The following is a 135,970-nucleotide window of genomic DNA, read 5'->3' on the forward strand; positions in this document are numbered from 1 at the left end:
CCCGTATACCTCCTGGAAATGCCTGCTTAACTTGGCCACAAAAGCAGAACAGTGAATACTCTGCAAGAGCCCATTGAAAGAATTAACTGAGTGCATTTGCAAAGATACGGTGCAGGTGTGAACATAAAGCTCCAGTTGGTGAACTTTTTGCAAAACAGCAAAACTTCAAATGTGTTTTTTGTTTTAATTTTTTTTAACGTTTATTTATTATTGAGAGAGACAGAGCAGGGGCAGAGAGAGGGGGAGACACAGAATCCGAAGCAGGCTCCAGGCTCTGAGCTGTCAGCACAGAGCCCGATGCGGGGCTTGAACTCACAAACCGTGAGGTCATGACCTGAGCCAAAGCCAGACACTTAACTGAGCCACCCAGGCGTCCCTCAGTGTGTGTGCGTGTGTTTTAAATGTCTATTTACTTTTGAGAGAGTGAGTGGGGAAGGTGCAGAAAGAGAGGGGGACAGAGGATTCAAAGTGGGCTCCATGCTGACAGCGGAGGGCCTGATGCTGGGCTCACGAACTGTGAGATCATGACCTGAGCCAAAGTCGGATCCTTAATCGACTGGGCCACCCAAGCGCCCCCTACCGAAGTGTGGTTACTTTTAATGGAAGCAATTAGGCCTTTGCAATATTGAGGTATATCTCCTTCTATTAAATGTGGGTCAAAGGAGGCAGGGGCCAAGTGCATTGGATGTCCTGTGACTATCCAGGGGGTGGGTCTGAGATTTAGAAGGAACAATGGCAATGTGTCAGGCCAAGGTATTTGGAGGGTTTCTACAATCTTTGCCAGTTGAGGTTTATTAGTGCCATATTCAACTGGCCCTGAGGGTGGAGGCACAATTGTGTGGGGCTCAAACTCATGAGCTGTGAGATCATGACCTGAGCTGAAGTTGGACACTTAACCAACTGAGCCACCCAGGCGCCCCTTAATGGTCTTTCTTTTAGGTGACTCATCTAGGGTACAAGTGAGGTGGTTTGCCAACTCAGTGAAATCTGGAGTAGACATAGTTTCCCATTCCATCCTGGTCCTTTTGACTAAAAGAGAAAGATCCTGGGGCACCTGGGTGGCGCAGTCGGTTAAGCGTCCGACTTCATCCAGGTCACGATCTCGCGGTCCGGGAGTTCGAGCCCCGCATCAGGCTCTGGGCTGATGGCTCAGAGCCTGGAGCCTGTTTCCGATTCTGTGTCTCCCTCTCTCTCTGCCCCTCCCCCGTTCATGCTCTGTCTCTCTCTGTCCCAAAAATAAATAAACGTTGAAAAAAAAAAAAAAAAAGAGAAAGATCCTGACTTAGCCCATTAATAAATTTGAAGGTCTCCCCAAGAGAATCTAACATCTAAAGGAAGACCAGAATTTTCTTTGGAAACAATCTGAAGTTAATTATAACAGTCATGAACAGGTTCATCGGATTTTTGTGTGCAAGCCTGAATTTTGTTCCCATGACAGGTTTAGGAAAAACTGTTGCAATTGCTCGGTTGAACTTTTTGGCAAGTGTTCCAGCATTTTGCCATGAGTTAGGGGCTTGTTTTTTAAAATCCTGTTCATGATGTTCCCATCAGGCAAGGCTTGGCCTGGTCCTCGCCAACAAATCTGAGAAACTGGTCTGGTGAATTTGAATAGCTAGTAATTCTTCAACAATCCTGTGAGGGTCTTCAGTCAGTTTCATAGGAAACTCTTTAACTACGGCTCACAATTTAGCCTTCATCCAGGGAACAGAAGACTTTTGGGGGTAATTGAATCCTCAGAAGACTTTCTTTTTATTATTATTTTTTAAATCCTCAGATGACTTGACTTTAAAGGGGTCATGTGTCTGGAAACCAAGAAAAGGGGAGAGGGAAAAGAGAGGCCTCATAAGCCCTTTGTCTTTAATTTTTTGCCTCGGTCTACAAATTGTATTTTGCAGAGAGGTGATTTTAGATTCCTGATAACATCTGGAAGCTTTAAAACATCAAAAGAGGCATCCCATTCAGTTTTGACAATTTTAGATCCACGGTTGTTCAATTCAGTTTTGAGAAAAGTAAGTTTGAAGACATTGAAAGTTCCCCATAATGAGCATTCATGTTCTATATTACTTTTGGTTAAGTGATCCATTTAGTTAGAAATGCACATGAAAAGGGACTGAAGTTTTTAAACATAAAACCAGCTGGTGTGCCAGAAAGGAGGGACACATTCTCAAAGCACTTTGATTCCTGGGATCTCATTTGATACAGGTTTTTCTAGAGGGGAAAAAATATATATCCTAAACAGTCTAGTTCCAATGGGAATAGTTTCAAAAAGCAGTCAAACCAAAAGCCAAACAAGTACTCTAAGAAAGGACAAAATCCTTAAAACAGATCCTGAATAAAGCCTAGAGAGCTTAAAACACAATAATGAGTGGAGCTTGAAATCCAACAGAGAGTTACCTGCAAGCTCCAGTGTCAGTGAGAAAGCAGTGAGCTCAATGGTCCTGGTAGGTACTAGCACTGTTTGCTCACCAGCCTCAGAGTTGTTGGGGCGGTGGGGTGGGGTGGGGAGGGGATAGGGTCATCTCTGGATCCCACTTCTGACACCAAGTAATGTCAACCTTGAAATAAAACTATCAGTTATTCTACTAGCAAAAATGGGTTTATTTGGGATACTAGAGAATTACAGTTTAGGACAAGCAACCTACAGAAAATACCATAGGCTAGTCCAACAAGCAAAGGAGAGAAATGTTATTTTATGAAGAAGGAGGAAGTTGGGTAGAGTTGTTTTGAACAAAAGTCCAATAGAGAAAAGCATGAGATCAAGCTGATGACAGTTTCTCATTGGCTGAGTTGCTTGGGGTAGTTGACTTCTTGTAGGAGATGCAATGTACATCTCTTCCTGTTGAGGCCTATAATTCATGGTTCTTTCATATTGACAATTCTTCTGTTGGGGTCCATAATTGACAATTCTTCCTGGAATTGGCCTTGAGTGAGATGGCATGAGAGCTCCCCCTTCTGGCCTCCCGACCCATTTTAATGAGGCTTCCCTTTATTAATTTTCACAGTATCAATCTAGGATGGATGGGAGGAGGGCTAGTTGAGGGACAAGCAGGTGACTAAAACTGTAGCAGAAGGGGTTCCGGGTGGGGATGGCCATGAAGTTCCAGCATGGGGTGGAGAATGAGATAAATCACAAAACTGCTTAGATTGTGCTCTGTTCTATTTTTTTTTTTTAATTTTTATTTGTAATGTTTATTTATTTTTGAGAGAGAGCGAGCACGCGAGCTTGAGTGGGGGAGGGGTGCAGAGGGGGGTAGATAAAGAATTCGAAGCAGGCTCCAGGCTCTGAGCTGTCAGCACAGAGCCTGAAGTGGGGCTTGAACCCACGAACCACGAGATCATGACCTGAGCTGAAGTCTGGCACTTAACCGACTGAGCCACCCAGGTGCACTGGTGCTCTATTCTTTACGCATTCTCTTACTGTATTCTTTCAGTGGGGCTCTACAATAGGTTTTATAAATATCCCCATTTTCTGATGAAGAAACTGAGACTTAGATATTAAGTGACCTGTACAACGTGGCAAATGGTGGAGCCAACCCCATTTGAACTTGAATACCACAGCCATGTATGTAACCTCTGGGGCTTCCCCAGAAGTTACTGTTTAAGTCTTGATTTCCCGCCCCTCTCCCTCCTAGAGGACTCAGTGGTTGACTCAAGCCCAGCCATAGCCTCACCCACTCGCCCTTCCTTTGTCTATTTTGTGCCGTATTTGCATGGCAGGTAGTAAAAGAAAACCCCTTTCACTTCCCTTCTGTGGTTTTAAGCCTCATGTTGCAAGCCTTAGAAAAACCTGAGTGGGCCTTAGGGGCCTCTAACCCTGGCTAAAAAGAAAGAAAAAAGAACTGAGAGTGGAGACCCCTGGGAGAAAGCCAGGAAAGGGAGGGAGCAGGAGTCTTGAGGCCCCAGGGGGGAGGGGGGCCCGGAGGGAAGTGGGAGGAGCTCTCAACTACCCATCACTGGAGTCTGAGCCTTGGGAGGAAGAGGGAGGGGGTTGCAGCACATATTACAATATGGTCTGTCCTGCATCCTTCATCCCCACTGAGAGAGGGGTGTGATCCAATAACACCACAGAGCACTCTAAGGTAAATCTTCCTCAATCCGCCCATCCATCCACCCATCTGCCTATCCACCCATCTCAGGCAATTTATTGACACCTACCGTGTGGCAGGCAAGATGAATGAGTGAGGGTCCCTTCAGGTGAGGACTTCATAGAGGGAGACAAATACCGTAATAATCACAAAACTGAACAGGAAATGCTGTAACAGCAGCAGGACTGTTAGAATGCACAGTGTGATTCTGGTTGGGAGGAATGGGGGTATTCATGGAGGAGGGGACACTGGAGCTAGTTCTTGAAAGATCAAGGTGGGTTTTCCCAGGGGAAAAAGGCAAAAGTATATGTTCTCATTGAACACAGGACAGAGCATGATAGTTTCTGGAACACTGAGAAGGGTGGAGGGCAGAACTCATAATCTGAAGGCCCTTTAAACGCCAGGCTAAACTAGAGATGGTGGGTGCTTGACTCAAGGCAGCCTTGATATGGGTGGGGGAGAGGGGAAGGTGGGAGAGATGGCCAGGGTTTTATTCAGAAGGAATGTATGGACTCGGAGGACTTCTCTCTCCTTTATTATTTACTTTTCCCTCCTCAGCTGCTAGGACCCAATAAACTCTTTAACCCCAAAGGAGTCATAATTGATAAGGGTCTTTCAGGAAATGATCTAAAAGCAAAGAGGACTCTGTCCATTCTCAAGAAGAGAGACTTCCACGACCATCTAATGCCAAGTCTGGGTGGAGTCTACTTCCTCATCTTACAGGTGGGAAAATAGGCCCAGAGACAACCTTGTTCTGGGCCTCCCTCCTGTCAGTCCAGGATCTGTCCACTGTTGTCAAATAGTGAACACCCACCCCGGGACGGAATGAAGAAGAGGCCGAGTGGCCCCCACCCCAGAAGTCCAGAGGGAATCCTTGGAAGCCAGACAGAATGGCCTCCAATATCCTCCCACACCTAAGTCTTATATGAGCCTGGAGACCTCAGAAAGATTTCCAGAACCATCCAAGGTGAGGGATAGTGAATTCTAAGTCCAAAAAATAACTATGAGGTGAGCTTAGACTCTCTTGTTTTGTTTTCCTAACTTTGTTTCTAGAAAGCACCTTTTTATTTTTTTATTTAAAAAAATTTTTTTTCAGCGTTTTTTATTCATTTTTGGGACAGAGAGAAACAGAGCATGAACGGGGGAGGGGCAGAGAGAGAGGGAGACACAGCATTGGAAGCAGGCTCCAGGCTCCGAGCCATCAGCCCAGAGCCTGACGCGGGGCTCAAACTCACGGACCGCGAGATCGTGACCTGGCTGAAGTCGGACGCCTAACCGACTGCGCCACCCAGGCGCCCCTAGAAAGCACCTTTTTAAAATCAGGAATGTGACAATGGTATGAGATTTCATTTGCACAAGAATCCTATGAGGTGGGTTCTGTTAGTATCTCTATTTTACAGATATGGAAACTGAGGTTCAGTGAAGTAGCTTGAGCAGGAACAGCCAGCTAGCAAGTGACAGAGCTCAGCTTTATAGACTTGATAAGTTATGCTGGCCTATAATATATCCTCGATAAATGATGGCTATAATTATTTGCAAGTTTCTATGTGAAATGTATACTTGTTTTATAATAAGGCTCTTACTTGTTGCAATAAATGTTTTTTAAAAGACTAATAAACTGGCCTAGTGGAGCAGAGGGCTCCCACCTCTCTCACAAGAAAGAGATATTTGCTGAGTGTCTGCTGTTCCAGGATCTCAGGCTGGGCTTCAGGCTCTGGGTAGGAGGGAGTTATGTGGTAAATCCTGATGCCAGGGTAAATGCCAGTTCATGCTCCCCAGTCTTGTTGAGGTGGGAGGCAGTAGACAGACCACAGCAGTCTCATGAGGCCAGAACCCCTTCCCCCTGACTTCCCCATGCTTTGGTCCTTGCTTACCTTCAAGAGAAGAATGAATGTAAGCGAGGTGACAGTATAAAGTCGCTAATCCCCTGACCATGGCCCCAACCCCCCAAAAACACTTGGCCCAGGATGACCTCAAAGTTTCTCAACTCCTATACCTCAAGCCTCAGAGAAATTTCTGGGAGCAGCTCAATGGGAAGAGAGCTCTCCCACTTCCGACTTCCAGTCACACCTTCCACCTGAATCCCTACCTTGGCAGTGGGCCTGGACCACCAGCACCTTGGCTTATCTTTGCCTGCCTGTTTTACCAAAGTGGCAGCTTCTAGAAAGAGCACAGATTTTGGAGGCAGACAGTTCTGGGTTTGAATCCACTTTTACCGATCACCTGCATAGTCCCGAACAAATCACTTTCCTTTCCCGAGCCTGTTTTCTCATCAGTAAACCTCATAATGTTGGCATCTGGCACTTGGAAGACACACATTAATTCGTAGTTGCCTCTCACTCCAATGGATGGGTAAGGAACGCCTCAAGTTGCTGCCCCTCCCCTGAATTCAGTAGTCAAATGGAAAATATTACAAAGTGCAGTCTGAAATATGCAGAGAGACAGTTTTGGTGGTTGAGTCCAGGCATAAGGAAGTGGGTGCCTGAGAGTAGGAGTCATAGGTTTTTAGACCACCGCAGCTGAAAGGTTGAGAGGCAATGATAAAGATAGTTAAAAGCAGGAAATGTTTTTGAAAACTTACTTTGAATGGGTGTTGTGATAGGTACTGTGAATACGTTATTTCCTTTGCTCCTCAGGGCAACCCTGGGGGGGAGGGTATTATCCCCATTTTACAGATGAAGAAACTAAGGTGCATAACTTGCCCAAGGACACACAAGTCAGACACCTGGAGTCCTGAGGCTAGAGTCCATGTTCTCTAGCTGATCTAACCTAACATCTTACTTTTTAAGATGAAGCTGGGGAGAATTGTCTCACTCAAAGTCAATGTCTTATCCAAAGGCAAAGGGAGTCTCACCTGAACTTTTACACAAAGGAACAAGGATTTGAGCATCCCTGTAAGGCGCCATCTGGTTAAGAAGTGAGCAGAGAAATTCAGATTTAGGAAACATTTATTAAGTACTTGCATCATTTCAATTCATGCTCAAAAAAGCCCCCGCGATGTACTGTACGGATCAGATGGGGAAACAGACTCAGCGGGATAATCTCCCCCAAAAATCAACTTAGCAAAAACGGTTGCATTGTCCGATTACACATTCAGGTTTCGGCGGCTTCGTGAGTCTCCCCACTTTCGCGGGGGGAGGGAATAAAGAAACCCTCCATTTCTCCAGACTCCCGAGTCCCCTCACAGTGGTGGATTCTGGGATTTGCAGCATTCCGCGAAGAGTTCAGACTCGTGGGCCAATAGAATCCGAGCACAGGCGGCGGTACTCTCGAATTAGCCAATGAGAAGCGCACGGGTCCCGGTCGCCTGGGAAACCGCGTGACAACAAGATGGCGGCGCCGCGGGACGGCTCGGTGGCCCTGCGGGGTGAGTCTTTGCTCAAACCTTTGCGGCTCCGGAGTCTCCCACGCAGGCTGGGGTCCTCGCTCCGAGAGCCCGAGGACCCGCGAGCCCCGCGGCCGGGTTGCCCAGCAGCCTCCCGCGTCATGGGAGCGGCTTCGAGTCCTCGCCGACCGTGGCTTCCCGAGGAGGCGGGAGGAGGCGACGCAGCTCCCAGGGAAGGGTTAGGTCGTGACAGAAGTCGCGTCGTGAGCGCTTCCAGCTGGAGACAGAGGACTTGAAGGCGTGCAGGCGGCCGGGTCCTGTCGGCGCTGGAGAGCACTGGGGCCTGGGGTGGGGGGTGCCAATAGGCTGAGTACGTGTGACGAAGGACGTTACTAGTCAAGCACAACCCTGACTTGGGTCCCAAAGATGTAGGGGCATGGGACACAGCTTTCCTCTCAAAGCCCCGGTCTGAAGGGGAGACAGTCCAACCTTTAGGAGCCTCCAGACTGAGGGGGAGGTCACAGCCCCTGGAAGCCCCCTCGTGAGGGGAGTAGACGTGGCTCTATCCTCCGGCCCACCCGCGGTCTGAGGGAGGAGGAGACGGAGTCCTGCGCTGAGGAGTCCCCAGACTATAGGGAGAGGCAGCCGTCACCCTCAGGGGTCCCTTATAACCCATGGGAAAATTAATCTGGAGACAGTGTGTTGGATTGGCCTGGAGTGAGACAGGAATCAGGGAAGTCAAGTGGCCTCCGTTGTGATAGCCCCAAGGAAGGGCAGTGAGGGCCCCACTAGGATGACCAAAGTAGGCATGGAAAGGAGGAGCTCTGTGAGAGACACTGCAGCTTAACCCACAAGATATGGTAATTGATGGGATTAAGGGAGAAGGAAGGAGAGGAAAATTTTGTGGTTGGATGATGTGGCCCCATTAAGAAGGGAGAAGTGGGAGGAGCTTATTTTGAGGGAAGATGTTGGGTTTGGTTTGGGGACCAGATCCCTTTTTTTCTGTGATAGCTTTGTTGAGACATAATTCCCATGCTATGTATTTCACGCCTTTGAAATGTAAATTTCAGTAGTTTTTAGGATATTCATGAGAGTTGGGCAACCATCACCACAATTTAGAACATTTTCATCAGTCTAAAAAGAAACTCTGTACCCTTTTTAGCAATTACTCCCATTAACCCCCCCACCCCCACCCCCACCTGCTGCGCCCAGCCCTAGTCAACTAATCTACTTCGTGTCTCCAGATTGTCCATTCTGAACATTTTATATCAGTGGGGTCATAACATGTGGTATTTTGTGATTGACATCTTTCCTTTAGCATAATGTTTTCAAGGTTCATTCATGTGGCAACATGGGATTCATTTCTTTTTATTGCCGAGAATACTCCATAGTAAGGATGTACCAGATTTCTTTATCCATTCATTGGTTGATGAACATTTGGGTTGTTCCCATTTTTTGGATGTTATGAATAATGCTGCTATGAACATGTATACAAGTTTTTGTGTGGACGTAAGTTTTCATTTCTCTTGGGTACACCCCTGGGAGCAGAATTGCTGAGCCAGGTAGGTAACTGTTCAGCCTTTTAAGGAGCTGCCAGACCATTTTACACAGCCACTGCACCATTTTACGTTCCAGCTAAGGTTCCGATTTCCCCACCTCCTCACTGACACTTGTTAATTTCTGTCTTTTTTTTTTTTTAACCAGTTTCTTTTGAAGGGTCGTTATGGTGATGAAAATTTGGAGAAGGGGGAATGATCGGGTTTGATGAAAGTTTGTGGAGGGCAGTGTTAGCCACAAAACGAACATCGCCTGTTAGCACGATAAAAACGTTCTAAAAATTGATTGTGGTGATGGTTTCACAAATCTAAGAATATACTACAAACCACTGAATTATACACTTTGAAAGGGTTAAGTATGTGAATTAGATCTCAATAAAGCTCTTTTTTTTTTTTTTTTTTTTAAGGTCAGTACTGTATGATTCCATTTATGGAACATTCTTGAAGTAAGAAAACAGTAGTGGTTGCCAGGGGTTGGGGATGGTAGAGGGAGGAGTGTGGGTGTGACTAGCAAGGGGCTGACATGAGGGAGATCGTTATGGAAATGGAATCTTTGTGGTGATGGAGTAGTTATCTTGACTGCATTAGTGGTTACCTGGGTGAAATAGCAGAACAGGGTAGGATACACACGTATAGTAATGTAAAATGTCACTGCTGGGAGCCACTGGGTGAAGGGCACACAAATCCCCTCTGTACTATTTTCCTAGTTTCCTGTGAATCTGTAATTTGAAAATAAAAACTTAGAATATAACAAAACAGACAAAAACAATTAAAAAAAAAAAAAAAGAGCCCAACCAAGGGAAGGGTGCACTTAGGAGTGGGGACCACATTCCAGGAAGGGGTTCCAGGCCAGGGGAGCCATGTGTGTAAAGGCCTGGTGCATTGGAGGCTGGGCTGGCTCAAGTGTGGGGGCGGGGGGGGGGGCAGAGGAGAGATGGGGGAGTGAGGTCAGGAGACCCGGGCGGGGACCCGATCACCTGTGTTATGGAATTTTGAATTTCTTTCCTCTGGTGAGAAGAAGCCATTGGGAGCTTTTAGCAGGGAAGCGGCATGGCAGCTTTGTGTTTAAGAAGAGCCCTCTGGCTGGAGGCTGGCACAGGGGACCACGAGGGCCATCACACTTGGCCACAAAAACCATGAGGATGCCTGGATGAGCCGGCAGGGACTGGGGCAGGCTAGGGGCAGATTTGGAAGGCTGGATGATGGGGGTGAGGAAACTCTGGGCCTGGGGCATGAGTCCCAAACTCCAGAAGGCCGTCTCCAGCTGGTACCAGTCCCCTTGCTGGGAGGCTTCAGGGGCACCAGTGGAAGCCAGTGCCACACATTTTCAAAGTGGAACTGCCTTGGATTTGTCCTAAAAAGACTTGATTCAAGCCCTGATAGCGGTCCTTTGGTTCTAGGATTTCTAGATACTAGCCACATAATATACTTAATTCATTGAATAGAGTAGTGGTCTTTAATTCCATCCCTGATGTGCATTCATCTTTCCAGAAGGAAGAGAGAAGGAAGGGAAAGAGGGAGGAAGGGAAATGAGCATGTATGAGTGCCCCCGTTGTCTAGTAACAAATGTCACAGCAGCCACAGTTCACATTTAAAAACAAAAGAAAAAATTAAGATTTTATTTTAGCTTATTTATTTTTTTAAAGATTTTTTTTTTAGGGGCGCCTGGGTGGCTCAGTCGGTTAAGCGTCCGACTTCGGCCCAGGTCATGATCCCATGCTTTGTGGGTTCGAGCCCATCAGGCTCGGAGCCTGGAGCCTGCTTCCGATTCTGCGTCTCCCTCTCTCTCTGCCCCTCCCCTACTTGCGCTCTGTCTCTCTGTCTCCCAAAAATAAATAAATGTTCTTTAAAATTTTTTTAAGTTTTTTTTATTTTTAAGTAATCTTTACACCCAACGTCGGGCTTCAACTCACAATCCCGAGATCAAGAGTTGCAGGCTCCACCAACTGAGCCGGCCAGGCGCCCCCACAGTTCACATTTTTAAGTGTTTCCTTTCAGTGTGGCACTGGGCTCCGTGCCTTATGTAAGTTTTCCCTGAGTCCCCTTGATAACCCTGCCTGGTTGGTACTACCACCAACCCCACTTTATACCAAGGAAGCCAAGGCACGGGTTATTCTGGTGGATGGCAGAGCCTGGGCCCTTGACCTCCCTTCCACAAAGAGTGCCTTGGCCGCGTTCTGCCCTTGGGTTGCCCCTCTGTGGCTCTGAGAATCAGAGTGATACCTGGGTTCTTGTGGGAGGGGAGGGGACATTTGGGCTTTGTGTCAACCAGCTCCTTGATGGATAGACAAAAACTCCGGGCCTTCTGGGTAGTCTTATGCCCCGGCTCTAAGTTGGGAGAGTCCCAGGCTTCCAGCCCATCTCTGTACCCCACCCCTCCCCCGTCGCCCTTTCCCAGCCAGGCCCGGGGCCTCCAGGATCAGAGCAGAGAGCAGGATATCCAGAGGATCGGGCAGACATCCAGCACAGGGGGCCTGAGGCAAAGCTGCCTCCAGAAACCTCTTCAGGGGAGTGGGAAGAAGTGAGGGGTGCTGCTCCCTGGACAAGGCTCCCTCCTGGGACAAGGGGCCAGGAAGAGGACGTTTCCCTGGTCCCGAAGCCCTGGGTCCCCTCTGTCCCCAAGGACTGACTTCCTTCTTTCTTCTCAGGGAGTTCCTGACAGCTAAAATCTAGAAGCAGAACTATGAGCTCGCCTTTGGCCTCCCTTGGCAAGACCCGAAGAGTCCCCCTGGAGTCAGAGCCTGTGAATCCAGGGTAAGGAGCCAGCCTCAGGGGGGGTGTCTTTGTGTTCATGCCCCTGCCTCCTCTTGCCACTACCCACCCCCCCCCGCCCCCACCCCCGTCCCCCAGTGGACTAGGAGAGTGGCTCCTAGTGTCTCAGGGAAAACAAGGAGGAGTCACATAGCTTTCCCTGACCCCTTTATCTTTCTCAAAAAATTTTAACTCCTTCATCACGTCTGAGAAAACACTGGCCTGGGCCCTGTGGTAGGTATGGGCCAGGTGGGAGAGGTGCAGCCCCCATGTTAGTCTGCAAGCATTGATGGTACCACTTCTCCGGCCCGGCCATGGGGGGGGGGGGAGGGGTCTCTCGGCAAAGGGAGTTCTTTACATCTGTCCAGCACTTTCATCCTTTCGAAGCATTTTCTTTACTTCTCTCCTTTCTCTTCTGAATACCGCTTTGAGTCATTTGAAGGCCAAGGAGATCCAGAGCGGTTAAGCGACAGGCCTGGGGTCCCAAAGCCATTTCAGAACAGAGCTGGGGCTGGGCTCCTGGGCCTGGGATCTCTTGTCTTCCACCCAAGCCTCTGCCCCTCAGCCCTTCCCCACCCTTCTCCGTTGGGAGGAGGGGACACCTCAAAGCCTGTCCCTTGGCTTGTCCCAGTGCCAGGGATGGGATTTGGCGAGGGGACGGCCCCGGGAGGCAGAGGCCCAGCCTCCCTCTCCTTTAGGCTCGGCTGGGGATCTGGTGCCCAGAGCCACTCCCCTGATGACATTCCTAACTTGTCTGTCTTCCTTCTCCTTCCTGCCCGGGTTCCCAGGAGGCGAGGGATAAAAATCTACGGAGATGGTAAGTGTGGGGTCTGCCCTGTGTGTCCCCCTCACCTCCCACCTGCTGGGTCTTCCTGGGGTTGTGCAGATGGAGAGAAAGAGAGCGATTGCTGCACTGCTCCCTGTGGCTCCCCCAGCCCCCGAGGACAGGGCGTCCTGGCAGCTCTCTGATCAGAAGGCCCCACAGCCTTAGCAGAGGTGTCATTGCTAACATTTGAAGCCCTCCACTCGCTGTGGGGTTGGCTGGTGGGGTTTGAGCCCCGTCCTCCTCCTGACAGCCTCCTCTAGCCCATTACAGCCTTTTCTCCCTGAAGCCCCATCCTTGCTTTGCTGACCCATCCTCGCTGCAGGCTCAGACCTTTGCATCCCAACCCCATTCTTGCCTCCACCGTGCTGCTGGCATTGGCCACTCGGGTCCCCTCCAGAGCCAGGCTGGGAGAACTGCAAGAAGAAGCCTGTTCTCGTTGGATCCTTGCTCCCTGATGTCCCACGTGTTCTATCCGCATATACTTGGGGGTACAGAGTACAGGCTGCTTCATCCTGGCCAGAGCCCAAGGCCGCAGTTTCCTCCGGGGCTCAGCCCCAGAACAGTGACCTGGGCATCTCTCTGCAGAAGACGAGGTAGATATGCTGAATGACGGACGTGGCTCAGAAGAAAGGATCTCTGTCCCTTCCTGCTATGGAGGTATAGGTGCTCCTGTGAGTAGGCAAGGTGAGAACTGAGGCCTAAACAGGTCTGGGTCCCCAGCAGCAGGAGAGGGCCTCAGAGAAGGGGCGAGGCCCAGAGACTCATGGACCTACTCTTGCCTGTTCTGGGTGAGCCCACAGTTCCCAGGCTGCCCTCCTCACCTGGCTTGCACTGTCTCCCAAGGGCTGTGGTGACACTGACCCCAGAGGTGCCCAGATGGGGCTCACAGGGAAGCATCCTGGAGGAGGGAGAATGGAATGGGCCTGGGCACAGGGGAGGCATGGGCGGGCAGGGTCGGAGTTTGCTGTGGGCCTGGAGGAGCTGGGCGTGAGGTCAGAATGTTCTACTAGCTGTGATATCTTGGATAAGCAACCTCCTGTCTCTCTGCCTCCACTTCCTCTGTGAGGTGGGAGGCAGTCCTGCACCAAACACCCCTCCTTGTTATAGGACAGGGAACTGAGGTGGAAAAGGAGACCAGAAGCACCTGGCCCCACAACCATTCAGACACAAAGTCGGGATCTCCTGCGTCCCAGCCGGGGACACTTTCATTAGTAATCGCAACAACCAGGGCTCCTTGAGGAGCCATCCTGCGCGCTCTCTGCCTCTCCCCTGGCACTTGCTCCCCACCCCACTCTCAGCTGGCATTTGTCCCCGCCAAGGTCACAGTCAAAGACTTGCCTGCCTGTCTGGCTTCTGTGCACAGCAGCATTCCACATCGGCCACCGGGCACCGTGCCCTCCTCTGATCGCCCTGGGCTCTTAGCTGCCATGACACTGCTCTCCCAGATTTCTTTCTGCCTCCCAGGCTCTTTCCTCTCTTTGCTAGCTTCTTCTTTTCCTCCCAGCTTTTCAGTGCAACGCTCCTCCCCTGGGTTCTCCTCTCTCTCCCCGCTCCGCCTTGGGAGCTCATCAGTGCTGTCTGTGCTGACCGGGCCCAGAGGTCTATATATCTGTTACAAAGCCTTGACTACAAGTCAGAGAAAACTCTTCTGAACATTGAGGAGGACTTGTCCTGCCCACCAAGAAGTCCAGGAAGCAGCTCCAGGGTTGTTAATCCATTGACTCGAAGACATCCTTGAACAGGTTTCTCCATCTTTCCACTGAGCCATCCTTGACATGTTAGCCCATGTGGCTGGATGGTGACAAATGCGGTTCCTGCTTCACATACAGGGCAGCACGCAGGGGAAGGAGAGGACCCATTCCTTCCCTTGTGTCTCTCTTGTTTTCCTTCTTTTCTTTTCTTTCTTTCTTTCTTTCTTTCTTTCTTTCTTTCTTTCTTTCTTTCTTTTAATTTACCTCCAAGTTAGTCAGCATATAGTGCAACAATGATTTCAGGAGTAGATTCCTTAATGCCCCTTACCCATTTAGCCCGTACCGCCTCCCAGGACCCCTCTAGTAACCCTCTGTTTGTTCTCCATACTTAAGAGTCTCTTATGTTTTGTCCCCCTCCCTGTTTTTATATTAGTTTTGCTTCCCTTCCCTTGTATTCATTTGTTCTGTGTCTTAAAGTCCTCATATGCTTGAAGTCATATATTTGTCTTTCTCTAATTTCGCTTAGCATAATACCCTCCAGTTCCATCCACGTAGTTGCGAATGGCAAGATTTCATTCTCTTTGATTGCCGAGTAATACTCCATTGTATATATATACGCACCACATCTTCTTTATCCATTCATCCATCGATGGACATTTGGGCTCTTTCCATACTTTGGCTATTGCTGATAGTGCTGCTATAAACTTTGGGGTACATGTGTCCCTTCGAAACAGCATACCTGTCTCCCTTGGATAAATACCTAGTAGTGCAATTGCTGGGTTGTAGGGTAGTTCTATTTTTAATTTTTTAAGGAACCTCCATACTATTTTTCAGAATGGCTGCACCAGTTTGCATTCCCACCAACAATGCAAAAGAGATCCTCTCTCTCCGCATCCTCGCCAACATCTGTTGTTGCCTGAGTTGTTCATGTTAGCCATTCTGACAGGTGTGAGGTGGTATCTCATTGTGGTTTTGATTTGTATTCCCCTGATGATGAGTGATGCTGAGCATTTTTTCATGTGTCGGTTGGCCATCTGGATGTCTTCTTTGGAGAAATGTCTATTCGTGTCTTTTGCCCATTTCTTCACTGGATTATTTGTTTTTTGGATGTTGAGTTTGATAAGTTCTTTATAGAATACTAACCTTTATCTGATATGTTGTTGTATGTAAATATCTTCTCCCATTCCGTCTTTTGCCTTTTAGCTTTGCTGATTGTTTCCTTCGCTGTGCAGAAGCTTTTTATTTTGATGAGGTCCCAGTAGTTCACTTTTGCTTTTGTTTCCCTTGCCTCCGGAGATGTGTGGGGTAAGAAGTTGCTGCGGCCGAGGTCAAAGAGGTTTTTGCCTGCTTTCTCCTCGAGGATTTTGATGGCTTCCTGTCTTACATTGAGGTCTTTCATCCATTTTGAGTTTATTTTTGTGTATGGTGTGAGAAAATGGTCCAGGTTCATTTTTCTGCATGTTGCTGTCCGGTTTTCCCAGCACCACTTGCTGAAGAGACTGTCTTCAGCAAGGATATTCTTTCCTGCTTTGTCAAAGAGTAGTTGGCCATACATGTGTGGGTCCATTTCTGGGTTTTCTATTCTGTTCCATTGATCTGAGTGTCTGTTTTTGTGCCATCTTGTTTTCTTTCCCCAAATTTCTAATTTTGAAGAACTTGCAGCCTACAAAGCAATTAAAATAATGGTACAGTACACACCCATATAAATGTCTGTTATCTAGATGCCACAGTTGGTGATATTTGGCCACTAATTTGCTTTCTCTCTGTCCATATACACATATGTACGAATGTAAATGTCTTTTTTTGAGGAACCGCTTAGAAATCAACTTCAGATATCATGACATTTCACCTCTAAAAACTTCAGCATGCATCTCCTACAAATAAGGACTCACGTGACCCCGGGACCGGGACCGCACCCAAGAATGCGGAGGACTCAGGACTGCTGTGGAGCACCGCTTCTGCGCTCAGATCTCCCGAGTTCCGAAGTAGCTCATAGCTATTGTTTTTCCTGATCTAGGTTCTGGTCAGGGCCGTGCACTGCATTTGACTGTTACACTTCTGTGGAACAGAGTCCTTGCCTTTTGAAAAAGTGACACGGACTCTGTGAGGAGCCAGGCCATGCGGGTCTGTGTACTTGTTTGTCGTTGGTGCCGACTTGCTCCTCTCTCCGCTGTGTTCCTGTAAATGGGGGGTGGGGGTGGGGGTGGCAAGGTGTAGGCGCTTCATTTGATTGAGGGTGACTTTCTGAAAATGCTTCACTGGTCATGTGACCTGTATGGTACAGGACTCACTCATACTCCTTGGATACCTCACTGCCTCAGTTTCCTAAAGCAGTTCATTTCCTCAGGGGCACATTGTGAGGACAGCATGAGCTGATATGTGTGAAGTATTTAGGACAGTCCCTATTATCTAAGTGGCAGCTGTTAGTATCACCCTTCTTTCTGCTTCTGCGGACCCCTGTCCCCCCTCCACTGGACCCCCACACTTCAGCCTCAGCTCTAGGACTTTGTCTGTTTGGTAGTCCCTGTATTCCATGACTCGGAGCTGGTGGCCACCCTGTCGAGGAAGTTGCGGGACCTGGAACAGCAAGTGAAGGCTCAGACTGATGAGCTGCTGTCCAAGGTGGGACCCCCAGCAGTGGGGGTAGGCCCAGGGTCTGGTCTGAGGGGTGGAGGGGCCCAGGCTGGGGAGGCCAGTGAGTTCACTGCCACAGTAGGCCAGGGTGGGTGGGTTCTAGAACCATCTCTTCCACTGAACTTCCCAGTTCAAGGGCCAGGTATGGCCTGGGGCTGATCTGGGTCCCCGGGAGCTGAGCAGAGAAGCTAAGGGTCTTCTCTACAGCTGAGTAAGGCCACTAGCCTTGGACCACGTGGCAGCAGTGACTGCTGAGCGCTGGGCCACTTGGGCACACTCCACGCCTATCCCCATTTCAGTGGAACCACAAGGATATCTGAGGCATAGGAGCAGCGGCTGTGCCAAAGGATGGCAGGGGCAGGGTCTTTCAACTCCCCGGTGCCCCACAGAGGCAAAAAGTTTGGATCTTCCCATCTGGAAGATGGGTTCTCTTGTGCTCTGGGAACCCCCAGGCCTGCCTGCTCCCCCTTGTCTTGTTGCTGTAGGATCGGAAGATACGGGCCCTGGAGGAAATGTTGCAGACCCTCCGGGAGCACCAGGGTAAGGGGCACTCCCGGTGGGCTGGTCAGCCTTCCTGGGGCACCTCCCTTGGGCCGGTGGCTCCTGGACGTCAGGGCTCCAAGAGCATCAAGCTGAGTCCTATGGTGAGGCCTGGACAGCTGAGCCCGGAGAGAGGCAATGACGCACTCAGGGCAGTGCCCTCCTATGTGGGACCGGGTCCCCCCGAATGCAGACATAGCCCAGCCCCGAGCATAGGGTGTGCCATGTCGGGGAACATGGTGCCCTCAGGAGCCCCCGGGTCGGGGGGCTGAGAGGGGTGGCTGGCGGTCTCCTGAGAGTCGGTCCAGGCATCCCCGCCTCAAGGTCAGGGGGAGAGTTTTCAGGGGACCCCTCGAGTTCTCAAGGGGCAACCTCTCCAGATGACCCTCAGGGCAGAACGCCGGGCGAGGCCAGAGGTGGTCTGGCAGCCTCCTTGCTGGGGCGGCAGAGCCCTTCCTGATCTTTCCCTGAAGGCAAGGTCACCCTGCAGCGGCAGAAGCAGCTGGAGACCACGTGCTTGCAGCTGCAGCGGCAGGTGGGGAAGATGGAGGTAAGAGAGGCACCTGCCCCTCAGGACCTGGCTGGGAGCCCGCCTGTCTGGGTCTCCCTCCCATATATCCCACGTGGGGCCCTGCCCCGTGTTTCCCTCCTCGGGACTAACCTGAGGAGCTGGGGCAGAGAGGAGGGATTCGAGTCTGCTTTGCGGGTGGCGCTCGCGGGCCTCTCAGGGTCGTGGCTGAGGCCCGGGTGGAGGGGCTGCCACTGACTGAGACCCGGAGGCGCAGAGGTTTAGGAGGCTGGGGGGGGGGGGGGGGGGGGACCCGGAGTCGTGACCGTTGGGGATGAGTTCGTGTTGAGTGAGGCAAGATGTCTAAGCGAAGACGGCTGGGAATGTGAAACCGAGAAGGGGTGATGTGTGTTGCAAGAGATGAAGACGGAAGAGGGCCGCTGGGTTTGGCACCAGGCAGGCTGTTGGTGGCCGCACCCGCGCAGTTCCAGTCAGTTGTGGAGAAAGGGGCTGGGTAGAGTGGGTTCAGGAGAGAAGGAGCTGAGGAAGCAGTGACAGGAAGTGTAGACAAGTCAAGTTTTCCTGTGGTGGAGGGGACGTGAGGCCTGGCCCTAGGGAGGCTGCGTGTGGCTCACCGCGTCCTCAGTCCTGTGCAGCCCGTGTCCCTGCCGCTCCTCCGCTCAGGCCAGATGCATGGGGTGCCCCGCTGCCATCAGGGCCACCTTTTGTGCGGCCCTCCATGCCAGACCCTGCTTTAAGCACTCGGCCTGAATTACCGTCCTGGGTCCTCACAAGCTTATGGGCCAGGTGTTGTCATCTCTGCTTTACCAGGAAGAGCCCGAGGCTCTAGGAGGTGAAGTGGCTTCCAAGGTCACAGCCAGAAAGCTCCCAAGACCCTGGGGCCCATCTCTTCTGCCCAGTTGACTCTGGGAGCCGAGGCCTGAGGCTGGGGCCTGGGCGGATGCTGCCTTTTCCCCGAGGGGCTGAACTGACTGTGCCGCCTGGGACCTTTCCCTTCTCTGCACAGCGGTTCCTCAGTGACTACGGGCTGCAGTGGGTGGGCGAGCCCGAGGACCAGGAGGACTCAGAAGACAACTCAGACTCAGAGGATGGCAACACAGACTGGATGACAGCCAAGAAGTTCTGGAAGCCAGGTAGAGTAGGGGGTCTGCCCCGGCCCCTCCTACAAAGGGAATTCTCCAACAACACCTTCCTTTGGGCCAGTAGCTGTCCAGAGACCATGCCATTCGTGCTCCTGACACAAGAACTGGGAGGAAAGGCCTCAGCCTCCATCACTGGCCACCTAACCCGCCACCACTTTCTTCCTCTGGTCTTGCCTCCAACTCTCTCCTGGCTCATCTTTCGAAGGCTCCAGGGACCCTGAGATACAAGATGTCACAGGACCCCAGGCTTTGTCTCAGGCTCCACTCCGTAGTTTACAAAATGTCGTCCATCCAGAAGATTTTCAAAAGCGATTTCTCTGCTTTGGAAGCTGCCCCTCAGTCCCAGGGCTCAGTCCCCTCTTTGGACCTCCTTTATTAGCTTCACTTCTAGCCAGACCGTTGAAAGGGACCTGTTTCCGTGAGATTCCACCAGTCTTTATTTTTAACTTGACTGCTAATATCTAGAGGGCTGCACCCCATAGATTTGGGGCCATAGAAAGCCCGGGTCCATTCTCTTCAAAGCATGGAGGTGATTGCCCAGAAGGTACACTTCTCCAGGTTCCGGAGTCAGTCAGCCCGGGGCCCTTCTCTTCATTCCATCACCCGTTCCAGGTGTGGCTTGGGCACGTGACTTCTGTTCTCTGAGCCTCCAGTCCCCGATCAATAAATGATGGTGTACCCTTCCCCGCAGAGTTGGAAAGAGTCAGTGGGTTAGACGCAGAGCACCTAGCACTGACCTTGCATATCATCAGCCCAACAAGTAGGGGGTTTTATTGTTCTGCACAGTCAGATGGCAGTGGCAGCCTCATGGAAGCACTGATGAGCATAGCTCCCGAGGGGAGCGTTTGGAAGATGACAATAGTGTCCTGATTTCAAGACAGGCTTGTTGCTGAGTGAAGAGTGAGACGCAAAACATGGGAGTCCTGCCTCCCATTCAGGCCTGCGCCCTGGCCAGACCCCCTAAACCTTAGGGCACAGCTCCCTCACTGCTTTGTTCTACTAAACACATCACTTCCCATCGGAAGTGGAGCTTGCAAAGCATTTTCATGAATAGCTTTGACGTGGGCCAGGGCTTGTTCCATTTTATAGATGGGAAAACGGAGGCACTTAAGTCTCTGACTGTTGAGTGAAGAGGGCAAGACTTAAGGCTGAGAGCCTATTTAGGAGGTAGGTACAGTCATCCAGGCAGACGATGAGATGATGTCCTGTGGAAGGGTGATCCTGGCGGGCAGGGCGAGGAAGGGCAGGGCAGAGATTTAGGGGGTGGAATCCATGCCCTTGGTGATTGTGCGTTAGGGAGCTGACAGGAGGAATTGGGGATGGCCCTGGGACACCCCCTCCTGCGGTGAGAGGCCGAGCCCTGGAAGGTGACTGCCAGATGCTGTAAGGGCGTTTCTGGGGTCCAGGGCCAGAAGCCTGCCAGCACCATGCCCTGGGCCCCCCGCATGTCCCTGCTGGCTGGAGGGCAGGCTTCCTCCTGGCCAGTGGGGGCCTTGCTGCTCCTTTGGGGGTCAGACCAGCCAGCTGGTTTCCGGACCTGGCCCCGTGGGTTCCCACCCTCTCCCACCAGAAACAGAGCTGACTTCACTCTGCTCTGTGTTGTTTGTTTATGCCCACAAGAGGCCGGCTCTGAAGCTGAGTGCCTCACAGCCAAAGCAACTTGTGAAAACCCTCTGCCAAAACTCCATCTGTGTGTCCTCTTCCTTTGGCTTTCTTTTTATTTATTTTTAAAATGTTTATTTATTTATTTTGAGAGAGAGAGAGACAGAATGGGGAAAGGGCAGAGAGAGAGAGAGAGAGAGAGAGAGGGAATCCCAAGCAGGCTCCACACTGTCAGAGCAGAGCCTGACATGGGGCTCGATCTCACGACTGAGATCATGATAGCTGAAATCAAGAGTCAGACACACTCAACCGACGGAGCCACCCAAGCACCCCTTCCTTTGGCTTCCTGATTCTTCAACATGGAGGGGCCTCAAATGAGCTCTTCTGCCAGATGAACGAGATGCTTTTCATCTCCAGCAGCTTTTCCTCCTGGTCCGTTCCTTCTCCTTCCCCTGCTTTGTCCCCAGGTGCCAGGCTGCTTCTGCCCCCGGGGCCCTCGGGTACACAAAACCGGCCCTTTGCTGGCCCCATACCCTGGCTCGTTTCTCTGGCTCTCCCTCTGTTGGATACCACTCCCCCCAGGCCCCAGGCAGCAGACCGGTTGAGGGTGGCCCAGGGCATCTGTATTGGGCCAACCAGTCTAGAGGCAGGACTCCTGCCTTGGGGAGGGCAGTCCACTGCCCTTTAAGGGGACCCAGCACAGGGGAAGCCTTGCAAGGACTTGGCCTCAGGCTGGATCATTCACCCCTTCCCACCCTCCCCACGGGTAAATTGAGCATTAAATAGGATGCCAGGTGCTTTGGGGTATGCGGAGACATGAAAGGGACAGTCCTACTCTGGTCACAACCCATGGCCAGGTGTTGAGCCTCAGGGCTGAGAGCTCCTCACTCCCCCTTGTCCCCTCTGAGCTCCCTGCTCTCACTCATCTCAGTCTTCTCTGAGCTCCTCCTCCTCCTTCTCTGCCCCCTGTGAAGCTGCTCACTCTCCCACCCTTCACCACCAACTTCCTGCCATCCCCCTACATCCCCGCTCCCCCTGCGGCCTCTGCCTGTCCCCTAGCACCCTTCCTCCCAAGCCCCAGTCTCCTGCACCTGGGTGGAGCCTCTTCCCTCCCCTGCCCGGAAGCTGTGCCGTTTCCAGTCTTCACTCATCCCTGAGCCTCCCTTGAGTCCCTGGAACTGGCCTGGATTAGACCCTAGGCAGGCTAGGCTCCTCCCCACCCTCAGCCCCCCCGTCAGGCCTGTGCCGTGTCCCCCGAAGTGCCTGGTCCCCTTTTGTCCCCTCTTTGGAAGCTTAGCTCAAACCCAACCTCATGGAGTACCTGCTCGAGTGCCTGCGGCCAAGACTGTGCCACCTGCACTGTGCCCAGCATGTGGGAAGGGGCTCTGCATTGGGGTGACAGGGTTAAAGGCTCCAGCTGAGGAGTGGGGGACCTGTGTGGGCAAACTGCTTCACCTCTCAGAGTCCGTGTCCTCATCTGTGGAGCGAGGAGATGGTGTGTGACGCCCGGGCCCCTGAGAGCACCGAATGCCACAATGCACGTGGGGGTTCTTGCAGGCTGCTGCATGGTGGCTGATCGGTGACCACGAGCATGGCTGCTTGGCCCCTCTCAGGCCCCAGAGTGCCCAGCACGGTGCTTGGCCTGTGGGCAAGGGCTTGGGCCCACGCACATATTGGTGGGGGTGCCTGGGTGCCCAGGCCTAGACAGTCAGGCATGCCAGGACCGTGCAGAGCACGGATGAGGTGGGAACAGGCAGTATGATGCTCAGCCGTGGGGGCCAGAGAATTGGTTGTGGTCTCCCCTGGCAGTGATCAGACTCTGAGGCCCTGTTTTCTTTCCACTGGTTCCCCTGAGGAGCAGAGTGAATGCAGGTCCCCAGAGCAGGGCCAGGCTTGCAGGTGTGTGGAGATAGTGGGTCTATTTCTGGTTCAGCCTTTGGGGGAGGTGGTGGGGACAGGCCTGCTGGGGCCCCGGGGCACCACGTTGGTATTCACAGCAGCACGTGTGTCCTTCCTGCAGGGGTGATGAGCCAGCCCAGGGCAGGCCCACCACTCACCTGCTGAGAGTGGCAGGGTCTGGCCCTCCTCTGGGCTCCGCAGCCTCCACGGTGGCACTTACCACGTGCCATTGTCCCTGCTGTCACCCCGTCTCCTTCATTCAAGTATGATCTTGAGGGGGGAAGGACTCTGGGTATGGGGATACCCATGATTCTCAGGGCCTTGCAGAGCTTGGACGCTCCGGACATGTTGGCGGGATGGAGGGATGGATCCAGAATGTGCCTCCTGAGCACCCACTAGGGCTGGATGCTCTAGTCTGCATTCAAGGAGTGCCCATTGTGGCTGGCAAGACCAGCAAATGGAAAAGGACAACAGCCTGTGCCAAGGCCCGCAGGCTCCAGGGACTCGGGAGGCTTAGTCTCCAGGGGAGGGGCTCCTGGCAAGGCATCTCAGAGGGCATGGTGAGTGAGCACACTGAGCCAGTGATGAGCAAGAGGGTGTGGTGTTAGTGACAACAGCCACCATCTGCCAGGCACTTCCTGTGAGCCTCAGAGCCACCTGTGAAGTGAGGACTTTTATTATCATTTTATAGAAGAGGAAGCCAAGACCCAAAGAGCTAGGCCCACTTGCTCAGGGATCACACAGCTTGGAAGCAGTAATCCTGGCACCGTGGCTCCAGAGAGTGATGGGGGAACAGGCCGAGGGGAGGCTGGGGTACTCGGGCTTCGAGGGTCTCAGGAGTTGAGCCAAGGAGCTTGATCTTGGTCTCCATGCCTAACTCCTCTTTTTAATAGAATCACGGGCTCCCAAAGTTGTCTGAGGCCTCAGAGATGATCTCTCCCTGAACCACACCCCTCCTGAGAAAGGGACCCCAGGGAGCAGAGGCAGCCTGCATGAGGCACCGAGAACAGAAGCTTAGAGTCACCTGGGCCCTGAAAGCTGCAGGAGCGGGAGCAGGTCGCTTTCCAAGGTTTAGTTTCCTCACCTGTAAAACGGGAGTGGTAACAGCTGCCTCTAGGTGCTTGGCACAAAGTAAACACCGAGTCGTCCTTACAGTCCGTTCCTCCTGCTGGATCTTGTGGGCGGGCGGCATAGAGGTTCCTATTCTGTCCCATCCCAAGGAAGAGAGAGAGAGGAAATGCCTCATTAGACCTCTGACCTGCCTCACCCCATGTGACCTGGCAAGAGGCCGGGCTTCTTGTTGCGTACTCCCGACTGGCCGCGTGGTGGCCATGCCAGGATTCCTGCCTATTCTCTCAGCCCAGGTCCGCCTGGTGCTGTGGTTCTATCTCCTGGGCCCCTTGTCTCCCCCTGGGCTGCTGCACCCCATACGTGCCCAGCCCACCTGGCTTTCACTTCTCCATGCCTTAGCCCCACTGGCCGAGAGCCTCCAGCACTATTTTCCTCAGCAAACTCTTTTCCCTCTAGTTGCTTCTTGGCATCCTCCCCTGGGCTTCCACCAGCCCTTTCCACTGCCGACCATCCCGTGCCCGTCAGCTCTCTGAAAAAGCCTTGGCCCCAGCGTATCTGAGTGGTCCTGGGTCCGCTTGATGTGATCTCCGTGGGCCAAGTCATCTGACTTTTCTGGGCCTCACTATCTCCACCTGTAAGAGTACAGGGGTGGGGACAGGAGTTCGATGAGATGAGCTTTCGAGTTATTTTTAGGCTTACCAATGTGTTCTGAATGTAGTTTGTTGTTAAAGGAAAATAGTGGCTTGATATCGTTCTGAGTCATACCAGGAATGCCCAGAATGTCTTGTGAGTTTTTCTTGGGAATCTCAGGAACTCTAGAGGACCCCAGGAGGAGGTGGGGGGCTGGTGCAGCCCCTGCAACCTAGGAGATGTAGGGGAGGGGGAAGTCCAGCTGGGGCCTACCATTTCAGCAGCCACAGAGGCAACAGGAAACAGAGCTACCCACATCTGTACTTCCTCCGCACAGCCACCACACCTAGAGAGCCATTGCACCACTCTGAGGAAAGGAATTCGGTCCCCAGAGTCCCGACCCACATCCTGTCGCAGCCTGGCTGTCCTGGTGAAAATAGCGTCCAAGAAGGCCCTGAAAGTCACTGAGGTTTTGTAGGGTCACACCCCTAGTAGATTGGGAGCCAGATCGACTAGGGACTAAGGCCCTCAGTCAAGGACTAAGGACCAAGAACAGGCCCCTGGCCTGTCCCTCTCCAGCATCCCACCTGCCCTCCAGCCTTTCCACTCTGGCATCTGTTGTGGCTGTCCCCACCACCCCCTGAAGCGTACGCACCCCTGTGTGCACAACACATTTTTCAGAAGAGGAGGCCAAAGCATCTTTCAGCTTCTCAAAGGGATGTGTGACCCCGGAAATAGTTGTGTGTCCCCTATCTGTTCTGTCCAGCAGCTGTCCTGACATCCCCCCCCCAGTAGCCACGTGTCCCTACCCCCAGGCTCCCCATCCGGATGGTGCCGATGGGTGGGAAAAGCAGACTCTAGAGTCAGTTCCTCCTCTAATTTGCCAAGTGACCTGGGGCAAGTCATTTTTTATCTCCGTGGGCCTGTTTCCTCATGTTTGTAAAATGGAGATCAATGACTGCTGCGTCATAGCCTCTGGATCGGCCTGAGGTCCGTTTGTGCAAGGTGGGGTTGGTAACAGTAACCAGCTGGACAGAGTGCTTGCTCCAAGCTGGCCCTCACTTGGCCATCTTCCTGGACCTTGGTAGCCATCCTGGGAGGCAGACACTATCATAGCCTTCTAGGAGAGAATGCTGTCGTGCAGAGCATTGAATGACTTGACCAAGGTCACACAGGTGGAAGCCGCAGAGCTGGGATTTGAACCCATACAGACTTCATCCAGAGCTGGGAGCTCGGCATTGCGCTTTTCAGTGGCTGACCCCGTGCCTGACACGGGCAGAGCTGGGATCAGATCCTGCTCCTGCCACTTCCTCCGTGCATCCCTAGGCAGCCATTAACCCCTGACCTGCGGTTTCCTCATCTGAAGAATGGGGGTGATTGTCGCCCCTACAGCATAGGGTTGGTATGAAGGGACAGTGGCATTACAGGCATTAAGCCTCTAGCATACGGCGAGTGTTCAATAAAAGACAGCTATTATCTAGTGGTAGTTGTCCTTCTTCCTCCCCAGGTGGCCACCTAAGGAGGTGCGAAGGCCACTGCTTAGCATGCAAGGGGCCATGGAAACCAGAGCTGCTGGGGCACACAGCTGCCATGAAGAGAGCCTCATGGGTGTTTATCCTCTTTACCAGGGGACTCATTGGCGCCCCCCGAGGTGGACTTTGACAGGCTCCTGGCCAGCCTGAAGGATCTCAGTGAGCTGGTGGTGGTAGAGGGTGACACCCAGGTGACACCAATGCCCGGGGGAGCACGGCTCCATGTCCTTGAGCCCATCCCACTGAAGCTCTATCGGAATGGCCTCATGATGTTCGATGGGCCCTTCCGGCCCTTCCATGACCCCTCCACACAGGTAGGAGGGGTGGGGAGGGGAGACAGGCCACTCTGGTGTCCTTGCCCCCTCCCCTTGCTCACCATTAGTTGGCGGTGGGGGGCCCAGCCCACCCCCCCATAGGTACCCAAGCCCACGTGCAACTTGCAGAAACAACCCCTCCCCCCCCCCCCAAGTCCTGGGGCCCTGAATATGTGCAGAGTGTGACCCACTGGGTAAGCCCGGGGCCCGGGGCCCGCCATCTGGACAGGAAGCAGAGCGGTAGGTGCCGCATGGGTCCAGTCGGGCCTCACTCTTCCGATCCCTGCCGCAGCGCTGCCTCCGAGACATTCTGGACGGCTTCTTCCCCTCAGAACTCCAGCGACTGTACCCTGACGGGGTCCCCTTTAAGGTGATGGGCTGCTCCTCAAACCACCCTGTGTGGGGATTTGGGAGGGGGTGGGGACAAACAGCTTCCTCAGGCATCACCCGGTCTGAGGTGGGAAGCCACTGCCCCACCTAAGGGGACCCCAGTCTCTGATGACCTCTGGGGAGGAGGGTGAGCCTGAAGCCCGGCCAAGAAGGGCAGGGAGGCTGCAGGGGCTGCAGTTGCCCGGTTAGCAAGGGCACCGGCCTGTGGCTAAGCGGCAGGCAGTGCCCCCTGCTGGCACCCTGGAGGCACAGCCTTCGGCCTTGTAGGCCCAGTGCCCCGGCCCAGTGCCCCTCCCCAGCGCCCAGGACACCCTGACAGCCTGGGGTCCCTGAGACTCCATGCAAAAGTGGCCTGACTTGCCCCAGGGGCTCCTGAAGCCATCTGATGGGTACGGAAGGCAGTGCCGTGGGGACAAATGCGGGCCTGAAGGACACGGCATGAGCCATCCCCCTGCCGGCGGGGGTGAGATGAGGGGTGCAGTGGGGGGAACTCCTGAGCCGCAGCCGGAAGGCGGTGCGTCATGCCACAGCAAGGGTGCACGAGGGCGTGTGTGCCACCACCACCCCCCGGGCTTGGAAAACCGTGTGAGTCACGACTGGAGGTGTTGGAGGTAGTGCTTTCCAAGGCGGGCTCTGCCCTCTCCTAACACCCTGGTCCCTTGCTTCCTGGCTGGCTCCTGAGAGGGGCTGTCTGGGGAGGATGGCAGTACAGTGGCTCTAGCCGGCATGGCGAGGGGTGCTTGCAGGAGGAGCTGAGCCCAGGTAGGTGAGAGCAGCATGAACTGCAGCTCTCTTGGGGCCTCAGTTTCTTCATCCGTAAAATGGGGATTGCACCAGACCGTCCCTCGAGCCTGTTCCTGGGGGGGGTGGGGGGGGGTGGGAGGGTGTGCTCTGGGCGAGCAAGGGTGGGGGTGGAGCCCAGGGCTGAAGGTCGAGGCCCACCGCTTTCACCCTTCCTTCTTGCCAGGTCAGTGATCTGCGCAATCAGGTCTACCCGGAGAATAGGCTGGAACTGTTCCCAGGTGAGGGCCGCGTGGTGGGCTGGCAGAGGATTCGCAAGCCCGTGGACAGGATGGAGCCCCCAGGTGAGCTTGGCCCTGAGGCCGAGCCAGGCGGCAGGGCCGCTGTGTGGGACAGGCTCCAGGTGGCCTCCTCCACCATCACCCGTCACTCCCAGTCCCTCCCCAGGCCAAGGCTCCCAATGCACTCCCTGCAGGCTCCAGGATGACTGCTGAGAAGTTTCTGAACAGGCTCCCCAAGTTTGTGATCCGGCGAGGCGAGGTGATTGACATCCGGGGCCCCATCCGGGACACCCTGCAGGTGAGGCCAGCCCTAGCTCCCCCAGCCATCTTGGGCTCCCTGGCCCAACCTACCAGAGCAGTGGCTTGTCTGGAGACTCAGGCTCGAGGGCTGCTGAAGGGGGCCTGGAGGGAGAAATGAGGCTCTCAAGGCAGTTCCACTGTCTCCTGAAAACAGTCTGGGGAGGGCTGCATCCAGAGATGGGCTGTCTCCGTGGCAGTACGGCTGTAAGAAGGGGAGAGCCAGAGTCTAGGCCAGGGGTGAGCCCAGGGCCCAGGCCACCCCCTCGAGGTCCAGACCAGACTATCCAGTTCAGTCCTGGATACCCCTTCCTGGCCCTCAGAAACATCCTCCTCCTTCCTCACTCCCCATCCCGTGGCTCCTCCTGTCTCCACCCGTGAAAGGTACCAAACCTGTTTCCCACCACGCTGCCTCCTTCACCGCACATTGCCAGAATCCACGTCTTCTCTCTGTTCCCTCTGCCCGCCATGCTAGTCGAGGCTCCAGAGTAGCCCTCTCAGATACCTGCAGTGGCCTCTCACTGGCCTGCCACCTCCCCTCCTGCCTTGCCAACTGTCCTCCCCCAGCAGTCCTTGTGCTTCTGTAAAAACATAAGTTGGATCTGGGCCTTCCCTGTTGAAACCCTTCAGTGGTTCTCGGGTAAGGCCAAGCTCTTATCTGGCACTCAAGGCCCACCACTCCTTGTCGGTCCTCTTCCCACCTCTAACCTTTTCTTTTTTCCAGTCCAACCTGATTCTCAGCTTTAGCCACATGAACTGCTGGCACTTTCCCAAATATATCACCTCCAGAGAAGCCTTCCCTGACCAGGGGATCTCTGCCCATGTTGTCTGGAACATCCCTGTGCCCATTCCATTTCTATGGACTCCTCATCCTTAGTCACTGCTCAGGGGTGGTTTCCCCTGGGAAGCTTCCCCTGGGAAGCTGGTCATTGTGTGGGGTTCTCTCTCCCCCACTATGCTGAGGGACTTCAAGGCTTCTTAGGGGAATGATGGGGTTGCCTTCCAAAGCTTCCCTTCCATTTCTCCTGCTTGGGCCCCAGTTTACACAGAACACCCCTCCCCTTTTGGCTCACTGGTCTCATCCATCCCTGGTAAGGAAGAAGTCCCCTCTAAGGATTGGGGGGAAGGGTGTGACTCTAGCAGAGCCCAGGGCTCTGTCCTCTTTCATCGATGCCTTCCAGAACTGCTGCCCATTGCCTGCCCGGATCCAGGAGATTGTGGTGGAGACACCAGCCTTGGCTGCTGAGCGTGAGAGGTGAGGGCATGGTGAAGAGGTGAGGACCTTGGGGTTGGGCCACCAGGGGGCACTGATGGCCTCTAGGTCCACAGGAGCCAGGAGTCCCCCGAGTCACAGGCGCCCCTGCTCTCCATGCTGCGCATCAAGTCTGAGAATGGCGAGCAGGCCTTCTTGCTGATGATGCGGCCCGAGGACACTGTTGGCGATGTGCGCACCCTGCTTGCACAGGCCAGGTGGGCATGGTGTGGGGCCGGCAGCTACGGGGAGGGGGGGTCTCTGGTCCCAGGACACGGCCTGATCAGTTCTGCCCGGTCCCCAGAGCCGTGGACGCCACGACCTTCGAGATCATCAGTACATTCCCACCCACGGTCTACCACGACGACACGGTCACGCTGCAGGCCGCAGGCTTGGTGCCCAACGCAGCGCTGCTGCTTCGGGCTAGCCGGGCCCCACCGCCTGCCCCAGGCCCTGGCCCCTGATCCAAATAAAGCGCCCGCTCCCACACTGGCTGCTCCGCGCACACAAGGCTCTCTTGGCGGGGCAGCCCAGCTGGGCGCCAGAGAGGGCTGGGGGGAAGGGGCGGTGCAGACCCGCCCCTCGGTAACTCGGTAACTCGAGCTCCAGCTGGCGGGCCTAGCTGCTGGGTCTTTGTCCTCTAGGTTCCTTTCTCCCCAGAAGGGCTAAGCAGATCCAGTGGAGGGAAGGCAGGCTCCAGCTCAGCCTCAGCTGGTGCAGAAGGGCCTCATGTGCAAGCGTGCCGCGAGCAGGTCCCTGTGCACAGACACAGAGAACCACACGCACATGTGGCCACTTCCCCAACATTCTGCACAAAGCCACTGTGCCCAAACTGGCAGAACTGTGGCCATGAACCCACTTCCATGACACGCCCATACTTAGCCAGGATGCTGGAACCCAGGCAGGCAGCCACATGGCGCGGTCACATTACCGACAGGCATACAGATGTGCTACACTCACCAAGCCGGGCGTGTCAGGACACTATCACATGCATGTGAATCAGGAAGTGACCCACCCACACTGGAGAAACGCTGGTCCACACAGTTATGCATATGCCAGACATACACCCACATACGTGCGCAATCATACACAGAGGTGCCACACAGGAGACGGCCCGACCGACCTGCCCGTGGGACCACAGCCTCAGACAATCCCATCTACCAGCCTCGCTCAGACCAAGGACTCAGGCCATATCAAACAGACACGGTGTCAGTGGAATGGGACATTTAATTGTCTCTAGGGGACAAGGAATGCGGGGCCTTTGGCAGAGCCCTGGCTAATGGAACCCACAAAGGTGCCCATCAGCCAGTGCCAGGCAGGGTGGCAGCCTCAGGGCCTGGCTGACAACAGCCAGCACTTGGGCTGTTGCTTAAGACAATTTCTGAGACTAGTGGGTAAGGAATGTTGCCTTTGAATGGAGAAGAGGGGGCTAAATTAGAGAGGGGGAGGAGGGGGGCTTGGGTTGCGGGGAGAGATTCTAAGGTCGGAAGGCTAGGAATGACAGGGAGTTGGTCACAAGGTCCTTCATGGCCGGCGGTGGCTGCGGGGGGACGTGGTGATGGAGTCCAGTGGGCTCAGGCCAGTTTCAGGAACTCCTGCAGTGTGTTTTGTTCCACAGCCTCCACGAAAAGCTCATAGTCCTAGGCAAGGGGAGGGGAGAGATGGTCAACCTGAGTGCTGGTGTTTTGTCCCTGGTCTGACTGACTTTTGAGTCAGCAGAAGTCCTACACTTCCCCACTCCCAACCCCCGGGGTTCATACCCCACAGTACTGGTCCCCGTTGACAATCTGGGGTGGGGTGGCCTTGGGGTTGCCCGCCAAGGCTCGCATCTCATCCCGCAGGGCGTTGTCCTGGGAGATGTCCACTAGCTGGTACTGGATGCGCTTCCCATCCAGGATGCGGGTCACCTCGCTCTGCTGGGACTTGATCTGGGGGTAGAGGGCGGGCAGGGGTTAGTGAGCAGGCTGGAGGATTTACGGGGGAAACCTGGGCAGAAAGACAGGGACTGTGGCCAGTAGTTTTTGTGTCCCTCCACACCCTGGGCGAGGGTTCTGGCCACTAGGGAGTTAGGAGGATGAGTCAGGTTTGCAGCGGGGCAGGATGAGAAGAGGGACCACCATGCGGAGGGGAGTCAGAACGAAGGGAAGTGGGATAAAGTTCAGAGTGGAGAGAACCAGGAACTCAGCGAGGGGAAGGCAGGGCAGGCCTTGGAGGCAGGTTAAGGGGCCACCCCTGCCTAGGTACACACAAAGTGGGGGAGAGGAAGAGCACGATCAGGACGTGATCGGGGTCGCAGGGGGGTTGCAGAGAGTGCGTGTCTGAGAGATGGGATGGGCGCGGGCAGCTCGTCCTGGGGCTGCTAAGGATCCAGGATGCCCAACGGAGGAGTTCAAGGCACAGACTCGGGGCCCGCGTTGGGACTCGACCCAGGAGGCCGAGCCCCGCACCTTCTCGCCCCCCGCTCCGCCCTGGGGGCGGGTCTCCGGCGCCGGGCCGTAGCGCCCGGACTCTGCCGCCCAAGCTTTCACCCGGGGCGTGCACTCACTTCGCGGGAGCCGGTGACCGACGTGCTGTAGACGCGCAGGCCGCTCATGCTGCGGGTGGACTGGCAAGCCGACAAGCGGACGGATGGCTGGCTGTAGCGGCAGCCGCACGGCCTGGAGACGACGCCGCCGCGCTCGGGAGCGGTTTCCTTCCTGCTCTGCCCGCGAGTCACCGCTCTCAGGACCAATGGGCGGCGCGGGCAGGCGTGCGGCCGGGGCGGAGCCTGCGCGACCCCGCCCCGCGCGCCGCTGCCCCCTCCCCTCCCCCTCAGTGACGGGGCGCGCCGAGGACCCCAGTGCTGCGCGAGGCCGTCCCCTCCCGCGCCTTCCCTGATCTGGGGTTCAGCGTGAGGTGGGAGGAGGGGGCTGGTGGCCGGAAAGGCCAGGGAGGGCCTGGGTGACGGCTTGGCAAAGGCCTTTTCAGCGTCGCCCGGGTTTGCTGCACCCAGCTACCCACCCTCAGTGCCACGATAGCACGGCACAGCTGGAGCTTTGAAGGCTTGGGCTGTTTTGAAACCTACAGTTCCTTGGCTAGGGAATCTTGCTCCAAGGGACCCCTTCCCACAGTCCCCGGGTGACACTCATACATGGCTAACCCCATGGCACACCAAAGCAGGGACAGCCCCTGCTGGGAGATTTCCCCACAAGTTCCTCTCTACTCAGGCAAGTCTAGACAAGGAAGGGTGGTGGCCGGAGACAGGGCCACACCCTCAAGGCACCAGATGGAGGCCAAGGTAAGAGTTTGCTAGCTCTAGAACGGGTGGAGGCAGCAGTTGGTCGGGACTCCGGGGAGCCCGGCCCGCCCTTGTTCAAGATCCACAGCTGGGTCTCAGGGTGGCCCTAGCTCAACTGCAACCCCAGATGGCATTCTAAAGCTGCTCCTGCTCCCAGAAAAAGTCCAGGGGGTTGAGAGACTCATCAGCCCAAACTGGGCTCAGCTGTCTGTCTGGGGTTGGCCAGGACTGCCCTCACAGGCCCCCCACCCCACCCCAGGGCTCAAATAGCAGCCCAGAAAGACCACCTTAGCTCCGTGAGGCAAACAGGGCCCTGCCTGGCTCCAGGGAAGCCACTTCCTCAGAGCAACCTAGAAGCAGACTTCCTCTCAGAGACTTACTGAAACTCTTTCCAACGACAGACTTGCTCAATGACTCAGGGCAGCTTCACCCAATAGAAAGTAGTGTCAGAAGAGATCTTATTTGTCCCTTTAGAGAACACCAGAGGAGCGGAAGTGGTAGAAACACAGATGAGAGGCTGGACCTGCCAAAGGTCCCTCCTTGCTGCTGTCTGGGGAACTTGGCTAAACACCCGGGCCTTGGTTCCAATAAGGCAAAATGAGGGGTGGAGTAAGGGATGGTGATAATGGTGATAGAAAACTGAGGAGTTTGTTAAATATTTTATTTTGTAATCAAAATAGGCAATACAAACCAGTTGACATAACAAGGATTCATATAAATAACTGCTTATAAACTTTGAGGAAAAATACCCGTGAGCATGGTGGCTGGGCTCCCAACACAGGGTGGAGACCAACCAGGCAGCTCTGCTTTTAGGAGGCAGGAAGGAGCCCAGAGGCTGAGGGGATGGCTGGGTGGGGCTGCTCTGAATGGAAGGGATACATCACTCCATAAATAAGACACAAAATTGTAAAAACACTTAACGAGTCTCATTCAGACCCAAGAATGAGGTCCAGGATGCTTCTCTGACAGCTCAAAGCTTAGCAACAAACTCAGTGGCTGGCTTCTGAACTGCTCAGTGCTCCTCCATACCCTTACAAAGCCTTGGCTTGGCCTGGCTCCAGATCTAGAGGAGGCCTGGGGCCAGCCCAACAACCGGATACAAACAATTGTGTTCTGAGATGCTCCATACATGAGGAGGCAAGAGAAAATAAAAAGCACAGGGTCCCCAAAGGCCCCAGAGAAACAAAACCCAGCAAATACGGAAAGCTAGAACTTAGAGCCAAGCTATACCGGGTACTCTGAACTTTCAAAGGGGCCCCAGAGCAATAAAAGGAAAGGACCCTACCCTTAAACAAAAGAGAGGCACAAATCAGGACTGGGCTCTGGCCTCAGCCCCAGGAGGAGGAGGAGAGTAACTTGGCAGTTGCCCTGTGGCAATATGAGGGAAAATCCTGCCCAAACCCAGAACCAAAGAGAAGAGTTTACAAGGGGGCTACCTGGATGGCCTGAGAACAAAGGAGAAGGGAGCTGTGCTAACCACATGGCCAGGGCCCCATGGGACAGAGCAGCTGGAGAATGGGGTATCCTGTAAAATGGCATGACAGCTCAGATTAAGGAGACCTGGATACAATCCCTAGGCCAATTCTAGTGGGTGCTTTGCTAATAAACAGATCACCCTGAGGCATCTGTGAGAACAAGAGTCCTGAGGAAGCAGCAGTGGGACCAGGCCAAAGAATACCCCGAAAGCCAACTTAGATCCCAGGCAGGCTAGCCGACTGGTCTGAGAATTCTCACATGGCCACTGTGACTGGTACTCAGCCTTTCCAGTGGACATCAGCAGGACCAAAGTATGGAGTGGGAATGAACGTGGATCCATCCAGAGGACGGAAAAGGGAAGTGAGCAGCCTGTTTACCTTTGACGTCAGCCTGGGGCTGGGAACAGTCTGTGAGGACTTATCAGTTAACCTGCAAAAGTTAATTAGTAACTCACCCTCAAAGGGTAAATCAGTATGACAGGACAAATGCAATCCAACAAGGCAAAGCCAGTGTGGGGCAGGGCAGGCACAGTTCCTTAATCAGCCCTTGGCCCCAGATGCAGGTTCTTACCCCCCTCCATCCCTTCTCTCTGGGAATAGCAGCAAATAGGAGGCAAGAGATTGTCAGGGCAGGACCTGCAAGACTGGGCTCTCAGCAGACCAGATCTTCCCTGGGGGAACGGAGTCTATGCCACCCCCAGCATTCCTCACTGAGTGACACAGTTTTCTCCCATATCCTGGGCATATCTGTCTGACATGGTGGTCCTTAAGTCCTCGATGTCACGGCGCAGCTGTTGAACCTCTTCTAGTTTCCTCCTGATCACATCTGGCTTCTGCAAATCTAGTTGAATCCCTGGGTGCTGTGCAGCTGGGGAGAAGAGCATTTCAAGAGAATGTTAGTGAGTCAGGAGATGCTTTCAATGGAGGGGGTGGTATGGATACGCAGTACTTTGAGACCCATGGTCTTAAAACACATGTTTTTAAAAAAGCAGATGGGGATAGTGGGCTGAAAACTTGCTAAGGGCCATTTTCTGTTTGTCCCGCATTCAAGTACCCATAAGGATGACTGTTTCCAAAACAGATTTACTGAGTATCTACTTTGCAAAACACATAAACTCCCAGGGGCAGTGACCAGGTCTACAGAGCCTTGATCACACAAAGGATGGGAAAATTGGATGGGGGTGACAGAAGAATGAAAGCCACTCTCTCCTGTGTCCCAGACTGGCCTGAGGACTCACAGTGAATGCCCAGGAGCAGGGAGAGATTGGGGTCATGGCCCTGGGCCCTCTGGGTCACAATGCTACAGACAGCCTGCAGATCTTGAAGGCAACTGGCCAACTCCTGGTGCAGTTCAAATGCCAGCTGGGCTGTATCTGGTGAAGATGGAGACCCTGGTTGGGCTTGACGCAGGTGTTCCTGGAGTGTCAGATTCTTCTCGATCAGGTCCTGGTTCTGTACTGAAAGCTGAGCCGACAGATGGGCAAACACATTAACCCAAGCCCAGGGAAGGGCAGACTATTTATACATGTACGTGAATACACGAGTCACAGGGGATATCGCCCCCTCTCCACCACTACCAACAGGCTTAGCACTCCCCCTATTCCCAAAACTGGGCCTAAGTTCTCCTGCAGGTAGGTCAGGCCCATAGGGTTCCAGTACTGGAGTCTTCCCCAGCAGACTCTGAGTCATCAGCCTCCAGGTTTCTGTTCAGGAACCAGAGAAGATACTCCCGCCCCTCGGAACTCTATCTGAAGGCAGTCCCTCAGCCAACTCTGTTAACCAGGCTATTAGAGGAGGCTTAACGTGAACTGTGAAATCTGAGGAGACACTGGTTTCAATCTCTCCCTGCCACCCTGACAAAAGTGGCCACCAGCCAGCCTGATCAGAGTGTGTCAGAGGAATAAAGGGGGCAAGAAAGACAACAATACAGCTAGGGGCCACTGGGTGGGGGCCTGAGGGAGCTAGGAACCTGGAGGACACAGCACTGGAATGTGCCCTGCTTGCATTTTTACACCTTCACCTCAGTAGAATCAGGCTTTTCTACAAAGACCAGCTATTCATGTATGTCTGTGTCTCCTTCTCTCTCTCTCTCCCTGAACAGCTTAACCCATTTTCCCCTCCCTCCCTCTATTCTGTTTTAAAAACACTGAATAGAGTTCTTCCTCCAGTCCCAGCCTTTCACGTACACTGGGCCATGTGACAATCCCAGCTCTGAGAGACTCCTTCCTAGGTCAGTGAACCTGGTCACCCCTTGCTGACAGCTCTGTATACTCCATGAGGACCACTGAGCTCTCAGTCTTCTTGAACCCTTCCTCCCCAACCCCACAAACCTGTGGCTAAAGGAAAACAAAGGGAGAGAGACTGACTTCTTGCATCCAAAACACATTCCTGGGTAAATATGGCCTAAGATGGGATTACGACCTTTAACAGAAAGGATGATGCGGCATCCCTTTCCATTCTTCTGTCAAAAACAGTTGTTCAGCAGGGACCTCTCAAACATGAGGGCTCTTGTGGGAGTAGAGATGGGGAAGGTACACTGAGAAATCAGGCTTGTAGAGGCAGTACCACGAGGCCCAGATGCTGCTGCTCACCTCTTTCACGGCTGTGCGAAGCTGCTGCAGGGCTGTCTCCCTCCGCTGGGCCTCCTCTTTCAGGGCCTGGCTTGCTCCTTCTTCCTGAGCCACCTCCTGCTCTAGGCTCTGAATCCCAGGGCAAGGAGTGGTAGGATTGCATATGAGGAGTAACAAATCTGGTTTAGACCATGTCACCTCTGGCCTGGACTATATAGTAAAGCCCTACCCTGCCCATACACGGCTTAGAGATTATCTTAGAAAAGCCCTGATCTGCTACTTCCCTTTGAAACCCTCCTATAGTTGCTGACCAATTAGAGGTCAGCTCCTCAGCAGGGCATTCCAGACTAGTCTGGCCCTTACCTACTTTTCTAGCCACATCTCTTTTCACCTTCCACACAGCCTCTACTCCAGCCACATCAAATGACTGCACAGCCTTCATTCCCAAAGGCTCCAGCTCCAAACTTGCTCACTCTCCTTCCCCTTTGTCTAGGCTACTCTTCTGCTCTACAACCCAGGAAACCTTCAAGGCCCACCTGAGCCTTCCTTAATCCGCAAATCAGATTCTATTAATCCTACTCTTGCTCTGCTACTCATACTTCCATCATGGCTCATGAGTACACTTGTTGGCAGTGCACATGGTTCCCCCCCTCTCCATAACTTTCTTGAGGGCAAGAAATGTCTATTCAGTTGAGTTCAGTACTTACTGAACACTGTGACAGGCACTGAGGATACTGAAAAGAATACCAAACAATACCAGTCTTTGAGGAGCCCACAGCCAAAGCCCTTGAGAATACTGTGTATTAAATGCTTCTGACAGAGATAAGGGGTAGGAGTGCTCCCACAGTCACCTAATCTAGTTAGGAGGGAGAGGGGGAGAGGGAGGGAGAGAGAGAGAGAGTGTGTGTGTAGGGATGGTCAGGGTCAGGGAGAGGGAGGTATTTATGTTTGTTATTTTTTGCCTCTCATTCTATTCATTCCAACTCCCCTCCCCCAATTTTGAAACTTATTTGAATAAAGTATTTAAAATTTTTCTGAATTTTCCCATTTTGTATTAATAAAAAAACTGCCAAAGGAGAACATCTCATCACCATGAAATACCCAAGGTGACAGTTTTGAATCTACTTGATTCCAGCAAATTCATCTGATATTTTAATTTGCCTGAGAAGTTTCATCATGGGTAAATGTAAAAGGTGGGACTTTTGTGGGGCGCCTGGGTGGCTCAGTTGGTTGAGCATCTTACTTTGGCTCAGGTCATGATCTTGCAGCTCGTGAGTTTGAACCCTGCATTGGGCTCTGTGCTGACAACTCAGAGCCTGGCACCTGCTTCAGATTATCTCTCCATCTCTCTGTCCCTCTCCCACTCACACACTCTCTCTTAAATATAAATAAAATATTTAAAAAATATATATATATTAAAAAAAAGTTGGGCTTTTTCAACCTTTTTGAGAGCTGAGGGTTTCAGGGTATGTATTTGAGACACATTAAAAGCTCTACTAGGAACCTGGGATTTTAAACGGATATAAACACTCACTAGGCTTGACTATCTTCTTATAGGACTTGAAATAGGGGAACTAGACAGACGTAGCCCAACCTACATGATGGCAAAGGCAGGACTGCAGCTTTGAGCTGCTCTCAGAGTGAGTGCATTTCACAGTTTTGATGAGAAAACCTCTTTTGGAGTCCAAAGAGAACCTGAGTGCACCTGCTTTACCTAGGGTTTTTTGGAGAACCCAATTAAGGACACCTCCCTACTCTGGCCCAAAATAGAAACCAGGAGTTGTCTTTAGTTTTTCCTTATTCTCTAACCCCCTACATCTTGTCAGTCACTGATTCCTCTTAATTCCACTTCTTAAAATTCACTTGAATCTGTCCCTCACAGCTTCTTCTCCTTGCTATGCTGCCAGGTTCCTTCATCATCTCTCACCAGGATTTCTGCAATAATCCACCAGCCTCCAGCCTTGTTTCTCTCCAAGTGCCAATCTTTCCACACTCAAGCCTGAGTTGCAAATCTGACTACCTCACACCTAAATTACATTCTAGTCGCACTGTCAGTATGGAGCCCGATGTAGGGATTGAGCCCACGAACTGTGAGATCGTGACCTGAGCCAAAATTGAGTTGGACTCTTAACCGAACGAGCCACCCAAGCGCTCCGTGTGCTATTCCTTCTATCTGGAATTCTAAAACCAAAGTATTCAGCTCTTCTTTGCCTAGCTAACTTTTCCTCCTTGTTCCAGGCTCATGATCTCCAGAAACCCTTCCTTAACCTGCCCTGCTCTCACTGACTCTTCTGTGCTCCCCCAAAGCAGCAAGGACATTGTTCTCATAATACTGTGCTAAAACCTCTTCCCCACAAGATTGTAGGCTAAAAGCACTGATTGGGTCTCATTCTTGCTATACTCCTAACACTGAGCAAATTGTATGACACAGAATATAGAGTTGGCCGAATTCTAGAGATTCCATCAAGTCCTGCTCACCGTGTCATAAGGACACCAGCTCACCTGTACTTGTGAACGCAGCTGATCCATCTTCTGTTGTTGCTTCTCCACAATCTGAAAGGCAAAGTTATCAAGGAAGGCTATAAGCACAGGCTGATGGTAAGGTCAGAGGGCAAGAGGCTACATCAGGATCTATGGTCTATTAGTGCCACTGTGGCTATAGCCAATCAATAGTGAAACCAGGGTGAAAGCAATTTAGCTCTACTTACAGAAAAAAACCCAGATTCCCTATCCTAGCTAGCTAGCTTCACACTTCTGCACTCTACTCACAGAGAGGTTTAAATAGGAATGTAATGTGGACTATGACCACTACTGGGAGGAAGTGGGGAATTCACTCGGATAACTGTGGGCCAGTAGAATAAACTTTATATATAACCAGTGTACATTTTAGTTCTTTAGTAGAGGACAGGACCAAAAATTCAGTTTAATGAAGTCTGGCCTATCCAGAGCTGTGATGAATGCTATTATTTATAGCTTTGGTCACAAGGCTGTTCAAGGAGAGACCACGAATAGGCCATTTCCTGTCCTTTGAGACCTCAGGTATTCTCTGAACCATTTCTGGGGTATATTTATTTATTTTGAGAGAGCAAGTAGGGGAGGGGCAGAGAGCGGGGGGATAGAGAGAGAATCCCAAGCAGGCTCTGTGCTGTCAGCACAGAGCGCAAGCGGGGCTCAATCTGATGAGCTGAAAGATCATGACCTGAACTGAGATCAAGAGTCGGACACTTAAACAACTGAGCCACCCAGGTGCCCCTCTGGGTCTTTTTTTTTTTTTTTAACCTACCTATCAGTCTCACTAATAGGTTTGGACTCTTTCTTCTCTGCTAAATTAGGGCCACTTTGCCAGTTAGAACTCTGCCCAATGCAAGAGGTTCTGTGTGGGGCCTAAGCCATGAATGAAGTGCACCAAGCATCAATGTACCATTTTGGAGCATCTAGTTTGGATGTTCAAAAGCATATCCTCTCCTAATTCTGCTTGCCTGTTGTAAGAATAAATATCTAAAATGCAAACTTATTATGCAGGGGTGACTTCTCAGAAAAGAGAGGGAAGTTCTGGGTAATGCATCTTAGGTGGCCCAGGGCCAGAAATTCATGGTTCCTTCCCAGTACACAATCTTCTCTTCCTTCTCAGCCTGCCCTCTATTACAGCCTGGACACACTCAGTCACCTTTCGGAGGGAATCACATTCTTTCTGCCAGGACTCCATTTCCACTTTTGGACCTTCTCCCTGTTGGGCTGGACCTTCTCCACTGGCCTCCTCCACACACTGCTTATCTTGCAGGCTGAAAGACAGTGGCCTCTTTAAGAATTTTGAAGTCAGGCAGATGTGGCTTTGACTCCTGATTCTATTATTTATTGTACGTTTGGGGTAAGACACTCAGGCCTTTCCAAGCCATATCTGGGGATAACGTGTTAGGTCTGTTGTAACATAGGGTGTACCACACACAAGTTGCCTAGCGTATGTTAGTTCTCTTCCCTAGAGGCCAGCATCTATCCACTCTTCCACCAATTCTCTACCTGCCCAATGCTCTTTTATATTTGTTTTGATATTTAAAAATAAACACTCATCACATGTATTTAGATTATAAAAGTCATACATGTATACTGTAGAAATTTTGGAAAACAAAATCTTTTTTTCTTGGCACACATAGTCTGGGGCAGGGTCAACTTTGACCCCAACCTCTCTTCTGACTCCAACCGAAGGTCTCCTCCAATGGATCCCCACAATCACTTTCATTATGGCTCATCTGCTGAGACAAACAACAGGGTCACTATGGTTGAATTTGGGATGAGAAATCCAATCCATCCCATTAGAAACTGGATTTGGTCCAAGAGGCTGTCGAAACACAGCCATCACATTTTCAGAAACTGCAACTGATATGGAAGAGGCTCTCAAAATACCCTGAGAGTACATTATGGCATCTTGTTTTGTTCTTAGAACCTGTTGTGGCAATCGAGAACAATCCCTAGGGCTGAAGAGAAACAGATGTTCCTAGTAGCCTTTAGCTTACAAGGTTCAAAATGTAGATCACCCCCCACCCTCCACCCTTAACATCAGGATCTGCTTTTGCAAATATACAGTTAACTAATTTCCCAGTATATAAAGTAGTTCCCTTCGCTCAACACATACATACTCAAGGATTACTATCCATTATTATTATTATTATTATTATTATTATTATGCCAGGCACTGGGTTGGACCTTCCAAAGGATATAATGACAAACCCCCACTGCACTACTACACCCTCCACTCTCCATCTCAAAGACCTATTCCTTGCCCATAAGCAGCTATCCTATTATTCATATTCCAAAGAAACAGAGCTTAGAAAAGTAAAGTGATTTGCTCTAAGTCACACAGGTAGTAAGTAGGATAGACCTAACTCTCCACTCCTTTCCTCAAATACACAAGGGTATTTATTTACCTATGTCTACTGGAGAATTCTGCTCCTCTCTGTCTCAGGCTTTCCAGTTGACCCTCCTTCTCTCTGCAGGCTGCCTGGGTTTCCTCCAGCAAACTCTCCAGCTCGGTTACTCTCTCCTGCAGCTCTGTACTCTTCAATTCAGAATCCTTAAGCTGAGAGACAGGATCCCATACTTTCGGTCAATAAGCCAAGGAATACTGCGTATCTCAAAAAAATGTGCAGTCCAATTGCAAATTGGACAGATGTGAGTCTGGACTTGACTCCTTTGGGTTTTTCCTTTAGGAAGCCACAGGGTAACTGCATACAGCAGAGGCTGAGGAAGTCCCCCTGCTTGGCCACTCCTTGCTAGCCCCAGGTATGCCCAGACATTGCTGCTACCTGCTGGCTCTGCTTCTGATGATCTTCCAGGGTGGGCAGGTCAGCCAGGTAACGCTCCAAGGTCTCAATACGCTGCTGCTTCTCCCGGTTCTGCTCTGATTCCTTCTGACATTTCTTTTTCAAATTATTGATATGTTTATCACGACCCTTGACCTAAGGAAAGAAGTCAAGAATCTGTCTCCACTGACTCCTCTAGGACTCTGAACATCACCTTTTTTTCTGAAATGACCATTGTCTCTGCCCTTAGAGCTGTAAATGTCGTTCTACTACAATGAAGACAGGGAGCTGTTCAAATTTTGCCATTTGAAATTAGGGCATAAACTGCAGAGTTAACACACCTGAACGTTCCAATCAAGGGTAGGGAAGAAGGGCTCCTTGGGGAGTTTTTAAAAACTGGTAGCACTTCTACATACAGGCATACCTGGGTGACACTGCAGGTTTGGTTCCAGACCACTGCAATAAAGTGAGTATCACAATAAAACACGTCAAATGAATTTTTTGGTTTCCTAGTTCACATAAAAGTTATGTTTACACTACACTGTAGTCTATGAGGTGTGCAATAGCATTGTGTCTAAAAAACAATGTACATGTCTTAATTAAAATATACTTTATTGCTAAAATATGCTGATCATCATCTGAGCTTTCAGCAAGTCTTAATCACAGATCACAGGTCACTAAAACAAACATAATCATAATGAGAAAGTTTGAAATACTGCAAGAATCACCAAAATATAACACAGAGACATGAAATAAGCAAATGCTGTTGGAAAAATGGCACCAAAAGATTTTTATCAAGGCAGGGTTGCCACAAATCTTCAATTTGTAAAAAATGCAGTATTTGAGACACACGATAAAGTGAAGCACAATAAAACAAGGTATGCCTGTAATAAAGAATCCATCTGGTTTTTGTCCTGGGGTTCTGGGAAAAAACTTCTATACTCTTAGGATTTGCCAAACAATATGAGCATCTTTGTTATTCATAGTGGTCTGGTCTGTTCCAGTGAAATAGGTAATGCTTTCTTCCCTGAACAGAACATGTGATTTAAAGCTAAGCAATCATCTGGAAGGGCTAATGAGACTGTAAACTTCTTGAAAGGAGGAGCTGTGTCCATTTTGCTTATTATTATAGCCCCCACACATAAAAGCCATAGCTCAGTGCTTGGCACAAAGTGGGCACTCAACCAAGATTTGCTGAATGTACACTTTTTCTCCACTATTATGGTTTTTTCTTTGGCTTATGAAAAAAGGATGCTAGAGAAAGTAGAGAAAAAGTAAGGCATATCTACTGATGTCAAAAGGAGACACAGACCTAATTTAATCCAAAGGTAAGAAAGTACTAAGAGTGGATCCCTGAAAATCAGCCAAAGGCTTTATCCCAGGTATAATCTCTACCCTTTCAAGCTCTAAACCAGTGAGTCTCACATTTTAATATGCATCAGACTCAGCTGGGAAACTTATTGAAAATGCTGATAACCAACTCTGAATTTAAAAAAGTGGTGGATTACCCAAAGACCTTTATCTCTTCTTCTAAAACATCTCTCAAATGACAGGAAGGAAATTAGAGTACTAATTTTAAAAAGCTAATAGAGGAAGAGATAAAAGTATATGAGAGATTTCAACGTGTTTACAGAAGATGAAAGTGGACAGGGGATAAATTACTCAAAGAGTTATAACCACAGTGGGCATTACAGACAATTTGGAGAACAATGTGCCCTTCACACCCTCCCAGAACTTCTCAACTCAAAGCACCAGGTACATCTGAGGCAGGTATCAGCCATAGATCTGAAAAATAGGGCACTCATTGGAAGTCTATATACAGGTTAGCTGGATACCATTTTCACCCTAAGTTTCCCCAATAGGAGACTGCAGATTTATTCTCCAGAGAAATCAGAGAGATTCCAGACTCAAGGATATCAGTCACAGCAGAGCGTGCAGCACTGGGTTGTAAGGAAGTATAAGTAAAAATCTATATAGAGAACTGTGGGACTCTAAGCCTAATCTCCTTCTCAGTATTGAGATCCTAAAAGCCAAAAGCATTCCTGTCCCTAGCCTCACAACTAGGCAGGAGGCTGAAGATTCTTTTCTGGAGAGAGTGAGGTAAGATACTCAGATACTAATATTTGAGGGTCCTCGAGAGAGAAGGTAGTCCAAGTCTGATCATCCTATAGTGAACTCCACCAGTCAACTATCATGAAGCTAGAGCTTCTATCCAATTTTTAAATACTTCATTCTTAAACAGAAGTGCCCATTCATTCAAGGATCACTAAGCCTCTGACATGAAAGACACCAAAACAAAATAAAAGGTTCTGAAAAAAACAAGAAACAATACTATAAGCAGATGTAGACATGCCAAAATTATAATCAGTATTATCAGAGAGAGAAGATATTGCATCCATGAGACAAAACGAGCAAAAATCTCAGGAATATACTCAGAAATATAGAGAAAAGAAGAGTTAAGGGTAGAAATCTTTGTGGAGTGGAGCTGGGCACAGAGCTACTAATATTTATTATAAACATATTGGTATTTTATTATTTCAACTTGGATACACGTATTTTGATTAAAAGTTTTTTTTAACAAGCCTCTAAGTCCTTGCTATACCAGTGGCACCAACATCACCTGGGAACTTGTTAAAAATGCAAGATCCTAGGCACACCCCACCCCAGAATTACTAAATCTGGATCTGTATTTTATTTTATTTTTATTTTTATTTTTTTAAATTTTAATGTTTATTTATTTTTGGCAGAGAGAGAGAGAGAGAGAGAGAGCGCGCGCATGAGCGGGGGAGGGACAGAGAGAGAGGGAGACACAGAATCAGAAGCAGGCTCCAGGCTCTGAGCAAGCGGTCAGCACAGAGCCCGAAGTGAGGCTCAAACCCACAGACTGGGAGATCATGACCTGAGCTGAAGTCAGACGCTCAACCAACTGAGCCACCCAGGCGCCCCTGGATCTGTATTTTAAACAAGATCACCCAGTGATTCTTAGGCACATTAAAGTTTAAGAAGCACTGATCTAGTTGATTTTGATGCAAGTGGACCAGAACTAAACATTATTAAACTGGTCCCCCAAGAACATCTGCATTAGAGCAAACTGTGAACAGAAGCAAAGATTTTAAATTGGCTCCTTCTATGATGACCAATCTTGGCCTAAGGCAATTCTTTGTTTTGTTTTTTAATGTTTATTTATTTTGAGACACAGAGAGAACACAAGCAGGGGAGGGGCAGGGAGAAGGAGGGAGAGGGAGAAGGAGATGGGGGAGGGGGAGGGGGAGGGAGAATGAATCCCAAGTTGGCTCTGTGCTGTCAGCACAGAGCCCAACAACACAGGGCTTGATCTCATGAACCATGAGATCATGACCTGAGCTGAAATCAAGAGATGGATGCTTAACGAACTGAGCCAGGCACCCAGGCGCCCCACTCTAAGGCAATTCTAAGAGCACTAGCACAAATGTAAAAATTCCCAAACTGGCTGCACACATGGAATTCTTCTCTACTTTTTAGGCAGAATAAGGAAAAACCAGGCTGAATGATATAAATTTACCACAGGTGTTTAAACACTTGCAACAGTACCATCTGGTATGACTGCCCAGGCTGGTTTTCTACCCAAGCCACCTGGGGGCCTATCACGACCTGGGGTAGTGAGGGACTTTGTCTGTGGTACTTTTGTGGAGATAAGCAAAAAGGAGAGGTGCCATTTCCAGTAGACCAGTCCTGCATGAAAAGTCAGTGTAAGATCTTACCCAGTTGGCTCCTCCTAGTTCCAAGAATGGGGGCCAGAAACAGCTTAGGGTTTGACAGGAGAGGGCTGACTGCCAACTCCTTTGTGAATTAGAGAGCTACCAGCTCCTTAGCTCACCCTTTCTTCCTGTTTCTTCCCCTCCTCTGAGTGCTTCTGCAATGCCACTTTGAGTGATTCTCTGATGAGCTGGATTTCAACTTCTGAAGCAGAGAGTTTCTTTTCAAGCTCCATCTTTTCTTTGCTTAGGGCTTCTGTCTTCTGTGCAAACTGCGCACGTAAGAAAGTGTTCTCTCGCTGCAATTCCTGCATAAAGATTCTTGATATGTGACTGTTCCTTACCCTTACAGCCCCATGTACTTTACTTATCCTCAGTATTCTTTGTGGTCAAATATCATCTTTCTCTAAGAATTTCTTTAAGTAGTGCTTCTCACTGTGTGGTTCTAGGACTAACATCTTCAGCATCACCTGGGAATTTGTCAGAGATACAAATTCTTGAGCCCAACTCCCAGCCCACCAACTCAGAAACTCTGGGGATAGGGCCCAATAATCTGTGTCTTAACAAGCCCTCCAGGTGATTCTGATGCACACTCAAATTTCAGAATCACTGCCTTAAAGCAACGCCTGAGGTGCTAGTAGTAAAATGGAAGGAACACAGGATAAGATCTCAGAAGACCTGTGCTCAAGGCCTGGTCCTCCTCTATTTTCTACATGACCTTAGGCAAAAATTCTTCCTCTTTCTTGAGCCTCAATATTTTCATCAGCAAATTAGAGGACTGAACTAGATTTTATATAAGGGCCCTTCTCACTCTAACATTCTGATGCCATAACATAGAACACAATCTTAATAGGTCCACTAGGTGGCAAAGCCAGTACTATAATCTGCCTAATACCCATCACTCAAAAGCTCATATTGCAGAAGAAGCTTAGTCAACAAAGCAAGATTTTTTTTTTTTAGGAGCCATTGCCATTAGTGAAAACATGGCTTCCTTTAGCTGCTTCTAGACATGGAAGAATAAAAATGAGAATGGCTGTAAATCCTGTTACCTCTGCCTCCCCCTCCATTTGGCTAAAGGCTGGGAGATTAAGACTTAGAACATCACCCAACTCTAGAACCTTACTATGTACCTTGCTCTGCCTTCCTCTTCTCCCAAGTATGTCCTGACACCAAGGCATACCTGATTTTACCCTTAAATCTTTTCTGCCCCCACAAAGGCAGAACAGGGGATGCTTTATAATTAGGATGTCTACTCTTTGAGGGCTTTGCTTTGTCCTTGCTTTGAGGGCAAGGACATTTTACATCACTTGATCCCTTTTCTATCTCCTGGATACCTAACAGTACGAAGCAAAGGGAAGATACTGAGTTATGACCATCAGAATACCATTCTGGCTGCCAATGCTTACCTGCAGCCTCAGCAAGCAGACATCCCCGAAGGGGGCAGGGCGGCCCAAAAGGGCACTGTGGACTTGTAGTTCACTCTCTCGTACTTTCTGCTCCAGCTGAGAAATGTGCTTCCTTTGCCTGCAAAAGCCAGCAGAATGAGGTCCAGGGTCCTGACACTAACCTACTTGCAATATGAGCCCCCACCTTCCTTAGTTGAGTACAATTCATAGCATATAAAACAAAGGCCTTGCATTACGGGCAGTATTGTTTTACTGAAGGAAGAAGAGAAAATAAGAAAACTAACTTGGGAAATAAGGAAAGATCAGCTGCAAAAAACTGGCTGCCCCCTACAGGCACTTCCAGAGCCCCTGAGGACACACAATTGGCCTATCACATTAGTCAGATAAAGGACTCGGTGCTTATCAACCTAGCTCTACCAAGAGGCAAGGTGTAGACCCAAACAGAGGGGGATGTGCTATCCTTGGGAAGACCTCATTAGGTGCCATCAATGGGGGCTGGGAGAGCAGAGGCTGATCTTAGGGCACCCCTTGCCCTCTTACTTGTCAATGAGGAGCTCCTTTTCCTTCAGAAGGTGTTCATTACTGTTCAAGATGCTGATCCATTGTGCTGGTTCTAATGTGGGCAGTGGAGGAGCAAAAGCAGCGGGATGGTGGCAGACGGCTCCATTCTGAAGCTGGAAGACAAGCAGGCCCAGAGAGGCTTGACCTTGACCCACAAGCACCTGAAAACACCTGAGGAGTACCCAGCTGGGTCTCTAGTCAAGGTTCACTTTGGCTCAGCCTGAGAAGGCCCAGTGTTTATGAAATAATTTTAGCTCTGATGCATGACTGGAAAGAACCTGCCAGGGAGACTTCTGCCAACTGGACACTCCCTGCTCAGAAAGGCTCTAGGTTCTAAGAAAAGGTCACTTATCTTTCATTATCTGGCAAGAGAGGCAAACCAGGAGCTAAGATGTCCTCACCAACCAGGAAAGGAGAATGTATCCTGCTTCTTTCCTTTCCTTTCCACTCTTAAGCAGTACAAGGCCTTTTTTTTTTTTATCTTTTTAAACACAAAATTGATATAATAGAAGGAAAACAGGAGTTTAGAGATGGGTTTTAAACCCTAGCTCTGCCACTTACCAGCTTTGTGACTCTGGACAGATTACTTATTCTAAGAACTTGGTAAAATTTTTACATTTACCTCATCAAAGTGCTACAAGATTTAAATAAGATTCTGTATGTGAAATTCCCTGCCCTAGTGACTGGTACACAGTATGTAGTACATAATCATTGTTAATGTTATACTTTTTGGGGTCTTCTGCTGTAACCCTCTACTCTGGAGGACCTATATGGTGTTTAATTAGACCACCAACATGGCATTCACAAGCCTTCACTTCCTATCTACAAACATCTTCTCTTTTTCTTACAAATGTTTTCTTTAGAATAGAAATTTATAGGACAAAACCTATATAGTTCTAAGATCTGCACAGAACCTGTGAAATCCAAGGAAAGGGGTCTCTACCTGCATTTGCTCCATCTGTAAACGGATCAACTCCAGCTGCTGTCGACACGTGCTGAGCTCACAAGATCGCTCACGGGGATGCCAAGGGTCAGGGTTCGGCTGCCATACCTGAGAGGGTATAGGCTTGGAGAAGCCAGGAGCAGGCTGGAGTCCCAAAGGGAGCACTCCACTGCTGTTAGGGTGAGGTCCATTCCGCTCACATACCACCCCACTGCCCGGTGCCTTCTTGGTCTCAGGCAACACTTTGTATAACTCCTTGTTTGTGTCGGCTCTTGGGTTGTGGAAGTGGACTTGGTAGTGGGGATCTGAATAAAATGTCTCCATCACCGCCGACTGATTAAGGGTAGACTCCATACTGGGAATATCAAACTTCCTCACCTCTTCTTCTCTTTCATGGCCCACTGCTGGAAACCAGGACTGCTCAATTCCATTTTCTCCGGTAGCACCACAGAGATACATGAAATCTCTAGATAGGCCTGGAGAACGTTTCATTGCACCAAGGTCTCCATTTCTTGTCATCCCCACACCTTCAGCCAGCCCTGATAAAGGGAGTTTGGAGGAAGAGGGTCCAGAAGGTATAGAATTTGGCTTGGCAGGAGAGGTCCCCAAAGTAGAAGGTATCACATGGGCTGTTGGAATGGTTATGTGGCTTTTGATGGGCTGGAAAGGAGGGCTGCTACTTGAGCTACAAAAATCTGCAAAGAGAATAGTTTTCCGTAAGTCAAAACTGAAGGAGCATACTTTTTTGAGTATGGCTGCCACACCAGACATTCTCTGTCCTGAGACCAGGCAGAGTGGACACTATTATCACAAGTATCAGGCAGAAAGACAAGGCAGCCTAACTTAGAAGTATGTATTCTAGGATCTCAAATGCCATTCACAAGGTAAACCAACCAAAGGCAACATTAGCTTTACTTTTAACTTACACTCTGTCCTTTGTATACGAATAAAAAATCTTGCCAGTCAACAAACAAAGCTTAAAACTGAACTTAAAAAAAAAAATCACTTACTTAAGGGAAATGGATTAGGTCTTACTCTTCTGGGAGTTGGGGAACTCTCAAGCTATAATCCGATCCAATAAAAATATTCTTTCCAAGGGAGGGCTGCCAGAATCCTCTGTGGCCTCCAAAAGCTTCCCAGCAAAGGTAAGCAATGAATCTAAACTATCCAAAGAAAAAGGTACAGTGGATAGTGCTGCTCTGTATCCAGGACAGGGAGTACGGCATCTGAATCAGGATTCTATTCTCTCTCCCACGCACCAGACCTGACTGCCTGGATATGTGAAGTTATTCTTAGTAACTCTCAGGTTTCACTCCAGCACAGTAAGCACTCTCAAGTGGGTACACACTGAAATCCTCTATTTTATATTTTGCCTTTCACTTCCCCCTTGTTTGTATCTAACTGTGACTTTTCACTTTTCCTTTAGATTCGATTTATGTTTCCTTTAGCTCTTGATTGGTCTTGGGAGACAACTCTCTGATTAGCTCCGCTGCAAAAGGTTCACATTTCTACATTATTTCCAACTTTCAAGTACTACTCTGAAAAAGATTACAGGGTCACAGAACTAATGTGCCAAGGAAGTGGACTGCAAGCAAACAACAAGACAGTAATATTAGGAAACATACCTGTTACTTTCACGAGGAAAAAACTGAGTAAGGGGACAAGGAATAGAAATGCCTTCGTTTTTCAACTATGTCCAGTACTCATTTCCAAACCAAGCACATCTACCATGGAGAAGAATGGACTACCAATTTAATTCATTTCTCTTTTTCCTTTCCATCAACCAACATGGAACACACTCAGCTAGTGAGGACAGATACTATAACCTTACTATAGATTGGCTACCATCTTCTGATATGCATTTGTAAGCAGCTCTTTAAAAACATGGACATGCCAAATTATCCCTTATCATGTATGGGATAAGGCAAAGTATCTAATCTCTTATACTCAGATGATCTTGGGGATATAAAAAGCCATACTAAAACAAAACAAAAACCAAATCAAAACAACAACAGTTATTTCTGATAAATGTGTCTGCCTCTCAGGACCAAGACAGAAGAACATTTCAGAGGCAAAGGATACAGTTTTTGATGTCCCATAACATAAACATAGGAATAGTCAACAAGGATAAGGTAGACTGGTGGTGATGAAAACTTCCAAGGATAGTAAGCTCCCAACTTGAAATCCTCTGTTAACAACATCATAACATCCACTCTCACCAAGGGTCTCTGCTCTCAAAGTATAATTATGGAACAGAAGACAGTGAGGTTGCAGCATATGAGGGGCTGCTATTATTACACTGAACTTTGCGACACCTCCTTCCATTCTTCATCTACAGCACCATTCACTCTTAAGACTCACCAAATTCAATTTTGAGCCCACAACTCCCAAAGTAATAATGCCAAAACCAAAGCCAAGAAGAAAGGTACCAAATGACCCAGGAGAATATGGTTTTCCTAATTTTCTAGGAGTGTGTTTCATCTACAGACAAAAGAACAAAGGAAAATCTTGGGGCGCTCAGTTGGTTAAGTGTTTGACTCTTGATTTCGTCTCAGATCATGATCTCACGATGGTGAGATCAAGCCCCATGCTGGGTTCTGCACCGATGATGTGGAGCCTCCTTGGAATTCTCTCAACCTCTCTGCCCCTCCCCAACTTATATGTGCTCTCTCTCTCTCACACATGCACACAAACACACAAACTTTTAAAAAATAAAAAAATAAAAAGAATAAAGTAAAATCTTCATCACTTGTCACTTATCTATTAGGTTTATCTACTTATAGTAAGGAATCTGCTGTGATTCTGATAAACTGGTATTAAATGTCAAGTTACACCTTAAGTCTGGTTTGTATTTTGAAACAAACAGCAACACTTATTTTCAAAAGGGCCACTTACCTTCTACAATTTTCAAAGGCTTTCAAAATTTAAAGTATAGGATATGTGATTTTTTGGAGAGAAAAGTCTACAGTTCTCAGAATCATTGGGTTTTGGCCACTTTAAGGGTATTCATATTTCTAAATCTCTCAACAATACCCACTGCCCTGCTCCACCCTCTCTCCCCCAATTCTAACAACTCTGCTTTCTTGGTAAGGGGTAGATTTCCCTATAACTCTTTTTTTTTTTTTTTTTTAAGTAGGCTTCATGCCCAGCGCAGAGCCCAATGTGGGGCTTAAACTCACCACCCAGAGATCAAGATCTGAGCTGAGATCAAGAGTCAGACACTTAATGGACTGAGCCACCCAGATGCCTCAGCTATTGCTAAATCTTGATCATTTCTGTCTATATCTCATACTGGTTTATGAAGTAAGGTAGTCTGAACTAAGCCAGAGACTATTTCAGTCTTTAGCAAAGAGCTGAAAGCCTCTGAGTTCTCAAGTATATATCTCTACCAGTCCCTTGAGAATCTTCAAGGTAAAACATCTTAATGAGGGGTGGAAACAAAACCAAGCCTGTTTAGTTTAAAGATGCAACAATGGAAAAAAAAAAGATGCAACAATGAACTATATTTTATACCAGTCAAAAGGGTTCTTGTCAACTGGGCTCCAAACAAAACCAAGCTAGATTCATAAACAAAATGAACAAGAATTAAGATAAAGACCATTGTACAAAACTGTTTTGGCAGAGAAGACACCTTGGATCCTTTAAAAAAAAAAAACAAAAACAAACAAACTTCTAGACCAATGGCTTTGGTCACTATATCAAGGCTACTATAATTTTGGGGTGCCTGGGTGGCTCAGTCAGTTAAGCGTCTGACTTCGGCTCAGGCCATGATCTCGCGGTTCCTGAGTTTGAGCCCCGTGTCGGGCTCTGTGCTGACAGCTCAGAGCCTGGAGCCCGCTTCGGATTCTGTCTTGCTCTCTCTCTGCCCCTCCCCTGCTCACGCTCTCTGTCTCAAAAATAAATTAAAACATTAAAAAAAAATTTTTTTTAAGAATGCACAAGAGGAAATATATATATTTTTCCCCCAAAGGAATAAAAAGCATACAATCTGTGTAATGATGTGACTGAATTAAATACAGTCAGTCAATTCAGTAGGCAGAGTATCTAGACCACTGTTTGATTTTTAAAAGATTATTTAGTCAAAATGAAAAAGGTTTCGTGACTGCACATGTAGACAAAACCTAGGGGCGCGTGGATGGCTAAATCAGTTAAGTGTACGACTCTTGATTTTGGCTCAGGTCATGATCTCATGGTTCCTGGGATCGAGCCCGCATCGGATTCCATGCTGACAGAGTGCAGTCTGTTTGGGATTCTCTCCCTCTCTCTCTGTCCTGCTCATATAGGCACACACGCTCTTTTTCTCAAAATAAATAAACTTAAAAATTTTAAAAAACAGAAATATAACTCACATCCATTCAATTCATCCACTTGAAGTGTACAAGTCAATGGTTTTTACTATATTCAGTGGTGTATAACCATCACAAAAATCAATTATTGAACATTTTATCACCACAAAAAGAAACGTCTTATCCTTTAGCAGTCACATTCCATTTCCCCTAACTTCCCTAGCCTTGGGCAATCACTAAGTTATTTTCTGTCTCTATAGATTGGCCTATTCTAGACATTTCACATAAATGGAGTCATACAATATGTGGCCTTTTGTGTCTGGCTTTATTTAGCATAAATATTTTAAAAGTTCATCCGTTTTGTAGCATGTATTAGTACTTAATTTCTTTTTATTGCAGAAAAATGTACTATTATATGGATATACTACATTCTACTCATCCATTCATCAGTTAATAAACATTTGGGGTTGTTTCCATTTTTTTGGCTACTATGTATAATGCTATGAACATTCCTATAACAAGATTATGTGTGGAAATGTGTTTTCATTTCTTTTGGGTAGGTGGAGTGGAACTGTTGAGTCATAGGGTGACTCCATGTTTACCTTTTTGAAGATCTGCCAAACTGCTTTCCAAAGCAGCTATAACATTTTACATTCCCACCAGTACTGTATAGAGGTTCCAATTTCTTTAGATTCTCACCAACACTTGTTATTATGTTTTTGATTATAGCCATCCTAGTGGCTGTGACATCTGATAAAATACTAGTGACTAGTTTTGTGACTTTAATCAAGTCATCTAAACACTTTGAAATTCAGCTTTTCTCATCTGTAAAATGGAAATAATAAAATATTTCATAGAGTTCTTAAAGACATTAATGAAAAATGTAGAAAAAATTTAGTATAGTATCCATCACAAAGTATTTAATAAATAGTTTTTAGTTATTATTATGAGGTCCTCTGCCCTCTAAGAACTATCTAAATGCAAAAATAAAATACTCTTGGGGCACCTGGCTGGCTCAGTTGCTAGAGCATGTGACTCTTGAGCTAGGGGTTTTGAGTCTGAGCCCTACATAGGGTATACAGATTAAATAAACAAACAAACTAACTAACTAAAAAGAAAAAACTCTTGTAAAGTACTGTCTGGCAGTTATTACTTAATTTATGTGCCCCCAAAATGGCAGGCACAATAAAGATACAAGATTGCAGAGAGGGAGATCAGTAATGGGTGGAAGGGATGAGAAAAGTCTTATCATACACTTTACTAGATTTTGAAATATAAGATCAGCATAGCTGGGAAGGGCAAGAGGAGGTGGAAACAGCACGAATGGGCCCAGATTAAAGAAGGAAAGCGCTCAGGGACATGTGTCTGGCTCAGTAGGTGGAGTGTACAACTCTTGATCTCAGTTGGTGTTGTGAGGTCAAGGCCCATGCTGGGTGTGAAGATAACGTAAAAAATAAAATCTTAAAAAAAAAAAAAAAAAAGGAAAGAGTTCAGATAGCCAAAAATAACAACAAAAGTTCTGTGCTTTTTCATAACATAATAAAACACCATACTTGGTGACAGTTAAGAAATATGTCTGAATGGGTGGAATAAGGCCAGATCACAGAACTCAGCAAGGCTCCTGAACTTTATCCTCCAAGTAACAGAAGCAGTTGAGAATTTACAGGAAAGGAAAACTATGAAATCAGGCTTTTAGAAATTAGTCTGGCAGTAGAGGGAAACACTTGAAGCCAAGAAACCTACTAGAAAGTTGTTTAAGATAGGACAAACAGTAAAAATTGAGAGGAAAGGACCAGTTGTAAGAAACATGGGAGTAAGAAAAATCAAGCAAACTCCCTGGCTGAAGGGACTGAGTTATGAATACTCTGGAAATGACAATATACCTGGAACACAATGTGAAAATGACAACACATATTGGTAATCAAAACATTAATTCACACTTACCCTCTGCAATGTCTGAGCATGATGTGCCAATGGCTGTGTCCCCACTGTCAGCTACACTTGAACAGCGGCTGAAGCGACTCCGAAAAGCCTCTGAGATAACTGGGGTCTGCCATTCAGTCCCCAGGGAACTGCCCTTTTGAATTACACCGGAACCTGAAACAAGTGTCATTTCCCACCTTTAGTGTGAACCAGCTGATATAACCCCCACAAGACTGTTTAAATAAATCACTTAAACCTATGAAAAAATAGCAGCACCCTACCCTTCTCTCTCCTGTACCTATTTCAGTTACTCTGAGTTAGTTAATTTTATTTTTTTATTTTTGAGAGAGAGTACAAGTAAGGGAGGAGCAGAGAGAGAGGGAGAGAGAATCTCCATGCTGAGCATGAAGCCCAGTGCTGGGCTCAATGTCACGACCCTGAGATCATGACCTGAGCCTAAATCAACAGTCAAACGCTTAACCAAATGAGCCACCCAGGTGCCCCTAAGTTAGTTAATTTTAAATAGAAATAGCATGAGAGTTGAGAATGTTCACAGACAGAAATAAGATTTACCAAGAACCCAGAAGTACTGGGATGGAAAACAATACTATTTAATAGTAGCTACTACCATGTTTTGAAACCTAGAAGCCATAACACTTTATCAACATGATCTCATCTTCCTTACTGAACAGTATCATCACCCCTATTTTACAATGGATAGAGCTGAGATTTGAACCCAGGTTGTTTAGATTCCAATATCCACATTCTTTCCCCTTACAGGGTTGCTTTTGGCATTCTGAGCATGACAATTCTTCAATGTGTAGTCTATATGTGGCAGGATGGCTTAGCATCCCTGGTCACTATTAAAAGCCAGTAGCAGCCCTAACCCCATCCCACCATCACTGTGAAACCTGAAAATACCTCATATGCTTCCAAATGTTCCCTAGGTTAATAGGCAGTCCAGTCTGTTGTTGAAAATCATTGCTTGACTGAACAAGGATACCCTGTGGGCAGGGTGAATCCAGATCAAGGTAAGTCTTGAAAGTCAATCTGAAGAGTTTAAGACTTTGAGTGCAATGCAAAGAAACCACTAAAATTTCCGAGTGGGTAAGACAAAACAAGACTGATGAGATATTTTTAATTCTGTTAGCTTGCTATTTAAAGGCCAGTAAGTAGAAAATATTCAATAAATAATTTGCTAGTATTTATTGTTTAAAAACCACTAATTTTCTAAACCGTATCTGATGATCAGTGTAAACAGACAAAGAGGAAATGGTGTCTACTTATCCATTTAAAGTGTCAGAGTTTGAGTTGAAATCAGAAAATAAAGTTCTACAGACTTTTTGATTTAGTGGGAAGCAAATGATATCTCAACACAAACCACCCTCTCTCTTGTTCCAGTTTTAGTGCTTCTCCCATCTTTTTCACCCACTTTCTTCTAATTTTGCTACACTTCTGCTTTCTACTGAAGGCACCCTAACTTTCTCCAAGGACACCTTTTTATTCTTTGGGTCACAGTGGACTGCCTGATTTGAAAGAATTTATATACATGCAGTAATCAGTAATAATCTTTCATAGAAGATATACCCAACAATCAGAGCTTCTGATCAGCCTAAGATTAGCTGGTGTTACTATCTGTACTAAGTACTAGAAAGAAAGTAATCTGACTTCTTGATGAGTTTATATGGCGTTCTCTCTCTACTTAGCTTACAATTTGCCAGACCCTTTGAAATAAGGAAAACTGATTAAGAGCCTCTATTACCATCTTCCTGGCCTCTTACTGGAAATCACTTCTTGTTTTACTACTACCCTTCCATTCTTTATGGGTACCACTTTTCTATCTGCTCACTCCACACATCAATTCAGAAGAGATATTTGTTAAAATAAAATTTTATTTTGATATAGGTAAAGAGGCTTATGCTTATTTCCAAATTAAAATTTGAAAGCAAAATTTTTTGTGTGTTATGTCACATGTCCTATCACCAGCATCTTCATCAAAATATTAAGACCATCATTAATTGAATGAGAGATTACTAAAGACAAAAGCCATCAGAAGAGCAGTGAGTTTTGTTAGAAATTGCTACATCCCAAAAACTTGTGTGTTATACACATAATTGTCATAAGAAATTGTACAATCCAGCCCTGAAACAATGTGTGGCATATAGCAGATGATCAATAAATATTTGCTGAATGAATCTTGAACTGATTCAACAAATGCTTTTTAAAATGCATAATTTCTGCAAGGCAGCATGCCTAGGAGAATACAACAAATATCTAACAAATGTCTGCTGTAAGGCACTGTGGGATTTTAAAGTTAAATAAAGCATATCCTGGGGCACCTGGGTGGCTCAGTCGGTTAAGTGTCTGACTTTGGCTTGGGTCATGATCTTGCATTTCATGAGTTCCAGCCCCACACCGGGTACTGTGCTGACAGCTCGGAGCCTGGAGCCTGCTTCAGATTCTGTGTCTTCCTCTCTCTCTCTGTCCCTCCCCTGCTCACCCTCTGTCTCTCTCTCTCTCAAAAATGAATGAAGATTAAAAAAAATAAAGCATATCCTTAGCTGAATAAAATGTACCCTTTTCTTCATAAATACCCCAGATTCAAAAAGTTATTTTTCTATGCTACTTCCTACTTGAATATACTGTATCTACTTAATATGTTTATTGTGTATACATATATTTATATATGTTTAATATACTTAATATATCCACTTAGTATATCTGCTGAGCTTTCAAAATCTTGTCAATCCACTCTAAAGATAAATTCCTGAGTCTCTAGTGACAACATAACTGAGACTGTAGGCATCCAAGAAGAATTCCAATCTTTGTGGGCTAGCAGATGACTGACACACCCACAGGACTACAAAGACAACATAGAACACAGTAATTTATGCTGTGTTTTTCTGATTTCAAATGAAACTATGTTCCAAAGTCATTCTGTTCCTTCATGTGTCCTCCCCTCCCAAACAATCACGTGGGCTTGTTGGAAGCCATGTAGGACCCGAGATAAACAGTTGTTCTCTTGGAGAGGACTGTTTTTCTATTGAATATAGCCTCCTGTTATTTTTGTTCTTTTCAAGCATTTCAGTGAATGCTTGTTTGCTGAATATTTCCTTTAAAGGAAACTTGTTATGGAACAACAGAGCAAAAGTCAGAATTTAACCCAGAAAACTTTGACTACTCACCTGGTGAAGTCACATGAGAGATCCTCTCACTTGGGTATTTCTCCTGCATGGCCATCAATAGTTATTTGAGCCAACTGCAGAATGAAGGAATAACCAGTCAGATCTCTCTATTACTTTTAATTCCCTATAACTCACTCCCATTCAACCCAAACTGCCAAAACCACACAGAATAGTCTTTAGTCCTCCCCTTGTTTTACTCCTAAAGATATTTTTTAAGGCAAAGCAACTCCGAATACTCCTTCCTACTTCTCTTCCTAAATTAAGGGAGAGAAAACCTAGAACCAAATAGAGATTCCCAATACTGATCCTATATGATCCTAGAACCCCTCAATTGCTGCAAAAATTAAAAATGATATATTTTTTAAATGTTTATTTTGAGAGAGAGAGCATGAGCAGGGGAGGGGCACAGAGAAAGGGAGAGACAGAAAGAATCCCAAGCAGGCTCTGCATCACCAGCACAGAGCCAGAGGTGAGGCCTGAACTCACTAACTATGAGATCATGACCTGAGCTGAAACCAAGAGTCACCAGGCACCCCCAAAATAATATTACTTTTATTTATTGTTTTAAGTTTATTTATTTGAGAGAGAGAGAAACAGAACACATGAGTGGAGGGAGGGGCAGAGACAGAGGGAGAGAGAGAGAATCCCAAGCAGGCTCTGCACTGTTAGCGCAAAGCCCAATGTGGGGCTCAAACTCACAAACTGTCAGATCATGACCTGAGCTGAAGTCAAGAGCCAGATGCTCAACCGACTGAGCCACCCAGGCACCCCTAATATTACTTTTAATTAACAAACTTTGCCATGGATTTTCTTAGCCATGAAAATAGGATGGGGGAGTGGAGTGGAGAAAGAACTAAACAACCAAACTACCAGCGGAGTATTATACCTTCAGTTACAATTAACTTAAGTTCTCCTATTCCTCCAGTAATGAAAGTTAGTCATATGATTCACAAACAGAATTCTTGGTCATAAGCATAACTCCAATTCTCAGCTGGGAACATGAGGTTTTCTTCCCATTTCCCCACTTCTTAAAACACTTACATTTATTCTAATGTTAGGCTGTGAGAATTCAGCATAAGTCTGATTACTATCTGTGTAAACAAAAGCTTTAATTAACTGTAACTAAAAGTAGGAAATATCTTATTTTTGAATAGTATTTAAGAGGCATGGCAGTACAGGGAAGTGGTTCACAGTATGCACGTGTGATCAGACAGCCTGAATGTGAAGTCTGACTTCTCAATTAGCTGTGTAACCTTGGGGAAATTTCTTAATATCTATGTGCTTCAGTTCCTTCATATAAAAATGAGGATAAAAACAAAACCTAATGCATGCTAATTCATTTAGAATTAACTCACAACAGTGCCTGACACATATTAAGTGCTTAATTACATTTTTATTATTATTACTTGTCAGTTTATGTCAATAAAAAAGAGGTACATTGTGGTCCCTGGAAGATAAAGTATGAATTTAGAAACTGAATTTATAAGAGCTCCCAAAGAGTTTGGAACAAAATCAGTCAGTAGATCACAATTCTTAAGAGGTGAAATTCAACTCTGAAGGGAAAACAAAGGCTATATGGGTACAGATTTCTCTAGTATGCTTTACTGACCTCTATAGTTTTCTCTTAGTAACAACAACCCAAACCCTCACTTATTCACTGCATCTACATTAATGGTACCATCCCCTGCAATCCCAGGTCTTGACAAAGTGGGTAAGAGATTGTTCAGTAAAAGCTTCAACATATACGGCTATTATCATTCAGTGTGTTAATGGTGACACAGAAGGATTAGATTATCTGCCTAGTAGTGATATCAAATGGTCACTATCAAAATCCTTTCCTTCACTCATTTCTTTAAAGTATAACAAAAATGGTAGTAGGATTCTGAGACCTTTGCAAATTCAGAAGAGTTGAAGATAGGATGACAAAAGAACTCTCAATTAAAGAGTTACTCTAGGGGCACTTGGGTGGCTCAGTCAGTTAGGTGTCAAATTCAGCTCAGGTCATGATATCATGGTTCACGAGTTTGAGCCCCACGGTTGGCTCTGCTGACAGCTCAGAGCTTGGAGCCTGCTTCGATTCTGTCTCCCTCTCTCTGACCCTCCCCTGCTCATGCTCTGTTTCTGTCTCTCTCAAAATAAATAAAAACATTTAAAATTTTTAATAAAATATTTTTTTTAAAAAAGTTACTCTATAACTCAGCAATTCCACTACTAAGTATATGTTCAGGAGAAAAAAAAAAACGTGCTCACACAAAATCTTGTATATGAATGTTCAGAGCAGCATTATTTATAACAGCCAAAAAGAAAAAAACTTCAAATGTCTATCAACTGATGAATGGATAAATTCCACTTATATGAAATGTCCAGAACTGGCAAATCCACATAGATAGATTAGTGGTTGCCAAGGACTAAGAGGAGGGGCAATAGGGAGTGACTGCTAATGGATATGGGGGTTCTTTCCAGGGTGATCAAAATCTCCTGAGATTTGATAATGGTGATGGCTGCACAACCTTGTGAATGTACTAAAACCACTGAATTGTACACATGTAAAATTGAATTTTATTGTATGTGAATTATAATAAAAAAAAAGAACTCCCAAAAGAAGCAAAACAATATGGAAGAGATCATTCTTAACTTTTTCCTACTAAGTTCAGAAGTAGATGAGCTATTGGTGGACGTTTTTAGGATCATTTGAAGGAGATAAAGATTTCCTGAAATAAAAGTGAGAGAAATGAATATACAAGAAGTAATGTAAATAACCAATTACACAGCCAAGAAAGGTAGGAGTGAATGGAAGCAGACAAAAAAAAAAAAAGCACTCAACATTGATGGTTTCTATCTTCAAAGCCCTTTAAACTATTTATTCATCCAACAAATTTAATATGTATTCAGTACTTTCTACCCACCTAGCACTGTGCTAAACACTGTATAAGTATCATGTCTTATCAATGCTCACATCAAACCTATGAGGCAATTACTAGTATTACCCTCATTTCATGGATGAAAAAATGAAGGCTTACAGAGGTGAAGGTCATACAGCCAGAAGAGGCTTCAAAGCCAGGACTGTGCTCTAATGCTAAAGGAGTCTAGTTAGCATTTTTCTGTGTGTGACAAAAAGAAATAAAGGAAGTTACCAAGGCACCACAAGTTGGGGGTTTCTGCTTCAGACCCAGCCAGAGCTGCAAGCCCCAAAGAAGTTGGGAGCAGGGACAGCTCATACAATTTCTTCACTTTGCCCCTGGTCACCACACAGGCTCACTTTTCCAAGGTGCTACCCAAGAGTTAGGTTTTGACTGTCATATTTCTCTCCCTAAAGAATTATAATCTTAGTGTGGAATGTCACACTTGACAGCTGCTGAGAACCACATCAAGACAGGAATGGATTTGAAAGGATACACAGCTGACACAAGCACAGTAAGAATCTCACACCATCAGGGTGCCTGGGTGGCTCAGTCAGTTGAGCCTCCAACTCTTGATTGGGCTCAGATCATGGGCTCGGGTTTGTGGGATCAAGCCCCGCATCAGGCTCTGTGCTGTTAGTGCAGAGCCTACTTGGGATTCTCTCTCCCTTGTGCATGAGGTCTTTCAAAATAAACAAACATACATTAAAAAAAAAAAAATCTCACACCATCACACTGTCATGACCATGATCATTCATTAAACCATACCTAAAGAAATAGAAGCCAAATCCTTGCCAAGAAGTTATCTTTACAAAGTCCTGAGAAAAGGACTTTGGATAAGTAATGAGGCATGGTTATCTTAATCATCCTGGTATTATCGACCCTCCTGACCCAGCACACAGTATTCAATTCATCAACCAAAATTTACTGAGTGCCTACTATTCGCCTGGCTCTGTGCCAGATGCTGGAAATATACTGGCGTAAAAGACAAACAGGTCTCTGATCCTCCTGTTTTATCGTGAAGTGCTGGATACCTTCTATTGAACAAACATGCTGTAACCTCCTCGTCGAGCAGGGTTCGGAAATCGGGATGCTCCTGACGTTTTCGGTCAGATAAGTGTTGGGGGGGGGCGGGGGGGGGTACTGTCCTGTGTAAGGTGGATGTTTAGCGGCATCCTTGACTTCTAGATGCCAGGAGCAATCCCCGAGCTGTAGAGCTGCAAATGTCTCCGGACGTCGTCAAATATCCCGTGGGGAGCAAAGTCGGCTCAGAAACTCTAGCCTGGCGCCTTCACAAGTGCTGTCTGTCCCCCAACCATAACTCTCTACTCACCCTTTAAGCCTCAGCCCCAACTTCGCTTCCTCATGGAGGGCTCCCTGCCCTCCCGAACTACACCGGCGCCTGATGCTTAGCGCTCTGCGTACTTGACCAGCCCACACCACTGAGTGCTAACGAACGAGTCGTCACCCGAGCAATGTCGCCTCTTCTCCCGGGACTGCGTGCCGCGTGAAGGCAACCAACGTGCTTCCTGCCGTCCCGCCGGCGACTGGCACGGGGCCTACCCTTTACAAAGGTAAAGCAACTGCTGTGGAGTGAAGGATGGAGAAAGCCAGGCGAAGAGGGCGGGGACGCGAGCGAGTCGCGAGGGGGCGTGTGCGGGGTATTATTTTAGGAAGCCCAGCGGGTGAGAGACCCATAGAGGACGGCTTAGCGGCTCTGCGCATGCGCCTCGCTCTCCTGCGGCCCCCGAAGAAGGCAGGTCAGGAGTGTTTCTAGGGCTCCTCCGGGGCTCCCCAAGGTGGGGCGGGGTCTGTCAGCCCATCAAGGGCTCCCGAGGGGAGGAGGACTTACGTGGGGCCGAAAGCGGGCGGCGAAATCCCTCACCCTGGGACGCCGACTGCGGCCACCACGTCAGCCGCAGGCAGCAGTTCCCTCCCTCGGCTCGCCTAACGGCCGTTACACACCCGCCAGGCCGCGCGCCTCAGAGCGCGCGCCGCCCCGCCCCCGCCCCCTTCTGCCCGCCTGGGGCCAATCAGGAGTCGGGCCGCGCCGGTGTCCCACCCCTGCACGCTGCGCTCGGCGCCGGGAGCAGATCTCTCTGCGCATGACCTCACCGCCCTTCGGAACCTTCTGCCCTGCCCCTAGCCAGGTCTCGCCTGTGGGCGGAGCCCTCCAGACTCAGGGCTGAAGTGGTTTCCTGGGCTTGGGCGGATCAGGAAGCTGGATGCCAGGGAAAATCTTTCAGGAACCCCTGCCCCCCCCACCGGTCCCACCCTTTTCCCATTCCCCACTACCTATAAGTGGTCCCACCTGAGATAAAGCAAAGGGTCAGGTGGTGGTCCGGAGTTAGGGTGTGGCCTGGGTCACTGCCTCGTCAGGGTTAGGGCTCATCTGTGGCTGGGGCAGGGCGTGGGCTGGGTTAGGGTCGCCAGTGGTCAAGACTGTGACCAGGACTCAGGTTGAAGAGTAACTAACAGATCGATCTTGCCTCCCTACCCAAACTCCGTCCCAAGGAAAAGAACTAAGTTCATTTGCGTTAATGTATACTTCAGAATCAGACCGGGGAATTGTTAAAAGGAGGGACAAAGCCATCAGCCAAAGGATAGTGACAAATTCCGGGTTTCTGGAAACCTGACCTGGGAGGGAGAGGCATTAAAAGGTTGGGATTTCTTAACTTTGAAGAACCAGACTTAAAGAGAATTAATTACTGGATCAAATTCAGTCTAGAGTTAGGACTCTGGGGATGTGCTCCAAAGTTCTATCCCCACCCTGGTCTCATAACATTTTAAGGTAACAATATAGAAGGCATAAAATAGCAGATTTAATGGATAATGAATCTGGGTATGATGTGATAGATGCATTTAGGGGATATTCTCTAAATTAGGACCAGAAACCTTTCTTACATAGTAAGGATAGGTGTCTGAATAAATTTGTAGACTGGTGGGTAGGAGATAGACTAATGGGTGGTGGAAACCTCTACTTGATTGCTTCTGTTTCTTTTGTGGAAAACATCTGTGAAGAGGGAGGGAACGGGCATATAGGGGACTGAGAAGAACGGAGAGTATTTGAAGAGCCGATACAGAGAACGGAAGACAAAGCTAACTGGAAACATAGTGGAAGTGCTGAGATTTAAATTTACAAATGGCACATAGTGCATTTATGCAGTTTTCTCCAATGGATATCTGTCCTTTTTTTTTTTTTTTTTTTTTTTAGGGGTGCCTGGGTGGCTTAGCTGGGTAAGCATCTGACTCTTGATTTCAGCTTGGGTCATGATCTCGTGGTTGGTGGGTTCAGGCCCAGGGTCAGGCTCTGTGCTGACAGTATGGAGCCTGCTATCTATATTTTAAAAGTAACTCCATTATCATACTACTAATTTTCAAATGTGAATGAGTCTTCATGTCTTAACAAAGATCAGATGTTAATTTCAGAGAATATTCACAATCAGTTTTTAGATATGAGATAGTCTTAAATCTTCAGTTACTTTATTATTTTTAAAAGACCTGGCGTTCCTGGGTGGCTCAGTCAGTTGAGCGTCTGACTCTTAATTTCAGCTTGGATCATGATCTCATGGTTTGTGGGTTCAGGCTCCATGTGGGGCCCTGTGCTGGCAGTATGGGGCCTGCTTGGGATTCTCTCTCTCCCTCTCTCTCTGCCCCTCACCCACCCGTTCTCTCTCTCTCTCTCTCTCTCTCAAAATAAACAAGTTAAAAAAAAAAGACTTGCTGCAAATTTAATAAAATTTGGAATTATCACCTGAGTGAAAAAAGAGTTGGCCAGATATATCCCACCCCAGCTTAATCAAAGAAAATAAGAACATAAACTAACTGCATCTTAGTTGTAATCCTATCATTAGAGATACTGCTTTCACATGCATTAGTGTTGTCTAGTGGCTTATTTTATAAGCATCTATTGTTACACAGCACAGAGGCTTCTTTCATTGGTCAACTAAATATAGTTTAAGCTCAGTAGTTTCTTTGTTTACTTAATTTTGTTTCTATTTTTTTGAGATATTTAAGCATAGTACAATCAGTAATATTTTGCCTTTTTCCTTCAGGATGTGTGTGTGTGTATATATATATATATATATATATATATATATATATATACTTTAAATGTTTATTTATTTTGAGAGAGAGCAGGAGAGGGGCAGAGAGAGGGAGAGAGAGAGAATCCCAAGCAGGCTCTGCACTGCCAACACAGAGCCCGATGTGGGGCTCGAACCCATGAATTGAACTGATAGATCATGACCTGAGCCAAAATCAAGTCAGACACTCAATGGACTAAGCCACCCAGGCACCCCACCTTCAGGATATATTTTAAATAAGGGCAAAAGTGGGGCGCCTGGGTGGCTCAGTCGGTTAAGCGTCCGACTTCGGCTCAGGTCATGATCTCGCGGTATGTGAGTTTGAGCCCCGCGTCAGGCTCTGTGCTGACTGCTCAGAGCCTGGAGCGTGTTTCAGATTCTGTGTCTCCCTCTCTCTCTGACCCTCCCCCGTTCATGCTCTGTCTCTCTCTGTCTCAAAAATAAATAAACGTTAAAAAAAAATTAAAAAAAAAAAAAGGGCAAAAGTTAAGATTTAAATAGACCAAAAGGTCTATTTAAATACTCTACTCCAGACCTATAAAGTGAATATGAAATCCCAATGAAATGTAATTACTTGCATGCTGATTTAATAAATGTGTGACTTTTTGGGTGCCTGGGTAGCTCAGTCAGTTAAGAGGCTGACTTTGGCTCAGGTCATGTTCTCATAGTTGGTGAGTCTGAGCCCCATGTTGGTTCTGTGCTGACAGCTCAGAGTCTAGAGCCTCTTCAGATGCCGTGTCTCCCTCTCTCTGCCCCTCCCCTCACACACTCTTGTCTCTCTCTCTTTCTCTGTCAAAAATAAATAAACATTAAAAATTTTTTTAAAAATGTGTGACTTTGGTGTGCTTAAAATAATATAGGGGTTCCTGGGCGGCTTAGTTGGTTGAGTGTCCGACTCTTGATTTCGGCTTAGGTAATGACCCCAGGGTCATGGGATCAAGCCCCCACATAGGTCTCCATGCAGCGCATGCAGCCTGCTTAAGATTCTCTCTCTGCCCTTCTCCCTCGCTCGCACACACACCCTCTCTCAAAATTTTTTTTAATTAAAATTTTAAAAATGATAATATGGACTGATCATCTGATTTAATTTTTAGGAGCTATTAAAGCATTAAATGAGAAGAAAAGTTCTTGCAAATGAAATGTTAAGACTGTTAAATTTGAACTTTTTTAACTTTTTTGTTTGTTTGTTTGTTTGTTTTTTTAGGGAGCACAATTGGGGAGAGGGACAGAAGGGAAAAGAGAGAATCCTTTTTTTTCTTTAAGTTTATTTATTTTGAGAGGTGAGGGGGAAGAGGGACAGAGAGAGAGGAGAGAGAATCCCAAGCACGCAGAGCCCAATGCAGGGCTCAATCTCATGAACCATGAGATCATGACCTGAGCCGAAATCAAGAGTTGGATGCTCAATCGACTGAGCCACCCAGAAGCCCCAAGACTGTTAAATTTAACTTTTATTGTTTGTACCAAAATACTTTCCCAAGAAATTGATTTCCAAAATGGTCATAGATATCAATCAAAAGTATTTCAAAAACAAAACAAACAAAAAAGAGGCACAAGGGCCTTCTTGTGGTTTTGTAAAAGTGCCACTCTGCCAACCTGTTAAGCCTGTCCTGTCTCCTGGTCCACACCACCTACTTCCTGCACTCAGCTGTCCTTTCTGTAAGGTTAACAACTGTGTCTTGTGTAGGCTTACCACAGGAACTGGGGCATAGTAGGTTCCAACCCATTTTTGAATGGATACATGATAGTAGCACAAACACTGATGCCTATAGAGAATAAAGTGACTTCTCACAACTACACACACTCATGAAGTGCTGAAGCTTTGTAGTCAGATTACACAGAAAAGGAGTCAAAGTAGGAAAATTCCTTGTTGTTTATTGGCTATACTCCCTGCCCAGTCCCCTACCGTATTGAGCAGCCCAATCCTGTCCTTGGAAGACTTCCAGAGATGGGAAGGGATGGTGGGATGAGGAAGCACAGCTTGAGGCTCAGCAGCCACATTCCTTACCAGATAGTAGTTGGGACACACTGGGGTTTCATCTTGTCTCCCTAACTAGAGGACAGACTACTCGTCTCTCCCTAAATCTTCCTCTACCCCACCCTTACTTCAGGCAACAAAACTAGAAGCCAAGGGCTAGAGTTGGGGAAGATATCTCGGCAGGATTTTATCACAGCATCAAGCCTATCACCATCAGAATAAAGACAGCCATCCAGGCTTCTGCAGGAAAGAAACAAATGATTACCAACAGGGTTCAGTGGATTTAGGCTTAGATATTCCACTTTGGGGAATTATTTAGTAATCCACTCATGCATTCTTTCAACCAAGGTTTCCCACTGTCCCGACAGTCCCTCCCTTGGGGGTGAGAGATGGAGTACAGGGATGTAACATACTCTAGTTCAATGTGGACCCCACTCATCTCCTCTCACTTATTACCTGCCTGACCCTAACCCCCTACTCTAAGTCATTTCTGTCTAGTCTCAGGTTCTGACGAAGTGTAAAGCTCTAACTGTAAGTACCAACAACCCACAACGACAACTCTGCTGTGTCCTGCTGAGGAATCTGAGACTCTAAGAGGGTAACTGACTTTTCCCAAGTCACACAGAGATGAGCAGAGATAGGATCCAAGACCAGCACCAGTCAGAACCCAGTGTGCACCCCCCCCCCCCCCAGACCCTGGTGCACCCGCCAGAATTTCACACCAATCCCTGTGTACCAATCTGCCAAACACGTGCTGCTGGAGGCATTGAACTCAAACCACATAGAAAAAAAGATTGAACTCCAGGAAACATTCTGACAGGATTCCCATTGTTGCATCAAGATTGGGCAAGAGGGCTGACCCTTTGTTGAAGCAGGGCCTCACAATGGTGTGATGATGAGTCTTCTGCCTCTAATAAGAACGGACTTACTAAGATAGGCTTTTCCATGAGGGTCGGAGTTTTGGAGGACTGTTATGAAAGGAGAGACTGTTCCAGACCAGCAAGGAAGATACACAAAAGTAGGCTGGCACAAGGGACAAACAGACTACAAGAAGAGTGAGCTGGTGTGGCGGGAAAGGTGGGAGTGGGAGGAGAGGAGTAGAAACTGAATGAGAACATGATCCGTGAGGAGAGGGGACCCTTCCTGAGCAGAGGAGGAGCTGAAGAGGATATAGGTTTGGGGAGGATATGGACCTGGATTAAGAGAGGAGTGTGAGGACATGAAGGTAGGAGGGGTCTCAGAGCAGGTCAGTGGGATGCTTTGCAAGAGGAGTCAGAGAGGCCCCTAAATGACCCAGTTACCGCTAATCCGGATGGGCTCCGAACACCACCCAGCCAGCGGCCGGTCTTCAGGCGCCCTTGCATCGGAATCTCCCAGGCTCGATTTCTCCCAGGCGAACTCTTCTGCCTACAGGTCGGCGGGGGACAAGCAAGCCTCAGGGTAGCGAGGTCCCTCCCCGCCCCAGCAAGGGCGGGCATTTGCGCGAGACTCCAGGGAGCCAGGTGTGTTCCCCCAAATCCCGCCCCTTAGGTCAACCACTGGTCCCTTGCAACACAAGCCCCGCCTCCGGTTCCTGCCCCCGGCAGGATAGGCCAATCCCCAACACCGCCATCCTCCAGGCCCCGCCTTAGTCCCGCCCCCAGGATGGCAGCATTGGTGTATTGCTACGTGTCTGGCTCCAGTGGGCCGCCTCCACCGGCGCCAGGCGTAGGCTAAGGAAACTGCCAGGATCCCCCAGGGCTGCCAGCTCACCGGCTGGCAGGGGTGTCCCTCCCGCTTGTCACACAGGGTCACTCGGCTGCGTAAGTAGAACGTGTCGCTGGTCACGAAATGGAACAGGTTGAAGGCCAGCGTCACCTGCAGAGAGGCCCCGTTGGCCCGCAGGCCTCCTAGCAGCCGGTTGCTGACTGGGCAGCTGTGGAAAGAGGCTGCAGTCATTGACTGTTAGGAGTCCTGGCTTGGGCCAGCGGTGTGGACGGACAAATACTGATTTCCCCCTTTTCGCTTGTGCTGTTTGTGAACGCTGCGTCTCGTACTGAGAACTTTACGTGCATTATTTGATTTCATCTTCACATCAATCCTATATACTTTATATACTTTTGCCTCTTCCCCTTTCCTCCGACTCCTTTCTTCCCTCCATTTCTTTCTTCCCTTTCTTTCTTTCTTTCCATCTTTTCATTCCTACTATGTTTTTTATTTCTTCTCCTTCCCTTCTCTTCACTATTATTATTTTGATGGTGTGGTAGGGGTAATTCATGGAAAGATGATCTTTTAGTTTTCTTTGTCTTAGTTTTGTTTTTTCTAAGGCTCTCTCCTTTCGATAATTTTTTGCTTGACTGGGCATAGTTTCTCAGTGATCACTTATTTAGCAATAATTGTTCCAAGTTGAAAAAAGAAACTTCAGTTATTGATGGCAATGTAGGGATTAGTGGCAACCTCTGATAGACATAGAAAATTCTGAGCTAAGGGATTAGGAGACAATGGTCTGAACTGTCCATGCTATTGTCATGGTGACTTTTTTGAGGTGACAATAACCTAAATGTAAACGCTTCACTATAACTAGTAATATTTGGATCGGCCTGTGCTATAGACTCCATGGTGGAAGGAAATTCTTACTATATACAGGTTCTGTTCTAGGTCCTAGGTCCTTGGGAGAATTAGGGAACATGAGTGAACAAAACAGACCAAAACCTCCTAGTCTCTTGTGGTTAAGGGAAGACAGACAGTAAATAATTTAATTTTTTAAAAAGTAAATTATCTCATGTAATATGGCATATAGTTAGGAGGTGATACACAGAAGAAAGAAACTGATCTAGAATGGATGAGGGGAGAGTAGTTGCAATTTTAAATAACATGGGCCAGTAGGCTTCCTTGAAATGGTAACGTTTTATCAAAGACTTGAAGGAGATGACAGTTTTCCCTATGGGTATCTGAGTTGAGGGTTTCTAGGAAGAGAAACCAGCCAGTGCAAAAGCCTAAGGGACAGCAAATTACTTACCCACTGAGTTACCTGTCCACACAGATGCCACCTCCTTTGGGCATTAGGGAGTCACCTGTCTGATCTCTGTCTCTTGTACTCCTCAAAGCCCATTTAGTCTTTTTACTCCATGGTCTTTATTCTGGGGCTCAAGCTCACCATCAATAAGTCCATTCTAGGTACCACCATGACAGAGCCTTTCCTTTTTAAGGAGATAAGGAAACTGAAGTTCAGAAAGGTTAATTAGGTTGCTCAAGTTTCTTCAGGGAGCAGCCTGGCTGCTGTGCCCCCCCCCCCCCCCATCCCTTTAATCACTAGGTTCTATTTCCTCCTGACAAAGGAAGAATTACATGCTAGGACAGATTTGGTGGTGTTTCAGAACCCGGACTCTAAAGTGTGAATAGACCAACGGTGTGCCCTTGGTCAGGTAATTTCAACTCTCTGAACCCACTCTAATCCCCTCATCTGTAAAGCGGGGGGAAATAATACTTCCTAGGTCTATTTTCAGGAATCAGTGAGTTAATGAATGATTCACTGTGCTCTGTGAAGATCTGTTAATATTAATGAAATACAACCTAGAAGTCAGGAGACCCAGCTTGTTCTTCTGACCACAAGCTGTTAAAGGTCTACCAGTTGTGTGAACTGAGCCTCGGTTTCTCCATCTATAAAATGGGAATAAAAATGCAACTATCTCATACAGTGTGTTGTGAGGCTTAAAGGAATTAATATATGTGAAGTAATTTGAACATGCCTTGCATGGGGTAAATGCTGTGTCAGTATTAGCTATTAAATGTAATGCATGTCAGGTATATTGCATAGTGTGTAGCACTTTGAAATGTCAGTTTTGGTTTTGGTTTTTTACATCTATCATTGTAGGCCCTTAATACTTGAAGAAAAAGTAAAAGGAATGAATGTTATTTATTGGCTGTAATCTTGGACAGGCTTTAATCTCCTTGTGCCCTAGTTTACTCATCTGCAAAATGGAAATGACAATACTTGCATTCATTCAACAAACATTCACCCAGTACTTTACTTTCTCCCAGTGTTTATGTACCCAGGATACAGACGAAAGAGACAGGATCTGTGCTCATGGGAACAAACGCACTCAGCACAAGCCACAGACCAAGAGCTAGCGTGGCATTGGTAGGAAGGTACTGTGGCCTGACAGACACCGCTCCTTCACAAAGTGGTACATGGACTTAACAGTACCAGTCCTGAAGATCATCATCTGGCAAAGGCCTCATTGGCCACCGGGGCAAATCTGTCTGGATCAATGCTTATGACTCCGAAAACCATATAGAGACGTTTGCCAAGAGGAAATGGTCTGTTCTCAAGTACAGATGAGAGCTGAGGGTCCATGAAGATGCCCAGGATGATGATGACATCCCCAGTGCACAGAACAGGGATGGTGGCATATCTGGAGAGTGACCAGAGTGAGACTCTCACCATGAAACTGCAGAGGGAGGGACAGTCACTCACCTTCTGACTTGCACCCAAGGTCACTGAACACTGGTAGCCATAGTAAATAAGGGGACAGGAGGAGCAAATCTGCTAACGTTCCTCCTGGACTTTCTGAAAAATGAGGGGCCGCCTAGGACCATTGAAGCCATCCAAGCCAACCTACCTCACGGTAATTTACATAAAGGACCCATAATGCATTACTTCATGGGAGCATTTTCTTTCTTTTTTTTTGTTTTGTGATCTCATATATTTCAACCTAGACTTTATATTGTTATATTACGTACTTTCATTTAATTAATTAAAATATAATTTATTGTCAAATTGGCTAATATACAGTGTGTAAAGTGTGCTCTTGGTTTTGGGGGTAGATTCCCATGGTTCATCGCTTGCATACCACACCCAGTGCTCATCATTGGAGCATTTTCTTTCTTCCACAAATGCTTTGAGTTTCAATCTAAGAGGTGCCTATGATTGGTGGTTGGGCACAGGGGGCCAACATCTTCAGAGTATTGACTCCTTTTGCCTGGATTAGAGGTAGCAATGAGAACTCAGGAAGCTTTGCAGAGCCCAGCCCAAGAGGCAGTTGACAGAAAAGAACTCACGGGAAGACCTCAGGGTTGGACTGAAGCTGAGCATTGTGGAGGCAGTATTGATGAAGGCAGGGTGAACCTGCAGAAGTGGCATCTCCAGAGAATAAAGGTTGGTCTAGGAAGAAACAGGGAGGCGCCCATTACCTTCAGATCTCCAGGGGAAACACCTCCCATCTTCATTGGCTGCAAGTTGTTTATTGAACTAAAAGTAATGGGCCAAGTTTACTGAGCATGAGCTGTACGTCAGGCACTGGGACCTGACCACAACTCTCTGAGGAGGGTTATTATTAGTTCCTATTTTACAGAAGAGCAAACCGAGGATTAGAAAGTTAAAAGACTAGCCCAAAGCAAGTAACAGAGCCAGAATGTAACATCTCTCTGATCCCAGAGCCCATGTTCTTAACCTCTGTGCCAGTGGTTCTTAAATTTCAGTGTGCATTTTCTCTTGGAAAATAGGTAAGGAATCACTGGAGTCCGTGGTTAAAATTGCCAACTCCTGGTCCCTATCCCAAGATTTGGGTATCTTTTTGGTATTTTATTGTTTTCTCTGAGAAAATCAAAATGATGTTTTTTGTTGCTATGAACAAGGCAGTTTATTAAAAAGAACACCGATAGAGTGTTCTGGGGGCAGAGCAGTAGACTTACGTTATCGTACACTGAAACTGCCAATTCTGTCCATGACCTTAAGCAAGACACCCCATGACTCTCTGAGTGGCAGAACTAGACATAATGGTAGACACTGAGAAGAACTAAATGATCCCTTTAGGACAAACTCTGGTTTTCAAACTGATCCCAGGAGCTCCAGAACCTCCCTTGAAGGGACAGGAAGCCCATCTACACACTGGGGAGCTGGTTTAGCAGAGGTCACCCTTCCTCCTCCCCTATTCAATCAGAGCTCTCCTGTTTTTATATTTGGCTTTTATGTAAGATCTCTTCCAAAAAAAGGAGGTGACAGCATCAGTGAGCAGTTAGGAGCACAAACCAGCCCTGTTAGTAACTAATTGTGTGACTTGGGAAAAATCCCTCTACTTCTCGGAGCCTTAGATTGTTCATCCGTGAAATGGGAACTTCACAGGATTATCGTGAAGCTTTAAGGATAGGGCATAAAAAAAGATTTTGACCCACAGCACATGGCAAGAAACCAATAAATATTGGTTGTGATTGCAGTTGCTCTTGTTTTAAAGGGTTTTTGTGGCTGTCAAGTTTGGAAACCAATATCTCAATCCATCGAACATGGCGTCATTTATAAGGACATTCCCAGTCTGATGGGGGACAACATGGTCTTTTCCCCAAAAAAGACTGGTCTGATAGCTAAGACTTGACTCCATTCCAGAGAATTATTCCTCGGTCAGATGGATATAAAGTCACAACTGGTGCCCAATCACCCATTTCTCAGTCCTCCCTGCACCCCACTCCTCCCCTAGACACTCCCCCATTCTTAACAGGCATCCCGTCCCAGCTTGCTTACAGAGAGGCAGAGTCCACAAGTACCCTCCTTCGTCTCCAGCACGAAGACCTGCACACGGTGATCCTCCTCTATCTTGCTGACACTGGGACATCCTGAGAAGGTGCCTTCCCTAAGGATCCAGCGGTAAGTCTTCAGGAAGCAGCTGCTCAGAACCACCTCAATTGTCTGTGGCTGGCAGTGCAGGGCCACCAACACTAGGGACAGTTCTGCAGGAGGACAAGAGCCAGTGCAAGGGCTCCTGGGATGATGCCATAGGAAAGGGTACTAGTTCTAATCTGGGTAGAAGAGACATTGTGGGTGTATTAGCCTAACCCACAATGACTCCCTTAAACAAAGACTCCCCTCATGGGAGGTGACATCCTTATACCATGATGGCCCTGGGGGACCCTGATCCCTGGCCTCAACTGATCCACTCACAGTCTCTTTCCCAGGAACTGAGCCTAAAAGAAGGTGATATAAAGCTTGAGATTCTGAGACAGCAGTTCTCGGTCATGCGTGCTAAGAGGCAGGGGAGCCAGTGTGTGGAGAAAGGAACAAAGTAGGTATAGGTGCAGAATGAGACGAGAGGCAACTCCCTGGTTCCTGCCACTTTGACAGTCCCAAGTCCTAGACCCTGGAGAACCTGCTTGGAGCCTATCCGTGGCCTCCAGGAGACACCTTATAATAAATTCTCCTGTCTTCCCTGAGCAGCCCAACCAAACAGTTGGTTTCTGTCACTTGCCTTGCAAGATTATTTTTAGAGATGCTAATTTGTTTTGTTCTTTGATTTCCCTCACATTCCAACAGGTAGCCTGGGCCTTGGGGATTTTGAAGGGCTTACACTGCTTGAATCAAGCCTCCTGTCTTATAAAGGTCGAATCTGAAGAGACAACACTGGGGTGCTTGGCTGGCTCAGTCGGTGGAACATGTGACTTGATCTCGGAGTTGTGAGTTCGAGCCCCACGTTGAGTGTAGAGATTACTTAAAAATGAAATCTTTTTGGGGTGCCTGGGTGGCTCAGTTGGTTAAGCGTCTGACGGTTGATTTCATTTTTTAAATTTTTTTTTTCCAACGTTTATCTATTTTTGGGACAGAGAGAGACAGAGCATGAACGGGGGAGGGGCAGAGAGAGAGGGAGACACAGAATCGGAAACAGGCTCCAGGCTCTGAGCCATCAGCCCAGAGCCCGACGCGGGGCTCGAACTCACAGACCACGAGATCGTGACCTGGCTGAAGTCGGACGCTTAACCGACTGCGCCACCCAGGCGCCCCTGACGGTTGATTTCAGCTTAGGTCGTGATCTCACGGTTCCTGAGATCGAGCCCCAGGTCAGGCTCCACACTGACAGGGCGGAACCTGCCTGGGGTATATCACTCTCCCTCTTTCTCTGCCCCTCCCCTGCTTGTGAGCCTGTTCTCTCACTCTCTCTCAAAACAAATTAACCTTAAAAAAAAAAACTTTAATTTTTTTCTTATTTTAGAGAGAAACAGAGTTGGGGAAGTGGCAGAGGGAGGGAGGGAGAGAGAGAGAGAGAGAGAGAGAGAGAGAGAGAGAGAATCTCAAGCAGGCTCTGTGCTCAGCACAGAGACGACATAGGGCTTGATCCCATGACCCTGGGATCATGACCTGAGCTGAATTCAAGAGTCAGATACTCAACTGACTGAACCTCCCAGGTGTCTTCCCGAAAATAAAATCTTAAAAAAAAAAAATGAAGAGACAACCCTGAGGTAGGGGAGAGAGCGCCTTTGGGAGCCAGGAGCAGGAGGCTGGGGTGTTTTCAAGCCCTCTTCAGGACTTTTTAGTCTCATGAGCCAACAAATTCTGTTTTATTTCATGGTTTCAATTTTATTTATTATTTATTTTGCTCAAGCCAATTGGGAATAGGTTTTCTGCCACTTGCAACACACTGTGTCCTGAAACCTTTTTTTGGGTGATGAATGAGAAGCTGATACTCAACCCTTCCCTCCTTTCTGTACCTGCTCTTTCCACACTTTCTGCTGAATTTGAGATGACCTGTTTAAAAGTCATTAAAAAGCAAAATGTACTGGAGATATCAGTGTAAAATATTTCTGGACTTGTTTTATTATTTTGAGTTTAAAGACTTTACCCTTTCCTTTTTTTTTTTTTTTTTTTTTTACCATTTATTTATTATTGAGAGATGGAGAGACACAGAGCGTGAGCAGGGGAGGGGTAGACACAGAATCGGAAGCAGGCTCCAGGCTCCGAGCTGTCAACACAGAGCCCGACGTGGGGCTTGAACTCACAAACTGAGAGATCATGACCTGAGCCGCAGTCGGCAGCCCAACGGACTGAGCCACCCAGGCGCCCCACCCCCTTTCCTTTTGAAATAAGTTCACTGTTTCTGTTTTGGCAGGCATATTTGGTCAGAGGGATGGGTTACAATTTAAGGGCAGGTGTGTGAGACGGGGCAAGGTGGGGGTTAAGTCAGCCACATAACTTTCTGCTATTGCAATCAATAGTATATTGTGATGCAGAATGCCAAATAATAATATTGATAACAGCTAACCCTCAAACACGAATGCTATGCAGTAAATGTGCTCTTAACCCCGGCAGAAGAAAATGAGGCACAGTTCAAACCCAGACAGTCTATCTTACAGACTTTATGTTCTTAGTAACCGGGAAAAAAATTAACACAAAAAGAAAAGCTGTCTCATCCTTAGTGCATGAAAACACAATAATATGCTTCATAACTTCTGTGGAGGGATACACACAGTATTTCACAAGTGAGCACACTATCCTGGTCTCACCAAGACAATTTGTTGACATGGGGACAACCTTCTAATGAGCCAGCACCTACTCGGGGCTTGGCTAAAACCCTCTGGGTTGGACTTGTCACCCCAGTCACTTCTGCCTGCCCAGCACTGCTCTATTCTCATCTGAATTCCTCTCCTCTGTAGCCAAGTGTATTCCAAGGTGCTGCATAAATGTTCCTCAGAATGAGGATTCTGGGGACAGATAATCTTGGGAAATGCATACTATAATCTGCTTTCAAAATCTGATTTTTAAGGGAGTCATGGTAGATGGTGGAATATTAAAGCCTCTAAAAAGTCCCGAGTCAAGAAACCATTTTGTTTAATCCAGTATTTCCTCCAATATATTTAACAACAGAACACCACCCTTTTTTTTGTGTAATGTCTATTGAAATCCCAAGGCACTGGTGTCCCACAAAACACAGTCTGAGAAATACTGGCCTGTAAGTTAAACACTGACTAGCTGTGAACGTAATGGAAACTTCATCCCAAAGCTAGATTATCCAGAGAGCAGAAGAGGAATGCTAAAGAAGTATTTTTTGAAGGAATTTGATATTTGGAATTTTTTAATGTTAATTTATTTTTGAAAGAGAGAGAGCGAGAGAGAGAAAGAGAGAATGAGTGGGGAGGGGCAGAGAGCGGGAAACACAGAATCCCAAGCAGGCTCCAGGCTCCCAGCTGTCAGCACAGAGCCTGACGCTGGGCTTGAACTCACGAGCCGTGAGATCATGACCTGAGTCAAAGTTGGACCTTTAACCGACTAAGCCACCCAGGTGCCCCTGAGTTTGAGATTTTATAAATTTTTTTTTCAACGTTTATTTATTTTTGGGACAGAGAGAGACAGAGCATGAACGGGGGAGGGGCAGAGAGAGAGGGAGACACAGAATCGGAAACAGGCTCCAGGCTCTGAGCCATCAGCCCAGAGCCTGATGCGGGGCTCGAACTCACGGGCCGCGAGATCGTGACCTGGCTAAAGTCGGACGCTTAACCGACTGCGCCACCCAGGCGCCCCAGAGATTTTAAAGAGCAGAGTAGTCATTTTAGGAAAATAAGAATTTTATAAAATTGAAAGGTTTGGGAGTTAGAATTATTTTGACTATGGGGGACATAGATTTGGGGGATACCATCATCTTTTTGATTCCCAGGACCCAGCTTCTGCCCTGCCAGAGGGTGAGTCTGGGAGTTAGTTGTGTCACGTGAGGGAGGCCCTGTAAACTCAGCCTCTCTGTGGTATCTGTCACACTGGTCTTGTCCCAACAACTATCTAGCCCCTCCTGGCCTCTTCTGGGGGCTACAGCCTTTGTCTTTCATGGATCATCAGTTCCTTCCTCTGGGAAGATTCATTTTCTGGACAGTATTGGGGTCCTGGGAGCTGATGAATTATCCATTCTATCTCTGATACGGAGTGAATTTTTATGCTCCCCCCCCACCCCAGCAATCCATATGTTAAATCCTAACACCTAATACAACGGTATTAGGAGGGGATGGATGGGATTAGTGCCCCTATAAAAGAGACTCCAGGGGGCACCTGGGTGGCTCGTCAGTTAAGCAGCTGACTCTTGATTTACATGCAGGTCATGATCTCATGATTTGTGAGATCGAGCCCCACATCAGGCTCCACCCTGACATCAGAAAGCCTGTTTGGGATTCTCCTTTTCTCTCTCTCTCTCTCTCTCTCTCTGCCCCTCCCCCACACATTCTCTCTCTCCCTCCCTCGCTCTCTCAAAATAAATAAAAAATATTAAAGAAAATATTTTCTCTCTCCCTTTCTCTCTACCCTCCCCGCCCAACCCAGAAAAGAGACCTCACAGAACTCCCTTGCCCCTTGCACTATAGAGAAGATAGCTGTCTATGAACCAGGAAGTGGGCTCTTATCAGATACTTAATCTGCCCGTGCCTTGACCTTGGACTGTGAGCCTCCAGAACTGTGAGAAGTAAAATTCTGTTGTTTATAAGACACCGGGTCTGGTATTTTGTTACAGCAGCCTGAACTTACTACAACAACCTCATGTGCTCAGCTACCTAGCCTCTTACTAGAAATCACCTCTACCCCAGTGGACTCTTTAGAGGCCAATGTTTGACCAAATCTCACTGGCCCTCCCATGGCCTTTGGACACTCATTTGTCTGGGCCTTCACAGAGTTCTGATGTCCACTCTGGCCCCCACCTCTTCTTTGCTGTATAGACACGAGTTGTTCAGACTCACTCGAGTAGGCATAGTAGCTGTTATCAGCTACTCCCCCTTCAGCTGGGTACTTGTCTGGAGCACAGGCTCGTGCTCCAGGACTACTGCTCTGGGTGGGTTTAGGGGAAGCTTGACTGGACCCAGTCCTATCAGAGGGCTGTGTTGTCCCTGAGGAGCTGGGGATAAGGGCTATCAAATGAGCAGCTGCTGTCTCAGGTGACTGGGCTGCTGCAGTGAGGGCACCAGGGGCTGATTCCACTGGCCCAGAAGGTGTCCGTGTGGCAGAGCCGTGATGTGTTTCAGACAGCGTGCTCACCATGCTGGGGTGGGGTGCGCCTATAGTTTCTCCTTCCTGAGTCCCAGATATGGTTGTTCTAGAAGCAGCTGTCCCTAGGGTGGTCAGGGTCAGTGTGGATAACTGCACTCGTTGTCCTGGATATAGAGATTCTTTCACATCAGTGGTCTTGTTCAGTGCTGTTGAGGATTTCATTGTAGCTGACTTCTCAGAGACAGCGGCTGTCATGGACCTTGATGATGTAACGTCATCGCCTGGTATGTTTAATGCTGCTGGAGCAGTGATCTTGGCTGACATCTGAGAGTCAGTGGACAATGATGATTCCAATCCATTGATTATGGAGCTTGATGCTAAACGGGGTGTGGTTGGAGCTCTCTGATTGTGTTTTAGGGTCTTAGCTGAAGTGGCCATGCTGGACAAGGCCGCGCTTCTGGAGCTCTCCTCCTGGGTCACATGTATGGGGGTTGTCTGTTCAGTGGACCCAGCAGAGCGGTTGGCTTATGGTAAAGTGGGAGGAGTAGCTGGTGTTGTATTCTTCCGGGACTCTGACGTTGCTGTCCTCCTGATTGTTGGTGATGCGTTAATCGGAACTGCAGACATGTTGTCTCTCCCATTGCTGGATAGAGCTGAGGTTGTCAATGAGGATACTGTAGGTCCCTTAGGCAGAGAGACTTTTGTGGAGTCTGCTGTATTTGATTCAACCCCCTGGGTTGTAATAATGCCTGTAAACAAAGAAACAAACAAAAAGAATCCAATGCACCTGTTCTCTCCACCAATCCAGAGTTCTTTTCAAATGTTCTCACTTAACCAAGTATCTTTTTTTAAAAGAATTGTTAATGTTTATTTTTGAGAGAGAAAGAGAGAGAGAGAGCACGAGCAGGGGAGGAGGGGGAGACAGAATCTGAAGCAGGCTCCAGGCTCCAAGCTGTCAGCACACAGCCCGATGTGGGGCTCAAACTCATGAATCATGAGATCTGACCTGGGCCAAAGTCGGACGCTTAACCGACTGAGCCACCCAGGTGCCTCTTAATCAAGTATTTTTATTAGAAGATTCAATAAAGGGGCACCTAGGTGGCTTAGTCGTTAAGCGTCTGACTTTGGCTCAGGTCATGATGTCACTGCTCGTGAGTTCAAGCCCCACGTCAGGCTCTGTGCTAACAGCTCAGAGCCTAGAGCCTGTTTCAGATTCTGTCTCCGTCTCTCTGCATCTCCCCTGATCTCTCTGTCTGTCTCTCTCTCTCAGATATAACATTAAAAAAATTAAAAAAAGATGGGGCGCCTGGGTGGCGCAGTTGGTTGGGCGTCCGACTTCAGCCAGGTCGCGATCTCGCGGTCGGCGAGTTCGAGCCCCGCGTCAGGCTCTGGGCTGATGGCTCAGAGCCTGGAGCCTGTTTCCGATTCTGTGTCTCCCTCTCTCTCTGCCCCTCCCCCGTTCATGCTCTGTCTCTCTCTGTCCCAAAAAAAAAAATAAATAAACGTTGAAAAAAAAAAATTAAAAAAAGAAGATTCAATAAAAATAATATCAGCACCAACTACATTATTACTGCCTCACATTCATTTATGTGCCAGCTCTGTGCTAACACATAGTAACTGATGCATGATCTTAATTCACCTTATTTTTTAAATGTTTTATTTTTATTTTTGAGAGAGAGAGAGAGCAAGTGGGGGAGGGGCAGAGAGAAGAGGGAGACACAGAATCCAAAGCAGGCTCCAGGCTCTGAATTGACAACATAGAGCCTGACGCAGGGCTCAAACTCACGAACCGTGAAATCATGACCTTAGCCAAAGTCAGATACTTAACTGACTGAGCACCCAGGCACCCCGTCTTAACTCATGAATTTAACTAGTGCTGGCAACTATGTCTTCTGCTCAATAACCACTCTAATTTTTTTTTTTAACATTTCTTTTTGAGAGACAGAGACAGAGCATGGGCGGGAGAGGGGTAGAGAGAGAGGAGGACATAGAATCGGGAGCAGGCTCCAGGCTCTGAGCTGTACACATAGAGCTTGACGCAGGGCTCAAACTCACAACCATGAGATCATGACCTGAGCCAAAGTCAGACTCTCAAGCGACTGAGCCACCCAGGCGCCCCTCAGTGACTCCTCCAGAGATAGCAAAAGGCAGAAATCTGCCATAGCATTTGGTCTTTGGTATCTGGCTGCCTTTTTTGGTGTGAGTTTCCTACTGCATTGAATATGGTTCTAATATTGAAAGATATATGTTATTTTTTAAGAAGGCTCCAACACCCAGTGCAGAGCCCAACACAGGGCTTGAACTCATGACCCTGAGATCAAGAGTCAGATGCTTAACCAACTGACCCAACCAGGCACCCCAACAATATTTTGGTATAATGTGAACCCTAATTGCAAACCAAGTGCTTTATTTAGTGCAATAGCAGTCCAGGATAGTTTTTGATATCATTCAATTTCACTTTGTCCAAGTAAGGCCCTGCTTCAATGCACGAGCATTGGTATGGTGAATCCTGACAAAGAACCTGAGGTAAGGATTATTATTTCTTAAAAAAAATTTTTTTTAATGTCTATTTACTTTGAGAGAGAGATAGAGCAAGAGGGGGATGGTCAGAGAGAGGGAGACAGAGAATCCCAAGCAGGCTGGGCACTGTTAGCGCAGAGCCTGATGTGGGGCTTGAACTCACAAACTATGAGATCATGACCTAAGCCAAAATCAGGAGTTGGATGCTTAACCAACTGAGCCACCTAGGCGCCCCAAGGGTTATTATTTCTATTTATCAGATGAAGAAACTGAGGCTCAGACAAGTGAAGAGGTTTGTGCAAGGTCACACAGCCAGGAAGTGGTGACGCTGCATTTGAAACAAGGTCCATCAGATTCGGGAGCCCGGTGTCTCCCCTAACACACTGTACCAACTTGCAAAAACACAGCTTCCTTCTCATGGCTGAGCCAAACCACTCTCTCTAGAGAGAAAGGCCCAAATCAGCTGTCCTGAGCTGGATCCCTTGGGAATCTTCCTCTTTCCCCTAGGCGAAGGGCAGAAATAGGCCCTTGACCTGCTGCTCTGTCATTGCATCCTTGGCACAGTAGCCAAAGGACTAATTCAGAAAACTAGAAGTTGACTCAGCACAGGTAGCAGGCTCATCCATCCCACAGTCTAGGTCTGAAGAGGCACTGACCCTTGCGTTCAATTCTGCCCCCACACAGCACCTGCTCCTTCCACACTCCACTTTATTCTAGCTCTGTGCAGAGCTGAGGGGTCACAGTAGGGCGGGAGAGCTGGCCAGAATGCATGAAAGAGTAGACCAAGGCTCTAGACCTGGCTCTGTTACTGACTTGCTGTGTCATCTTGAGGAAGACCCAAACCTCTTGGTACTTCCATGTCCCCTCAAAACGGTGAGGAACAGAGAAGTCCTTTAAACTCTAGTGATCTGTGGGTTTGCAACATAAATCCTGGCTGTAACGAAGAGATGTCTTGCCACAGGCGTCTCAAGGTTTTATTTGCAGGAGAAATGTTTCCATCGGATCTGATTTTGTTTTTCCCGCATCTGGTTAACCAGTTGTTCCTGCTGCCTTATGGAAAAGTCCGTCCTTTCCCCGGTGATTTGTCACGCTGTCATTATGTATCCAGACCAACTTCCATGCTCTTTCATCCCATTGGTCTGCTTGTCTATCACTGTACCGGCACCATGTTACTTTCATGTAAATCTCGGGATCTGGTAGAGTGAGTCTCCCATCTTGCTCTTCAAAATTATCTTGGCTTTTGTTTGCCTTTGGTTCTTCCATATATTTTAGAATCTCCTTATCAAGTTCTACACAAACCCTGTTGGGATCTTGTTTGGAAGTGTGATACTTAGTAAGAGCTGACAATTTCATGATACTGAGGTTTCCTGACCACAGCATTTTTTTTGAGAAGCAGTGGAGTGTAGACTCGCCTCTGAAGTCAGACCTGGCATAGAATCCCAGCTCTGTGATAGGGGACAAATCACTTCACGTCCATGAGTCTCAGTATCCTCAACTCTACAACAGGGATGATAATGGTCACTGATGGTCATGGGGGTTAAATGAGATAACACCTGTAAAGCACTTAGCACGGTTCTTAGCATATAGTAGGTGCTCAATGAATAGAACCTGTTGTTGGTAATGACTGTCCCCTTCTCCTCTCGCCAAGATTGGTATCTGCTTCCTGAGTGCTTTGCCAAGGATACTTCTCCCTTGAAAAAGCTATGGACTTGTGGGAGTGGTGAGATGTGCAATGTCCTGCCCCTTCCCAATATCTACCTTCATACTGTCCTAGGAGCTCAGTGCCCAGGGCTGTACTCCTTCTTCAGGCTCGGTGACGCATTGGAGGTGGCAGTTGTTCTTTGTTGGAGGAGGGCAGGGGATGGCAGCAGGGGTCCAAGATCTTGGGTCCCCAGTTCTGGGCCATCTTGGAGGGAACTAGTTTGCTGGAACCCCAAGCTCTTGGCCAGGCCCAGATGGGAAGGATAGACAGCAAGGGAGACACAACTGGGATGACAGACAAGATGGAGTAGACAAAGACAACATCCTGGAAGAGGATAGAGGGGCAAAGCCAGAAGTCCCTTGAAGGTTATCCTGTCAGGCTCCTGCCTCCAAACTCATCGGTGCCTCAAGCCTTTCAGACAATTTAGGATTGGGGCTAGTGATGGCTGTGCTCACATTGCAAGATTTTCCTGGGTACACTACCTTCTGTCTCTTCTTCTCTTGTCACCTTCTTCCCTTCTCTGGCCAGCCAGAAGAGGGGCTATGAGAGCCCCCCCAGAAGAGGATAGATAGAAAGGGTATATGGGGGTACTCGCCAGGAAGACTGAAGGCTCCATCCCCAGTAAATAGCAGTTAGCAGTAAAAGCCACTGGATGCCCATGGCTCTGCCCATGTTGATGGTCCTGGAAAGCACGGATAAAGAGTCTCAGCTTGAACAGGGGAACAGACAGCAGCTCCAAGACAGTGAGGCACTGCTGGCACTGGTGCCATCTCTCATCTGCCTGCTGAGTTACCACCCCACCCCCAGCTGTCCAGACTCCTTCCCAGCTGGCCCCAGGGGGTGCTTTATGGGGCTGGAACCAATGCAGACCAGAGGGGGATGGAGGGTGGATTTTCTCATTAGTTGCAATCAGTGGGCCTCTGGGGACTCCCATTCCAACTGGTGAATATCCCTAAGGCCCCTGTTAGCCTTTGTTGGACAGCTGGGCAGAACTCTCGGCCTTCCAGGCTTCTCCCCAACCCAACCCAAGGGAATCTGAGTCTCAGGGACGTGGATGATCTTACTGGTCTCCCAACTCTTGAGCTAAAAGTTGGCCATTGGATTTTAGAGCTGGAGAGCAATCTCACCCTCGCCCCACTGCACAGGTGGGAAAAATAAGGCCCAGTGACTTACCCAAGGATGAGAATCCAGTTGGGTAGAGTGATTCTATTGCCCATGACTTCCTATTGCCCATGACTTCCGCAGCTCTCTCAGACTCTCTGCATTACCCAGCTCAGGAATTTGCTGTGGCTCTCAATGGTCTTTAGTGTGAAGGTCCCAAGACCTCACAGGTCCTAGGTTCCCCACTAGACCTCATTCACTGGACCCACAGACTCCTCCTGCTATCTTCCAGCAAGTTCCAGTGCCCCTCTCCTCCAAAAAGCCTACCAGGACCCATGCTTTGCCAGTCACTCTCCATTGTCCCAGGATAAAACTGCTTGTATTTGCATGACTTGATCAATGGTGACCTCAACAGACTAGGGCTCCCCAGAATAAGGACCAGTCTTCTCTACCTTCAGAGAGGAAGGGTAGGGCTGTCTCCATCAGACCAGGCTCCTAACCATGAGGACCAAATTCCCACCCACTGCCACCTCCCCCAACCAAAAAAAAAATTAGAACACTAAGGGCAGAGATTATATCCCTACCATTAAGTCACAAATTTTCAGGGTGCAGATTCTCTCTCCCATTAGATTAGAAGCTCTAGAGGGCTGTCAGTAACTCTTCCACCAGACAAACAGGCTTTTGGCAAGAATTGCCCCAAGGAGTTTGTAGAGCCACCATTCAGACATACTGATCCCAACGCAAAATTTTATTGTCAATACACAGATGCCTGGCCCCACTGGCCTCACCTTTCTCCTCTTGGTGCTTAAGCCCACTTAGGCCCCATCTAGCTCTGGCCTAATGCAGAGGACCAGGGATGCCCATCCTTAGGACAAACCCTGGCTGCCTTAGCCAGCACCCCCGCTAGGTGCTCATCCTTGCTGTGGGGCTCCCTCTCTCATCCAGCACCCTTGTCCATCTGAATTCCTCTGAACCTGGGGCTCACAGGTACAAGCCCTGGACATACCACCCCCTTCTCAGCCCCAGGCATCTGCCGAGGTGTAAGGGAGAGGATGGGCTCAGACCAGGCTGTGCCAAGTCACACTAGAGGTGCAGGAAGATGCAGCAGCTGGGTGTGTGTGCGCAGGTCCCTTGTCTCCCGTCCTGCCTCTCAGCGGCTGGCCTTATGTTTGTTAAGGAGCAGGTTTGTGTTGGATTCCTGAACCTGCAAACCAAGGGGTTTTCTTGTCGATCCCTCACCTTCACATGGCAAACACTGCCTTGCTCCCCTCCCCTCCTGGCAGCTACCCTGCCAGGCCTCCCAGGGAAGTCCTTCATATGTCTGACTCTAGCTGCCTTAGTATCCACTCTGAGCTTGGGAGCCCAGGCTGTGGACATTCACAAGGCTCCAGGCCATTCTAGCCCAGTCAGGTGGTTTGGGAAGTGGAGAAAGGAAATTAAGTTATGTGGGTGTGTGCCTTTTTCTCCCTAAAAGCTTCCTCCCTCAGGAGGAGGCTGTGTGTGTGTGTGTGTGTGTGTGTGTGTGTGTGTATATATATATATTTTTTTTTTTTTTTTAAGAGAGAGAGAGAAAGGGAGCACAAGCAGGGGTAGTGGGGCAGAGGGAGAGAGAGAATCTTAAGCAGGCTCCATGCTTATCCCAGAGCACAACACAGGGCTCAATCCCATAGCCCTGGGATCATGACCTGAGCCCAAATCAAGAGTCAGACCCTCAATTGACTGAGCCACCCAGGTGCCCCAAGAGGAGGCCATTCTGATGCACCCTGGAGAGAACCCAGGGGCCCTCTGCCCCCAGTGGGCCTACGTATCTGCCACTAAGCAGAAACTGAGCTGGCTCAAGCCACCCTAGGAAGGGGTAGGTTTGAAGGCATTAGAAACATAAGTGGCTCCATGGGAGGAGCCTGAAGGGAGCCGGCAGAGGCTCTCTGAGGAGGAAAGGGTGGAACCTAACCGATCAGCTGTGGCTGAGGGAGCGCAGTCCATGCACAGAAGTCTAGAAGGTAGACCAGTCTTGAAATCGACAGAAAGTTTGACTAATGGGGCAGAGGCTGAGCTGGGTGGGGTGGCTGGACGAGCACTTATTGGGTAGGAGAGGGAAGCTGCATGCACCTTATCCCTGTTGATGAGCGCAGTGATCAAGTCTTGCTGGCAAGTCATGTCGTGGATGTCCAGGGAGGACCCACTCACCACCGACAGGCTCAGGGACACATGCTTGTGCATCAGCTCCTCCTCCTGCTCCTGGTTGAAGCGGATGGAGCGCACCTCCTCTACTATCCTGGGGGCAGAGGGGTGAGTACTTTCCGAGGGCTGAGGGAGTTTGGAGGGGAAGGAGAAAAAGGGGGGCAGACCCCACATCTCTTCCCTGGCATCCACCCCGCTTTGCCCTCCCCCCTCACTCCTATGGAGATCCAGCCAAAGCTGTGCGTTCACTTGGGATGGAAGAACAGGGAGGTCTGGGGATTCTAGCTCCTGCACCCACAGACCCCGGTCAAGTAGGGCCCCAGGGTCCGTGTTATAGGATGGTGATGGCCCCGAGGTCTGCGCTCAGCTCAGACTTATGGGACTCGGGGTACCCCCAATGCCCGGCCTACATGTTAAGCTCATCTCGGATCTCCTTGTACTGCATCAAGTTCTCCTGTATTGCCTCGAGCACCAGGCAAAAGTTGTCACAGGTGTTTTCCGAGAGGTTAGACAGGTTGCCCCCCGTAAGTGGCTCCTGGGGGAGGCCAGACATCTCCAAACGGGCGACCGCACAGTGCACCAGTGGCAGGTAGTTACTTCCATCCTCCTCCTCCTTGCCTGTCTGGGAAGAGGGAAACGGGGAAGGGACAGAGCTCAGCCGGCACCCCTCCCCCAGTCCCTTCCTGCTTGGCTTCGGGGAGGATGAGTCTCCTAGGATACCAGGGTTCTAATGCCCCTCATTGAGCTCCAACAGATCTTAGCCTCCCTACGCTGGTGGTGGGAGGCTTCAGATGCATAAGCCCTTTCCCTACCTCTTTGAAAATTCTTAGCCCCTTTTCAAAATTTAGCACCCAGTTTCCCTCCTGATAAATCCTACCCAGCCAACTTCTAAAGCCCTGTCTACTCTGAAGTCATAGCCCACAGCCGTCAACATTTTGGAAGTACTCCACCCTCCACCCCCACCGACCTTTTGGAAGTTCTACCCCTGAATGAGTAGCACTGCAGCTAACATTTAATGAGTTGTATGTGTGTTCATTTATCTCCATAATTCTCATAATAGTCCTATGAGAAAATAACTATTATTATTCCCATTTTGCAGAAGAAATTGAGGCTTAAATTGGTTATCTGCCCAAAGGTCACCCAGCCACTCAGTTTTGAGTTGCCATAGAAATAAGGCATCTAGGGGCGCCTGGGTGGCGCAGTCGGTTAAGCGTCCGACTTCAGCCAGGTCACGATCTCACGGTCCGTGAGTTCGAGCCCTGCGTCGGGCTCTGGGCTGATGGCTTGGAGCCTGGAGCCTGTTTCCGATTCTGTGTCTCCCTCTCTCTCTGCCCCTCCCCCGTTCATGCTCTGTCTCTCTCTGTCCCAAAAATAAATAAAAAACGTTGAAAAAAAAATTTTTTTTTTAAAAAGAAGTAAGGCATCTAGGGGGCGCCTGAGTGGCTCAGTCAGTTAAGTGTCAGCTCTGGTCATGATCTCATGGTTCATGGGTTCAGGTCCCACATTGAGCTCTGTGCTGGCAGTGTGGAGCCTGCTTGGGATCCTCTCTCTCTAGCTCTCTCTCTCTCTCTGCCCCTCCCCCCTTGTGCACGCGCATGCTCTCTCTCTCTCTCAAAATAAAAAAACTTTAAAAATCTAGGAAATCCATACCCCTCAGATGTCACTCAAGGTAGGGGATGCTGCCCCCAGGTTTCAGGCTTGACTTTCCCCAGCCCCTCGAGTGTGGAAGCATGTGCATGTGCGCTCACATACACACATACACACACATATGTGCACATATACACAGTCAAGTCAGTACATTCTGCGCCCTCCTCCCTTCTGCCCTCCCATCCCACTCACCTCACGGAAGGTTGTCTGATGCAGTTGTCCATGCTCCCCTGCCTTCATCATCTGCTCCAGATTGGTGGTCACCACAACGACCAACAGGTTGATGCCAATGAAGGCACCAATGGTGATGAAGATGGCGAAGTAGACAGCACCCCCAATCTCCATTGCGTACTCTCTTGTCTCCATCCTGGAGATGGCAGACAGGGGCCCCATCACCTCCCTGGCCCTTTGAGCCTCGATTTCCCCATCTAGGAAACGGGGACACTACCTCAAGGCCCACTGGGTCTGCTACCTCACTGCTGTTGTGCTGATCGAATGCCTGTTCCTGACTGTCATAGCAGCTGCTCTTTGTTGAGCACACAGGGCCTCAAGCCAGCCCTCTAAGGTGGGGATGTGTCCATCGGCATTATCAAGTTTAATCTATTGGCTACACTCTTCATTCACGATTTTCTTATTTTAAAAAATAACTCAAGCTCATAATAGGAGAATTAGAAGGAAGATATATAGGAAAAAAAAACCCATCTACTATTAATACCTTGTTATGAATCTCCTATAAAATATTTTCCTAAAGACTAGGTCTTTCTTTCTCTCTTTCCATACACACACACACACACACACACACACACACACACACACATAGACGCACGCACGCACACACGCACGCGCGCGCATATAGAGATACTCTGTGCCAGGCTCTATGCTAAGAGATTTAAATAGATTTTTTCTGTTGATCCTTACAGCAATTCAGACACAGTTAATTACAATAATCCCCAATCAGCAGGTGAGGAAGCTGAGGCTCAGAAGAGAGATGAAGGAATTTGTCCAAGGTTGCATGGCTAGTGTGATGGAGCAAAGACTCAAAAGCCCAGCCTCCAGTATACCTTTATTGTACACTCTATGATTTTCCCACTACCTACATCATAATGGGTAGTGCCCACAGAAACCCTTTGCCAGCTGTGCTTCTAGTCTCACAAGAGATAAAAAGAAATCAGTCAGGAGGACCCACTTCCTAGAGTGCACTGGAAACAAATAGGGTAATGGAAAAGAACAGAACCTGGTGGCCATCTATGGCCCCAAATGGCCTTGGGCAGCAGGTGTAAGAAAGAATGAAATGAGGCTCTGAGTTCCCAGGAATCCAGGCAGCTTGGTGGGCTCAGATGTGGGCTGGGAGGCTGTCCTGAAACCACAGAGCTGCTCTCTTGCTCAAGACCTACCCAGTTGTTTAGCATGACAGGAGAAATGATGAACAGGACTGCAGTAGGACTTTGAACAGGTGGAATTTCAAGGGGAACAAGGCTTCAAGCAGGCCACAAACCCAGAGGCCCCAGTCTCAGGGGTCTCCCTTTCCCCAGTTTGAAGTTCCAGGCACCCCCCTCCTGCTGGGCACACCCTCATCCCAAGCTCTGGACCACCCACTCCCACTGCCTCGCCTCACTGGGCTGGGGGCCCGGAAGCCCCACAGACACTCACTGAAAGTCCCTGTAGATGTCCACCCAGCCATCTTGGGTGATGCAGATGAAAAGGGTGTACAGGGCAACCTGCATGTTCTGGAAATGCATGGGCACAAACGCACCAAAGAGAGTGACCCCGAACACGGAGAACACCTGCCAGAGAAACCAGAGAAGATGCCTGGACTTCACCCAGGGACCTTGGGGACAGGACATGCACATGCCACACAAATGAACACCGCCAAGGGAATGACAGGGATTCAGGCCCATAGGCCTCTCCTCTTCTTCCAGACACCCCTGTATCCCCAATGACCCAGGGGCCCCGCTCAGGGAAGGGGAGGATTGAGGGCAAGGGAGGGCACTGACCAGCATGAAGAAGAGGATGAGGGTCATGATATTGGCCATGTCAGGCACCGACTGCAGGATGACACGGATGATCCGGGCCAGAGGCTCCACCGCCATGCACACGTGCACCAGACGAAGCGCCCTGTGGCACAGCCTCTCAGGGGTGCCCCCTGGCCCCTCCCAGGCCCCTCCTCCCCCCGCCCCCTGACCTGCCCAGACAGGCAGAGCTGATCCCCACCTCATCTCCTTCCCGGGGTCCAGACAGTTCCCCTTCTTCTCCCGAGTTCCCAGCTCACCTGAGGGTATAGGTGATAGAGATGGCACTGAGTTCATTAATGAAGAACCCCAGGAGCAAGATAAAGATGATAAGGAAGTTGAGGATGTTCCAGCCGTCCTGGGGGGGTTGGGGGGGCCAGCCCCAGTGGGGTCTATCAGGCCCAGCCTGTGGGGACATCCTGGGTCTGCCCTCCCACTGCCCCAAGGTTGGGAGGCTCAGTGTTCCTCTCAGAGCAGGGCCAGTCACCTGCCATCCACTGCTGTTACTTATCTGCATTCCCCAAACGTGCCACAAAACACACATGCCCTCCCTGTCTCGTCCGTGTGTCCACAGCCAAGCGCAGTCTCAGAGACACACGGTGGAGACTCTCATGTACACACAGCTAGTTCCTAAGCTGAGCAGCCACCTGGGCTAGCGCACTGCTGAAAATGGCCTGGCCCTACGGTTAGGTGACAGGAGAGCGTTCGGATGCTCCAGGCTTTGTGTGGCTCACACTATAATTAATAATACAATAAAAGTAAATACTAATAAAAACATTCAAGAACACTACTTCGGTAGCCAGTTCAGAAGTACACTAGCCCTCACTGTACGAGAGAGAGACAGAGACAGAGACAGAGACAGAGACAGGAAATTTTTACAAGCTCTCTGTCCAGTAAGGCACAAAGTTACATAGGGGTGGGGACTGAGGAAGGAGCCTCATGTATGAAAAGTTCAAGCACAGCCATGAAAGGGGGAATTTATCTAACAAACAGTGGATACATGTATGTTTTAGCCAGTGATCCCACTACTAAAATCTGACCCACGGAAACTCTGGTTCAAGTACAAAATGACACCTGTGTAAGGTTGAAAACAACTAAAGTGTCCCGCAATGAGACACCGATTGAATAAACCACGGAGCATTTATTCAATGGAGCGCTGCGTAGCAAAAAAGACAAATGGGAAATATCTCCATGTACTGATACAGAAAGGTTGCCAGGATCCATTAAGTGACAAAAGCAAAGTGTGAGGGGAGGGAGGAGGGAGGCAAAGGCAAACAAAGGAAGGGAGGGAGAGGAGGGATGGAGGACAAAGGCAAAAGAAAACTAAAGTATACACATATTAGCTTATGATCGCAAAATACACACTGATAGGCTATAAATCTAAAAAGATTACCTGGGGTGGAGGGGAAGAGATGAAGGGAGGGAGTGGAAGGAAGAATTCTCTGTGTACCTTTCAATATAGTTTTCAACCAATCTATATCTGCATTAAATATTCAAAAAGAAAACTTTTTTTTTTTAACGTTTTATTTATTTTTGAGACAGGGAGAGACAGATCATGAACAGGGGAGGGTCAGAGAGAGGGAGATACAGAATCTGAAACAGGTTCCAGGCTCTGAGCTGTCAGCACAGAGCCCGACGCGGGGCTCGAACTCACGGACTGCGAGATCATGACCTGAGCCGAAGTCGGCCGCCCAACCGACTGAGCCACCCAGGCGCCCCAAGAAAACTTTTTCTAATGGAAAAAAAAAGTTCTTAAACGTATCAGGTAGAACAGTGAACACAAGCCCTCCTGGAATCCCACATTCGGCGTGCCTGTGCCTACACGTACATCAGGAGACGCAAGTCAGCCTGGCCACAGATCCGGCGCTCTAACCAGCCAGTATTAAGCTCCTACTATATGCCAGACCCTGCACCAGATCCTGAGGATACAAGAGGACTTCTGCCCTGCAGGGCACACAATTTCCAGGAAGACAGATTGACAGTAAATTGAAACTCCATGTGAGAGAGATTGTCAGGGAGACACAGTAACACCTAACCTGGCCTGGGAGAGGCGGGAGGACTTCCTGGAAGAGAAGATCTCTGAACGAGTCTGAAGCTGTAAGCAGGAGTAGAGCAAATGAATAAAGTGGCAGGGAGCTTTCATAGACGAGAGGTCAGCTTGCACAAAGGCATGGAGGCGAGAAGCAGAGGTGTGCGCGGATGCGTGAGGGTGCGTGCGCGTGCGTGTGCGTGCGGGTATGCGCTGGGGAGTGCAGCTGCAAGCAGTCTGGTAGCCGGAACTTCAAGGGCAAGGCAGGGAAAAATGAGGCTGCAGAAATAAGCAAGGGCCACATTGTGGAAGGCCTTAAGCACTATAAAGCCTTTCGACCTGATCCTATAAACAACAGGGAGCCAGGGCAGGATTTTAAGGATACTTTGGCCTGTGCCTTGGGGAGATTACTTTGATGGGGGGGGGGGGGGGGTATCCTGGAGGCTAAAGCAACATCCTAGTGGGAGAAGACCAGGCAAGAGCTAGAGAGGGGTAGCAAAGATGCAGAGGCGGCAAGACATTTGAGAAATGGGTAGGCGGTGAAACTGATTAATAGGCTGTGGGGGTCAGGAGGAAAAAGGAATCCACAAGAGTAGAAGAAAAGGAAGAGCTGGGGACAAAACTTTGGGGATTCCTACATGGTGGGGTCATATTTTGAGATATTAATTTACAGGCTTTCCACTTTCCTGCATTTCCTCTTTCCCTCCCCCAGCCTCCCTCCTCCACAACAGCCAGGGGGGTGAGGGAGAAGGAGGCAGAAACAATCTCTAACAAACCCTGGTTTTCACCCTGGCCCCTGATGAAGGTTAGGGTTTAGGACATGAGTTCTCAGCCAGGGATGATTTTGCCCTCCAAGGGACATTTGGCAATGTCTGGGGACATTCTTGGTTGTCACAATTAGGAAGGTGCTAAGCGGCATCTAGTGGGGAGAGGCCAGGAATGCTTCAGAACACCCTCCAGTGCACAGGACAGCCCCCACAATAAAGGATCATCCAGGCCAAAAGGTCTATAGTGCTGAGGTTGAGAACCCTGGGTTCAAGGGACAAGCAGAGTGGCTGGGAGGAGCACAAGATTCTCAGGCTTGCTTCAATTCCCTTGTCCTAATGAAAGCCTGGGGGTTAACCTTGAAAGTGCAAGGCCCCCTGGGGTGCCTGGTTGCTCAGCCCACAGAGGGTGTGATTTGCCATCTCAGGGTCCTTTGTTGAGTTCAAGCCCCACACTGGGCGTGGAGCTTACTTAAATAAAAATTAAAAAAATTAAAGAAGCATTGCTAAGAAAGTGCAGACCCCCTACTGCTGCTGAAAAAAAAAAAAATCTCAAGAAGATACAAAGGAGGAAATGTTTTCTCTTATGGAACAGATGTCTGCCTGCCTCCAGGGCTAATTCTGATAAAGTGGACCATTGAAATGTTCACACAAAGCACAGTACCTACTCCCCTCCCCTCGAGTGAGGAAACACTAAGGGTGTGCACCATCCCTTCGATGTTCTGGTAATGAACATCCTTGCAAATGTTATTTGCACAAAGCAGTCTTTAAGACGCCCAGACTTCAGCAATGTTGTTCTGGGTTCAACTACACCGTGTTCTGTGAACCTCTGACCCCTGGAAAGCTTAGAATTCTAACTGGTTATCCTGGTAATGGTATTAAAAAAATTTTTTTTTAATGTTTATTTTGAGAGAGAGAGAAAGAGAGAGAGACAGACTGTGAGCGGGGGAGGTGCAGAGAGAGAGGGAGACACAGAATCCGAAGCAGGCTCCATCCAGGCTCTGAGCTGGCAGCACAGAGCCCGAAACGGGGCTCAAACCCACAAACCGTGAGATCATGACCTGAGCCGAAGTCGGCCGCTCAAATGACAGTCACCCAGGCGCCCCCTGGTAACTGTATTTAAATGATACTTCCTTTTTTTGAAAGGTATAAAGACTTGATAGTCTTGTTGTTGTTTTTTTAATATTTTATTTTAGGGGTGCCTGGGTGGCTCAGTTGGTTAAGCAGCTGACTTTGGCTCAGGTCATGATCTCGTGGTTCATGACTCGAGCCCCATGTTGGGCTCTGTGCTGATCGCAGGAGCCTGCTTTGGATTTTGTGTCGCCCTCTCTCTCTGCCCCTCCCTTGCTCATGCTCTGTCTCTGTCTCTCTCTCTCAGAAATAAACATTAAAAAAACTGTTTTAGGGGTACCTGGGTGGCTCAGTCGGTTAAGCGGCCGACTTCGGCTCAGGTCATGATCTCGCGGTCCGTGAGTTCGAGCCCCGCGTTGGGCTCTGTGCTGACAGCTCAGAGCCTGGAGCCTGCTTCCGGTTCTGTGTCTCCCTCTCTCTGACCCTCCCCCATTCATGCTCTGTCTCTCTCTGTCTCAAAAATAAATAAACGTTAAAAAAAAAAAACTGTTTTATATGCTTGAAAAAAAATATTTTATTTTAAGTAGTCTCTATACCCAACATGGGCTTGAACTCACAACCCTGAGATCAAGGGTTGCATGCTCCACTGAGTGAGCCAGCCAGGCGCCCCTAGTAGGTTTTCTTAAAATCTCTTCTCAAACATGGCCAAAGGCAAAATAAATCCCTTGACTTCAGAAATGACTTGACTATAGGGGTTTGCACAAGTGCTCACTTGTGAGGGGCAAAGAGAGAGGGGCAAAGAGAGAGGGGTAGAGAGAAAATCCCAAGCAGGCTCCATGTGGTCAGCTTAAAGCCCAATGAGGGGTTCGACCTGGGGCTCAAACTCACAAACTATGAGATCATGACCTGAGCCAAAATCAAGAGTCAGACACTTAACTGACTGAGCCACCCAGGTGCCCCAGTACAAATTACTTTCTGCTGCATCACAGACATCTCAGAAGTGGTTGGTCTCTCTCTCCACACAACACACACACACACACACACACACACACACACACAGACCCTCGGCTTGTGGGACCAGAAGCCCAGGAGTGGGGTGCAGTCCCTAAGGAGTTGGGGTGATGGCCGAAAGGACCCAGGATCTCACCTTCCAGAAAATCCAGAAGCCATTTAACCAGCCGAGGAGGACCTCACAGATAAGGATGGTCAGCACAATGTCATCTATGGTAGAGAACAACTCATAGTGTTTCTATATGAAAGACAGAGAAAAAGAGAGGGGCAGAGAGGTCAGTGGAACAGAGCCTGGGCAAGGCTGGGCAGGGGGGCATCTGTGGGGGGAAGGGCAGGCCCGTAATCCTGCTGCTCTTCATCCTCAGCAACTTGGCAGCTGCCTTTAGTCCACATTGTCCATGTACATGCCAGGCACCGTGCTAAGGCCCCACATGTGTCATTCATGTCAGCATCACCATCGTCCTCCAAAGTGGGCTTTATTCCCGTCTCACAGATGAGGAATCAGAGAGGTGCCTGAGGCCACAGAGTTAGCAATAAAGACTGTTGTCTGACTATAGGGGCGCCGGGGTGGCTCAGTCGGCTGGGCGTCCGACTTCAGCTCAGGTCATGATCTCGTGGTCCGTGAGTTCGAGCCCCGTGTCGGGCTCTGTGCGGACAGCTCAGAGCCTGGAGCCTGCTTCCGATTCTGTGTCTCCCTCTCTCTGGCCCTCCCCCACTCACACTCTGTCTCACTCTCTCTCTCAAACATAAGTAAACATTAAAAAAAGAATTAAGAAAAAAAAAAGACTGTTGTCTGACTATAAACCTTTGCTCCTAACCTCTGGAGCAGGAATACTTGAAAAAGGGAGGTGGCTGAGAGGCAGAACAGGCTCCAGGATTGGAAGGAAAGGCCCTGGCCACTGAGACAGAGGGCACCAAGCCTCATCCTTCCTTCTCTGGTTGTCCCAGACACTCCTGCTGCTTTGTCTCCCAAATCTCCCAGACAAGGCCTGACCGACTTCCTGCATATGCCCCCCACCCCCCGCCGCCGGCCTACTCACGGGTCCAGTTCCCTGGGTGGATGGACTCATGGATGGATGACCATGACCTTGAATTCTGTTTAAAATCCAACTCACTGGGGCGCCTGGGTGGCTCAGTCGGTTAAGCATCCAACTCTTGATTTCGGCTCGGGTCATGACCTCCCAGTTCGTGGGACTGAACCCCACATTGGGCTTGGCACTGACAGCATGGAGCCTGCTTGGGAATCTCTCTCTCCCACTCTCCCTGCCCCACTCCAGCTCTCTCTCAGTCTCTCTCAACATAAATAAATAAACATTAAAAAAAAAAAAAATCCAACTCACTTTCCCCCAATCTCCCATGAAGCTGTAACCCTACTATAGTTTGTGACCCTGTTAACAGCTCCCAGCCTCCAACTCCACCCTGGCAGTTACCAAAGTCCCTTGGACTCCTCTCTTTCTCCACTTCCATGGCCAACAGACTCAGTGCCTCAAGGTTCACTACCACACGCAGAGGCCTCCTGGTCCCCACAACCTTGCCCTCACCCATATCCACTGGCCAATGAGAGGCTGGGCAGAGTTTCTTAAACCCAGATGGGAGATTAAGGTTTTGGGCTCCCTGCCTGTTCCAAATACCCTAAGGGTGTCATGGGCCAGGGATGTCGGTCTATAACAAGGAAGAGCTTTCTGTCCCCTCAGCTCCACCCCGCTGACTCCCGGGGGCAATAAACTCTCTGCACTATTTGCTGCAAGAGCTTCCTAAATACTCCATCTGCCTTCTCCAAGTCATGAGCATCCATGGCTAAATCAGAGTTGCTTCCTCCACCCACAAGCCTGCTATGGCTCCCAATGGCATAGGGACAAGGTTCAAAACCAGTCTGGTATTCACAGGCCATGACCTTCATGGACACCTATCCTACACTAGAGCTTTTAGCTAGCATTTTTTGACTGGGACCTATAGTAAGAGGTGAATTTTGTATTTCACATCCTCCCTCTTTCCCCCTCCCCCACTCTCTCGCATGTGCACACACGTACAATTTCCATTTCATTCTTTTTCATTCTACTTCATTCTGTATCAGAATGCTGGTATCTGCAGTCTAAACTGATTTCACGATCCGTTGAGGGGTTGAAGCTGCCTTGTAGTTCTACTTGTGCTGCAATCTTGGCTGTTGGGTGTCTGCCTCCACCACATGGGAGGCAGCTCCTGTCAAGGCCACAGGAACTAAATCCAAGGGATGCTCCATGATCCTTCTCTGGCCTCCTCTCTTGCCATTTCTGGCCCCAGACCAGACAGCACACTCTCCTGGGTCCTCCCCACTTTACTGGTCACTCCTCCTCAGTCTTTCATGCACCTCCTCCATTCTCTGTCCTTCAGTTGGAGACTCTCCTCAGAGCTCTGTCCTGGCGTTCTTCCCTTCTCACTGGATATGCTCTTCCCAGGTGACCTTGTCTACTCCTTTAGCTTCTGGCAACCATCCACCCAGACGCTGGCAGCCCTCACGTTGGAATCTCCACCCCCACCCCCCCCCACCCCGAGCTCTCAGCAGGATCTCAGAGTTGAGCTCTAACCTCTCACTAGACATCTCTATGTGGATATTGCATGGGCGCCTCAAATGCTACTCAATTCAAAGTGACCTCGGCATTCTCCCCAAACCCACTCATTGTCCTATGTCCCCACGTCCCAACAAACAGCACCGTCCCCACACAGTTACTCAAGCCAGAAGTGTAACTTCTTGCTCTCCCCTTCCCTACACGTGTGAGATGATGATGTATGTTAAAAAAAGGTGGCACATAGGAAGTGCTTATGAAGTGTTTGCTATAAAGAAAAGCAGTCGGGAGGCCCATGGATTCAACTCCTAGAGAGTTTCAAATGCATGTGACCTCTTTTACCAACAGCCATGGCCCTGGTCCAAGACCCACCATCTTTCACTAAACTTGCCAGACTTGGCACCCTCCTTTCCGTGGTCCACACTGTAGCAGCCAGTGTAAGTTTTCTGAAACACACGTCTGGTTATGTCACTTTCGCGCTTTAAACCCTTCCCTGACTTTCCAACGACATAGGATAGAGGCCATCCTCCTTATGATAACTTAAAAACCCCGCACCATCTAGCTGCTGACCATCTCTCTGAAATCATCAGCCACCACATTGGACATTTTTAAAACACTGACTTCAAATAGCATAATTCACGTACGTAGTATACGCCTTGTAAAGAAATTAAAACATTGATAAGACCAAAGTCATACTGGACTTCCAGACCGACACACAGAACTCGCTCACGAGCTGTTTTGCCCACCCTAAACACTCTTTCCCAAGTGTTTTTGGGAAACAAAACACTTTTGCCTGGCCAACTCCTCCTTACTCTTCGTTCTCAGCGGAAGCATCCTTTTCTCCAGGAAGGCTTCCCTGACCCTACCGGGATGCTTACTCTGAGCTCCCATGTACTCTGACACTCAGGCATTTGTAATGACGTGCACGAGTCTGAGACAGGATTGGGTCTGCTGTGATCATGCCCGGAACCCCAGCACAGAGTGATCCTCGCTTTGTGACTATTTGTTAAAATGGGATACCCTTGGTGTGCCTGGGTGGCTCAGTCGGTTAAGCCTCCAACTTGGGCTCAGGTCATGATCTCACGGTTCATGGATTCGAGTCCCACATTGGGCTGTCAGTGCAGAGCCTGCTTGGGATTCTCTCTCTCTCCCTCGCCCTCTATGCCTCTCCCTCACTTGTGTTTTCTCTCTCTCTCTCTCAAAAATAAATAAACTTAAAAATGTGTGTGTGTATGTACATATATATGTGTGTGTGTGTATACACACACACACACACACACATATAATGGGATACCCTTCCCAACCAGGCACCCATTTGTCTGCCTCTGCTCACACCATTTTTCTCCTGCCCTTCCTCTCTACAAACCCAATGCCTTCCTCAAATCTGGGCCCCCTCCACCACAAGGTCTTCCTTGATCTCTAGTTCCCTGGAACGTCAGAATTGACAGGCCCTTGAAGAACATTCAATCCAATCACCATGAACAGATGAGGAGTCTGGGGCCCCGAGAGAAAAGTGCCTCACCCAGCCCTTGCCCCATTAGATCAGTGGGGGCAGAGGTCAGGCTGGAGTCCCACCTGGCCAAGGAAGGAGTTGGTGCGCAGAGCAATGGTGATGGCGTTGACCACCAGCAGCAAGGCCAGCAGCAGCTGGAAGGCTGGGTGACGAAGCAGCTGCTTGATGTACATGCGAGTGATGAACTCCTGCATGTCCCAGGTATCCTGGGAGAGGGCAGGGGACCTTCCTTCAGGCAGGTGTCACAGTGGGAGGCCTCTGCCTGGACGTTTGTTCTCAGTGAATGGGGTCCCGGGGGGGGCCACTCTAAGGGGAGAAGTTGCCTGAGAGGGGTCATGAAATGGGGGCATCAGTGTAGGGGTCACTACCTATACGGCCACTAAAAGCGGGTGACTGTTGGGGGATCTTTGTGGGGATCATTGGAAGGGAGACTTCTGGGGTCTCTGCTGGTGACTGTCATTATATAAGGGTTCCCGTAGGGAGCACTGCCTGGAGGTTACTAACATGCCATGAGGGGGCCAACACAGGGATCACTGCTGGGGAGGGTCCTCAGGGGGGTTGTTTAGAAAATAGAAGGGGCGGCGTTATTCTGATGGCCTGTTGCCCCCTGGGCACAGCTGCAGAAGGGTGACTGTGGGGTGGGGGTCGCTGCCGGCTGCAGCCCAGGCCTCCTCCTTACCCTCGTGCTAGTGATGTCTCTGCGGTTGATCAGCACTTGCTCCTCCGGCCGGGCGTAGGGCTCGTGAGTGGCCCTCTGTGAGGGTGAGGAGAGGGCCCATCAGTGCGGCCACTGCCCCTGGGGACCCAGTGCGGTGTCCTGTGCCCCACCCTACGCTGGTATGCCCAGCTTGGGTGGGCCGAGGCAGAGGCCACCTACCATGACGTTCAAAGGTTTGATATTGATGTCGGTCCACTGCTGCCACCAAGTCCTTCGGTTATCCATCATAGCTGCTCCGTCTCCTCCCACTTATCAAAGAAACTTCATTCCAAGTGGCCTTGCTCCCCCTCGTGGTGAGATCATAGAGGACTCTGTGACCTCCAGCTGTCTGCATTCCACCAAGGAATTCTGACTGTAAGAGAAGCTCCTCCCACTGACTCCCCTTGGTCCCCAGGGAGGAAGCCAGGGACACTAAGGGGCTGGGCTGCGGTCAGCGGTCAGAGGCTGATGGGAACAGGTCAGGTCTCTTGTGTGGCCTGGATGGAGAGATACAGGGGCATGTCCCTGCTCTGGGTCCAGGAGCTGGAGGTAAGACTTGGAGGAGTGAAGAGCAGTGTTTGGCCCAGAGGCCCTCCTCCCAGCAAACCTCAACCTGTGCTCCTCTCCGTGGGCTAAACCATCCACCGCCCCAGTCTCCAGGCCCGCCCACCCTGCCCTTCCATGCAAGATGGGTTTCTCTATCTAGAGTAAAAGGCTGGTTTCTGTTTCTCTTTGAGCCCCCGGGGATGGGGCAGGAGAGCACCCTCTGGTCTCCAAAGGGCTGGGGAGAGATGGGCATGAGTGGAAGCCCTCACTAGCACGGATCAGCAGCCCATCATCCTGGCAGGCATGGAGCTCCGGGAATAGGGCCCAGGCCAGTGTGAACGCATGGCAGACTAGTTACCAAGAGCATTCGTGCCCTTCTGACATCCTTCCAGCCCTGTCCCCTCTGGGGACAGATTCCTGGTTCTAATATGGAAGTCAAAGGCACATGTGGATTCATTTTAGATACACTGATTTTATTCTGTTGAAAGGGTCTCTTGTGTGAAACGAACACCTACACAGGCTGGCTTGGGGGAGGGAGAAGTGCACAGTCTTACGCCCCTGTAGGTCAGAGGGGGAGAGAGAATTCCTTAGCCCCGCTTCTCACTCCTTAATTGGCAAGAGAGGATGGCACAGAGCTCACTTCACCTTAGCCCACTCTGAGGGACAGAGGAACAGAAATGGTGGACGCTGAGGCAAAGGGGGGCACCTTGGGGTGATACGTGGACTAGCGCTACCTGCAACTTTGAATAGAACCCGGGGATGCTCTGTCCTGGGCATGTCAGAGGCTGCAGGCTGAGGTGGTCGTCAAGGCCACAGGTCAGGAGCCAGGGTACTAGCCAGGGTCAGAGGTCAGGAGGTCCGCGGTTGCTCTCTGGGGTCAGGGGGCAGAGATGGGACTGTTCCTCGGGGTCAGAGGGCAGGGGGTGGGAAGACTGTTCTCTGGAGTCAGAGATCAGGACTTGGGAGTGGTGGCCTTCAGCCTGCACCAAGCCCCAGGCTCCCAGGCTCTCTGAGTAGAGCTCCTGGTTCTGCTCCTTCCACCGCCGGAACTTCTCTCCAGTCAGCTCAGGGTCGCCTAGCACTTCCTCCAAGGCCTGCAGCTCCTGCAGCTTTGCCTGTGAAGAGGGTGGGGGCTAAGGGGTCATGATCACCCAGGGAGAAGGGCAGAGCCCAAGCCCAGAGCTAACTCTGGAGTCTGGTGCTTAGAACCCAGCACCTGGCCCGGTCTAGCACTGATCCTTAAATTGAGAGTCTGGCTCCGGGAACCTAGAACTTGGCCCAGCCCACAGCTGAGCCCAGAGCTCAAGGCCAGAGCCGAAAGCCCAGAGCCCAGTCCTTCACCACGCCCAGTGCCCTCCAGCTGACCTTGAGTGTGCTCTGTAGCGCGCGCACACGGTGCACTCGTTCATTGAGCTGGGGGTCTCGGTTGCGCCGCATAAAGGAGCTCCGCCATTGTTCATGAGTGAGAGGCTGTGGCTGGCCCAGGAGGGACACGCCACCCTGCCTCAGCCCCCACACCATTCCTTCCAGTGCCCCTTCACTGTTGTCTGTGGGAGGGGGGAGCAGATGAGGATGTGCCCATCCCAGCCCCCACCACCCCCACTCCACCATCCATCCCAGCTCCCAGCCCCAGCACAGCACCTGTTGGTGGGCCAAAGGAAGTCCGTGGGCCACCCTGCATGGGGGTGGCTGCAGGTAATGTGTCTCCATGGAGTGGACTCCAAGCTCGGGCTTGGCTGGGCTGTGGGCAGGGTAGAAGGAGAGAAGGGTGGCATTCCGACCCCCATGGTCTGCCATTTGCCCCCTACCAGTCTCCTACTCACCGAGCCCGAGCGGGACCCAGCCTCATCGTCAGGATCTTCTGCTTCTGTCTCACTGTAGCAGTCTGGAGGGGGGGGGGGGGGGCGGGACAGGAGCAGTTGGGGAGCCCACTCAGCATCACAGGGTTTCGGGAGGCCAGGGAGTGGGCTAGAGCATGAGAGTTCCCAGCCCCCATTCCAGGAAAGACAGAGGCTCAGCTGAGACCTGGTGAGACACCCACCTTCCTCGCGGGGCAGGGAGGCCCGGCCTGGAGACTGGTACTTGGAAATGCAGGTGATGAGATGGCGCACCCACCTGTGGAGGGGCAAACGGGTCTCAGGGAGCTGCCATTTACTATATGTCTGGGCTTTTTACCTATATCGTCTTCTGATTTAATCTCCAGAGCACTTCTGAGAGGTAGGGACCCTTTGTTTTATTTTATTTTATTTTATTTTATTTTATTTTATTTTATTTTATTTTATTTTAAGCAGGCTCCATGCCCAGTGTGGAGCCCAACACGGGGCTTGAACTCACGATCCTGAGATCAAGACCTGAGCTGAGATCAAAAGGCAGACACTTAGCCAACTGAGCCACGCAGTCACCCAGTCCAGCCACGCAGGAACTTTTATTAACCCATTTTATAGATGATGAAACTGAGGCTCAGAGAAGTGAATGCCTTGACTAGCTCCTATCTGAGAGCTGGGATTTGAATCCAGGTTTCCAAGCACCCAAGCACTCATGTGGAAGCTGGGACATCAGGGGGGTGGCACTCACATGCTCAGATCCTCCAGGGTATCAGCAGCAAAAATGAAGGGTTTGTACACGTCATGGGTGAGCTGGAACACACTGCCAGGGGGCACAGGGCCTGGGTCAGCCTGGCTGTGCCCATCCAGAACTGGACTGGGAATCCCAGCTACCTGCTGCCCCCACTTCCCCACTCTCCCTTTCTTGCCCGACCCCCCCAGCTTATCACAGTCCAGGACTTAACTACTTTTTCTTCTGATCCTGTCCACTTTCCAGACTGTAGTTGGAAACATTGATGAGGCCCTCAGCCTTCTCATCCTGGGGGGGAATCATAGCGTGAGGGTCAGCTCGAAGGCCCAACACCCTCGAGGCCCAGTCAGGTTCTTGGAGCGGGGGAGGGGAGAGGGTGTGTTCTGGGCTCTCCAACCACAAATCTCCCCTTGCCTAGAGCTCAGGGCAGGAATCTGGGGTGGGGGCAGGGTTATGACCAAGGGGCACCTTTGAGACAGCGAAGGGGAACCAAAGATATCCAGGCAAACAGCCAGAGAGACAAGACTGCTTATACCTTTGTTCTGTCGTTAGACACACACAAAGCTGCTTCATACCCCTGAGCTTTGCAAATGCTGCTCTCTGTTCCTGGCTTTTTTCTCCTTTCCATCCAACTAACCCCCAGGCGTTGATTTCTCAGGGGGCCTTCTCCACTCTTCAGGCTGGACTGTCTACCTCTGCTGGGCTGCTCCCCATCCCTGGGCTTTTCCTTCGTCACGGCCTGTGTCCCCTGAACTGTCCTTGAGTGTGTGTACATCCTCCCCCCACCAGCCTAGAGGAGCAGGAACTGCCCAAGTCTTCCCTGCGTCCCTAGTAGCCGGCTAAGAGCTGGGTACACGGTAGGCACCTGAATGTTTGTTGAATGAATAAACAGTCGAACAAATGGCCCATCACTAGGACAGACAGAGTAACAGAAGAGGAAGGAGAGGTGGGCAGAATAAACGTGATTCTTTCTGCACTGCCCGCGATACCTTTCCCAGACTGCTTTTCCACACATATTCACTCATTTCTCTCCAAAAAGCATCCTTGTTTTACAGATAGGGCTCGGGGGGCAGGGGGGTCTGCGGCCTGCCTATGACCACAGATGGAGTGGATGGTGGAATAAGGACAAGAACCACGGCTCTGACTCACCTGCTGACCTGTGTTGGGGTGGGGGGTGGTGCTCACCTGGGGCTGGCGGTACCAGTAGAGTGTGTGTCTCTTGAGCACGAACCAGCAGCGGCGCCAGCGCGGACCCATGAAGCCACCAGCCACCTTGCGCAGCAGGAGCCAGCCGTCACAGTCTGGCTGGCCCAGCTCCCGGCATGACACCCGCCGGCGACTCAGCCGCGTTGCCACACCTGCAGCACAGCACGGCCTGGGTGATCAGGGACCGGCAAGGCATCCGGGACCCCCAAATGTGCTCCCCACTCCCCCACCAGCGTTCCCCGGTGGTATTTCTGAACCCAGACTCTACGCCTGAAATGTTACAGGTGTCTCCCTGAGGTAGGGCTGACTCTTCCCGTTTTATTTATGTATTTATTTATTTTTGAGAGAGTGCGAGTGGGGGAGGGGCAGAGAGAGAAGGGACAGAGGATCTGAGGCGGGCTGTGCGCTGACAGCAGTGAGCCCGAGGCGGGGCTCGAACTCACAAACCACGAGATCATGACCGGGGCCGAAGTCGGCCACTCAACCGACTGAGCCACCCAGGCGCCCCCGACCCTTCCCATTTTAGAGACGAGGAGATGAAAAATCAGAGGACAAGCCATTGGCCCAAAGTCACGGAGCAGGTGAGAGGGCCAGGCTGGGAGCACAGGTCTGTCTGACCCCAGAAACAGCTGTTCAAGAGAAGCTGTGTGTGAAATGTGAGGGGTGGTCTTGCCAAGCACTGTAAACGCTTCTAAGAGCTCATATCAGGGGACCTCCACCCAGTCAGGTACATCTTTTACCTTTTGACTTCTTCTGACGAGGGACAGGACTCTGAAAAGACCATAAGGGGTTAGAGAAGGATCTGGGGCCGGAGCCACACACCCCTCCTCGCTGAGCCCTCACCTTACCTTGTCAGGGTGCTCCTGGGGTTCCCGAGTCATTGCTACCCCTGCTGGGAGTGTGGCTGGGGGTGCAGGGAAAATGGGTAGGGATTCAGGGTCAAGGGAGGTAGAGGCTGTCAGGGAGGAAGGAGAGAGAGGAGGGCCCGTGAGCCTAGCCCCAGGCTGGGCAGTAGGGTGAGGGTGTTGGAGTCTGGGGATCAGAGCCAGGCATCCCACATGCCTTGCCTGGGGCATCTACCACCTGGTGGGAGTTTGAAACTACCTGTCCAGGCAGCGCTGGGTCCAGGACTTGGGTTTGAAGTCAGGTCGAAGGCAAAGACGTCTTCGGGTGGGGCCCTGGGGAGGGCAAGGGGAGATGAAAGGAGTGAGCCTGTGGCTCCCCCTCCTCCCCTTGCACCTGCAGCAGAGCCATTACCTGGGAGACTGTGGGGTGAGAGCCAGCGAGGAGATCGTCAGCTGTGGGGAGCCCAGGGCCCGAGGAGGGGTCTGGGGAACAACCAGAAATGGTGACAGAGCTGATGACGAGGGGGGTCTAAAAGCAGTCTGTGGGCAGGGCTGAGGGACAGTTACCTGTGGGGGGGTCTTTGGTACTGGGACCTTCTTCAGCACTAAGCTGACCCCGGCTGGCTCTCGAAGCAGCTCCCTCACCACGTTCTTATGGGGCCAGCCCACCTGGGGGACAGGGCAGGGGGAAGGACAGGGACTCTGGGATGATGGAGCTGGCCAGGAAGCTCTGGAGTAAGCCAACAGCCCTCGCCCTTGGCCTCCTGCCACTCCTCCTCCAGGAGGCCTCCATCAGCCCCTATACCTTGCCTCTGCCAAGGCCACTCTGACCTGTGGGAGCTGGTTCACTTCACGGGAGGCAGCTCCCACAGCCCTGGTCTCCCCAAGGGACCCTCCCCACCCACCAGCCCTGGGCTCTACTCGGTAGCCCCTTCACCTCCCGCCGTGTCCCTCTCTCCCTCACTCACCACCACCTGCTCGTTGACCTGGACAATCTCGTCTCCAGGCAGGATCTGCAGCCGGGAGTCCGCAGGGACCTGGTATGGGGGGTGGGGCTCATAGGGTGTGCTTTCCATGGGCCTGAAGCCGGCTCAGCCGGAGGGTAAGACGGCAGCTGAGAAGAGCGTGGGATTCTCACCTGAGTGCCCACGCGGGACACGAAGTGCAGGCAGTTACTGGTGGTGTGGATTTCCAGACCCTGCCAAAGCAGAGGCTGCAGTCACTGAGAGTATGAGGGAACTGGGATTCTTGGGTCGGGGGAATGGGGGAGAGCTGGCCCCAGGTTGGCACTGCCCACCTCGCTGTGTGACCTAGGGCCTGCCACTCCTCTCTGGGCCCCTGCCTCCTCCTCCAGTAAGGGCCAGAGGGAAGCTGGTCCCCTGACTAACGAAGTAGGAGATTCTCAGCAGCCCTCCTGAAGGGACAAGCAGGGATGGGGCAGGGACAGGGCAGGGCTGGAGGCTCCTGTTTTCCTAACTAGTCAAAGATTAAGGCAGAAAAGTCCATGTCCTTTCCCCAGTCCCCTAACCTGCCAGGTCTGTGTCCAGGACTGGAACGTGTCACCTGAGACCATACCAGCTAAAGCCCCTCAGGACTGGAGAGAGTGCTGAATGACAGTGTGTCCCCAGGAAAGTTCTCTGGGCCTTTTTTAACAGCTGTACAGAAAAGGCCTTCCAGCCATAACAGTACAGGGTTCTGTGGGAGGCTATAGCCAAATCCGAGGACCCGGACAAGGCCGCCAAGGGGTCAGCGCTCACCAAAGGATCGTCCAGCTGCACACGCTCCAGCACAGCCGTCTGCTCTAGAAGCTCCTGGGGGCTGCAGCTCAGGATGGCATGGCAGATCTCTACCACATGGCTGCACTGGGGGAGGGGGAGCAGGATGTCTAGCTTGAGCCCCCATCCCACCGCCACCCCTACTCCCCACTCAACCCCACACTCACAATGCTCAGGACTTTGCTCTCCTTCTCAGCTGCTGGACTGTCCTGGAAGCAGAGAGGACAGTTTTCTCTGAGTCGGGGGCACTGCCTTCTCAGAGGACAGGGTGGGCTTCCCCAAAATCCCTCCCTGCGTCCTGCATGCTGGTCTCCTCCCAGAACTACGGGGCCTCAGAGCTTTGGCTCCAAGGTCTCGTCCCCTGATGCCAGGCCCCAGAAGTCACCATACATGCCCTCCCCCACCCCACCCTCTCTTGAGAGTCAAACTTTCTGAGCTGCCCCTGCCAGCTAGGAGACCCCAGGCCCCCATTGCCCCCTACCCAGCGGCCAGGCCTCTCTTCTTCCTGCCTCTGCCTCTTCCCAACCCCCACAGCCGATCCTGTGCTGATTCACAGGTTATAAAAAGCTCTAGCCTGACTTGGTCCCTACAAACTGGGCCAAGCCTGGCCCCTGGTTCTTCTACCTCCTGCAAGGCCTGGCCCAGCTCCGCGCACAACTCCCCAATCTTCTGACAGGCCGAGAAGTCGTTTAAGCGAGAGAAGAGGTACCTGACGGGGGAAGTATGGAGCAGTGGTTAGGAGGCTGTGCTGACCGGTCAAGTCATGGAACCGCTCAGAGCCAACGACTCATTTGGGGATAGATAACGCTTACTCTGACGGTTTTGATGGGGGCAAAGAAGATGATGGATAAATCTAAAGAGCTTAGCACCAGACTTATTTGTCAAGTGCCTGATATGTCCCAAGCCCTGTTCTAGGAACATGATTACAGCAATAATGATATAACTTCAGCTGCTGTGAGGTGTCTGGAGCTCTAAGAACACCCAACAGGGAAGGCTTCCCAGAGGAGGTGACATTTGAATTGGGACCTGTGGGACAAGCAGCAGCACTGAAGAGTGGAGAAGCTCTCTATGCAGTGCTATGAATGAGTGGGAACCCAGGCATCCCGGTGCCCCTGCACTGACCAAATAACCTCTTCGTCCTGCTCCACAATATCTGAACAAGAACCAAGCTCTGTTCTTCTCTCCCACGCCCCGGAGGCGGCCAGGGATGAGAAGGGTCCCTTCACCAGTCAGCCCAACCAGGGTCTTGGGAGGAGCCCGAGGTACCTGTTGAGCCAGAAGAGGAGGGCACGGGCCTCATGCACCAGTTCCACAGCCGCGCTAAGGACATCAGCAGGGGGCTCAGCACAGCCTTCCAGGTGGCCTCCGACTAAGCTCTGGAAGGCCTGGGTCACCTCTAGCAATCCCTCCGTCAGGCTCTGCAGATTCTCTGTCTGTCGCCCAGAGCTCTGCACCAGAGTAAAGGCAGGTTATCTCCTGACAGTGGCCAGCCCCCCATCAGCAACCCCCCAGGCGGATGGAAGCTGCAGCCAGTGTGGCCACCATTCACTCACCAAGGCCCGAAGCTGTTCCACCCCCTCCAGGATGAGCTCCTGGTGGCCCAGAGGCCATACGGTCAGAGCCTCAAGGCTTTGGGGACAGAGCTGGAGCAGGTACTTGCCAGGCAGCTCCCAGTCCTCAAAGCAATAGTCCTGCAGGGAGTCATCGAGGCCTGGAGGGAGAACAGGGGCCAGCATGGAGGGGGCCGGGAGTGCCAGGGCCTTTCAGGCCACTTTTTCACCCCCACAAAGCCCTGTTCCCTCCCATCTGTTCCTAGCATCAATCTGGGGACCCATTTCACAGAGGGAAACTCTGAGTTGCCCTCAGCTACTGAGTTGAGTAGAAGAGTAGAGGATAATGGCTCTCAAAGGGTCTCCAGAGCACCTGCAGTGACAGCCTCACTGGAGAACTTGTTAGAAATACACAAATTCTTGGGGTGCCTGGGTGGCTCAGTGGGTTAAGTGTCCGACTTTCAGTTTTGGCTCAGGTCAGGATCATGCGGTTTGTGAATTCAGGCCCCGCATGGGGCTCGGCGCTGGCAGCGCGGAGCCTGCTTGGGATCCCCTTTCCCCTCTCTCTCTGCCCCTCCTCCACCCGCAGTGTCCCTGTTTCTCTCAAAAATAAATAAATGAACTTAAAAAACCCCCACAAATTCTCAGCCCCACCCCCTGAATCAGAACTCCGAGTAGGCCCAGCATTTTCCATTTTAACCAAATCTCCAGGTGCTTTACTCAAGTCTGAGAACCATGGGGATGGTGATGAGAGCACAAGACCTTCGAGTCAGGGAGGGCTAGTACGTGAGCAAGTAACTTAACTGCTCTATGCCTCAGTTTCCTCACCTGTGAAATGGCAATAATAAAAGCACCTACCTTCTAATCCTGTGCGTATTAAGTGACATGACTGAGATATGTCAAACACTTGGCCTATTCCCAGGTTCATGGTAGACAGTAACAGCCACCACAGTATTATCACCAGACTCTTTAGCCTGGTCTGCAAGGTCCTGTATGATCCGGGCACTAAGTCCCTGTAGTGTAACTCCTGAGATGCTCTTCTGCCTCAGGGTCCTCGCATGTCTTATTTCTTCTGCCCAGACTGTTCTAGCTCCCTCACTCCCCTTTTTAATTCAACTGCCTCCAGGAAGCCTTCCATGACTTCCCAGGGTAAGTCGGAGGGCTCTCCTGCTCCCTCTGCCCCTGTGCCTCCACTAACGCCTGCACTTGAGCATCGACCTCTCCCACTTGGTCACCCCCTCAGGCTCTGGGCCATAACTAACTGTTCATCTCTAACTCCAGCCCATGTCTGGCATAACGCGGGCCTAAAATAGGGAAAATGTCTATTGAAGGCTTATTATGTGCTGAGCGAAATGTTAAGGGCTTTACACATATTAACACAATCGGTTCTCACTGAACATAGGAGTTAAAGATTATTGTTATCCCCATTTTATAGGTGGGAAAATTGATAAAAATAGAGATTAAGTAGCTTGCTCACTCTTTGAAGGAATTCCTTCCATTCCAAGTCAGGCTCCATCATTGGGGAATGTGAGTGTCACTGACAGCTCTCCTTCATCCCCTTGTGTGACATTAAGAACACTGGACTAAGAGTTCATGGACCTGTTACTCCATGAGCAGCTCTTTGCCACGTACAGTGACCCTGTTGTGCTGCCTTCCTCCCAAAAGCCTCCTACATTGAGCCACACATACGAGGCACCTGCCATGAATGTCTCGTTTTGTCTACTTCATGAGATCGTTGTTGACTTTGTCATCATGTGGATAGAGAAACTGAGACCTCTGGTCACAGAGCTGGTGAGTGGAGGGGCGCGGCCTGGAACCCAGCCTGGGAGTCTGACTCCAGCCCTGAATCCCGCTTTTTAGGGGCTGGTGGCCCGGAGCCTGCCAGCAGCCTGCCAGCAGCGCACTCTGCTCCCATCAGGAGGGGGACTCCCCTCCCCTCTCCCAGCTGCACTCCTGGCCCGTTTCCCACCCATCGGGGCTCACTGCCTCTGGCCAGCTTCTCCTCTCCTGAGGCTCCCAGGCTGGGGTTGTGCCAACCCCTTCGGTGTGACTGGGGCTTCTGCTTCTCTCCCTGGGCGCCTCAAGGTGAGAAGGGAAAGGACAGGAGGGCCGGCCATATTCCAAAGCCCGAGCAAGTCACTTCCTGGCTCAGTGCGTCAGTTTCCGCTTCTGGAAAATGGGTTTAATAACAGCCCACTGAGCCCTGGGGCGGAGGGGAGATGAAGGAGATTGAGTGGGCGTGGGCCACCCCCCTGTTTTCATTACACAACCACAGCCTCCCCACGGCCACCTTGGCAGCCCCTTGCGATGCTGGGGCGATGAGTGACCCCCTTCTGAGTTCTCGGAACCCCCGGGGTCATCTCGCCTATCCTGCCTAGCACAGTCCCGGGTGTAAAAGGCAGACACTCTATAAATTGTTGACTAACCGACAGACCTGGAATGTCCTTTTCCCCTTTCCTCTCCCCGTCCCCGGGCCCCTCAAGCCCAACTCTGCCCAGGCCCCACCCACCTCTCAGCCAAGCTGCCACCTTCGCGGGGGTCCAGGTCGCCACTGGCTCCATGGCCGAGACCGGCCCGCTGGGATCCGCTCCCGCCCGGTCCCGCCCGCGCAGGAATTTCCGCTCCCGGAGTCTGGCCTGGGGAGAGGCGGGGGCCGGCCGGGGCGGGGCTCTGGGCGGAGCCACCAGCTTACCTGGGCCCACGTGGACGGCCAGGTGAGGCGCGGCGACAGCCATTGGCCCCCCCGGCCTGTCCGCCTCCTGCCCCGCCCTTCAGGCGTCCTTAGGCAGCGGGGCCGCCGGACCCGGAGGCGGTGTCATTGGTGACTCAGGCGACTTTAGAGCGCGCCTGGGATCCCGCCCCAAGCTGGATTGTCCTTTAGGTTCCGCAGGAACAAAACAAAACAAAACAAAACAAAACAAAACAAAACAAGCACAAAACTGCATAAAGGTGAGCAGGAGCTCAGCAGCAAAGTACAGAACTTCGAGAGCCAGAGCTCTGGCTGCAAATGCCAGCTGTGCTGCTAGTTAGCTATGTGCCCCTATCTACCATGTCAGTTTCTCTGTTAAATGGGTTGCGGTGCAGAGTACCTGCGTTATTAGCTCTCAAATTTCTCGAACAGGGATTTTTAGCACCCCCCGTTTCTGCACACAGACGCTTTTGGCTATGGACCCTTTCTCAGAATAGTGCTTTTGGAAGCATTAAAAAATGCTGGAGATTACAAGGAAGAGAATTATAACCAAAATATACTTAAAGACACAAATTTATGATTGGGGCGCCCGGCTGGCTCAGTCGGTAAAACATGCAACTCTTGATCTCCAGGTTGTGAGTTTGAGTCCCTTGTTGGGTGTAGAAATTACTTGAAAAAATAAAATCTTAACCGCCCCCCCCCCCCATTTATGATATAGTAATGGGTTTATTAGCATGAAATAACAAGACTGGAAGTTAAAGTTAAATTTTCTTTTTCTTTCATGCTTATTTTTATTTTTGAGAGAGAGAGGGAGGGAGGGGCAGAGAGAGAGGGGGGACAAAGGATCCAAAACAAGCGCTCTGCTGACAGCAGCAAGCCTGCTGTGGGGCTCTAACTCACGAACCATGCATTCATGTCCCGAGTCGAAGTTGGACACTCGACTGATTGAGCCACCCAGGTGCCCCTAAATTTTCCTTTTCTAATGATATCAGCTAAACTGTGGGGTGGTCTTTGACTCACCTTTTCACATGTATTTATCAGTTAACCACTAAATATAAGGAATCAGAAGAATAATGGAGAAGCCTGGGTTACTGGTGTGAGAACGAGTGGATTTACCATTTGGTCACTGACCTTCTACTGGGCTCAGAGGTGCCCAATCAATGGCAGCTATGTCGCAGGAGTGTCTGAAGGGGTGTGATTTAATGGTGGGCTAATAACTATCACGATTCTGAAACAGTTATGAGCATACATAATGTTGAGACACTTGCAATAACTACAATTTGGATGAAAAAATCTGTGATTTAGAGGCGCCAGGGTGGCTCAGTCAGTTGAGCGTCTGACTTTGGCTCAGGACATGACCTCATGAGTTCAAGCCCCACATCGGGCTCTGTGCTGACAGCTCAGGGCCTGGAGCCTCCTTTGGATTCTGTGTCTCCCTCTCTCTCTGCCCCTCCCTCTCTCAAAAATAAACATTAAAAAAAATAAATAAATATTAAAAAAATGTTTTTTAAATCTGTGATTTCAATTGGTGACAAAGCCACAGATACTGCTAATACTTCAATCCATATAGAAGGAAGTGGTAAATTTTGGTTACAGTTTAGTGAAAATATATCACTTTTTTTCCCATCCAAGTTTATCGGCCTTCTGTATTCTGAATCCCAGTTAAGAGCTTTTCTCTTAGAACAACAATCTGTGACATACGATTTGTAGCTATCACCACCACCACCACCATCCCAGGCCAGGAGACTCCCAGGACTTTGGAATCAGACAGAATCACTTCCATTTGCGGTGTGACTGCGCCCAATTTCAACACCTCTCTGAACTGTTCCTTCCTGTCTAAAACAGAGACACTTAGACCTTAGTGCTGTGAAGATTTCCTTGAAGTGTTTTGAAATCTGTCAAATGGGATGGATCTGAGCTATGATTATTGCTTTAGTTCTATGGAGAGGGGCCTGGGAAGGCTTCCCAGGGCCTGCCCCTCTGACTGTGTCACTTTGGAATCCCTACCAGTGCCCCAGTACCCAGCCTTCAAAGCCTGACATGATCTTGCCCCCCAATCCAAATTCTGCACTTGGCCTCTGGATGGCCCATATAATGGGTGTGTGTTAGTTGCCATCATTTAATAATTTCACATACAAATTGAGTTCTCTGGAACTTGGCCCGCTCCCCTGGCTCCCTCCTACCATTACATTCGGCATCAAACAAGAATGCAGATTGTTATCTGCATCTTTCAGGGTCCTCGAAGGTACCTACAGGCTTGACTCCCTCGCTGGTGAACCAGCAGGCTCCCCTGTGCAACACAGCCCTCCCCTCTCTGGCTTTGTCCTTGGCCCCATTCATGCATCCTCATACCCTGAGCTGCACGTGTCCTTTCATCACTCCTCCGTTTTGCCCTCTTCCTTCAACAGCCTCCCTGCGGTGCTCTGGGGAAGCCCAGGAAACACACACCTGTCTCCACCACCCTGATTTCATCAAACACCTACCCTGAGCCAGCCTGAACACACTGTCCTGTAGGGCAGAAACAGACAGGGACTCACCACTCCCATGCACCCCTAAAAGGATTGGGGGCCTGACGTCCACAACATTGCCTTTATTTAAAAAAAAATTTTATTTATTTAAGAGGTCATCTCTACACCCGACGTGGGACTTGAGCTCACAACCCCAAGATCAAGAGTCGCATGCTCTTCCGACCGAGGCAGCCAGGCGCCCCACATAACCTTGCCTTTATTTTCTGCTCCTAGCACCTGGCAGGGCTAGGCAGTTAAGGGCAGAGTAAATGGTGGCTTCTATTTTAAAGGTAGTTTTCTGAGTTTATAAAAGTTCCTTCTGCATCTTTGTTGTAAAATATTCAAAGGTTACCAGTAGGTCTTTATATCTCTATTCTAGGCCCAAGTGGGGACCACTGTAAAGTTTCCATTCTCTGCATATGCAGGTATTCTGTATACTATTCCGAAAACATGTTGTTGTTCATATTATAAGATAACCAATACCAAATGAATTAATACACGTTAAGTGCTTATAATACTGCCTGGCACAGTCAGCTGTTTTTTAACGTGCCATGGACAGCTCTCTTAATCAGTATATGCTAATCTCCTTTTATTATTGTCCCCAAGCCAAGAATAGGAAAGTCCCTGCGGGAACTTCATCTTGCAGAAAGAAGTGATATGTGCCCTCCCCCCCCCCCCAAGGTAATGGGCGTTGATGTAACAGAAACCAAGTGAAAAGGCTCACCAATGTTCAGGGCGACCGGGAGGGCTAATAAGGCACCCTGCCCCTCCTTTGCTTAGGGCTGACTGGTGATATCCGACCATCTGAGGAGTAGGGATAGAGCCAGGACCCGGGCTGGGGAGACCCTCCCAGTACCTGGTCCAGGTCTAAGACTCCTGAGCGCTGCCAGGCAAGGCCTTTCCTGCCCTACCCAGCCTGGCCTCCCTGGTGAGTGGGGGAGGTGCTGCTCAGGCCTGATGCTGATCTCTCTTGACAGCTGCTCCTGAAGCTGGCAGGATGGGCAGGCGGGGGAAGGGACCAGATTTAAAGGTTCAGCTGCCCCGCCCCCTGCCAGACCTGGGAGGGCAGACGCTGGTGAGCATCCTCTGAGGTATGGCTCCCATGGATATGAGAGGTCAGACACCTCTATGCCCTGATTTCCACTCCTTGGTATTATGAACACCACTAATCCTCATTCCTGCTTCCACCCCACAGGCCGCCAAGGAAGACTAGTGGCACCCACCATGAGATTTCGACGCCTGACCCCTGGCTACTTCCGGGTGCTACAGGTAAGTACCTCTAACCTACGGCTTCAGCCACGGACCCCCTCTTTCCCCTACCATAGCTGGGCTAACAACACCCCCAGCATCCAGGCTGTCACGTTTCCTGCCGCCTGAGCGGCCAGGGCCCAGATGGGCAGTGAAGCGAGAGGGATTGGGGTGGAATCTCCCTGGGGCAGCAATGGCATCCATATCTCCTTCACCCAGCTGTACCCTCTCAGCTCCTTCCCACCCCCCACCTTCCCAGAAGTCTCAACTGACCCCTCAGATGGACCCTCTGTGTACCTCCAGATGCAGATAGCTGGGGAGCTCAAAGCAGAGCCCCGGAGTCCACTGGCCGGGGTAGTGGCTACACTGCTGGCTGTCCTTGGACTGGGTGGCTCCTGCTATGCTGTCTGGAAGATGGTGGGGCAGCGGCGGCCGCCACAGGCCTGATGATAAAGTAGGCAGCCTCACGCCCGGGGCCTGGGGGAAGTGACTCAGTGGGGGCTGCAATCTCGGGAGCCCACTTCTTTTCTGAGGGTCAGTCCCTGATCTTCCCTCTCCCCTTCACTGACCTGGGCTCCATCTTGGGGCTCCAGCTCAGATGCCAGGACCCCTGAGGGAAAGCAAGGCTGTAGGTTCCAAAGCCGGACCAAGTGGGGGATGGACACCCTCGGCCCTGTAAACAAGAGTAACAGAGAAACCCCTACAGGGCAGGAGTTTGGAGGAGTGGCCTGGAGGTTAGAGAGTCAGAGACAAGTCCTCTTCATCCAGTTCCTTTATTGGGGGTGAGGGCACCCAGAAGAGGCCATCCACTCCCCAAACCCAGGGCCGAAATAGGTTGGCACAGTCTTTGCCAGCCTAGCCCTTGCACCACTGTCCATGGGCAGTTCCCCTGCCCTACATCCTCAGGCCATGTCAGGGAGATGTGTCCATCTCGGGGGCCTCAGTGGATACTTCTGTGGGCACGGCCAGCCGCTGGGGGGGCACATAAGAGCCCATACCCGCTGCCCTTTCGGCCTCCTCCTGACTGTAGGGCTCCACGCTCAGCTGCTTTAGCCTGGTTGAAAGAAGAGAGAGAGTTGGGAGCTGACCAGATGCAAGCCCTGTCTGCCCAGCACCCGTCCACCAGTCCTCTCCTTACTCCTTCATACCTCTTCTTGTGGTCTTTGGATCGGAAGTGGGTCTTCAGGGTGGTGGAATCGACGAAGTACCTCCTGTAGGGATGGGAGGTGGGTAAGGAGGAGAGTGAGGTGATGCATCTCAGGTATGCCTATCTCCCTGACGCGGGGCTCTGAGCCTGAAGTGATGGGAGGTCAGCAGACCCCGCGCGTCCTGGGACCCGGACCTCACGCCCCCGTCCCGTCCCGCGCACCCTTCTCCTCCCCAGGCCAGGCCCGGCCGGGACTCACGCGCAGGCCAGACAGCGATGCAGGCCGCCCCCTGGCAGGTCGGGGTCGGGCTCGGAGCCCAGGTCTGGACGAGACCGTGCGGGAACCTGGGGCCGCAGCTCGCGGTGAATTTCGTCCAGGTCCGGCTGCCGCCGCTTCGCCTTCATCTGGCGGGCCAGGGAGTGGGCTCGGTGAGCACCCGTCCGACGGGAGCGACCCATGGCCAGTGACGGCGGGGCCAGGGGGCCCAGAGCCGGGTCAGGGGCACACGTGCGGGCGCTTCCGGATTGCTGGATGACGTCAAGGACGCCCGGGGGCGGAGCAGGTTCGTCCAGACTGCCTCAGATGACGTCACTCGCGCAGGCCGCTCCTTGAGCGCCCCCAGGCGGCGGTCGACGTCAGAGACGGAGCGCCGGGCGGGGCCCAAAGCTGCGGCTTCCGCCCAGGGCGAGGCTTTGGCCGGGGAGCGGCTGGGTGGTGCGGGCCCCCAGGGGATTCCGCCCCCTGACCTCCGGTCCCTTCTGGCCCGACCTGTCTCTACTCCATCCCTTGGCACTATCACCCCATGCTTGTTCCCAGATCTTAGACTCCACGGTCAGCGGGGGGAGGGAATATGCCTTGAGCATCTCTGGGAGGCACTGAAAAATGTCTGTGATGTGAATAAATGAATTAATGAGTGCGAGTGAGTAAGTTTGGGATCTGGCCCCCACAGGGACTCCTGAGATACCTCCAGTTCCTGACAAAGCGCTCACCACTTCTCACCGTTCCCCAGTTATTCCCTTGGGTCTCCGTCCTTCGTGCACCCCCTGTCAAATCCGTGAGCAAGGAGTGTTCTGCTCAGGCATCTCCTCAGACTGCACGGGGTCAGCAACTCTCACAAGAAGTGGAAGGGCTGGCAGAAGCAGCTCTCATCTTTGCCCCCTTTCTCTGAGCCCTGGACTCCCTGGTGTGGGCTGGCAGCAAAGGCAGCGATACAGCCTAGGTATTTTGTGCTCAGAGTGGGGAGAAGGCCAGAGAGCCTTTCTCCGTTCATTGGAGCCTGGTGCCTTCCTGGCTGACCAGAGCAGCTCAGCAATAATTCAGGGGCTCCAGCTCTTTGGAACCTGTTGCCAGGAAACAGGGAGACATGCACGTGCATCCCTGGGGAGAGGAATCGGTTTCCAGCCCAGACAAAGCAGAGAAATGTAAGCCCAGGGTGCCAGCCAGGGGCTTTGAGACCTCCCCACTCCAGTTCACAGTTGAGTGGGGACATAGGGCAGGGCCTGCTGAAGGCACAACTGGTATGGCTACAGTCACAGGGGCACCGGTGTGGGTCTTGGGCCCAAGGACTTTATAAATGGACTTTGTGAATGCAAGCAGATTTTTTTTGGAGCCATTCCAAGAGATCAAATTCAAGTACCCGTAGGGCCAGGAAGCGGGCCTCCGTGGAGAGAGATGTCTCCATTATTCTTGGCCAATATGGGTCAAGACGAGGGGCTGAGGCCACAGAAGCCAGCTCTGTCCTGTCTCCACCCCAGACTCCTCTGGATCAGTTCACCTGCCTGACAGTGTGCCAGCTGGGGAGGCTGGTGCATCTTTAATGAAGTCACCTGATCCCTGGGACAGGCTCTGGGCCTCACCAAGTTCCTGGAGCCAGACCCGCTGGGTGCCCACTGAGTCACTGCCTTCCTGAGCTTGGGTGCCAGGCCTGTTTTCCCTGCAGCCATGAACCAGGCCTTCTGGAAAACCTACAAGTCCAAAGTGTTACAGACCCTCAGTGGGGAATCTGAGGAAGACCTGGCAGAGGAGGTGGGTACCATCCATGTTTGCTGGGTGGGTCATGGGCAGAGAGAGCAGGAGTGAGATACAATGAAGAGCAAGGGACAGGCTCTGTGAGGGGAGGCACATTTGTGCAGAAACAATTGGCACCTTCAAAGATGACAAATGGCCTGGTGCCGAAAGCCAGGATATTTCAGGAAACTGAGGAAGAAGATTGGGGGGCCACAGGAAAAATGGTCATTGTCTCCCACGACGGACTCCATCTCCAAAGATGGCAGCCAAGGGCTGCCACATGGAAGAGACCAGGAGGCAGTAGCCACATGGGGCACATGCAGCCTGACACAACTTCCTAATGGGCAGAGCTAAGCAGAATTGGGATGGCTTGCCTGGAGAGGAAGTGAGGCCTATGGTCCTAGAAGTCGTGCTTGCCCTTAGAGGGTCACTGTTGCAGCATCAGATCAGAGCCAGACTTGGAGCATGTTTATTCTGACATTTAAAAAAAATCAAAAAGGCTCTGACACTGGGAACGGTCTTACATCTAGAGGCTGTAATAAGTAGCAGTTCGTGCAAACAGATGTGGCAGGGGCAGGAACTAGTTCTATAGGGTGTGTGTGTGTGTGTGTGTGTGTGTGTGTGTGTGCATCTCCATCTTTGTGTCTGTGGATGGGTGGAGAGGTTTAGTGTGCTGTAGATGGGCCTCTGTGCTGCTGCCTGAATTTCTGTAAGTTCACAGGTGTGAATGGTATAACAGTGTACGTGTCCTTGTATAGGTGCCTCACAGCACGTACAGCTATGTACAGGCGAAGAGGCATAGCCCTGTGGAGGCATGCTCATGTACAGGTGTGTGTCTACATCAGCATGCATGCCATTGTCCACACATTTTTGGGTGTGTGTGGATACGTCCATGGGTGGGCAGGTATGTGGGCTCGAGGGTGTCTGCAGGGGTTTCCTATACAGGTAAGGTATGTGACTGGTGACTTTGTGTAGAGGTACACTTGTATGTATTTATGGAGGGCGTGAGGGGACCAGATGGGTGTTTAGTTGTGGGGGGTTGGGGTGCCGGGGTGTGCGTACCAGGCTAGCAGCAGGGGAGGGAAGTCCCATTCCTCTGGGACCTCTCTCATGCTGGGAGGGGTCTTGTGTCCCAGAGAGGGAACCCAGCGTTAGTGGACTCTGAGCCGGCAGAACCTACCGAAGAGGCTTTCCATCCCATGTCCCAGTTGGCCCGCCGGGTGAGTTCTTCCTTCTTTACCCCAGCCCTGGGGAGTCTGGAGGAGGCTGCTGTGGAATCCTGGGAGGTGGTGCTATGACCCTTCCCTGACTCCCAGCCCCTTCCTCCTAGGTTCAGGGGGTCGGGGTGAAAGGTTGGCTGACAATGTCGTCTCTGTTTAACAAAGAAGATGAGGACAAACTGCTGCCACCGGAGCCCTGTGCCGACCAGTATGTGTTGGTGGGGGCTGGGATGGGCCTGGGGTCTCCCTTCTCCCACATCCTTTCCTTCTGGTCTATTTGTCTTTCTGACCAAGGAGGGAGGGGGAGAGGCAGCCACGGGCTGTTTCAGTTTCTCTCAGCAGGAAAGAGGCCAAATCATCATATCTGGAGATTAGGTTAGATCTCAGGAGGACTTTAAGGGCTGTTGGGATTAAGGTGCTAGGAGGTATTTTAGGCTCTTTTTCCCCATCCACATGGGAGGGGTCATCTCCCTACAATCAGGGAACAGAAGACAGAAACTTTAGGCGCTTGGAACTGAGGGTGGTCCAGATCAGTGGTTCCCAATACCCTCATCCTCCTAGGAATTTCTGCCAGACCCTCCTTCAAAGATTCTGATTCAGCAGATGCAGGATGAGGCCTGGGGTCTATATTTGCAGCCAGGCTCCTGAAGACCTGAGGCGGGCTAGTCTAGGGACCGCTGTCTTGCTGGGGATTAGGGGATGGTTCCCGGGCCAGCTCCTTTCTCCTAGCTCTATTTTGGCATACACTGCCTCCCTGCCCTTTCCTTCAGCCCAGTCCTGCCTCCTTCCTCTGACATTCTCTTATTCCTTTCTCCCTTCCAGTCCCCCTGACCCACCCATCTCTCCAGCTCCGGGGTTTCCTTTCTGTCCCCTGGCGCTCATCTCTTGTCCCTCCCAGAGCTCCAAGGACCCTTCCTTAGCCCTGAGGCTCCCACCTCAAGCCTCATCACCGTTCCTTGACTGCCCTTCCCCTCCAGGCCACCTCCCCAGTCCTCCTCCCGGCTAAGCCTCTGATCTAGGCGTTTCTCATTCCTCTGGGTCTCCTCACCTGTCCTTCTCTCCAGGGTTCCCTCATTTTCCTAGTCCCCCTTTCCCTCCACTCCAGAACATTGCCCCTGCCCCCGCCCCCGCCCTGCCTCTTTCCCCAGCGCTGCAACCCCGGCTTCAAAGACCCTTTCTCGAAGATTCTGACCTCGCCCCTTCCCCCGGATGGGGACCTGCGCGGGGGTCTCACTCCTCCCGCTAGCACCGCTGGGCCCCGCCACTCTCTCCGGTCCCCTCCCACAGCTTTCGGGACCCGGCGTCTCAGGCTTCCCTTCTCTGGCCTTGCCCCTCTCCCCGAGTTCCTTCCCTAAACCCCCGACCCCTACTCTCTCCCCAGGGATCTTGGTCTCGGCCCCCTCTTCTCAGACCCCTCCCCTAATCCCCTGACCCTGTCCCACTCCGGCCTCCTTTCCCAGTGCCTCTGAACCCTCCCCTGGCCTCCAGGTCCTGACCTGCGTCCAGTCTCCCGGCACGCCCCCCCCCCCCCCCCCGTCATCTGACCTCACCCTGGCTTCCCCGGCCCCACTCTTAGCGTCTGCACCCCGTCTCCCCTCTTCGTCCTCTCCTCCCGCCTCTCGGCCGGCCCCTGACCCGTCCCTCTCCCGCAGCCCGCTGGCGGCGAAGTCCCCCTCGCAGGCGGTGGCCGCGGCGGAGGCGGAGCCGCGAGGGTCCGGATTCTGGGACACGTTCGCCAGCAGGTGGCAGCAGCAGCAGGCGGCCGCGGCGTCAATACTGCGCGGCGCCGAACCCACCCGGGAGCCGGACCCCGAAGCCGGGGACGAGGCCGCGGAGGAGGCCGCCGAGCGCCCGGAGCCTGGGGAGGCCGACACCGTGGCCGGCTTCAAGTGGGGCTTCCTCACCCACAAACTGGCCGAGATGAGGGTGAAGGCTGCGCCCAAGGGTGACTAGCCGGCCGGTCCAACAAGGCGCCCGCTTTTCCCCTCGGCCCCCCCCCCCCCATAAAAGCCCTGACCCTGACCCGACACCCTGTGTGACCGCGTGCTTTTGTCCGGACCTCAGGGATGACTGCTTCTGGGTGGGCAACCTCAAGGCGGGGTCCAGCTCAAAGCGTCCTCCCCCTCTCCCCCCAAAAACGTACAGGGAGAAAATGACCAGACAGTCCTGGTGTCAGGAAAGGTTGTGTCCCATTTAGACTACAACTTTCCAGGAAGCTGAGGAGCCCTAGAGAACAGGGCCCGTCGCCCTGTTCAGCCTCTTTTCATTCGACAAACGTTGCCTGTGGCCCTTTTATGTGCACAGTCCCTGTACTCGGGGAAGGAAGGTCAGAGACAAAGGAAAGAACTCAAACTACCAGCCGGTCCCACACAAAGTGACAAGTTGAGGCATAAAAATAAGGCTGTACTTGGGAGCTCGGAGGAGATGAGGCCGATTGGGAAATTCAGGAATTTCTGAGGGAGAATGAATATATGTAATCTTAGAAGGATGAGTGGAAAAAAAGGGGAAGGAAACTCAGGCAAAGGGAGGATGACCGTAAACAAAGACGTGGACGTGTGTGAGGTAAACAGGGGACCCTGTGTGTCTCTGACGGAAAGGAAGACAGCGGCAGGATGTGAGGCTCCTGGTTGGCAAAATCCTCATTTGAAGAGTCCCTTCCTTTACTGTCCTCAATTCTGGATTCTTCACATCTCAGCCCATTCATAGCTAGTAACCAAAAGGGGGCAGCAAATCTCCAGGAATGCGGGCGGCCTTTCCGGGCCGGCGGATCCCAGGTTTTTGGGGCAGACCCCTCGCCAGAACTCCCCAAACGCGCTATTCCAGGCTTCCAGCTTTAGTTTGGACCGACCTCACTCAGGTCAGGATCAGTGGGGAAGATGATCATAGTAGAGTCACTACCAATTCAGTAGCGGTCTTAGCGGCTGTCGTTTATTGAACATTTCCTATACGCCAGTCACTTGGCCATGAGCTTGAGGACCCTTTCAAAAATACTTTGATCACCGAGGGGTGCAACTGTGATTCGGAGAGGTTAAGTGTCTGCCTAGGGTCACGCAGTGAGCCTGGAACCCACACTCCAAACCCACGCACCTAACCACGCAAGCCCGCCCCGCCTCTTTCCTCAATATGGACTCTCTAATCCAACATCACGACTCCTTTAAATAACATTGTGGTTTTATTCAGCAGATTCTCTGATCTCCCACCCCAGACCTCTCTCCCCAGACCCGGCCTCCACAGGGGCCACATAGCTGCCCCCTCCCCCTCCGCCGTCTGCGCTGGGAAGGGCCTTTGGGAATCATTTTGTCCCAGCCTCCCAAGGTTCACAAGGGGAAGCCCAGATCCAGAGGGAAGGTCTCGCCCCACGGCACCCGGCGCGTCAGAGGCAGGGCGTCCCTTCCGGTGCCCGGGTCCAGCCCCGCGCCCACCCCTTAACCCTGCCCGGACTCCGGACTTCCCGGAAGCCCGCTCCCGAGCGGCCGCAATCACACCTCGGACTCGCGCGGCGGGTCGCGGGCGCGCTGGCAGCCGTACAGCCACTGGATGACGCGCGCGTTGCGCTCCACCACGGACACCGGGGGGCGCCCGTCCCGCGCCGAGCCCGCGGCCTCCGAGCCGCCGCCGCCGCCGCCGCCGCCGCCCCCGCCGCCGCCAGCACCGTCCGGGCGATCCGTGTCGCTGGACGTCCAGTCGCTGGTGTCCCCGGAGCCGGGCGGCGGCGGCGCCCCGGGCTGGGGGCTGGCGTCGGCGCCCCAGCTCTGCGGAGAGAAGCGCTCAGCGCCCAGCACCTCCACCAGCGCGCGCTCCAGGCCGCAGTAGTTGAAGAAGCGCTCCTTCTCCGACAAGGGCAGTGAGCATGTGGGGCACAGCGCCCGCTTTCCTGACGCTTCCGGGGCATCTTGGGGAGCGGCCCAAGCCCCAGGAGCCGCTGGTCGCTCGGTTGGGCCGGGACTGCTCGAGGTGGCGTCGCGGGGGGCCCCCAGGAAGAGGCGCCGCACCAGCCCCTGGCCCTTGGCGTTCTCTTTGTTCACCGAAGCCTTGCAGTCCCGCTTCTGGCGGTAGAAGATGAGGGAGTCAGGCCTTGGCAGCCGCCTGCCGCTGCTCCGGCGGGCGGGCCTGGGCGTCCTGGGCGATCCAGGGGGTCCCAACTCATTGTAGGGGTGCGGGGAGAGCGGTCCGGGACCCCCACGCAGGGCTGGCTCCTGACGTCGTGCTATCACTTGGTGTGTCTTGACATACTTGGCTTTGTCGGCCTCCAACCTCTCCACGGCGCTGGGGGTCCGTCCCCTGGACGGGGTGGAGGGAGAGGCCAGGATCATCTTAGCGGAGCTGGGCAGGATAGTACCCCATAAGCCACTGGAGGGAGGAAGCCAGTTGAGGAGCCAAGAGCAATTGGTCGGGACTCCCTGGTACCTACAGGGAAGGAGGAATGGTCAGTGGGAAAGAGTAGATGGCCCTGCACCTCTCCTGTAGGCATTCCTGGGAATAGGATCAGCCAGCCACCCCTCCCCCATCCAAATCAACCAGTGCCGTGTCCAGGGGGCAGAAGCTCAGGCCACCTCTTCCCCTGCTCTCCTATCCCTCAAAGAGGTTGAGCAGGGGCTCCCTGGCCACCCAGAAAAAAAATGCCCCTTTGGGGCACCTGGGTGGCTCAGTCGGTTAAGCGCCGACTTCCGCTCGGGTCGTGATCTCACAGTCCGTGAGTTCGAGCCCCGCGTCAGGCTCTGTGCTAACAGCTCAGAGCCTGGAGCCTGCTTTGGATTCTGTGTCTCCCTCTCTCTCTGCCCTTCCCCTGCTCATGCTCTGTCTGTCTCAAAAATAATAAATAAAAACATTAAAAAAATTTTTTTAATGCCCCTTTGAGGGTGCCCTAATCTGGCCACGGAGCCATGCCAAGCAAGCAGCAGCAAGCAGGACACTTGGAAAAGGAAGTGGGGCTGGTCCCAGCTCAATTCCCGCAAGTGGCCTCAACCGGAAAAAATACCTCTTCCCAACCCAGCAACTTTGAATCCTAGACAAGAAGGCTCCCCAGCCACAGGCTGGCTCTGGCGGGGTCCACCCTTCCCTCCCTGAAGCACTGGGGGTCAGGGATATAACTACAGGGTAGGAACCTCCAGTAATTGCAGCCAACTGCCCTGCCCAGTCCCAGCAGGGCCATGGGGAAGGAGAGAGAGCTGGTCACGAGGTCAGATCAGCCAGCTACCTGCCACCTCTGTACCTCTGCCAAGGAAATTCCCCAATGCCCAACTGTAAACATCACCTCTGCATTTCCATTTCACGGAGAAGGAAACTGATAGAGAGCAAGGGGCTTAATCAGGTCTTACTGAGAGTTAGGAGACGGGTCTCTAACCTGGCACTGCAGAACTAGTCCAGCTGGCGCCTCTCCTTGCCTATCAGAACTTCCCTCTTGTGTTTTGCTTCTATTCCTGCTGCTATAAAACCAAGCAGTTTCCATGAGATGTGGGCCCTTTGCCTCACTCAAAAGTTCCCTCCACAAATTCTTCCCCCTAACCGGCCAGCATTCCCGGAAATCTGCCCTCGGGGTCCCTGCCCTCTTCTCATCCTGAGACCCTGTGACCCTTGTCCGCCACCTCCCCTCGGCCACTGGGGAAGAGGACCTGGAGCGGTTGTAAATCAAGAGCTGACAGTTCCGCTGGCAGTAACAGAGGGGGCCACCCACATGGCTCAGCAAACCCCATGCCACCCCTGCTCCCTGAATCCTCCATTCAGTTGAAAGGGAGACATAAGTTCTGGGGGCTGAGGGACCTGACCTCCAGTCTAGAGGCAACAAAAGAACAGAACTTGCCAGGGATAGAGGGAGGGTCCCCGCCCCCAGAGGCCTTGGAACAGAGACCCTGCCAAACCCCCCAGCCCAGCATAGCCAGTTCAGCTTTACTGGCTCTGTGTCTGTCTCTCTCTGTGTCTCTATGCCTGTCTCTGTCTCTCTCTGTCTCTCTGTCTCTGTCTCTCTGTCTCTGTCTCTGTCTCTCTCTCTCTCTCTCTCTCTCTCTCTCTCTCTCACACACACACCCACACCCACACACACACCCCCCCCCCCACACACCTATCTAGTGTTTAGTAAGTCAGTCCATAGGTAGTTGGTGGCTGGGAACTCAGGCAGCAAGGAGAGCCTGGAAGTGTCCTCCCTCCCAGCTCTCAAGAAATAACACCAGGCAATGGGTCAGATTCCAAGGTCCCAGGAGGGCACTGTGCTTGTCTGACCTCATGGTTATCCTCCCATCCCCTTCTCCTCTTCCCAGCCCAGAGGAGCAAGGCTATAAAAAGTCCTTAAACACAGGGACCAAAATAATCTGCCGTCTGCTGTCTCTTCCCTGCCTCCTGGGTTGGCCCTGATGCTCGACCACAGATGTTCCACCCTAGAAGCCTGGCAGACATTAGGGTGCCCTCCGTCCGTTTGCCCACCTTCTCCCAGTCCTGTGGTTAGTGGTCTGAACTTTGCTCGTGGCTTCAGCTCTGGACATGGGCTGGGGGATTTGTTCGCTGGCTTCGTGTCAGCCTCCCAGCTCTAGGGTCCCTGAGTGCCTGCCCACCCCAGCCTGGGCTCAGGATGCACTCACCTCTGAGTATGGAGGCTGAATGCAGGGGTCCCTGGGAAGGACCACAGGAGGCCAGGAGGGACAGCAAGGACTGGAAGTAACTTTGGTAGCAGCCAAACCTCACTCTCCACAGGAAAAGGCGAGAGAGCCTCCACCCCCCCCCCCTCCAGATTAACCCTTGCCTTCCTGACCAGGAGCCTGGTCTCCAGTTAACTCCTTCCTGGTCACAGTCTCAGTGCTGGAGAGGACCCTTGGACCAGGTCCAGCTCCTTTATTTTACAGCTGGCCACACAGGCCCTGACAGGTTAAGTGATTTGTATGGAGGCACAGTGAGCTTGGGACACTGCCAGGACCCTAGATAAGGTCTCCTGATTCCCTAGCTTCCTCCAGAGGCCTGGGGTAGGGACATTCTATTCATGTGGGGCCAGTCCCCTCTGCTAGGTGTTTGCAGAACCTCTTGGTTAAATGGGAAGGCAGAACAGGGTCCTAACTGACTGTGCTGTTTCCTCTGTAGCAGGTTTAGGCCTGTCCTGATTGGGGTGTGTGGATGGTGTCAAGCCTGCTCTCCCTAGGGGTGAGGCCAGGAATCTGCAGCCTAAGGGTGGGGGCATGGGTGCCGCAGATGTGAGGGGTGAGCCTGTCCCAGCAAGTCTTGGGAAGACAGCCACCTTGGAGCCCATTGGAGGTGCCTCTGCCCATGGTCCACTTATGGCCAATGAGATTGGCTGGGAAGAGGTGGTGAAGGAAGGATTCTGGGGCCAAGCCTGGGTCCTTTGGTCTCCTTTCTCCCTTGCCCCACCAGGGACTTCTAGAGCTGACATCTCATGTCTCAAGGGGGAGCCCTGTCCCTGTAGTGCTTGGTGCCGGGAGACCTCTTTCCTTCTCCCCAGTAAACTGCAGCACCCAGAGCAAAAAAGTCAATGTCCCTGCCAAGGGGCCCCTGCCCTCCTTCAACTGACCACTTTCCACAAATCCCTTTCCCTCTCATGTAGAACTTTCAATGTCTGCAAAGCACATTCACACCTGTGCTCTTGGATCTCCTTTGTCTATCCTAAAAACCCTAGGGGGTGCCCCCCCCCAGCAGAGGTGACCATCCCACTTGATGGATGAAGAAACAGGATCTTGCCAAAACTCAACTCCAAAACCACTCTCCACTGTACCCTCTGTCTGTAAAGTAAGGTAATGAGACTGAAAAAATCAGAGGCCCATTTGCTGGTAAGAGATTTTTATCACCTAGTTAAAGGAAGTGTTTTGTTTTTTGGGGTTTTTTTTTTGGTCCACGATAGTTCCATATTGTATTATTACGGCTCTTTGAGAAGTGCTTTCATCTACATGATCACAGTTCATCCCTCGGACAATCTTTGGGGAGTAGTAGGTTTTAGTTCCCCCATTTGACAGTTGAGAATACCGAGACTCAGAGATGTGAAATGACTGATCCAAGCTCACACAAGGCAAAGAACTTCTACTGGGAGATTAATATATGCTGGACACTGTTCTGTGTGTGCTTCATGCCATGACTAATATGTTTAATTCTCCAAACAACCCAGTGAAATGGGTTTCTTTCTCCTAATTTTCTTTCTTTTCTTTCTCCTAATTTTATAGATGCAGGTTGGAGTCTTGGCCCATAGCGCTGAGATCTGGTGGTGAAGGGGTTAAGCGTGGAGGCTGGGCAGGGCCCAGCTGGGATGCTGTCAATGGCAGGAAACCTGGCCTGTGAAGGAGGGGGAGGATGGGGCTGTTGTGTCTGACAACCCCCATCCCTTTGGTCTTAAAGGAGCATCCGGGTTGGGAAGGGCAGGTGGGGTGGGGTGGGGAGTGGGCTTCTCAGCTCTTTTCTAGGACAGATGCTGGACTGCAGAATGAGGGATTCAGAGTGGAACGCAGGGGCTGCCCTGGGGCAGCCCCTCGTCTGATGAGGGTGACTAGAAGGGACTCTGCTTATAGGAGCACTCCATCAGATGGGGGAGGCAGCCCCAGCCCTCGGAGCGCCCAGTCAGAGGGGGGAGACACAGCTCTGGAGTCCGAGGTGGGGGATGGTCAAGTAGCCTTGCTCTCACCAGCACACAGTCTGAGGGGTGACAGTACCCTGTCCCAGGATGCCAATGGAAACAGACCCTCTACTGTGCTGGCGGAGCAGGCTCATGGAGGAGAGGTCAAACTGGATTGGCCTTCTGGGTAAGAGAGCCCTGCAAGTCAGCGAGAGAGTGAGGAGTGGGGAGATCATGAGGTGGAGCTCCAGCTGCCTGCCCCCGCCCCGTCTCTGGGTCACACTTGCCATGAACGGATCATCTGTCTTTCTGGTAATGGATCCCTAGGGACATCCTTAAAGTGGCTCCTTCCGGTGCTAGAGGCAGGACCCTGGGCCTGTGGGAGGCCAAATCTGAGAGATATTTCCTTCCCATTTCCAAGCTCATTCCCGGATCACCTTGATGATCAGTTGGAAATGGGCTGAGTCAGAACTGGCTCCTTCCGGAGAAGGGGGGGGTGGGGAGGCTGGGGGAGCAGCTCTGGTCAGTGTCGGGAATAATGAGAAGGCTCTGGGAGGCCTTCAGATCCAGCCTCAGGCCCCCGACCCACACTGTCACCTCCCTTAGCAGCCAGCTACAGGCCCCTCACCACAGCCACACACACCTCAGCCCCTGCCTTTGATTCTAACCCTGGTGTAACTGCTCACTGGCTGTGTGGCCTGGAGCAAGAACTCAACCTCTCTGAGTTTCCTTCTGTGTAAAATCGGAATGAGAAGACCCAGGTCTTGAGTGGCACAAAGAAGTGGCAGCTGAGAAAGCCCCTGGTGCCTCAAGGTGCGCATAAATGTTAGATGGATCTGCCTCTTAGCCCCTGCCCTGCAATGACACCTCCGGCCTAAATGGTTTCTAACCCCACAGTCTCAGCTGCTGTCAACAAATCATTCTGAACTCTGCTCTGCGCTGTGGGGTCAGCAGGAGGGTCAGACCGGTTTCTGCCCTCAGGGAGCTCAGCCTGCTTAGGGGTGGATTGGGGGGCAGGGGCATGACAGACTGATCACAACTTCAGCCAGAGCAGCTCTTCTTTCTGTGACCGAGATGAACAAAGCAGGGGAGAGGGGAGGACGTGTGTTCTGCCAGAGAAGAGGGGGGGTACGTTTTTCAAAGACGGGGTATCTGGGCCTGGAAGGGATTTCTGGCAGGGGTGGGATGTCTGGTGGGGTCTGGAGGAGGGGGGTGTTGGGGGAGGGATGGTGAAAGCTACAGGCCCCAAAACAGCAGGAGCCAGGGTGTCAGGGAGGGGACTGCAGGGGGTGTGGAGAGGGGAGGGGAGGAGGGGGAGAGAGAGGGAGGAGAGGGAGAGAGGGACAGAGGGAGGGAGAGGCTCAGGAGGCCTGAGAGACAAGATGGGGTGCCGAGAAGGGAGGAGATGCGTGAGGTGGTGGGGGGTCCTGAGAAAAGGCGGCTCAGCAGAGAGGGCTCCGGGAGGGGTCAGGAGCTGCCAGCAGGAGGGGCCCATGGCGCCGATGAGGCCCCAGCACCACAGGAGGGGCCCCCTGCGCCATGTGCGCCCCCAGGGAGATCAGAGCAGCTATCCTGTAATTCGGGACCTTCCGTTTAGGAAAGAATCTCAGCCACAACAATAGCCTGGCTCCCGCTCTGCCTCCGAGGGGTGCGGCCTCTGGGCAGAGCCGTTGCCCAGCACCCACCGGGGGAGGGAAGGGCAGCGGGGTCGTGGAGAGGAAGGTGTCATGACACGCTGTTTGTGGAGCCCCTCCGCGTTGCCAGTGAACACAGTAAGAGAGAGGCTGTCCGCTCGCTCGCACAGCGCTTCCAGCGCAGGGTTAGAATAAGGAAACCAACTCCATTTACTGTCCGCTGTGCGCGAGGCGCTGCGCACCTCGCGACACCTGCTTCTTCCCAAACCCTAGGGGGTGCGGGGAGGGAGCGGGCAGAGGCGGAGAAGTGACTCGGCCAGGGTCACACGGCTTGGAGGCGGCAGAGCCGGGCCTGCAGAGCGGACTCGCACCCACAGGGCAGCACCCGCGGCCCGGGCTCTTGGGCAGATCTGCTCTCCCTCGAGGTGGAGCCCGGAGTCTTCCGGACGCACGCACGGGCGGGCACGAGGGCAGCCCCGGGTGGCAGCGCTTCCCCACCTGCTGGCACCTCCTCCGCCCCCACGCCTTTCTCTGGTCACCCTCACTTTCCTCCGCTGGCCTCAGCGAGGGCGCCTCTTGATCCAGTGCAAGGAACCCAAACCATCCAGTCTCCGCTTAGCCGAGTAGGGAACACACACATGGGAGAGCAGTCGGGGGCAGGGTTCGCGTGGAACGCGGCGGCAAGAAATGTATCCTCCTGCACACATTGACAAATATGCATTCATAATGACAAGTTGAAAAATATGTCTTGGTGTTTCTTTTTAACACAGAGAAAGCCATGAAAATATCAAACATGACTGAATTTATTATTGCACACGTATGGGTATTTTGGTCAAGGGCCAACAATACTGGATGAGTAAGAAAATAAACATGGGAGTAATTCACAAATTGTTCTAGCTTTATTCCGTAAAATCTATTTTTCTTGTCTTGATTTAAGCAAAGTTACTAAATATGTTACTATAGTGAAAAGCTTCAGGGGTGCCTGGCTGGTTCAGTCATTAGAGCATGTGACTCTTAATCTCAGGGTCATGAGTTCTAGACCCAGGTTGGGTGTAGAGATTGGTTAAAAAAAAAAAAAAAAGTTTCCTATCACTCGTGTTCTACTGGCAGTAATGCCCTGCTAGCCTCTCTGCAGTTGTTTTCTTGTTAGTTTTTTTTAACATTTCTATTTGGTGAAAGTTTGATCTGTTGACATAGTAGGAAGTAGAATCGAACATAAAAATTTTAGTGTTTTTAATGTTTATTTATTTAAAAACATTTTTAATGTTTATTTCTTTTTGAGAGAGACAGAGGGTGGGGGGGTGAGGAGCAGAGAGAGAGAGAGAGAGAGAGAGAGAGAGAGACAGAGCGAGACTGCGCATGAGAGAGAGAGAGAGAGAGAGAGCATGAGCGGGGGAGGGACAGAGACAGAGAGAGGGAGACACAGAATCCAAAGCAGGCTCTAGGCTCTGAGCTGTCAGCACAGAGCACAACGCAGGGCTCGAACTCAGGAAATGTGAAATCATGACCTGAGCCAAAGTCAGACACTTCACCCACTGAGCCACCCAGGCGCCCCTCAACCATTTTTTTTTTTATTTTTTCAACTTTATTTATATTTTTTAATTTTTCTTTTTAACGTTGATTTATTTTTGAGACAGAGAGAGACAGAGCATGAACGGGGGAGGGTCAGAGAGAGAGGGAGACACAGAATCCGAAACAGGCTCCAGGCTCTGAGAGGTCAGCACAGAGCCCGACGCGGGGCTCAAACTCACCGACCGCGAGATCATGACCTGAGCCGAAGTCGGACGCTTAACCGACTGAGCCACCCAGGCGCCCCTCAACTTTATTTATTTTAAGCAATCTCTACATCCAATGTGGGGCTTGAACCCAGGTGCCCCCAACATAAAAATCTTAAAGCAACAATTAAATTTAGAGATGAACTATTGCATTTATTTTTAAGAATGTTTATTTATTTTCGAGAGTGAGCAAGCAGGGGAGGGGCAGAGAGAGAGGGAGAGAGAGAATCCCTAGCAGGCTCTTCGCTGTCAGCACAGAGCCTGATGGGGGACTCCAACCCACGAACCATGAGATCATGACCTGAGCTGAAGTCAGATGCTTAACCCACTGAGCCACCCAGGTGCCCCAAGGTGATTTTGATATCGGGACCCCTTTGAAGAGCAGGGATCCCTCTAGTCAGTTCTAAGGGTGGCACAGAGCTGTGGGTGTGTGTCACATTGAACACACCCAATGGTGGGGACCTACCCTTCTGTATGTGAGGAGGGTAATTCCCGGAAAAGGTGGAGGTTGAGAGCTGGGCAGATACCCGTGAGTATTACAACCATCATCCCTAATATCATCACAGCATCGTAACTAACACCTTAATATTGTCACGGGTTTATAATCGTCACCTTCTTCACAGTCATTGCCAGCTTCTCCATCATTTCCAGCACCATGAACCTCTGTGGTTTTGGCCACTCAGCAATTACCCTCACCCTACCCTGACCTTGGCCACCTGTGCTCTCAGAATGGAGAAACTTGACTCAGGGTGGGGTGCTTGACCTAGGCTTGGGTCAAAAAGCCTATCACATTTCTCTGGCCCCAGTTTTTCATTTAAAGATGGGCATGTAACTCAATTACAGCCAAGGGGAATTTTGCCGAGACTGTTGAGACAAATCTCTCTCCTCTTTGCTGTGCAAGAACCTGGGAAGACAGAGCCCAGAGGGTCCAGCCTGCCCGAAGACTGCGTCAGCAGAGAGGAAGCAGTATTGAGAGTCAGAGACAGTGAAAATGGACCTTGATGAGTGGGGCCTTTGTATCTAATCATGTCTGAAGCAAACCTCTACGTGGTCTTCACAGTTGGGGAAGCCAATACCTTTCCCTTTGGCTTAACCCTGCTGGGTTGATTTTTCAGTCACCTACGTCCAAAATAAACTGGAAGGAAACATCATTCTCTCCAAAACCAGGGTCATCATCAGAGTGCCTGCAGCATTGAACATGAGAAGCCTTCGTTAGCTTACCATTCTAACCCATCTCCGCACTAATTTCTCAGGAATGTTGAACAAATGCTTCCAGGTTTGTTGTGAAGCAGACTCAAGAGAACAGAAGTTCTCATTAAGGAGTCAGGAGACCAAAGTTCTGGTCCTGACTTTGACATGAACTCACTCTTGGTCTGAAGCAAGTCTCTCTCTCTTGAGCGTCAGATTCAGATCTATTAAAAGGAGGAAAGTGGATTATATCAGTGGCTCCCCAGTGCTATTCCTTGGTGGATTCCAGTCGGCTACATAAAATTTACCTGGGGAGCTTGCTAACAAGACAGATGCCAGACCTCTGTCCTTGGAGAACCTAATTTAATAGATCTGGTGGGGAGTCAAGACGGAAAGACTAGGGGCGCCTGGGTGGCTCAGTCAGTTAAGTGTCTGACTTTGGCTCCGGTCACGATCTCACAGTTCGTGGGTTCAAGCCCCGCATTCGGGCTCTTTGCTGTCAGCATGGAGCCTGCTTTGGATCCTCTGTCCACTCTCTCTCTGCCCCTCCCCTGCTCACGCTGTCTTTCAAAAATAAACATTAAAAAAAAAAAAGAAGGAAAGACTATGACAGTGGCTCAGACTGATTTTATCGATATGAAGTACTTTCCTAGAGATTCTAGATGTAACGTGTTATCTCTTGCAACTGAAGGTAGCTCTAATATTGCTTGTTCAGTTGACTGAAACATGAGGTGTATTTAGGGAGGTTGAGATGTCGGCATATCTCTGGTGAATGTGTCTCATGTCTAAGAAGATAGGAATGTTGCCGAAGATTTATCATGTGAAATTGTGTATGTTCCCTAATCCCACTGAGTACATCCCCCTACCCCCCCCCCCCACAAGAGGGCTCAGAGGGTAGTTCTTCACCTCCGTGTTGAGATAAGCATAAGTGAGAACACCAGGATCCTTGGAAAATTTTATGGTGGATGTGCCCTGCAGTTGGGGTATATTGGGAGAGGAATCACTGAGATGGGTTCCCCTGATTTCATTAGGGGTGATGGGGTCCTGGAGGAGGAGAGGCCAAGTGGCAGGGCTGAATTGCCAGACTCAAGGTAGATGCTTTCACTGCAGGTAAAGTGATCACCAGCATGTTTTGACTTGCCGCGATCTTTGATCAGAGTGTCCTAGCAGTGAAATAGACGAGCAGCTTATTCAATCGATACCACTGACTTATATAACAGAAACACCTCCAAGTCTTATGGCCAGAAGCCAAAGGTGAATTGTCACCGTGGAGCATCTCAGCCTTGTGTCCTATGTCCAGATCCAAGCCAGTTCACAGAGCTGATGTCCTGATTGAACAGGAGGCCAGGTCCTTTAAGAGAGGACCCTGTAGGACTGCCATAGTGTATAGTGTGTGTCTTTCTCCAAGGAAGGGGGAAGGGAAAACTCAGACCTTTCAGGAATTACTAGACATTGACTTTGAATTGATGCTAACATCTGGGAACCCAGGATTGAACATATCTAAAGCTAACCTCCTGATCTATCTCTTATCACCCCAGATCCACTTCAGCATCCTTCCAATTGCTCAGGCCAAAACCTTGGAGCCCTCTTGGACACATGTCTTTCCATCACATTCCACATTTAATCCATCAGCAACATATGTTGGCTCTATCTTCAGAATACATCTGGATTTATGTCACCTCTACCACCCCGGTCCAAACAGTTGTCCTCTCTTGCCTGGATCGCTGCAGTGGCCTGTAAGGCTCTCGTCTAACCTCATCCCACTCAGCAGCTAGATGAGTCCTTTGCAAGTGGAAGTTAATTACCTTAGAGCTTCTCTGCTCAAGTTCCTGAAAAGGACTCCTCCCCGAGTGAAAGCCAACGTCCTCAAAGGCTCACAAGGGTTTACGTAAGCCCACCTTATCTCTGGCTGTCCTCCCTCTCAGCCACTCTGCCCCAGATACTTTGACCACACGACCTTGTCTACCTTAGGGCTTTGAGCCACTACCTGGAATGCGTTCTCTTTAGATCTCTGCTTTGCTGACTCCTTCACCTTGTTTTAAGCCTTTGTTCAGCTCTCACCCCAGTGAGATCTCCCCCGACCATTTTATTTAGTAATTCTCCAGCATCTTTCTTCAGTATTTGCCACACATTTTATTCTGTTCTACTTTTTCTTTGCATCTACTTATTTTTTTTTTAATTTAGCACATTCTAACATACTAAATAATTTACTTATTTACGTTCATAAATATCTCCCCCACCTAGAGTGTAAGTTCAGTGAGGGAAGGGACCTTTGTTTTATTCACTGATATATCCTGAGTACCTCGAATCAGGCCTTGCACTCAGTGGGTGCTCAAGACACTTGTTTCATGGATGGATTTTGAAGAAACCCTGGAGAGACTGTGGAGGGGGCTCGAGAGGGTCCCTTGAGAGGGTAGGTCTTGGGACCGAGTGATGCAAAATTCAGGTCCCAGAAGGCCTTCTAAAACCATACAATTTCCCCTTCTGGCCAGTGAGACTTGAGGGAAAGTCTGCTGCAGGAGCCTAGGGAACTTTTCCCGCTCTCAAGGAGACCCAGGGGAGAAATGGTCTCTATCCTCCTCTAGGTGAGCTGTCTAGATGTGATTCTTATAACTATTTTGGTTGTCTGGGACCCTGAGGAGAGCAAGTCTAAGGAAAAAGCAAACAGTGGGTGTGTGTGGATAATCTGGGTCCTTTCCTCATAATGTGCCCTCAAGGAATGGCTTACTGTCCCCACCTGTGGGCTGTGTGGTCAGCCAACTGTCAGTGCTTGTCACCTCCTTCAGGGTCTGCCTCTGCTGCTGAGAGCCCCTTTACTCAAGGACAAGCCCTTCCTAGGGTGGCCCCCCAACTTGTGATTGAGGAAGGTGAGGGTATAAAGTTCTGGCCTTTTGGCCCCAAGTGGCACATCAATGACACTGATGGGCAATTTTATTCCAAAGCATCGACCAACTCAAAGACTTTTACGTGACACTGTGTCCCCATAGGAAGAAAACAGGAACCAAGGGGTGAAAGCAGGAGCGATCCCATTTGCTATTATTCTAATAACCCAGTGAAGACCTTTTACGTCCCAGCCCTGCCACTTTGGGCTCTGCTGGGTGAAAGGTCCTCACTCTCAAAAGGATTTGCAATCCTTTTGCCAAAAGGATTTGCATTGAATTATAAGCTCCGTCTGCCTCCTGGGTGTTCTGAGCTTCTTGCATCTAGGAACCAATGGTTAAGAAAAGGGGTCACTGTCGTGGCAGAGGTGTTTGACCCTGTTTATGAATAGGAATAAAGCCGCTGTTCCATAATTGGGACAGTCGATTCCAGGTGACCTACCTGGGTGCTTCTTGGTGGTCCCTGGCCCAGTTGTGACTGTAAATGACCACGTAATGCAACCCTGGCCTGAGAAGGCCCTGGCGACCAGGGGCTCAGGCTCCTTGAGGATGAGGGTCTGGATCATGCCACCAGGTGAGCCACTGAGGCCAGCAGAAGTGGCAGCTGGGGGGGGGGGGGCAGTGCGGGCGGATCTAGAACGGATAGAAGAGGAGGGACATCAGGAGTCTCCATTGTGGCCCTGAGACCATCTGCAGTAGTGGGGGTTCTAGTTCGCCCCACTAAAATTCCTCTTCCGAGTTTCTCCTCCTGGGACTCCCTGGCCATCCTGAAGGAGCTGCCTTTCGAATGTTTATGGGGAAGTGGATTCAAGCAGCTCCACGACGGTCTGTGGCAGACCCCAACTTTCTTTCTTTTTGTATTTTAAGTTTATTTTGAGAGAGACAGAGACAGCGTGAGTAGGGGAGGGCAGAGAGACAGGGTGAGAGAGAGAATCTGAAGCAGGCTCTGCACCGTCAGCACGGAGCCCGATGCAGGGCTCGAACTCATGAAACCATGAGATGCCGACCTGAGCCGAAACCAAGAGTCAAAGCTTAACACACTGGACCACCCAGGCACCGCGACAGTAACTTTCAAGAAAGGGCTTGCTGCCCATCTGTGGCAAGTGCAGTCGGCCTGAAGCTGTCGCCTCCTTTAGGGTGAGCTTTGCCTGCTGAGAGCTCCCTCACACAAGGTCATACCCTTCCCAGGGCAACCTGTGCGTGGTGACCGGAAGAGATGGGGTGTGAAGGTCTGGCCATTCCAGCCCGATGCAGGACACTGACTGGCGATGCTCACGCCAGAGCTCTGTGCCAGGACCTCAGAGCGAGGTTTAGCCAACCTGCATCGCAGTTCAACTTCTTCCCCTGCCTGAGCCTGGTTCCTGCCCCTTCTTTCATAGGGGTTGTTGCCGAATAAACATCTTCCGCCTGAGCTCTGTCTCGAGGTCTGCTTTCAGAGAACTCAGCAAT

The 135,970-nt window shown here is 50.4% G+C and overlaps 9 protein-coding genes across 35 annotated transcripts; 3 read left to right on the top strand and 6 right to left on the bottom strand.

Moving 5' to 3' along the window:
• The first annotated feature begins 7,393 nt into the window (after positions 1-7,393).
• UBXN11 (UBX domain protein 11) lies at positions 7,394-29,595 on the top strand. Of its 4 annotated transcripts, none has more exons than XM_047873752.1 (15): positions 7,394-7,452; positions 11,615-11,720; positions 12,506-12,534; positions 13,129-13,227; positions 16,756-16,856; positions 17,354-17,408; positions 17,882-17,958; positions 18,944-19,070; positions 25,910-26,127; positions 26,420-26,497; positions 27,485-27,539; positions 27,734-27,837; positions 29,018-29,091; positions 29,166-29,306; positions 29,393-29,595. In XM_047873752.1, exons 2-15 carry the CDS (start codon positions 11,650-11,652, stop codon positions 29,550-29,552), a joined length of 1,389 nt encoding a protein of 462 aa, XP_047729708.1. In that variant the 5' UTR covers positions 7,394-7,452; positions 11,615-11,649; the 3' UTR covers positions 29,553-29,595. The 4 variants fall into 4 exon arrangements, with proteins under 4 accessions (XP_047729708.1, XP_047729707.1, XP_047729709.1 ...); XM_047873751.1 differs by having other exon boundaries at positions 27,506-27,602; XM_047873753.1 differs by having other exon boundaries at positions 27,506-27,539.
• A 702-nt stretch (positions 29,596-30,297) lies between these two features.
• On the bottom strand, positions 30,298-31,814 carry SH3BGRL3 (SH3 domain binding glutamate rich protein like 3). Its single transcript, XM_047873755.1, has 3 exons — positions 31,634-31,814; positions 30,849-31,016; positions 30,298-30,728 (listed from the first exon to the last, which is right to left on the bottom strand). Exons 1-3 carry the CDS (start codon positions 31,679-31,681, stop codon positions 30,663-30,665), a joined length of 282 nt encoding a protein of 93 aa, XP_047729711.1. The 5' UTR covers positions 31,682-31,814; the 3' UTR covers positions 30,298-30,662.
• A 1,195-nt stretch (positions 31,815-33,009) lies between these two features.
• On the bottom strand, positions 33,010-68,159 carry CEP85 (centrosomal protein 85). Of its 8 annotated transcripts, XM_047873742.1 has the most exons (15): positions 62,498-62,624; positions 57,746-57,819; positions 54,582-54,734; positions 48,730-49,046; positions 48,352-48,459; positions 47,388-47,521; positions 46,848-46,965; positions 45,564-45,749; positions 41,711-41,863; positions 41,333-41,484; positions 40,078-40,192; positions 38,913-38,963; positions 36,432-36,539; positions 35,079-35,304; positions 33,010-34,708 (listed from the first exon to the last, which is right to left on the bottom strand). In XM_047873742.1, the coding sequence occupies exons 2-15, from the start codon at positions 57,798-57,800 to the stop codon at positions 34,548-34,550; spliced, it is 2,037 nt and encodes a 678-aa protein (XP_047729698.1). In that variant the 5' UTR covers positions 57,801-57,819; positions 62,498-62,624; the 3' UTR covers positions 33,010-34,547. The 8 variants fall into 8 exon arrangements, with proteins under 8 accessions (XP_047729698.1, XP_047729696.1, XP_047729695.1 ...); XM_047873740.1 differs by lacking the exon at positions 62,498-62,624 and adding an exon at positions 68,007-68,159 and having other exon boundaries at positions 48,352-49,046; XM_047873739.1 differs by having other exon boundaries at positions 48,352-49,046.
• Positions 68,160-71,477: 3,318 nt separating this feature from the next.
• On the bottom strand, positions 71,478-101,567 carry CATSPER4 (cation channel sperm associated 4). Of its 15 annotated transcripts, XM_047871045.1 has the most exons (14): positions 99,372-100,044; positions 99,174-99,248; positions 98,557-98,700; positions 94,575-94,676; positions 89,824-89,969; positions 89,549-89,669; positions 89,205-89,338; positions 87,747-87,921; positions 86,318-86,529; positions 85,836-86,001; positions 83,108-84,930; positions 78,452-79,152; positions 71,746-71,848; positions 71,639-71,666 (listed from the first exon to the last, which is right to left on the bottom strand). In XM_047871045.1, exons 1-11 carry the CDS (start codon positions 99,438-99,440, stop codon positions 84,877-84,879), a joined length of 1,398 nt encoding a protein of 465 aa, XP_047727001.1. In that variant the 5' UTR covers positions 99,441-100,044; the 3' UTR covers positions 71,639-71,666; positions 71,746-71,848; positions 78,452-79,152; positions 83,108-84,876. The 15 variants fall into 15 exon arrangements, with proteins under 15 accessions (XP_047727000.1, XP_047727001.1, XP_047726997.1 ...); XM_047871044.1 differs by having other exon boundaries at positions 71,478-71,848; XM_047871043.1 differs by lacking the exons at positions 71,639-71,666; positions 71,746-71,848 and having other exon boundaries at positions 77,733-79,152; positions 83,108-83,307; positions 83,799-84,930.
• CNKSR1 (connector enhancer of kinase suppressor of Ras 1) lies at positions 100,190-110,437 on the bottom strand. Of its 2 annotated transcripts, none has more exons than XM_047871036.1 (21): positions 110,197-110,437; positions 107,691-107,848; positions 107,404-107,585; positions 106,762-106,846; positions 106,305-106,346; positions 106,120-106,224; positions 105,501-105,560; positions 105,331-105,399; positions 104,930-105,031; positions 104,775-104,782; positions 104,622-104,695; positions 104,366-104,472; positions 104,258-104,288; positions 103,497-103,669; positions 102,526-102,599; positions 102,312-102,383; positions 101,779-101,852; positions 101,561-101,622; positions 101,379-101,478; positions 101,103-101,284; positions 100,190-100,852 (listed from the first exon to the last, which is right to left on the bottom strand). In XM_047871036.1, exons 1-21 carry the CDS (start codon positions 110,420-110,422, stop codon positions 100,580-100,582), a joined length of 2,259 nt encoding a protein of 752 aa, XP_047726992.1. In that variant the 5' UTR covers positions 110,423-110,437; the 3' UTR covers positions 100,190-100,579. The 2 variants fall into 2 exon arrangements, with proteins under 2 accessions (XP_047726992.1, XP_047726991.1); XM_047871035.1 differs by having other exon boundaries at positions 104,775-104,845; positions 110,197-110,434.
• A 3,670-nt stretch (positions 110,438-114,107) lies between these two features.
• Positions 114,108-114,578, top strand: ZNF593OS (ZNF593 opposite strand). Its single transcript, XM_047871054.1, has 2 exons — positions 114,108-114,152; positions 114,435-114,578. Exons 1-2 carry the CDS (start codon positions 114,108-114,110, stop codon positions 114,576-114,578), a joined length of 189 nt encoding a protein of 62 aa, XP_047727010.1.
• Positions 114,579-114,885: 307 nt separating this feature from the next.
• ZNF593 (zinc finger protein 593) lies at positions 114,886-115,835 on the bottom strand. Its single transcript, XM_047871904.1, has 3 exons — positions 115,538-115,835; positions 115,280-115,342; positions 114,886-115,185 (listed from the first exon to the last, which is right to left on the bottom strand). The coding sequence occupies exons 1-3, from the start codon at positions 115,735-115,737 to the stop codon at positions 115,044-115,046; spliced, it is 405 nt and encodes a 134-aa protein (XP_047727860.1). The 5' UTR covers positions 115,738-115,835; the 3' UTR covers positions 114,886-115,043.
• A 1,385-nt stretch (positions 115,836-117,220) lies between these two features.
• On the top strand, positions 117,221-120,459 carry CC1H1orf232 (chromosome C1 C1orf232 homolog). Its single transcript, XM_047869060.1, has 4 exons — positions 117,221-117,304; positions 118,423-118,506; positions 118,617-118,714; positions 120,159-120,459. The coding sequence occupies exons 1-4, from the start codon at positions 117,221-117,223 to the stop codon at positions 120,457-120,459; spliced, it is 567 nt and encodes a 188-aa protein (XP_047725016.1).
• A 953-nt stretch (positions 120,460-121,412) lies between these two features.
• On the bottom strand, positions 121,413-125,184 carry FAM110D (family with sequence similarity 110 member D). 2 transcript variants are annotated; one of them, XM_047873756.1, is made up of 2 exons: positions 125,079-125,184; positions 121,413-122,913 (listed from the first exon to the last, which is right to left on the bottom strand). In XM_047873756.1, the coding sequence occupies exon 2, from the start codon at positions 122,817-122,819 to the stop codon at positions 121,986-121,988; it is 834 nt and encodes a 277-aa protein (XP_047729712.1). In that variant the 5' UTR covers positions 122,820-122,913; positions 125,079-125,184; the 3' UTR covers positions 121,413-121,985. The 2 variants fall into 2 exon arrangements, with proteins under 2 accessions (XP_047729712.1, XP_047729713.1); XM_047873757.1 differs by lacking the exon at positions 125,079-125,184 and adding an exon at positions 123,485-123,640.
• Positions 125,185-135,970: the final 10,786 nt, after the last annotated feature.

The sequence above is a fragment of the Prionailurus viverrinus genome, chromosome C1 (assembly GCF_022837055.1).
Source record: "Prionailurus viverrinus isolate Anna chromosome C1, UM_Priviv_1.0, whole genome shotgun sequence".
NCBI classification, from domain to species: domain Eukaryota; kingdom Metazoa; phylum Chordata; class Mammalia; order Carnivora; family Felidae; genus Prionailurus; species Prionailurus viverrinus.

What these genes read in the sequence shown, in the direction of transcription:
- UBXN11 (XM_047873750.1), top strand. Translation starts at nt 11,650, where the DNA reads ATGAGCTCGCCTTTGGCCTCCCTTGGCAAGACCCGAAGAGTCCCCCTG. An exon ending in GACCCTCCGGGAGCACCAGG is followed by an intron (nt 17,409 to 17,881) that starts GTAAGGGGCACT and finishes CTTTCCCTGAAG; the next exon opens with GCAAGGTCACCCTGCAGCGG. An exon ending in GGCAGGTGGGGAAGATGGAG is followed by an intron (nt 17,959 to 18,943) that starts GTAAGAGAGGCA and finishes TTCTCTGCACAG; the next exon opens with CGGTTCCTCAGTGACTACGG.
- SH3BGRL3 (XM_047873755.1), bottom strand. Translation starts at nt 31,681, where the DNA reads ATGAGCGGCCTGCGCGTCTACAGCACGTCGGTCACCGGCTCCCGCGAA. An exon ending in CGGTCACCGGCTCCCGCGAA is followed by an intron (nt 31,017 to 31,633) that starts GTGAGTGCACGC and finishes CTCTACCCCCAG; the next exon opens with ATCAAGTCCCAGCAGAGCGA. An exon ending in ACGGGGACCAGTACTGTGGG is followed by an intron (nt 30,729 to 30,848) that starts GTATGAACCCCG and finishes CCCCTTGCCTAG; the next exon opens with GACTATGAGCTTTTCGTGGA.
- CEP85 (XM_047873740.1), bottom strand. Translation starts at nt 57,800, where the DNA reads ATGGCCATGCAGGAGAAATACCCAAGTGAGAGGATCTCTCATGTGACT. An exon ending in CTCTCATGTGACTTCACCAG is followed by an intron (nt 54,735 to 57,745) that starts GTGAGTAGTCAA and finishes CACTTGTTTCAG; the next exon opens with GTTCCGGTGTAATTCAAAAG. An exon ending in TACAGATGGAGCAAATGCAG is followed by an intron (nt 47,522 to 48,351) that starts GTAGAGACCCCT and finishes CTTGTCTTCCAG; the next exon opens with CTTCAGAATGGAGCCGTCTG.
- CATSPER4 (XM_047871037.1), bottom strand. Translation starts at nt 99,440, where the DNA reads ATGATGGATAACCGAAGGACTTGGTGGCAGCAGTGGACCGACATCAAT. An exon ending in GAGACATCACTAGCACGAGG is followed by an intron (nt 98,701 to 99,173) that starts GTAAGGAGGAGG and finishes GCCCTCTCCCAG; the next exon opens with GATACCTGGGACATGCAGGA. An exon ending in CCAACTCCTTCCTTGGCCAG is followed by an intron (nt 94,677 to 98,556) that starts GTGGGACTCCAG and finishes TCTTTCATATAG; the next exon opens with AAACACTATGAGTTGTTCTC.
- CNKSR1 (XM_047871035.1), bottom strand. Translation starts at nt 110,422, where the DNA reads ATGGCTGTCGCCGCGCCTCACCTGGCCGTCCACGTGGGCCCAGGTAAG. An exon ending in AGGTCAACGAGCAGGTGGTG is followed by an intron (nt 105,032 to 105,330) that starts GTGAGTGAGGGA and finishes CCTGTCCCCCAG; the next exon opens with GTGGGCTGGCCCCATAAGAA. An exon ending in ACCCAGCGCTGCCTGGACAG is followed by an intron (nt 104,473 to 104,621) that starts GTAGTTTCAAAC and finishes CCTCCCTGACAG; the next exon opens with CCTCTACCTCCCTTGACCCT.
- ZNF593OS (XM_047871054.1), top strand. Translation starts at nt 114,108, where the DNA reads ATGAGATTTCGACGCCTGACCCCTGGCTACTTCCGGGTGCTACAG. An exon ending in GCTACTTCCGGGTGCTACAG is followed by an intron (nt 114,153 to 114,434) that starts GTAAGTACCTCT and finishes GTGTACCTCCAG; the next exon opens with ATGCAGATAGCTGGGGAGCT.
- ZNF593 (XM_047871904.1), bottom strand. Translation starts at nt 115,737, where the DNA reads ATGGGTCGCTCCCGTCGGACGGGTGCTCACCGAGCCCACTCCCTGGCC. An exon ending in CATCGCTGTCTGGCCTGCGC is followed by an intron (nt 115,343 to 115,537) that starts GTGAGTCCCGGC and finishes CCATCCCTACAG; the next exon opens with GAGGTACTTCGTCGATTCCA. An exon ending in TCCAAAGACCACAAGAAGAG is followed by an intron (nt 115,186 to 115,279) that starts GTATGAAGGAGT and finishes TCTTTCAACCAG; the next exon opens with GCTAAAGCAGCTGAGCGTGG.
- CC1H1orf232 (XM_047869060.1), top strand. Translation starts at nt 117,221, where the DNA reads ATGAACCAGGCCTTCTGGAAAACCTACAAGTCCAAAGTGTTACAGACC. An exon ending in AGGAAGACCTGGCAGAGGAG is followed by an intron (nt 117,305 to 118,422) that starts GTGGGTACCATC and finishes CTTGTGTCCCAG; the next exon opens with AGAGGGAACCCAGCGTTAGT. An exon ending in CCGGAGCCCTGTGCCGACCA is followed by an intron (nt 118,715 to 120,158) that starts GTATGTGTTGGT and finishes CCTCTCCCGCAG; the next exon opens with CCCGCTGGCGGCGAAGTCCC.
- FAM110D (XM_047873756.1), bottom strand. Translation starts at nt 122,819, where the DNA reads ATGATCCTGGCCTCTCCCTCCACCCCGTCCAGGGGACGGACCCCCAGC.